Raw genomic sequence first — 144,179 nt, 5'->3', positions numbered from 1 at the left:
ATGCTTCTTATTGAGGTTAAAAAGCATAAACCAACTAAGACATCATAACAGGTCATTATAATAAAAGCAAAGATATTTGGAATTGCTAAATAAGATAAGGGAAAGAGATATATTTGTAAATGCTTTTTTTTTTTAATTTATGACGCAGTTAAAAACCTTCTAGTTTCTCAGGGATTTTTGAAAATTAAATAGTGGTTGTTTGTTGTTTTTTGGGTTCTAGTTGTTTGGAATTTTTTCCTTTTTGTTCTTCCTACCCAATGTGCAGTCGTGTAAAGTCAGAGGATACAGAGTGATTATCTAGTGACTCAGCAGGACTGTTTTATTCAGTGTCCTTTATTTCTGTGACAGGCAATACCTGTTAGACTTTTTTCCCCTCAAAAAACTTTTTCCATTTTCCTTAAATTAATAACCTAACATGCAAAATAGTAATCTGGTTTTTTTAATTATTTCCAAGCCTGGGATTTCTCCTTTTGGGAGTCTCAGTGAGACTACTTGTGGACGCAGAGAACTATATGAGAAGCAATGATGTTTTAATACTAGGAAAGAATACACTTTTAAAACCCAAAGAGTGTAATACTATAAAAAGTGTAAAGAAGGGAGATATATCAAACAAAATTTCATCCAGAGGCTTTGAAAAAAAAAAAAGCTTTTCATTTTAAGATGGACTTGATTAGTTTACAAGCTGTGACTGATAACAGAGAATATCATTACAGAAGAAAAAAAAGCTCTGTACTGAAATAGGGAAATCTGTTCATGATAAATGTTCACACTGAAATTTTGCCATCTCGATGAGGAGTGGTGTAGCATATCAGGACACATTCGAAATGCAATGTCTGGGGGAAAAAAATATACTCTATTAAAATGCTGATGCAAACTGCATACCTTTTAAGGTTGTTCTTAAAATAATTCCTCAGATCTATTGAATGGAAACAAAATGAAATATTTTTCATTTATAGTTAATTTCATTTTGCCCATATGTGAACCTAAAGACAAAACCCCAACTTTATGAAGGCTCTGGCTTTCCAGGACTTATTGAAAATTTTTACCAATGTGAATTTCTCTGAAGTAAATATTTTAGGTTTCCTCTCTCCATGAGCTTTAGCATTATTCTCTTCACTTCTGTCTCAGCAAAGTGAAACTGCAGCACTTAGCAGCAAAACGACTTCTGTTTTTCCTGTTTCATCTTTCAGAATAAAAAATAAATACTGCTTTCCTTCTTACAGGAAGCTGTGTTTTGCTTGGTTTTGTTTGTTTTTTTGTTTGTTTGTTTGTTTCCCCTGAAAGTGCACACAAGCACATACATGCATACATATTTGTATCTAACAGTATATTGTTATAGACAACTGTTGCTTGAAGAAAAATGTCACATATAGACAGGATAGGGAACAGTCAAACTTATAAGTCTCTCATATCTAATTTTTCTTACAATAATTTTGACGGTAGCTGGCAACACCAGGTGATTTTTTTTCACTCCTATACTTCTTTAATTTCTTCTGACAATATTTAATTTCCTATCATGTAAGTCAAAAGCACTGAATTTTCCCAGTGTTTCTTTGTCATACATGAAGATGAATTTGTAATTATTTCTTATATTTTTCTTTTTTTTTTTTTTTTTTAAGTTTTTAAATCTTGTTTCACTTTGTTTTGCTTGTACAGTTCTGGAGAATTTCTGTACTTCTGTATTTTAAATTTTAGCTTTATGGCTATTTTTAATAATTCCTCTAATCTCTCTTTTATAATTTATTTTCATTCCCTAGCATCTACAGCAATCAATTTTCTGACGCTATGGTGTTAGCAGTACTCCGTTTTGCTCAATTAATGTGCATATTTTGCAGTATGTAAATTTTTAAGTATAAGAGATTTTAAAGTTACACATTGAAATGATGCAATTTAAAAACTTTCAAAACTATTTTTTTAAAGCACGAAGTATCTTGAAAATACGAAAATCTGTACTCAGACTTTAAATTTTGAGTAGTGCCTTAAAATTTAACTGCACAAGTTTAGGTGAAGTTTTAGTAACTCCATCTTAACAAAACTTTAACTGAAATTTTTGCTTACAAATATCTACACAATGCTTCTCCTCAAGGACTGTTATATAGTTTCCTTGGATTCACCTTAAATGCAAAATTTGAAACCTAAAATAAAAAAAAGGAACAGAGTACTGGAAGGATGCTTGTATCACATATGTTCTGAGAAACGAAGGGAATTTAGAACTAAATATACTGTAATTTCACAGAAAATTTTTCATACAGGTATAACAACGAATCTGTTGAAATTATTGAAGAACAGTTTGTGAAGAAATCAGCCATCTCTAGGAGAAGTGAGTATTATGAAAATCGGAGCTAACTTTACAGAAAGCTATTATTAATTGCTACCGAAATTGAATTTGATATGGCAGAGTCTGAAATATTAGCTCAAGAAACTACAGAGCATGTCCATCTATTAATTCATTAGGAGTGCAATCTTGCAAACATTGGCAGAACAGTGGCAGAAAAATTGTGGTTAACAGCTCACAGTTCACTGAAGCTAGTAAGCACCAGCTATACAGCATCTCTTTTACATTAAAACAAAGCAATGCTTCATGACACACATGATCAGCTCTTCTAGATTCCTCATAAAATATTTTTAGGGACATTGGTTTAAAATAAATGAATAGATGACGCCTTCTTTGTTTCTTTTTACTACTATCAGTCTCAGAGGATGTTCTTAATCTATGTGTAGGTTGACCTCTACAGTTTCAGTAAACCAGTTGCCATAGACTCTCTTTATAATCAGTAGAGAGACACAGGTGTACACAGGACATACACTCCTATCCAAATAAGATCAAATGACTGATGTAAACCTTAACATGCACATTTGTTTCCCCTCAATAGGAAAAACCTAAGGTCATGAGCTCAGGGTTGGATTTCTCAAGCAGAAACACTTATTAAATGACATAATTGCATTTTACTGTTTATTTACATTTGTTTGTATAACTTTCGTCTTGTTTAAGTGACACCCCTGTATTACAATTACAGTTTACTCAGGTAAAACTGGGTAGGAATCCAGGGGCTGCTGGCTTCTCTATTTTCAATGTTTTCATACTTCTCGTGTGTATTGGGACTGGCTTAGATGGTGTTCATTTCCCCTCAGTAGTCCTCACAGTACTGTGCTTTGCATTGGTAGCTAAAAGGGTGCTGATAACACAATGGTGTTTTGGCTACTGCTGAGCACAGCATCAGCACTGTAACATTCCTTCCTCAACTGAAGGCAAGATCCTGGGAGGGGATACAACCAGGCCAGCTGACTCAAACTGACCAAAGGGATATTCCACATCATATGACATCAGCTCAGATATAAAGCTAAGGCAAGGAGCAGGAAGGCAGGCGTTCATTGTCTGCAATGGCTACCAGCTGAGAAACCATTAGGTCGGTCTAAATGTATTTAGATTGAAACATATTGGTCTTCAAAAAAGTCACTGTGTATGGAAACAAAACACAGAGGGAATCATTACCTATTGTTAATGTGTTTCTATGTTCATGGCATTTCTGGTAGGTTGATCCTGGCTGGACACCAGGGGCCCACAAGAACTGCTCTATCACTTCCCTTCTCAGCCAGACAGGGAAGAGAAAATATAATGAAAAGCTTGTAGGTTGAGATAAGGACAAGGAGAGATCACTCACCAATACTGTCACAGACAAAACTTGACTTGGAGCAATGAGTTTAATTTCAATCAAAATCAGAGTAGGTTAATGAAAAAGCCCTTCCCCTCACCCTTCCCTTCTTTTCTGGCTCAGCTTCACTCCCGAACTCTACCTCCTCCTTTGCAGTGTATCAGGGGGATGGGGAATGGCACATGTGATCAGTTCATCGCAGGTGGTCTCTGCTGCTCTTTCACCCTCAGGGCGAGGACTCATACTCTGCCCCTGTTCCAGCGTGGGGTCCCTATCATGGGAGACAGTCCTCCATGAACTTCTCCAACATGAGTCCATCCCACAGGCTGTAGTTCATAGATGGTTCCAGTGTGGGTCCTTCACAGGGTCACAGGTCCTGACAGAAGCCTGCTCCAGGTTGGACTTCTCATGGGGTCACAGGCTCCTTTGGGCACCCACATTCTCCACTGTGGGGTCCTCCATGGGCTGCAGGTGGATCTCTGCTCACACATGGACCTCCATGTGCTATAGGGGGACAGCGTTTTTCACTATGGTCTTCACCATGGGCTGCAGGAGAATCTCTGCTTTGGTGCCTGGAACACCTCCACCCCCTCTTTTTTCACTGATCTGGGTGTCTGCAGGGCTGTTTCTCTCAGAAGTTCTCTGGCAGCTGTTTTTGTGCAGTTTTGTCCACTTCTTAAGTTATCTTCTGTTATCCCAGAGGTGCTACCACCATTGCTGATAGTCTTTGCCTTGGCCAGCTGTGGGTTCATCTTGGAGTCAGCTGGCATTGACTCTGTCAGATGTAAGGGGAAGCTTCTAGCAACTTCTCACAGAAGCCACCCCTGTAGACCCCACTAACAAAACCTTGCCATGGAAAATCCAACACAGCATTTCACCCAAAAACAAGGAGGGAAGGTTTCTGTACTAATGATCTTGTAACACATATTACACTTATGGATTAAATAAGATTTTACCTGTGTGCTGGTTTTGGATAGGATAATTTTCTCCACAGTGGTTAGTAGGGGGCTTCGCTTTGGATTTGTGCTGAAAAAAGTGTTGATGACACAGGGATGTTTTCACTGCTGCTGAGCAGTGCTTGCACAGAGTCAAGGCCTTTTCTGCCTCTCACCCCGCCCTGCCAGTGAGTGGCCTGGGGGTGTGCAAGAGGCTGGGAGGGCACACAGCTGGGACAGATGATCCCAACTGACCAAAGGGATATTCCATACCATATGGCATTATGCTCAGCATATAAAACTGGGTGAAGAAGGAGGGGGACATTTGGAGTAATGTAGTTTGTCTTTCCAAGTCACTATTACATGTTACAGAGCCCGGCTTTCCTGGAAATGGCTGAACACCTGCCTGTGAGTGGGAAGTACTGAATGAATTCCTTGTTTTGTTTCTGCATGCATCTTTGCTTTACCTATTAAATTGTCTTTATCTGAATCCATGAGTTTTCCCACTTTTACTCTTCTGATTCTCTTCTGCTGGTGGGGAAGTGAATGAATGACTGTGGTGCTTAGTTCCAGCTGGAGTTAAAACATAACAACCTGCAACACAAAAATAATTCAAATATTTCACTTGCTGTATAAAAGATTACATGCCTAATGCATTCTGGAAAGCTAAGTTGTGACAAAAATGGACGGTACCTGGGTTGAATAAAGTAAGATAGTGGCATAGTAGTACTGCAACCTGAAATAACAAAGTTCTAGATTTTTTTCCAAATCATTTTATCCCTTTCTCTGAATATAACTCAAAAATTACAGTCTAAAACCAACAGGAGATGCTACATATGAATTATCAAGTAGGAAGTTATGAAACACTATGGGATTGCACATTTATATTAGGGATGGAACTTTAATGTTTCTGGTTCTATTGATAGATTCATGCCAAATTTGTGAAAGTGGGATAATTTCCACAGTGGCAGAAGAAGCATAACAGTTGAATGAATCTGAAATTACCCTTATAGAAAAAGATCTGTAGAATTAAATAGAGAATAATCACCTTTCTCCAGGAAATGTAAGCCTCTCTATAGCAAGGATGTAATTCTCTATTAAATTCTACAGACTGGATTAAACCTTGAACAGGAAGAATCTAATTTCTTGTTAAATTTCTTAACTTTGTAGAGGAATTTTTTTTATAACTGTATTTTATTCTACAGAACCTATAGAAATGGATTTTCCACTCCACTAGGTCTTCTGCAAACTGCATTTCCCAACTTTAAAAGATAGTGAACAGAGATCATCCCTTGTGAAAAGGAACATTTATGCTTACACTGACCAAGCCAGTTTCTCTTCTTAGTGTCAAAGGGTGACAGGAGTAGATGTCAGTATGCTGAGATCTTCTGCAGTGGGAGGAAAGAGCACAGTGGAACCAAAGCCCTTTATACATAATCTCCACAAGTGAAGGCACTTAGTCACAAAGAAGACTAAAGCTGCTGTTCTTAGGACCATGATTGCCACTAATAATATATATAGCCGTGCTTGACTTTAATGCAGATTTTTGCTGAAAGACTTCTGTCTGCAGCTATCTTGTGACACACAAGTTTTATACTTTCCAACAAACTAAATCAGTCATGTTCAGATAGCTTTCCCAATATTTCTTATCTGATCATTGCATGCCTTTTGATTCTTCATGCCAACAATTTTATAGTAGGAATGGAAAGGTATCCTATCTCAAATTTTGTGTGTGCATGCTTGTAAATGGTGTGAGGTACCAGGCCAGTCTTGCAAAACAGTTTCAGAAGGCCCAGAGAAACCATAGCAGTGGGGTGCTCTGTGAGTCCAAAAGTGCTCTGGCCGTGTTTGTTCAAAAAGCCTGAGGAAGATGAACAGTGAAAGCAAGAAAATTTCTGAATAAGATGTTCAACCATCTGGTTTGAGGCTTGGTAATGCATTTTATTTTGGCACCAAGCATTATATAGACTTTATTAAAAATAATGACAGCAAACAGATGGTCACTCTTCATGGAATTATACTGAAGACATTTGTGGATTTTTTTCTTTGAATGAATTGCAACTAAATAATATGCTTAACAGTCATGCAATGTCCTAAAACGTGAAGAAATTTTAATCACATTTCTGGCAGTTTTTTTAGTAGGAATTTTTCACCTAAAAGGATGATGAAATTGAAACACAAACATGCTTTCAAATATTTTGGACACTAGGTGTGACTAATATTTTTTTAAAATATGTGTGAAAAACCAGTGCAAGAACACATGCTGATAGTATTTGAAAGATTAACTTTGAGGAATAAAACCACATTGTTCAGTAAGGAAATATGCAGACATATTTAAAAGCTTTAATCTCATGAAAAGCTTTATCTGGACTGAGTACATTAGTCTTAAGTTGCTTTCAGTTGTTTAGAAACAAACATCTTTTTAATCATGATGAAAGGCAAGCTGGTAACAACGTATTATTGAGAAAGACCAATGAATAATTCTATCACAGGCATCATAACATCCCATGAGCAGGTCTCTTCACTTATTTCCCTACAGTGTGCCAATAAGGCCTCATCATGAATTTCTCTGTCAGATTGAATCCTATTGACTTCAGTTTTATCTGAATGAAGAATGTATGCTTGATCTTTACTAATCTAAACAATAAATAAGTTTTAAAAGAAACTTTCCTGTCTAAATTTCAGTTGAAGGAGACAGGACGACAAATTCACAGTGTCGTACTGTCAGCCAGTCTCTGGCACACCAAACACGCTCTTTCTTCTCTTCAGATACATGTCCTAAACAAAGAATGGCTGTGTGTGCCAGCATCTGTGGTTAGTCCACTAGCTCAAGGGACAGAGCTAGTGCTGAGCTACAGATTTCACCTCTCCTGGTGGCTGCCCTGAGTGGTCTGTGCAGTTCCCTGTAGGGAAAATAGACCTTATTTTCAATTTGATTCTGCTAAAAAATGGAGATTATGGACTTGAAATTCTGATCACACAGGGCTGTTTTTACATTTTTTATGTTATTAAAGTACCAGAGTATTAACACTGAAAACTCAAGCACTTAAATTATCAAATGTATTATTTAAGATCCCTAAGCAACCTTAAACCTGCCTGTCTTTCAGTGTACTCTTTTGATATGAGATCACATTATATTTTTCAGGTGCTCTCTTTACTTCATTTGTTACAAAGTCAGATATTGTAGAGAGTACTTGAAAGAATCATAGAATCATAGAATCACAGAGTCGTAGAATCAAAGAATGGCTTGGGTTTAAAGGGATGAAAGGATCATCTAGTTCCAATCCCCCTGCCATGAGCAGGGATGCCATTAGCTAGACCAGGTTGCTAAGTCCCAGTCTGACCTGGCCTTGAACACTTCCAGGGATGGGGCATCCACAACTTCTCTGGGCAGTTTCTCAGATTGGTAAAATTCATGAGGTTTTGTCTCTAAGACCCCATACCTTGTTTGGGTGCTTATGAATTTGTCAGTGAACTGAGGAGCTAAGAGGTTTTTTCTTGCGTTAATGTAGTCAAATGTCACCCTGGACATACGTCTGCCACAAGTGCCCTTAACTGAAAAATGATGCAAAAAATGCAATAAATATTTATCATTCACTGCCTATTCCATTAAAAGAATTGAATACTTCTAATTTACTTTGAATGACTGAACTCATCTTCCTTTACTGACAAAGAAAAGGAATTGATGTTACTAGATTTTCATCACCCTGACCTCTGTGTTCTCCATCTTGAAATAGCTAGAGATTTCAAGTGAAATTGAAAGAAACTGCCTTTTGATCATAGAAAATCAGGTTATAGTTGTTTCATATCTAGCACAAATATTAACAGAGAGTTGTGTTGTGTGGTGTGGATGTATCAGCTTAGTTTTGGAAACCAAGGAGACAAAAAGGAGTAGTCTTTCCGATTTCAAGACTCCATACACTCTTCAATAAACATGACCGCTCATCGGCTTAGACTGGCATCAACTCAAGAGTCTCTGCACCAGCTGATATTCCCAGTAGTTCAGTGAAGGATATGTCTCAGCAAAGCATAAATCTTCTTTACATTTAGTAGTAAGTTGGGCAATAGTAGAATCTACAGTTTGGAGAAACATTATTTCAAGTTTCTGAGTCACAAGAACAATGTCCAAAAGAAAATTAGAAAGACTCGTGCATGATAAATTTGGTTTAGGGATACACGTGTAGAGACTCAAATAAAATATGGTATTCAATAGTTATGAGTTTACAGATAAATTCCATGTCCAATAGAAGTCCCATTGTGGATATTCTGAGTATTTAGTCAGCTTGGCAAGTACTTGTGTCCTTCTGGTCATTGAAGGATACAGGAGTTTAATAATAATAATAAAAAATCTGTATGTAAAAGCACATAAGTAACTAATGTGAATTAATCTATGTATATCAGGGGCTAACATATCTTGATGGTTTTGATAGCTTGAATATCTGGGGTGAGAAAAAAAGAGAGAAAGATCCTAAACTATTGTGTATAGCTTGGCTGTAATGATTACAACTATTTTTATTAGCTGAGGATTTAGTTGTTCATATTACTCCATTATCATATTCCATAAATCCTAAAGACCAAACTATACGATTATACACGTTACTTTGTTCTGTATTTGAAAAAAAAAAAAAGGAAGAAAGTTTTAGAAATATTTTAGCTCTTTTTTTTTATTATTACTATTTCTCATGCCCTTCTATTTTGAGTCAGGTTGGCTTCTTTACCATGCCCTCCAGATCATGGGATGAAGAAGGAGAGGAAAATGATAGCTAATAAATTTTTGAAACCTCTAAGAATTACCTTCTGTAAAATAGTTTTTCTATATATTATAATGACACTATTTTATGGCCTCATGTTGCCTGACCTTCGACTATGAGAAGTTGAGGCCCCTTTTCAATGGTGTAAAGCTCACATTTATAGCCTTATGTGGCTTTAAGTATTAGCCTTTAAACCTGTTACTTATGGGTTAGAGAGAATTGCCTGTTCTGGGGCTCACTATTATTTGAACACACAGAAGGGGAAAGAAGGGAAACATGACTTTGTTGCTGTGTGTGTGACAATATGTACTTCAGAAATAGATTTAAAACTAAATATAAAATTCTGTTGCTAAAAGCCCCAACATATCATTGACTGCCAAGATTTTACTCCACCATGTGGTTTCACTACCATGGTTCTGTGTGGACCTGCTAGAGTAGAAGTCATCTGTGAACAACTTTGAAGAATTTATTCCAACATCCATTGAGTTAATAAAGCTTTTAATGAGATAGAGTAAGAGCTGTAGCAGACCTTAACTGGGTAGTTTTGCAAAGTGATGCATACTTAAGGTTACTAAAAAATTAGGTTTATTTTAGGAAAAAAAAATCCCTAATTTTCCAAAATCCTGGAAGCTATAGCATCAATGTTCATCAGGAAAGTGTCCAGTTCACCATGTTTGTATTGCAAGCCTAAAATTATTTATTTTAGATATTTGAAAGATGTATTTCTTCAAAATATTTCAGTGACAGGACTGGAAATGTTCAAGTTTGAATGGCTGTTTTTTTTTAATTAATGGATTTGCCACCCTTGGTTATTAATCTTCAGTGTTAACGAATTCAGGATTGCAGACACCTCCTACTGCTTCTAGTTTAGTCCCTTACCAGGCTCATGTTGGAAGAGGAATTTCATCTTTCAGTGCAAAAATTATGACGCATTTTTTTTGGTGAGAAAAAAAAAAGGAGGAATCCCATAATTTCTTTGGAGTTCTACTTGAAGCTTGTAAACCTGATGTTTGTGTTCACAGTTCAGAGAAGATGAAGAATAAATATGAAGCAGGTAGGATTGAAAGAAGGGCTAGATACTTTAGCAATTTCTTTTACTTGGTACTTTATTTGCAATATTTAAATTTGTACTGGACTCTTGAACCATATTAAGATGCAAAAAGTTCATGTTTGCCACATATGTGTGGGAAAGAGCTGGTATTATATTTGAACACTCTCCGCATATCGGATTTTTAGAACACAGGTTTCCAAACTCAGTGACATTAGATTGAAGTTTTTCTACTAGGAAATCAAAATGAAGTACTCCTATTTCTGTCTCTTCTTCATATCTCTCACATGTACATTGTATTAGGCTCTTCTTTTGGAAAAAGTTTGGAAATATTGCAGAGGAATGAACATGTTATGAAGGAATTCCTAAGTGTTGCAGTGCAGTTAATTTAAGGAAAGATTAATAGAAATTTCAGATGAACACAAAGGCATCCCAGAAACCTTGAGAGAGTTGCTTAAAAATTGATTTTTCATGATTGATGAAAACCACATTCCTATCCTGCATTTTTTGAAAAAATATAGTATGTTGGTCCAGTATCCTCTTGTCCAGTCTGAGTATTTTAATACTGTCTAGATCTTCCAATTTAGATCTTGGCTTGTTATTTGGATTGAGATTTTGATAAATATAAAAAAAGTAACCTTAATAAACAACAATAATGGATTAGAGGGATAGATTATAAATACAGGAGGTGGGGATACTGCAGGAACGATAGTAGTTCTCAGATTACAGCCTGCCTAAAGAACAATCTTCATGTACAGTAGAGGAGACTGATGCACTAGAAGGCTAAAGCTATGTCAGACACTAAAAAAGAAATTATAAGATGGTATTGATAAAAATTAAGAAACTTACTTTAAACATTCTCCTACCTCAAAAGCACTCAAAAATTTTGGGAAGGAAAAGACTTTTATATACTGCTTTATTTTGTTTCTTTTCTTTTTTTCTTCCTCTTCTGTCACAAGGGCAAGAATGGCTGACTCTCAGGGTCATGGTAAATTGATTTTGTGTTGTACACTTAAAAGGAGTTTCTAAAGTTTTGTTTTACTATTACTTGTTCTGAAATATTTCCATTTTCATTATTGATTTTATTTTTTTTCTTTGCTGAGAGATGCTTTAGAAACAAATGACATAATTTCCATGGAGCAAAAGTATACTCCTGGATGTAATACCTGTGAGCATTTTGGTGTTGTACACCAAATTTAAAAAAAACCAGACCAAAACCTCCAATGCTTTAGAAAAGAACTGCAATGACTATTGTTTGGGGTATTTTTGTTGAGCGTAACAAATCTGCTGCTTTAAAGGGCATGACTCTCAATATAGGAGGTGGGGACTAACGGTCAGAGAGCTAATCATGAGATTAATGTAGATTTTATTTGTAATCCCTACTGTGTTTATATGCTTTTATCCACTGCTAGTGCGGAAACAAGACAAATCCCCTTTTAATTCTTGTTATTAATGAAGATTTGTCCAAAAGCTTTATCGAGTCTTCAGTGAAAGCCTTGTGCTTGGGAAATGCATGAGCTTACCATTGCAGCTGGAGGACTTAGAGATATTATTCTTCTTGAAGTACCATCTCAAATTCAAGATAGGCATTATGGGAGCACATCTGTTGATAGTCACATCATGTTGTGTTCTGTTCTGATACAGATAGGACCATCTCTGTATACATGGATGTGGAGACCAGCGCTTGCCACCAGCTCCATGCTGCCATCCATCCTGGCTCCTGACCATATTTACAGAGCTAAGCTGAGTGGCACCAGATTACTCTGAAGAATGTGCAAATCCTGAGCAGGCCTATGCAGGCTCAGTACTATTTGAACAGGGCCCCGAACATTAGTCCCAGCATCTTTTGGCTCATTTAAAGTTTTTGTTCATAATTAACATGGTAATACCTGAACTCAGAAGAGAGGATGACGAGTGTTGTGAATGGCAAGAAGAAAGGGATGGATAGTGTGTACAATAATTTCACCAAAGTTAACCATTCCAACTTTGTATCTTCTTGGCCAGAGCCAATTTGCTGAAGCATCATTTTTCATATACTAAACAAAAAAAGTCCCCCAAGCTCAGCTGAATGTTGCACAAAGTCCTTTGCCATACTTTCTGATTGGAATTGCTTGGTTCAAGGACTTACACACCATCTTTACCTTTGGAACTCCTTGAAAGTACTTTTGAGTGGTTTTTTTTGGTTATCAGACTGAACGTTTGGAACATGCCTTTTTCTCTTTGCTGAGTACACAGGTGCTAAGGTCTCTAGCTTGAAGGTCTGGTATGAGGTGCCCAAATTTTAGTGCTTTTTAAGAAAGACAGCTAATATAAACTGAATGGCTTTTGGTTTTTGTTCTTTATCAACAACCTCAGTATAGGATTGTTTGTCAGAAATTTCTGTGTCTGAATCCTAACTAGTCCATCTTGAAGGCTGTGTTATAATCAAAAGTTTTATTATCTTTCTTTCTGTTGATCTTCTATCAGATAATAGGCTGTTGGGATCTTGTGCCTGACCAAAGTACAACATTAATAAATAGACTATCTGCCCTTCTCTGTCGTTTGAGTCAGCATTGTGGAGTGTGCAAGCTGAGCTACAAAAGGAATGTTGAAGAGAAAAAAACACCCAAATGCTCACAAGATTGTAACAACAATGGCTCAAATTATGAGAGAGAGAAATCTTATGAAGGTTTTCTTGATGAAATTGCTTTCTTCACTGCATGAAAATTAGGGAATCCCCAGATCCAAGCCCCTTTAATACCCCAAACAAGGCTCTTGCCACCACAGGAAGTCAATTATCTCCATGGTAAGCAAAACAAACAATGATTATTGCCTTAGCAGTCACAAAGAATAAAAATTGCATCTAAAATTAATTTATATCTTGGGATCGGTCTCTTGAGACGAGAAAACTGGTCCATAAAGTACCCCAGAGGAGCTAGTAATAGGAAAACAAAGTCAGTCCCTCTAAGTTATCAAGGGAGCTGTGCTTGGAGTGCATAAATTTGCTTTCCCGCTTTTTAAAAGAATCCATATTTACATGGAAACTCCCTTAACTTTTCTATATTAATGTTATTCTTGGCAAAGGTTTGGTAATAATTGTCTGAAAAGACAATTACATCTTAATCTCCCTCACTGTGCAGAAGGATCTGTTCTTTATTGAGTTAATCAATTTAGGATGAATTAATTTCTTCTTATTTCCTTCCCTATCTAAAAAAAATGCATAGAATGGGTTTCATAAATATTTCAGTGGAATAAAGAAAAAAAAGAATCCAACCTTAGAACTATATAAAAATTCCTTAACATTTATGAAAGTGAAGACAAGCTCATGATATGGTAACTAGTGAGGTGAATCAAAATAGGGAAAAGAGCACCAAAATCACATGGTTTCTGTGTAACAGTGCAGCTGATGTAGATATTTCTGCATTTGCAACCAACATCAACACCATATTTCTCCTCAGAATCCTCCTTTTCTTAACAGCTTCTTGCTGCTGCAGGACAAACCATTCCTGTTTCAAAAAACATTGTACTGTATATGTCTGAGATACAGTCTGTATAAGTGGGCTTTGGTTTATGTCACAGGGCCTATGGAATAACATCCTTATCAGGAATGCCCTAAATCATTGACATTTTGGAAGACCTAGCTGAGATCGTTCGTCATATGTACCTTCTTTCTTTCATTGGTCACTAAGCAACTCTGTTAAAGACACAGTTAGAGAGAGCACTAGTCTGTTACGGAATGTCTCATGTTCTTACAGTATGCATAAATAATGCCCAGAGTTTCAAGTCTTGCATCTTCTACTACAACACCTCAAAAAGTGAACTTTCAAAAAGCTTTTTCTTGGGTAGATCTGCTCTGTATTGAATGCCTTGAAAGTCTGTCCCTTTGCCTGAAATTTTGTATAATTTTTCTTATTTGTGTGTTATGAGAAGTGAAATTTAGTTTTATCTTAAAAATATATTCCCCCCCAAACACACACCCGTTGAAAATGTGGTATTGTGATACTTGCACTGGTAAAAAACCCACACAGAGTCTTCAAGCCATTGGTAAGACATAACAAAAAGAGTCTGAAAAAGTACACAGATGGGAGAATTGCTGCTATGAAAGTTAAATAATACTTGCCATGTCTTTCAGCTCTCGCTATGAATTATCATCTTTCCTTAGTATATTGCAAAGAAAAAAGCTAGTATAGAATTTTGATCCATATGCTTTCCACAGCTGGTGACATTTTCTCCAATATAACAAAATTAGAAAGTTAAGGGGAATTTCTTGCCATTTGAATATTATTGCCAGTTGTTAAATGATGAAAGGACATTACAGGCAGATCTAAAATATCCCCAAAGAGAAGCGCCTGTGCTCGGTACATTTTTTCCTTTTTTAAAAAAATTTATTAAAAACAGAAAAGGAAACTACCATATTAAAAATATTTTTAAATGATTGTCTGTGGACTAAAGTCGACAGCAGAATGCAGTCACCAAAAATAAATCAGAACACCTTTTTCTGTTAGCTGTAGAGATTCATCTTTGACCTGGCTGGCTCAGTTAATAACTGAAGCATGATGTGAGGAATCTGAGCCTTGGTTCCTGTTTTCATTCATTAAATTTCATTAAAGAAAATGCAAATGTTTAAAATTATGTCCTCCTGTCACTTTAGCTATTGCTTTCATGGGAAGGAGATTCTCTGTGAATGCGGATAGGATTTTTCTCAAGTAATTTGAAGTTTAGACATCTAGGCTGTATTTGTCAGAACATTCATCTGAATTGAGGAAGCAGGGCAGGATGGTAACCACCGTTTTGGAACCAAAACCGTACGGCCGCATGTAACATACCTGCTGTGAATAGTCCTGAGTACATTCTGGTTCCCGAACTATGCTCAGGAGCTCTTTGTAGAAATGGGAATTGGCATTGCCTAAAATCATGCCAGGCAAAGTCTGAATAGACTGATACCACCCACCAATGGTCCTGCTCCACTGCTCGAAAGGGATTCTGTACAATACTTACCTTATAAGCACATACCAATGCCCAACTTAGGCATGTGCCCCTGCGTGGAAATTCCTGTCTTTTTCCACTAATTAAAGAAGGAGTATAAATGACCGGTTAGGATTACTTGCCTGTATTTTAGAGGGCTGAGTCCAGAGGATCTGAATATAGTTCATACAGATACTTATTGTGTTTAAAACATTTTCTTCAGATGTTATTTTACACTTTATTATCACAAAATATCCACAAAGGATCTCAGAAAGGAGAAGAAGAATCTTTTAGATAAACTGATGTGAAAACCTGTTCCTATATACTCTATCTTGGACCAACCAGGAAACCTAGAAAAGAATCAAATAATATGTACTAAGGGAAAACAAATGAAGAAAACCTCTTATATGACAATTTTATCTATTGAATATGCATGACATTTCAAAAAACAATCTGGAATATTATGGCTTATGTTAGTAACTGTACTGTAAATATTATTTCAGTGCTTTAAAGAGTATGTGCACTTAAATAATCAGAGCTGGAATAATGTTCTGTTCTAGATTCTTAAGTATTTTAAAAGTTATTGGTAAGAAATCTGCTCCTCTGTGAATAGTGTAACTAGCCCTTTTTGTAGAACTACAGCACTATTGTTCAGTGTGATCTAACAGACATTGGAAAATACTTCATTATATAAAATGCAAAACAGTGAAAGGGAAATACGAAATTGTGAGTAGGGAAAAGAATTTAGAATATGGACACATGTTTTTATGCTAAGAAGGGGTTAAAATCTAGAAGATATAACAAGACATGGTAAACAAACCAGGAAAATTAGGGAACTTGGACAGAATTAATGTATTTCATAAAAAGATAAATGAGCAAGTAGAATAAATTACCAGTAAAGGCAATTGAAACAAAGATTATAAATAAAATATGAAATATAAAGTATAAATGAGGTTGGAAGACTTAGATTTATTTCCTGAGAAAGAGGAAAGTGAATGATCACACAGGGAAAAGTGAGAAGGTGAGACTCATATATTAGAAATGGAAGGTTGCAATTGCATTCAATAAGTTACTTTTCATACTTCATTGAAGTAATTATTCAAGGTAATTTATAATATATAATTAAGAAACAGTAGTCAAGATGAACTTCTTTTTTTTCTTGCAATTTTGAAAGACCCCTTGACAAAATGGAAAATGGTCAAGGAGGGCAGCAACACAAATAATGAGTGTTATGTATAAGCTAAGCATGTGGTACTTTACCCGGAGAAGTTACAATGTAAATATTTAAAGAGAACAGATGAATGTGAGGACTCCCAGTATAAAATAAAAGAGGAATAATAAATACCCTGCAAGTTTGAAAGGTCAAAAGTCTCTCAGACAGATTAAATTTTCATGGTGTTTTTGCTAGAAATATGACTGTGTTCTCCTAACAGACCCATGACCTCAATTAATTTGTGTTCTAAATAGAGGAAAAGCAATACAGACAGGCTTTTTATTGTTTCAAAATAAAAATATGTGTATTAAAAATCTTCCATATGCAACAGATAATTTATAAAACTTTATGAATATAAAGTTTTTCCTCAATTCCTTCTTCACATTTAATAGCAGAATCTTCGAATAAAAAGATTTGTTGTGAAGCATCTGCAAATGTCCATTAGAAAACCACGCTCATTTTATAAAAAAATTATTTTGTAGTTGAAGAGAGCAATAGCACTATGTAAGGATATGCAGCATCATTTAAAAAAAGGAGAAAACAGGGACCTAACCCTAAAAGGGAAACCCTGACTTTGGTGGTATGGTGCCTGTGTATAAAGACACTTTTCTTCTAAATCGTGGTAGCATTAGTGCCTTGGGCAATATGTTGCAGAACACAAAGAATTTCGCTATTGCAGTCAGTGCCACAATACTAAGACATCAAGAAAAATAACCTCAGTCAAATCTTTTAAAGTTGATGTTCTTTATCTCAGTATTTGGACAACAGCTTTCTCAGGGGCATATCCCTTTTAATGTTAATTTATTTGCAGTCTTTTATCTCCATAGGAAGAATCAATGTCATTTAATACTCAAATCTCCTGAAGGGGAAACAGCAGAAACTGGGTTAGGTAAAGTCCAGAGTGAACTTTCCATCAGCATAGAATAAAAATGTACAAGGACCCTGAATTAATTTCTGCCTTCTCAAAATTGGTAGCCTACAGCCTGATGATTATTTTTCTCTGGCCACATTTTCCTCAAAAGAAACATGTAAAAGTCCAGTGTCTTCCCTGTTCCTGGATAGCCCAACCATGTCACTCTGACAGAGAGGAGCAATAAGGTAGCTGGAAGGTACCTCTTGTAAATGTGAGTGACCCAGTAGAGATCACTGGTAAGTCACCAAAGTGGGCCCACTATTGAGATTCCTCTGCCTTATCTGTAGCATATTTTTAGCTCTGTGGTTTAAGTGGAAGCCTATCATATACAATAGGGACCACAAGAGCGAGAGGTGAAATTAGTGCTTATAGGAGACAGTCCAGAACTGGAAGCAGTTTGGTCTAATGGCATTGAGTTGATTGTGTTTTGGCATAGGTGTTCATTGTAACTTATATGTAATGCTTCAAATCATCTAAGGCAAGGTAAATTGAAATATTTCCAAAGGTTATATTTAACTTAGTGAGACTATTTTACCAAGGCTCTCTTTAGAGACAGTGGAGGGGAGCAGTTTTGATAGGGCTGATTACAAGTATCTAAAATTAGATTTTTATTCTGAATCAACTACAGAAGAAATCACTCTTTTACATGACTGCAGACAAAGTCTAGACAAGCTGCTCTTGATAATACAAAAGATAGACTTTGTGAGTACTTTGCACAGTGTCCTCTTTAAGACTCATAATTTGGATATCTTGGCTGTAGGTCTGGGTTTTATTTACTCTGTCATAGTGCATTACCTATTGCAGAAAAGTGCTCATTGTGCTGTTGAATTCTTTGGAAATAACTTTCAATTTTAAACCTTGATCTATAAAGGCTTTTCAGGCCAGATGTTTCATAAATTTGAAATAAAAATAAACAGAAAGAATTTGGATCAAGAAGGATTGTAGAATTAGCAAGAGTAGAAAGATACCTACCACTGGGTATTGTAACTCCTCTATGGAGTAGAGAAAAAGCCCATTTAAGTGAAAATCACTTAAATTGTATTAAAATGAGACTATTCTGAGAAGTATTATATTAATAGCATTTTATTTGGCATGTGTAAAGACAAAAAAAAGGAAGGAGAAAAACTCCTGACCAGCAGTTGCCAAGAAGAAATCACCTATAGATTTCACAGAACACTTCACATAGCCAGCAACCACCTGCTGAACTTAGGAGCCATGTGAAACTGTAAGAAAACTGTTCACACTTTTGAAATTATTGTGTGCTTTTAGAAGTGATTTGTTTTTTCTATAGATTTCCATCACAGACTTCACTGAACTTTAGTAATAACGAGGAAGCGTTGTTGCAAACTGCATACCAGAACCTATTCCTTGGGTGTACTGGAAGAATGTACTGTGTTTGCATGGCCATGTTTTAGTAGTAGAGGTTCTACAGGGGTGGTTTCTGTAAGAATATGTCAGAAGCTTCCCACTGCATCTGATGAAGCTTGTACCAGTTGGCTCCAAGACAGACCCACCACTGGCCAGGGCCGAACCCATCAGCAATGGTGGTAGCACCTCTGGGATAACATACTTAAGAAGGGGGGAAAAAAACTGCACAAAGACAGCCAGGGAATATGTGAGAGGAACAGCCCTGCAAGAACTCAGGCTAGTGAAGAAGGAGGGAGAGGAGACACTCCAGGGGTCAGAGCTGAGATTCCCCTGTAGTCTGTGGTGAAGGTCATGGTGAGGCAGCTGCCCCTGCAGCACATGGAGGTCTGGTGAAGCAGATATTCACCTGTAGCCCCTGGATGACCCCATGTCAAAGCAGATGAATGCCAGAAGGAGGCTGTGACTTCGTGGGAAGCCTGTACTGGAGCAGGTTCCTGGCAGGACCCACGACCCCATGAAGAGAGAAACCCATGCTGGAGTAGGTTTGCTGACACGTCTTGTGACCCAGAAGGGGATCCACTCCAAAGAATCCTTTCCTGAAGGACTGGACCCCGTGGAATGGATCCATGCTGGAGTAGTCAGGGAAGAACTGCAGCCCATGGGAAGGACTCACACTGGAGAAGTTCATGGAGGGCTGTCTCATGTGGGAGTGACCCCACACTGGAGCAGGGGGAGAGTGTGAAGAGTCATCCCCCTGAGGAGAAAGAAGCGGCAAAGACAATGCATGATGAACTGCCCTAGAATGAACTGCTGAAAACACTCCAGTGACAGTGTTCAAGGGTTCTGCATTGTCTGTAATAAAAGCTTTGGTAACTATCTCTATAGTTTTCTTCTATTACAAAAAAAAGTAAAGAGAAAAATACCATTATAGTATGAGAAAATTCTTCTGATTATTTTAGAGGTCTGCCTTAGGATAAGATGTAACACACCACTAAGATTCTGTTTCCATATAATAATATGGAAATAAAAGGAAATCTAGCAGATTAGCTCAGATGTAAATATTTATATCTTACCACTTGAAGCAAACCCAAAAGTCCACCTGAGTTTGCTGTAAGGAAGGCCTGTCTGCAGATCCCTGTCTCTTTCTCGTCTTACAGGCTTATCCAGAGTTTATGACATTAGTCTTACCGCTCTTGAGACAAGACCTTTTTTTCATTCCTGGCTGGGAAACCTACCAAGATGTAAATATTTCTGATGAATATATTTACGTTTATTGAAGGGTATGTTGCAAGAGAATCTGTGTTCTCTATGCTAATAGCACTCTTGTCATGCTCACTGATCCTTTGTTTCGGTGCTCCAGAAGTCTTTCCTATGCAAATCAATTCACAGGGGTACTTTAACATGTAAATCGCAATCTGCCTCACGTGTGAGGAATCGATGGATTTTAAATTCCTTGTCCGTAGGGAAGGAATGAATGGTACTTATTTAACATACACTACTACACTAGGTGCATCTCCAGGATTTAGTAGCACTCTGTACCAAGTCTAATATAGTGTTTATAGTTTTGGGAGTACAAAAGAGAAGAACCAAAAATCGATGATAAATATGTATCTTTTTCTCTTTTTTGAACCTAAAGTAGTAATCCTGATAAAACATTTAGTGGTCTAGGATTTTTGCTGAGAATATGATACTGTTCTTCATTGCAGAGTGAATAGTTACTCATATGGAAAAATGTTACTGAATATTTGTAGCTGAATCCAAGACATTGTACACTAAAAAATGAAATCTAGAAAATTTTTCAAGTCAAAAGGGAAATGATTTAACACATGACAGTATGATATGCACAAAACCAGATAAATAAAAAGTTAGACAAGATAAATTTGTGAAATTCGAACACAAAAAAGTTATCAATTCTGAATAATACGCAACTTGGTGTATAAAAGGAATGAGAAAAAAAAAATCACCCAAAATTTTTGTTAAAATTCAAGTACACTGCAGGAGAAGGTGGGGGTTTGTGAGGGAAAAAACAGCTGATATTCAAACTGGTATCAAAAGATAATAAAATCCTGAAGACCGTACTCCTCAGAGAAAGGCCACAGATAATTAATCCTATGCATGTGGCCATATCAATATGGCTCTATTATGCTGAAAAGTACAGACTGTCTTCTTTACCATAAAAATAGAGGGTTTGTTTTGATTTGCTTTAAGTCAAAACTTGAAATTTAAGCTGAAGAAACACATGGTAAAGAGTCTGCACTTTGATCTAGCTAAATTCTCTGCCTGCAGAGTGGTCTATTCTCTTTTTAATAATAGAGTTAATCACATTCACTTCTACCTAAATTTGTACTTTATTCTGCATTCAGTATCTGTTTATGCTAAAGAATGACGTGACAAAAAGGATGGTTTTTAGAAATATGAGAGGTCTAGATGATTTTGGTTGGTTGTAAAGAAAACAGGCCTACAAGTTCAGTCATTACAGTACAATATAAATATCAAGGTACAATTTACATTGCAAAATTGTAAGTTAATTTCTTTCAGCACTTAAAATGGAAGGATTTCCTTTTAAAAAATACATACCAAAATATACAATGTGCCTTTTCTGAAGCTTTCCTTTTATCTAAAGACAAAAATGTGGTGCAGTGCTGTTGTGGAGGACCAGGAATCAGAATGGGAACGATTTCAGGAATGGAAAAAGATATACAACGATTGAAAGGACTTTATGATACAGACTTTATAGTTCTTATGTGTTTATAAATATATACATTGTATGTTTCCCCAGGATTTGTATTTCCCGGGCATGCCCAGGCATGCCTGCTTCCCTGCTTCCCTCTCCGATAGGCTGAAGAAGCTGCAGAGAGGAGGCGGTTACCATTTGCCCTTTCCTTCCCCAGTTCCTCCCACGTTCCTCCCCCTTTGCCTGTGTCCCTACCCCGATTTGTTCCCCTGGTTGTCTGTCTCATGCTCCACCCCATGTTCTAGCCCTTTCCCCGCCTGAACTCATAAAACCCCTGCACACCTCAATAGAGCATTCCATTTGCACCTCTATCTTGACTCCGGACTCGTTCCTGCTGTGTCATGGCCCCATTCCCCCTCGGACCGTGGCAGCTGTTTAGGAGATCAGAAAATAACTTGCAAGTGGAAAGAATCGGACATACCATGCTTGGCAGACCAGAAGAATTAAAAATATATAGCAGTTTCTGAGAATCTGTATGCAGAAGGAAACTAAGCCCATGTAAAACTGAAATCCAAATAATCTTTGGAATTATATATGTATACACATACACCATTTTCCCCCGTGACTCATTCCCCCACCCAAAATATGGAAATATTCCCTCTTATCTGTTAGTGATATGCAACCAAACCCACAACACTGAATTTTCAGATCTTTTCTGATTCTCTGGGTTAAGAAAACAATATGGAGTTTTGCAGACACGTGTTTAGGAATGAGAACCAGTTCACTGGATGTAAGTATAGAATGTGAGGGACTACAACCAAGTTAGTCATCTCCATTTTTGAAGAGAAACAGCCATTTGTAGGGTATGAATCATCTCTTTCTAAAACAGGTCAAAAGATTTGTGCCTTCAAATGCCCATTTTTCTTCTTTGACTGAAAATGGAATCTCAGTTGAATGATTCAGCTGTGGTTGCCTATACCATAGGTGTCTAAAATGAGGTGAAAAGTATATAGCCCAAAATTATTTTAATGAAATTACCAATTTGAAAAATACTTTTATAAAACTGAAGTTGCATTATCATTCCTCACTTGTCATACAAGTATGTCCAAGTATACCGAACGTTTTTCTGTTAGGCTAAAGCCATAACATATTTTAAAATTACTATTTGAAATAATAAAATTTCAAATTATTAGCATGGGTAAATTATTATGTTAATGATTCTATAAAGGCTTCTCTGGCACAAAGAGTTTTTCCACATTTGGCTAAAGACCAGATGTAGAACTCACATGTTCACTATATACCATAGTACTCTTTCTGAAACTGTTTGGATTTGCACACACATTTAAAGGCATATCCCTATTTTTTTGCTTTTAGAAGAAACATGCTTGAGATTTTTAGCTCCTCCCTCTTTTCTACATGTAACAGCTTTACATGTGGTGGCAGTCAGAACTCTCAAAGACCACCTTTTCTTCTGTGGTCTAGTGACCATAGACATCAGATTTATCTCAGTCAACTTTAGGTCACCATTGCAATTTTCTGTAGCTCAGCTACTTGCTGTAGCCCTCTTTTGTAATCAGTGGTGAGAAATAGATGCTTTAATGCATGATTAACATTTAATATTAGATTCCTGCAGATGAATCAGTGTTAAGAAGTACCTACTGTTAATAATTGGAAAAAAACTTACTATGCCTGTCTCAGTAATAAGGCAATTGTACATTGCTCACCAAAAGTGACCCAAGAAGCAAATTTTGAGCAACAATTAGTGCTATCTCTATTCTTGGCTCTGTTTTGGACTCTTCCAGAAAACTCCCTCTAGCCAGAGAAGATAGGAGCTGGGCAATGTGGATTAGTCTTGGGAACCAGGCCATGTTTTCTTAGCTTGGCATAGCCATAAATGTTTACATAGTAGATGTCTGCATTTAGTCAAATGAATCTCACCTAAGATCTTTCCTTAGTATCTTGGGCACCAAGGCAATATCAAAATTGCATAGTTTCCCGGAGCAGAAAAAAAAAAATCAATTCACTCTGTTCAGTCTGTAGGGAATTTTTTTTTGTGACATCCTTGATTCGTACAGCACAATTGGCACTACTACTACTCTAGATAGGGCCTATCTGAAAATATGGTATCTATTAAGAAACAGGCTGTTCTTCACCTCAGTAATTGCAGGCATGGGGAAAATCAGAAAGAAATGCAAGACTGCAGTAAAGCAGAAGATATTTAGTGACATGGAATGGTTGTTATATGTGCAATATGTGATTAGGAAATAACTTGGAGAAAAAGAATGGTAAGGTACAAATAAATTCACAGTTACCAAGTTCTGGCTGCTCCTGGCATGACATTTTTCTTTCTGTTTGACATGACAGTTCATATACACCTGTGATTAAACAATAAAATGCATAGCATTTTCAAATAAACAGCTTGAAGACAAGTGTGGCATCCAGTGGAAATTTAAGCTTTGGTGGTGATGCAGTAGTTCAAGATGTTTGAGAATCAATACCTGCAGATAGTTACCTTAAATTTGTTGTTCTATTTAATGTGCCATCCAACTCTTATGATGAATGTCAGTTTCTTCATTTAACGTTTTTACAGTACTACTCCAGTGCTGACCAATTCTGTTTGGTTAGATCCTGCTTAAAAGCACAATAAAATGATATTTTATGCCCTTTCCTCTGATATTTATGGCAAACTTGTAATGTTAGCAAGCCACTCTTTTTGCGTGGTTGTTTAGTTGTTTCTCTTCTACTGTAAGAAAAAGTTGCAAAAGATTTGATAATCCTACCGAGAATTCTACTTTTTACCCTTCATTAGAGTTCTTCAGAATTTGACTTCATTAGGGCACCTGTTTCATGTTAAATTCATTATGCTTTTTAAAAGTTATTTGTAAAAGTGCCTACGTACATTTTCAATTTTCTTGCAAAAATGTCCACACCCTTATGTATCCAAAATGAGAGTGAAAAATACAGTGGTGAATTATCATTCCTTCCACTTCTAGGCAAATCCTAACTGCTTGCAAAGTAACCTGAAAGAAATGCTATGGCTTTTGAAACCACTTAAAGGATCTTTGGTAGGTCAATTGTAGTGTATGGAAAGGTGGTGACAGTACAGAGAAGTGACCTTTATTCATGATCTTTAAATGCTCTTAATATTTTCAAAATAAGTTTCACAGTTTCAGTGATCGGATGGAAGAATTTTGTTTTGTTTTGCTTTGTTTGCTAGTGTTTGAAGGTTTAGACAATATAAGGTCAATAAGTGACTTGTTCTCACTCTGTACCCCTTCATTTCTGCTAATGCAAGCATTATTGAGACTTCTACCTCTTACAGTAAATGAAGTTGGGATTTTAAGATCACAATATAGCATGCACACAGTTTCTGAGCCTGTGTTTTTCATGTTTACATCTTTAAAAAAGAATATGTTGTATTGTCTCCAAAACATACAGAGGGCAAAGAAAAATGCCATCCAAATAAATACATGCCAAAGTATATTTACAATATCTTTCAAAGAGATGCTCTAATTTTTCTTATCTCGTCTTTAGATTAGTTCTATTTGTGTTTGCTTGTATACACCCGGGAGTTGTTAAGGGACAGCAGTGTGTAAGAAGAGGAGTTTGTTTCTTTTGTCATAGTTTTAATGCCTATCATCAGTCCATAAAGCTTTGCCTGGTTTTGGTTTTATTTTTTGATCTTCTAGAAATCATTGTACAATGAGAATATATGTGTTTGTGCATATTTATTTATTTGTGTATGTTTTAGTAAGGGGATTATTTTGCCTGGGCAGGGCTGAGGACACCTGCTTGCTGACATGAAAATATCTCTGCACTTTTTGCTGCCAGCATGGGACTGGAGCATATTTCTGTGAAAATAAGCTCCTTACTATTTATATTTTCCAGATTTCATGATTCAATAATAGTATCACCTTATGTAGCTTGGAACAACAATACCTTTTTGGGTGAACAAAGTGCTATTGAATCAATAAAAACAGCAAAAGTGCTGTTCATTATAATTTAACAAATGAGGAATTTAAAATCCATCAGATTGTCATGTGTGAGACAATAACGTGATTTACATGTTAAAATGCCCCTGTGGGTGGATTACCATAGAAAAGATCATTACATAGTAGGGCTGTTTTTCCCCTTCATCAAAATTTCTTTTAAAATGTCTCTTAGAGAAACAAGTGAAGTGAAAACTGTCTTGATTATATATCTCATTTAATTTCTCTTGTCTTTAAAAATCAGAGCACAGTAAAAAAGGAAAAAAAAAAAGCTTAAGAAATAGGAGTAAAAGTCCTTGACAAACTGAAAACAGTTATGGAAAGAGGAGGGAAAGGGTGGAGCAGCAAAAGTGAGGAATGTATTCTGAGTTTATCAATACGTTACTTGAACTTGTAAAAGCAGAATAGGCCTAAAATAATTTATGTCAAAATGAAAACTGGAGTGATTGTTCCAAGATCAGATGCTGTCATGTGTACAAGGTCAACAAAAAAAGAATCAATGTATTCTACAAACTAGTTAATTCTACGAATGCATTTTTCTTTTTCACTTATATATTGACAGTACAAGAACAATAAGCTTGCACAGTTAGACAAAAGAGGACTAAAGTATATAAACTGTGGTTTTGGATTTCAGTAAAGCTTTCAATACTGTCTCTCACAGGATCCTTCTGGACAAAATGTCCAGCACACAGCTGGATAAACAAATCATGTGGTAGGTGAGCAATTGGCTCAGAGGGTAGTAGTGAATGGGGTAACATCAGACTGGTGACCTGTCACTAGTGGGGCTCCATCTTGGGCCCTGTGCTCTTCATCATCTTCATAAATGACTTGGACACAGGACTGGAAGGGATATTAAGCAAGTTTGCAGTCGACATAAAACTGAGAGGAGCTGTTGACTCCCTTGAAGGCAGGAAGGCCCTGCAGAGAGACCTTGACAAATGAGAGGACTGGGCAATCACCAACCATATGAAGTTTAACAAGGGAAAGTGTTGGATTCTGTACCCGGGTTGTGACAACCCCAGATGTACATACAGACTGAGGAATGAGATGCTGGAAAGCAGTGCCACAAAAAGGGACCTAGGGGTCCTGGTTGATGGCAAGTTGAATCTGAGTCAGCAGTGCCCTGGCAGCCAGGAGAGCCAACTGTGTCCTGGGGCCATCAGGCAAAGCATCGCCAGCCAATTGAGGGAGGAGATTGTCCTACTCTGCTCTGCACTGGTGAGGCCTCATCTTGAATATTGTGTGCAGTTTTGGGTGCCACAGTATAGGAATGATGTTAAGCTGCTAGAGAGTGTCCAAAGTAGGGACACAAAGATGGTGAAGGGCCTTGAGGGGAAGCCGTATGAGGAGCAGCTGAGGTCACTTGGTCTGTTCAACCTGGAGAAGAGGAGACTGAGGGGAGACCTCATTGCAGTTACAACTTCCTTGTGAGGGGAAGAGGAGGGGCAGGCACTGATCTCTTCTCTGTGGTGACCAGTGACAGGACCCAAGGGAATGACCTGAAGTGGTGTCACGGGAGGTTTAGATTGAATGTTAGAAAAAGGTTCTTCACCTAGAAGGTGGTTGGGTGACAGAACAGGTTCCCCAGGGAAGCGGTCACAATACCAAGCCTGAAGCATTTGACAGTGCTCTCAGGCACATGGTGTGACTCTTGGGAATGGTCCTGTGCAGGGGTAAGGACTCGATGATCCTTGTGGGTACCTTCCAACTCAGCATATTTTGTGATGTGTGATCCTTAGTCCTGATATAAAGTATATATAAGACTATGACTGAAAGAAGGTTTCAGTGTAGCAATCCCGCAGCCACCTTAAATTTTGTACTCTCATAATTCCAGAATGACTGCTTTTGCATGACAGATAAATGCTAACACTGGCACTTCCTGGAGTTAGAGTTTCAGTGTGTTAAACATATCCACATATATATAGGAACATGCATGCAAATTTAATCCTTGGACCTCCACAGAACTTATCCTGTAAAAGCATCCAGGCAAGTGTCTATACATGTCTTTTAGATACAGAGAACAATTTGAACTTTAGGCTATGAAGATCTAAATTTCCTCACAGCCTCATTCTTAGTATTTTGTGGCAAAAAGGCACACATTGGTGCTTTTTGATCCTCAGCATGGTCCAACGTTTTATTCATTGTATTTTGTTTTTTTTGCAAAACAGATTGCAGTGCTTTTTCTATGATTTACATCAGCTTCCTCTAGTGAAGCAATGCAATGATGCTTCGTAGCATGGGATCGGCTTGAACGGTCTCCTAAACTGTAGCTTGTGGACTGCAAAAAAGCCTTGCTTTATCTATATAGATTGCTGCTGATGACATAATCCAGCCTCTTATTTTTCTTTTCTCCTTATAAGTCCTATTAAAAATAAAAAAAGTAAAAATATCAGATGTGAGATGATTTCTTTACATTAAGTTTTGATGAAAATGATGGCTACTGTGTGTAATCATTGGTTAGTTTTTAGTGGTCAATGTGAGCTGAACGTGGTCCATGGGACAGATTCTATGTTTAAACACATCCTACAAAGATGTTTCTGGAAACCTTATCTTTTCAAAATTAAATTGAAGCTGACAAAATGTCTCTGTGTTGGCTGCCACAAATTCCTAAAGCCTCTAGCTGCTGATACAGAGATTTTTTTGAGATTGTATATTCTTGAGACAAGTTTAATAAAAACATTCTGGTTTTATATAATCAATCTTTTTGTCTGTGTGTTTGCTCTGATCCAAAACCTATTAAAGTCAATTAGAGTGACTGTGTAAATGAAATGATGCAATGATAATGCAAGAGTCATTGTGCTGTGACTTGCATTAAGCTCTAAGCCAACTTCTTGTAACTCAGCTATTTCCCTAAACCTCAGCAGATTTGGACTGACTGAGTGATCATTCAGTTAATGAAAATGTCATACTCTATCTGTTGATAAACCTCTCTGTGAAATAGTTTCTAATATTACAGAGGTTTTTCCATGTCTTTGCCTCTAATGTTCCTTTTGTTTGTCAGTTGTTAGTGGTCTATATTGAGCAGTACTGATATTCTTTGGCTTGTTATTAAGCAAAAATTATACTGAACACATAAAATTATTATTATATAAATAATATATATATAAAATTATTCTTATATTGAAGACATAAGAAATGAATAAATCTTCATCATACTGCTTTGTTTCAGTACATATAAATTTTGTCTAGTACATGCTTAGGGAAAAGTGGGGTGGTTTTTTTGACTCCCATTTTGGAGAAAATATTGGAGTTAATTTAAATTGGTTATTCCTATGCTTTTTTGTTTTGAAATCTGACATTTCCTCTTAGAAGAAAATGTGATATATACATGGATGGAGAAAATAAAAATAGCAGAAGATAAGAAGAAATTGGATTATGAAGATGGATGCCAATTAATTTGCTAAAAGACTTCAGGGATGTGTGACAAGACCACTGCTACCATGACAGGGTCTCTAGGCTTTTAAAAATGCTTGGGGTTTGTTTATTTGTTTTTATTTTTGCCAATGTGTTACAGGAAAATCTTTCTCTGTTGGTTCAGCATTGATTTTAACATGAAATCAAAGTGCAAAGAAGGTAGAAGAGTAAATGGCAAAACTGGAACACAGAAGATTGATAGAGCAATAGAAAAAAGACAGGGAGTACTAGAAAGAAGGTTGGATTTCTTTTCACAGAATATACTGAAAAACTTCTGTTCTTTGCTTTCTCCTCTTAGCTTATTCTAGAGCATCTTTAGTGCAAAAACCCAGAAGCAGACAATGGCATTGTTATCCTGGGGTGGTAATGATAACTAAAGTTGCCTAAAAAGTAAGAATGAGAAATAAGCTGCCAAATGAATTAAATGCTTTATTAAAATAGATACCCAGCTTTTCTCTCAGAACTACTCATCAGATCAGTAATACAATACTGTTCATTTCATTCATTCATGGCTAGGCTTCGTGAAAGAAGATTTGGGAAAGGCTCTACCCACATTTGCTACAAGCGCACTTGTGGCTAAAGGGGCCAACGCGAGATAGACACGTTCGGTTGCAAAAGGCACAGCAGAAAGACTCCTTGGATGGTATCTGCAAGACACAATTCTTTCTGCGTTGTCTTTTCTCCTCAGGAGTGATCCTGCATGAGTTCTCAAAAGAAACAGCAGCGTTATAGATGATATGTCTCCAGACCTCCCGATTAGAGGCCAGAGTAGACCAGTGATGAAGATCAATATGACCAAAGCTGACATGTTGTTTCAGGGAGTCCTTGTATCTCCTCTTTGGGGCTCCTCTCTTGCGGCAGCCGGTGGCAAGTTCACCATAAAGCAAGATCTTAGGGAGGCGGTGGTCCTTCATCCTGGAGATGTGCCCTGCCCAACGCAGCTGCGTTCTCAGTAACATGGCCTCAATACTTGTAACTGCTGGTTGTTCTAGAACAGATGTATTGGTCACATAATCTGACCAGTGGATATTTAGGATTGTACGGAGGCAGCGTTGATGGAAGCGTTCTAGGAGAGGCAGGTGGTGGCAGTAGGTGACCCATGATTCGGATCCATATAAGAGAGTAGACAGCACAATGGCTCTGTAAACACTGATCTTTGTGCTTTTCTTCAGGTGTTTATTACGCCATACTCTTTTATGGAGTTTTCCAAAAGCTCTATATGCCTTTGCTAACCTGTTGTCTATCTCTCCGTCAATCTTACCGTCTGAGGAGATGAGGCTACCTAGGTAATTAAACTGCTGGACTGATTTGAGCTCTGATTGGCCAATGGTGATATGGGGATGATGGAAGGCTTCCTGAGGTGCAGGTTGTTAGAGGACTTCTGTCTTCTTTAAGCTGACTTCCAGCCCAAAAAGCTCAGCAGCCTCAGCAAAGCAGGATGTTAAACGCTGCAGAGGGGTACACAATAGTGTAACAGTAGTGTAAATGCACATACTTGTCCCATTGTAAGAGCACATTGCTCTGGTTGCTCTAGCAGTCCTGTCAGCTTGCCTGGGCACATATGCATGTAGCCAACAGACCTAGTTCAGTCATTATCCATTATTTGTTTGATCCAATATTTTTGTATTTCCTTTCAGCAACACTTTTAGTCCTGTCATGTAATTTTCTAAAATGTTGTTGACACAATTATGCTTGCTTTTTCTTTTTTTTTTTAGTGCAAAAGGGCTTTTGTTGACTCCCGTGAAAGTAAAGTTAGCCCCAACCTTCATATACTTGAAAATTGAAAATCATTGTATCTTCAGATCATTCTGTGATCTTTAGTCTCACTACAGTTCACTTCAACATGCTTAGGACTTCTAACCCCATGTTCTTTAAACACCAAGGCAAAAATCAAAAGTCTTTCAAGCAGCTGCTACTCATCTCACATGCTTCAGACAGTGAAAGGTTAAATATTTGGTCTGAGCTAAATGCTACCTTGTGGAACCAACACACTTTATCTCCAGAGTGCCTTCTCCCATTCCAACAGGTTTGGACTAGTTGTTCTGAATTTCACTTTTAATGGTGTTTCACTTTAATGATGTTTATTTCTATTCTTTAACTCTGAAATAAAACTTCAATTGGATGTGTGATTAATAGACAGTTACACCTAAGTGAGAAATCCAAATCCCATTGCTTAGGAAGAATTTAACTCCTCTTCCGGCATGTATCCACCACAAAGTATTAATATTGTTGATGCTAAATTCCTCATATTTTCCCAGTCAGGAGCTTTTCTCTCAGTGTTACAATTGTCACAGGAAAAAAAATCCTCAGATTTATCAACCAGAGGCAGCATGCTAAGGAGCACCTTGCAGCACCTTAGAGTCCTATTTCTTTTCAACAGAAAGTGTAAGCTTCGGTCTCTTTAGAATCTTTTGATAAATTACGTTCAAGAGATTCTAGGGTACCATTGAAAGTACAGTAAAAAAATATTAGAACAAGACAGTAGGCTGCATATTACTTTCAGTAATAATCTTGATATCAAACCGGGTAAGATAGAATGTTGCTAAAAGAATTTTTGGCTTCATAATGACAGACCATCTTCTGCTTGTCTAGTACTGCTGGTGTGTTAATACTAAGGGGTCACTCATTCATTCCTTTAATAAGCATCATGTCTAAGCATGAGACACTACAGCCACAATACACATGATATTATTTAAATTTGTCTTTATAATATTACTTACATTTGCCTATTATCAAGAAAATAACATGAAAATGAAGACACGAGTGAAATACACCAAAGCTTCAAAATACAATTCAGAACATTTTTTGGCAATGTAACAAATTTGGGCTAATTATTGGACAGTGCCAAAGGCATTCTCATCAAGAGCATTATGAAATTCTTGCCTCCCACTTTCCCATTAATTTACCTCTCCGTAGTTTCTGTTAATGTCATTGCAACTCTGTTTTAACGGAATCTGAAAAAAAACCAAAACCTGACCCATACCACCTCAGGAGAAATGTTTGAATGTTTTCTGCAAAACTCTTCAAAATTTTCAGTGTATGCATAGAATATGTGGTTGCAACTGCAGCATCTTTGAAAGTGATTATTGCCTTTACTCAGATTCATTTTTGTGGTGGGAGTTAGCCATATCTCTATCTTCTTCATATCTCTTCCTTTAGGAGCACTGAGGGTCCTGAAAGAGCAAAGAAGGGACAGTCCATACATCTAACAATGCTGATTGTTTTTTATTTATGTGGGATAATTGTACAACCATAACATACCAGGCTGGGGACCTCAAGGATCATCTGGTGCAAGCTTTTTCAGTAAAAACATGGTTTAGACAAGATGGCCCAGCACCCTGTTCACCTGAATCTTTAAAGTGTCCAGTGCTGGGTAATCCACCACTTCCATGGGGACTTAATTCCAATAGCCGATTGTTCTCATTGTGAAAAATGTTCCTCTTTTGTTCAATCAGAATCTCCTCAGGAGTAACTTGTACCCATTACACCTTGCCTTATCCCAGTGACTCCTTGTAAAAAGAGACTCACCACACCATCTGAAGATGCTTGATCTCCTGGTTCTCATGTTGGGAAGCAACTAAGGAACATTTGCTACTGCTTTGTTTGTCCTGGCTTGTTCCTCATCCGGTTGCAATGGAGTTGCCAGTTTGGGCCCCTCCCCCTGACTCAGTTTAAAACCTGCCTCACCGAGCTGGCCAGACTGCTACCACAGATTCCCTTCCAATCCATCATAAGATAGGTAAAAATATAACACTACATTTTCTAAATATAACACTATCTTTGCTGCTTTTTGGAATGGAGACCAAGCTTAATTTACCCCTATACAATATTTGCCATGTACAGAAAACATATAACAATTAAGTTAACATGCTCCGATACAGAAGAGAGAAGGGGAAAAAAAAGACATATTTTATGTACCTAAAATGTATCTCCCCTGAGTTAATATATCTTAAAACATCACACTTAGTAATAAAATAAGGATTTTCATTTTACTTATCTCCTAATCAGCTGTCAGAAGAAACTCCCAGAAGCTTTTGTGTTGACATTCAAAGGCTTTGTAGGCTGCTAAAGCTGTACATACTTCTATAGAAGACAGAAATTTTATGCCTTACAAGCCAAGATTTTGCTGGTGCCAACTGGGGCGAGCTGTACAGTTGCTGTGTGAGACATCTGTAATAAAATTTTACTCACCTAGGGGGATGGTTGAACCACAGGTTTCCATCCTTCTTCTGTTCCTGTTGCTCTGTGTGTGATCTCTAGTGTGTCTTTTTTTTTTTTTTCTGTAGACATAAGCATAGCTTACCAAAGAAGTATCTTCAGTAAGTATTTTAGAGCAGGTTAATACAGTTTCTATCTCAGTGTTTCTTTAGAATTGAATTCTAGGCTTCTGAGTGACACCAAAGAAAACAAAACCATTTTGTTTCAGTGAATCAAATCAATGAAATACACTAATTCATATGAAACTCAAATAGCAGCAACTGAAGTTTCCTCACGTCTCAAACTCCCCTTAATTTCCTTTTGAGGGAAGACTTCACAGCAGCACTTTTGGATGCACAGATGAAATGCAAGAATAATTTCATTTGCCTGTTGAAATAAACCAGCACTGACGTGTATTTGGGTGGAAAAGCATAGAGGCAGATTGTAACCATACAGCCTATCTTACTTAACATTCAGACTGACTCTGCAAACAAACAAACAAACAAGCAAAAGCACTGTTTGTGATTTTCTGCACTGCAGTTACAATCAAAGTCCTTCTTAGATTTTATGGATGGAACCATTTATACCACTGGGAGCCAGTTTTAATTTAACAAAATTGCCCTCGAATTGTGTTGAGATGGATCATATATCACAAACTATTTTTATTTTTAGGCATTCTAAAGATAGATGGAATGATAATGACTTATATGTATAAACACTTTTCATACAGAAAGATTAAAAATGTATTTAATAAAATGAACATATAAAATAGCTTGATAAAGGGCAGACACAGAGTCACATCTCTATTACAAATTCAGTAAATGATTAAAAACGCAGAGCACCACCACAAAAATGCATAATGGTGAGCAGAGAAGATTATTGTATCTAATTGAAAAACTGCAGCAGGGGATCTGGTTTGTATTTAATTACTTATATTGGAATTTTCTGCTCTATTCTACCCAGGTTCTTATACAGCCCTCACCTGGGCAATAGGTGAGTATATCCCAGAAGATCGTTAATTGATGTGACTATCATTTGTCACATCTTATTCTAACTCTCAAGTGGAAAATTCTCTGAAGTTTTTTGATCTAGGAAGATGCACATACTTATAGAATTCATGCCTGAGATACCATGGATGTTTGTAACTGAAAGTAAGATTGAGGTAGCTCTTACTGGATTTGAAATAGCAGCTGCTGAAATTCATGTATCTGTATTCCAGATCATAGTATCTGGAAATTTCTTGTGTGCTTTAGAGGGAACCACAGACTGCTTTACACAAACATATTGTGTTCCAGAGTAGAGCTGCTGTTTTGTTTACTGGTTGATTTGGTTTTGTGTTTGTTTTGTGTGTATGTGTGTTGTTTTTATGTACTATTTCCTTTGCAGTAGCATAGGAGTTTCGCTGTGCAATAATGCAATAAGATTCGTTGGTATTTACTTCATAGGAATATACAAACTGTGGATAATCATGGCGGTTAGCAGAATTCAGCAATGCTATCAATTTTGATTATAACAGAATAAAAATAAAAAAGAGAATAGAATGACTATATATTACTACTTTTCTTATTTTTAGGTTCATGTTACAATGTCCTTATGGATCTAAGAGTTTTTGAAGAGACTTTCATATTCAACCATATTGACTTACACTGTTTCTATGAGTAACTAAAAAAACCCTTAATTTACTGGAATAGAATGGTTAATTATAAAAATTTCCTTAGTGCCAGCAGAATTTTTTTATTTTTTTATTTCATCTTTAGTTTGTAGTTAGATGTTTGTGACTATGAGGTATCTATCAAGAAATGTGAAACTAATTATTACCTTTTCTCTCAGAACATGATAATTTGAGAATCTGCTGAGGGAGAACTGAAAAAAAAAGAGAAATTGAAGAGGGGTGCTGGAGGATACAAAGAGACATCAAACAGATCTGGAAAGAAAGACTTGAGAAATAGATTTTATGAGATAAACGGAGTAACATGAGAAGAAAAATATCTCATTAATCTCTCATGTTTTCTCCCTTTACAGACTGAGCACTAAAACAGAAATAATGCAGCTGTTTTGAGATCAGCAGTTTTGTTTCAAATAGAACTCTGAGAAAACAGTTCAGTGAGCACCAGAGTGTTATAAGGATAAGGATGTAGATTCTCCCTTAGCTCAGCCTTTCAAATTATTCCAGCCTTCTGTGATTGTTCCTGAAAGGATAAGAGAGTCAGGACTCCCAGACCCATAAATCATTTAGGAAAGTCAGTTACATTACATTTAAAAAGGAGGGGAGAAAAAACCCAACGCTCCCTCTGTTGCAGTAATTCTGCTCCACTGCTGATTTACTATATTGTGGCTTTAGGATGAGTCCTGCACACTATTTTGAATATGACCGTTTAATGGGATGTACAGTAGAAAGGACTTTTTTTTCCTTTACATGTAAAAAATATATAAAAAGTTTTTCATAATTTTAAAACTAATAAATTTGTAGTGGTAAACACAGCAGATAAAATTTATTTACGATCACATTTAAAATTTCCAAATTTATTTAGAAGTTTCTGTCTTTAACAGCAATTCAAAGGTCAAGCAGAAACTAAGGATGGATATATACATTCTGATTATTTTGCCTAAATTGTACATATTTATTCTATTTTTATTTTGTAAAGTGGATTGTTATGTCCTTCAGAACTGGTCCCCCCTCTTTTCCATCCTTCTCTGCAGTTACCCTGGGAGTCATCCAGATTTCAAGACTCTTTGCAAGATCAAAGCTAATCACAACCACCTTATCTCTCTGCACTGCTTCAGTATCTACACTTTGTTCTTTGCCTCAAAGACATATAAAGCTTCTGCAATAGAAATTCTGCTCTGAGCTCAAGTACCATGACACTGTTGACAGCGTGTTGGTTGCACGTTTGGAGGATGGCTGGTTATTGTGGCACAGTCTGAACTGGCTCTAGCAGGCCAGAGAGATGTGATGTGGTCCTTGAGCTAGCTCTTCTTTCTCTGTATTGCTACTGTTGGAACATCTGTAGCTACAGTAGACCTGGTATGTGGATTTTGAACAGCAAGGTTTCAATAGTCCTTCCTGTTTGCCTTTTAATGGACTACATCCATGGTTCTCGAATGAGACTGAATTTTGTGGTGGAACTGCAGGCAATTTCAAGAATCTTGGTCCTTATATTGCACAAGTAAGCTCACACTTTGTGCTAGTGAGAGGCATAAGTCAGCGTATTTTCTCTTTAATGCTCCTCAAAGTTGTGTTACAATGACTTCTAAGAGAGGAGGCTCATATAAAGATTGTGAACTGGGTTTGGCTTGATTTGTGAAATACAGTGGGGACTTAGCTAAGACAAAGAGTAAGATCGCTTTTGAATGGGAACTGCAAAGAGATGGTGTTGTCTCATGAAGGAGAGCAAGAAACAGGATAATGATGTGTAGAAAATGTGTGAAGAAAAAAGTCTAAAAGACAAAGAATTAATGAAATTTTGTGAGATGCAAGCAAAACAAATTAATTCTAAGAAGTCTCAGAATTATCTATAGACTTCTAGCAAGAAATGTATGATTTTTCTAACAATCAAAACATGCAAATTTTTAAAACAAAGTTAGTTCACTAAAAAATGATCCTAATTTGTTGCTTCCTAGAGAAATATTAAAAAAAAACCCCAATCCTGTAATAACCAAAAAACCCACTGAATTGAATCAGGCTTTGAGACTGAGCAGAGAACTGCATTCAGCTTCTGGTAGACCGACTGTATCAAATTTAATTCAGAGCATTTAATATATATATTTTTTCCTTGTCCCCTAGTTTCATGTATCTTCTCTATAGACATTTGAATGAATAGAAAATATGTTATTCATTTCAATCAGAGAGATACAAGAGACAGTTGCTCCAGTGCTGCTCTCTTTTCCTCTTAAAAAGAACAACTGTCTGATGCAGATTCTCATCTGGCAAGTGTATCCTCATTCTTAAACGGTGTTATCACACTCATCTTCTCCTCTCCCCTTCACACTGATCTTTAGAATAGACAGAATGTCTTAACCTTTCGAATTTATCACAATGGCTTTTCTTGCCTTTATCAATTCTAGTGGGTTGAGCTCTCTGCATCGGCATTAAGATCTTTCCTATCTTCTTGCTTTTCTCACATTTCAAGAAGTCTGTCTAGTTTCAAAATACTTGTTAGAAGACATATATAAATGTTTGTGGGTTTCTAGTATGAAAGAGAAGTGGCTACACTCTCTGGAAATTAAAATTATGTCTCAAAAGGGAATAGCTTTTCTTCAGAAAACCAAGATGTCTAAAGAAAGATTATCTCTGATCTGATCCCATCCCTCCCATGCCATTTACTGTTTTTCTTCTCTCTTCAGATTTTATCACATTTCTGACAGAACATTTAGTTTTATTTAAATGACACAAACATTACTAATTTGGTTTCCCTTCATTCATTTGTGTACTTGCTGTCAACAATGGTTTTATCAGCCATCAAAATCTAATTGAAATGGCAATGCTGCATGTAGTCGTCCAATAATCATGAAATAAACAGACGGAAATTTCAAACTCATTGGAAAAAAAAGCACCTACAGTAATATAAACAGAATAAGGTAATTAAAGAGCTCAGTCTATGATTTTTTAATTCTTTTTAAAGGCATGGTTTATCTGAATACATCCCTTTTAAGCTCTAGAGGTAAGTTATTATGCCTTGTTCCTGCATTACAAAAAGAAGACTGACTGGATGGAGTTAATATGGAAAATTGTTCTAATAAATAGTACAAAAAAGCACTTCATCATCTCATTGCCAAAACATGCTTTGCTTTCTCTTCAGAGAACTCCTGCAGTAATACACACATGACAGTTAATAATAGATTATAAAAAGCAGTGCCCTTTATCATCTGAACACCAAATCTTTAGAGGCTTGCAAATAGAACAGTCTGTTCAGTGATTGTAGAAATGTGACGTCAAAGGGCTGTTCTGATTCTTATTTGAAATGTCTTCATGTTATTCTAGATACCCCACACCCTATCTTAGAAAAAATCAGGGTTGTGAATTGTAATCCACAGACTACAGAGTTTTGTTTTAATGAAAACCGTGTAGCAGTAGCATGTTTAAACTTTTGGAAGAAAGGGTAACAGAGCTCTCAAAATAAGCCCTGGTCATGAATGTATATATATAGTACTGTGATGGGTTGGCATAGCAACTATTTCTTAGAACTCTTGCTGCCTAAGTAAACAGCTAAAGCACTGAGAATGTCTCAGCTAAGCTGTGTCCATCTGTAGTACAAGCCTGTGTTGTATGTGAACATTTTCTTCCAATGATAAGGATATTTTAGCAGTGCTCATTTATACTGCCATTGTTGTCAGTGTTTTTGTCATAAACCTCAATTTTCTTACTGCTTTCATGATGTAATTGAACTAAAGCTTCTAATTTAACTTTTTTTTCAATCTAGAACAAAGCTTGACATAAATAGTCTCAACCTAGACACCTTTTTATGCCCTTGGTTTGTGTAATTTTAATAGCGTATTTTTCAGAATGCCAACAAAAGCTAAATGTGAACATAAATTAGTCATGGCAATCACTTAAATGAGCAGCATACCAGATTGCACATATCATGAAAGGGTACTCCATAATTCAATCTTTTTATATGTATTTGTGGCAATTTTTATTTAATGTGTGACCCAAATATATATTTTAAATGCTTATTGTTTAACCTGGTAGACTTTCTTCACTGCAAAACAGACATTTAGATGTGTATCATCTGATCTTGAAAAAACAGTTGAAACTGATGATCTTTTAAATAAAAATTAATTTATGAATAGTTTGTAATAAGTTTACAAAATTATTCTTTAAAATGGTTAATCATTTATAATGAAGTCTAACTGAGTCATACGTGTCTTATAATCAGTTCAAACACCTATCAACATGGTTCTAATTATCTGCAGCAGATGGTACTAATGTCCATAATACAGTGGTAAACTATTAATAAATACTGTATAGATGGCAATAATCTGTTCATTAGAAGTTATTATAGATAGATACAAACTGTCTGCTATTCCATTAGAATCTTTAAAAAATGACTAACCATTTTATTTAATAAACCTTTGCAAACCATTTATCCATTTCTAATGAATGAAAGAATGTTTCAATAAGTGAATTCTAAGTGTCTGATTCCCAGAATGGAATGTTAGATTCTCTTTGATGTGGTTTCCCTGAACATTTTGCTCTGCATCTCTCTCACTAGTGAGCTTGACAATCCATGCCATCAGGGCTCAGTAAAACTCTCCTTTCCTTCTTGTGCTTTCATTAGTTTCTTTTCTAGGAACCATTTAAGGGTACTCTTCCTTCTGCTGCTTAGAAAGATGTAATGCATAGGGGAAAGCCCTCAGGTCTGACCAGGAGAGCATGTGGGCACAAGGGATAGCAGGAAACCCAAATTGTTCTGCTCCTGCTCTAATGTATTTAGATATGATATAAGACACTATGCCTGTTAAAATGTGTCACTACAGCTTTGGCTGTAGTGGCTATGGTATTGTCTTGGGGTGGGATTTGTCTCACTCCACATTAGTCCTTCCTAGTCTCCTTCAGTAGACTGCCTCTGTAGTCAGTAGGGAGAAATAGTACATCTCTTAATAGGCATATGATATCTTAAGAGATGTACCTTAGTAGGTTTGAAGCCTCCGGAATGGCTTAGCTCTCTAGCTTCTGGTGACTACAGAAAGAAAGAAGTCACCAGAAAGAAACTGTATGCTGAATTCTAGAAAATTGAAGTTAGGTGATGTGAATATGCCATTAGTGTGCAATTCAGATCAAGGTTAAAATATTTAAATTATATGTAATGTATCTATGCACCTATATGTGCACCAGGTGTCTAAACTTCCAAAATAGTTGGTAGTGGCCTGTCAACCATCGGTCTGGAGACTGAAGAATAATTATCCTCTGTAAAATAGACAGAAATATTTCTTCAGATGAACAGTCCTAAGGACTTCCTTGTCTGTGTCAGTTATATTACCAGTAACAGGATTTTGTGCATCTACTTCACATATAGGTGCCTACATTTTCAGACAACAGAATTTAGAGAATTTACCTCTCATATAGTAGGCTTCAATGCGGAAATAATATGTGTTGACTTGTGAACAAAATAGCAGTTATAGGTGTGACTGAGGTCTGTTCAAAAGCCTGTTGGGATGTTATGTGATTTCATTGCCCTTTATCAAATAATGTCATTAAATAAGAACCTTTAGCCAGCATGGTGTCCTGTAGCCTAGCTTCTTTTTCATCATAAACATTACAAAGCTACTCCTGAAATTTCAAATATCTAGGCTTAGTGCAGCACTGCCGCAGAGCATGCAATGTCATTGCATTATGGAGGAACAGGATGTTATTCCTGTAGGGCTTCAAGGTATACCTGAGGGAATTTATTTTTACTGACCTTGGGTTTATGATTCAATTGACTTTATATATGATGCTATCTTGGATACTCAGCTCATCTGGGCAGTTCTTGTATTCTTGGGAAGCAGACAAGGCTTCTCCCACAGCATCTGGCTGTCCTGACAGAGTGTGACAGAATGATAGATGCAAGAACCTGTAAATCTGTGTCTTGTATCATTTGTTCTTAGATATGTTGTAGCCTCTACCTTGAAACTGCACATAGCAGACTTGGCTGATGCTTCTGTCTCTCTGCATTTTCTGCATTAATATCAGGCTAGGGATTTCATGTTCCTGCTAAGTTGCTGTAGTTATGCACTGCAAGGCTGCTCTGGATAAGAAATCAGCAATGTATTTGTCAGTCTCTCTCATGCTTATACTTTGCAGTTTCAGTAGCATACACTAAAGGCTTTCTGTGACTGACAGTGTTTTTTAAAAAACACTCCCAAGTGATTTATGGGTACTTCCTACTGGAATAGGTTTTCTTTCTTTGACTATATTGTTCAAACCTTTAGCATGCAAAAACAGTTACAAGAAATTGCTTTTATATTTTGACTTATTTGGATTTGGGTGATGTTAGTAATCCCAGACTTAACAACTTCAGATGGTCTCTTCTGTAAGAGTACTGCCCTGTGTCCCATCTCACTGGCATCCAGTGACAGCAGTTTCTTTGTTCACATCCCTGTATTGACACACTAAATGGTTATGTTTTATTGAACTATTTGTCATATGACATCTTTCAGCCGTAGCTTCAAAGATTTGCACACACAGGTTGTTTTCCCCTCCCAATAAATGCATTTTGTAATTACTAGTAGCGTTTGAGTAATTAGTATCTCAAGTAAAGGCATTTCTCACTTTGTATTTACTTTCTTAGATTGCAGGGTGTCGGGAAAAAAAGGACGGTTTTATGTGACCTGTGCTGCACTGAGCATTGTTCATCATGAAGTCCTCTTGTACTTATGCAGTTTGTGACTGATTTCTTTGATTCTTGTGTCACAAAAAGGAACTTACGACTGGGGTCTGCTATACGCTCTACAATAGTGTGTCTGTCTAATATCAGCTATGATATATTCGGATTAATTTTCATTCTGGGGAACATCAGCAGACAATTTGGATACACTTCTGCTGTGCAGAATGTGGTGAGGTAGCCACTTCTGCTATTCAGGAATACTTGCCAATATCTATCTTTTGCATTTTAGAGTTTGGCACTAGGTCTTTTTCCTGTAATTTTTAATTTTTGCTTTTGCCAAGACAGGCAATATATCATGACTCTAGACTTTTGGCAGTGAGCACATTTCGTGTTTTATTCAAATAGTTTGAGTCTACACAAACATGCATTTTGCCTGACATTTCAATATCTACCACATTTCTTTGCCAATACTTTCTCTGACTTTCACAAAGATGTCTTTATCTATCACATTCTTATTTGCTCCTCTTCTTTGTATATTTTTTTTTTCTTCTAATGCACTGGACATTTTGAAAGGCAGATGCTGTTTCAACACTGTTTCAGCTATCTTTATATGTAACATAGAAGAAGCCATTTCAGCTTTTCTGAAACATCATGCTAACCTTTAGCGAACAAGTACCACAGTGGGTTTGCCTGCTCCATGTGTTTGGGGTTTCTTTGTTTTTAAATTTTGATTAGACTGTGAATCACTGCTCTCTGTCTGAACTCTAGCAAATTTTTTAATTAACTCTTTTTATCTGAAAACATTGTTCCTCTGTTAAACAAGATGCTTGAAATTCCAACATTAATAGTTTTCTTTGGTTTTGTGCTTCCAGTTGTTATTGAAAATATCACCATAAAATTTAAAATAGGTTAGCTTGACTGCAGGCTCTTTTGCTTATGTAATGCTAAGGAAATCTTCATGTAGAGAACTTGCTATCTGCCCTTAAATTGCCTCTGTTTTCTATGATCTTGTTTTTGCAGTTGATGATAGTCGACATTATGTAAACCATTTATTTTTCCTAATTTCCATTGCATTACTGTGATAAATATGCAAAAAAAAAAAAATCCTTTGTATCAATACTTACTTTTTTGACTTAGGAGACTGATTTCTCTTTATGACAACAGTTGTATATGTCATCATATGCAAAGCATTTCCACCACTGAGCTTTCAAGTCTTCCTTATAGTCTTAATACTTCTATGAGTTATATTTGTTTGATTATTTGGGAAGGTTTTGGTGTTTCTTCCTTATTTCTATGATTTCTCCATGCATATCAGTAAATTACTCATCTGTCTGCTCCACTAAAGCTCTGCATGCAGTTGTACTTAGTCTTTGGATTACATGTACCTGTTGCTTTCTGTAGAGCCTCTTTGGGATTCCTGAGCATTTACATTTCAGCTGCTCTCTTTCATCTCTATTACTGGTTTATCATAGGTTAAGTAATCTTCTTGTGTTGAGTTGACCCCACCTGGCACCAGCCAGGCATTCACTCACTCTCAATCTCAATGGGATAGGGGTGAGAAACAGAGAGCAAAAAACCATGTGGGTCAAGGTAAACACAATTTAATAAATGAGGGGAAAAAACCCAAGGAAAACATGAGGTGATGCAAAGGCAATTACTCACTACCTCCCACCAGGAATTTGATACCCAGTTAGTCTCTGAGCAATGGCTACACTGGAAAAACTCCCTTCCTCCACAGTTTTATTGCTGAACACGACATTGTATGGTTTAAGTTCTTGGTCAGTTTTGACCAGCTGTGTGCTGCTCCAGCTTCTTGCCCACACACCACCTCACTTGCTGTGGAGGTGTCAGAGTGAGAAACAGAGGAGATCTTGACATTGTGCAAGCACTTTTCAACAACAGATAAAACACTGGTGTTCTATTGACACTCTTTTTGTCACAAATCTAAAACACGGAACTCTATGGGCTGTTATGAGGATAATTAACTCCATCCCAACCAGACCCAGGCCATTCCTAAAATCTCTGAATCACATACCAGCCATCTTGTGAAATTTAGCGACATATTTTTTTATCAGTCTTCATTTTAAATTACTGAGAAAATTCTCGTGTCATTTCTGAGACCACATAAACTTTCTCAGAGAATTTGTTTGATTGTTTAGGATTTTCACTGAGATACGTAAGTCCCATTAGGTCTTGGACGATGCATTGCAATTTATGGAACATCATCTTGGGCTTTTCTACACGGAGCAGTATACCAATGCTTCACAAATTCAGGCCCTGATGAATCTGTCTGTTGCACTGTCATTCCAATTTGGGAATGACATTTCCTCCCCTGCTTCTCCATGCTCTTACTTTCGTTTGAAAAAAATCTGAATTTGCAGGAGGGCCATGGTTTGCTTCAGTTTTGTCTTTCAGCTTGAGCAATCAAGGGAAAGGACAAAGTGGCATAGTCTTGGCTTCCAATCTTGAGACAGTTTTAGTTTGCATTCCTTTTAAATCGATTACCTTGCAGATTTTCCATTGTGAGCTAAAGATTGCTTACTTAGTCATGCAATGCTCTTCTCATGCTCATCTCCTTATGCAGCTGAATTGTGACCTTTTATTTCTTGTAGGGTTTTTTGTTTGTTTGTTTTTGTTTTTCTTTCTTTCTTTTTTTCTGATTCTTTTTGTTTCAAATTTTACATTTCTATCGAAATTAATTTCTTGTACGAAGTGATCAAGGGGTAGACAGAGAGGAGGCAGGGAGTGGTAGTGGAGGGTACAGAGGAGCAGAGCAGAAAGACAATGATGCCCCCAGATCTTATTTCTTTACTTCAGTTGTTGTTTGTTATCAATAACCTCCTGGAATAATAACTCTGTAAGGTCCTACTGATCACAGTATAGGGCTACCCTGTCAGAACGTTGTCTCAGCAAAAAGAAATATGAATCCAAGATCTGAATTCAAGGGTAACAATAATTTAATAATCTGGACCAATATGGATCTGAATTCAACAAAAATTGGGTAATCTGGATAATGAATTTATCTGGATCTGGATTCAATAATAATAATAATAATAATGATAACAACAGTAACAACAATAATTCAATATCTACTATGGCTTGCTGGTCTTGCAGCTTGCAGCCCCTGTCTATGCATTAACAGTAGTTAATGTTACTGTATTACAGAAGTGTTGAAAGTTTTCATTAGTGCTTGTAAATAGCATTAATATGCTTGTCTGAAATGTGTACAGAAGTTGTAAAGAAGCAAACAATTTTTTTCCATGCATTTTTAAAGCTCAGATATCTGTGTTAAGACAAAATGTTCTTTGTACTAAACCATACGATGAAAGTTTGAATATTTTTATTGGAAAAGTAAATGCACTGGATACTGAGACCTATCAAGAAGCAGCCTTGTATACGATGTGACTGCATTACAAAAAACTTTAATATTCAGGTTTCTTACCTGTGTATGGTGTAGGATACTGATTGTAGATTATTTTGTGATGATAGACTGCAACTGCTCTGAAGGAAGTAGTTTGATGTATGATATTGATACACTGCATATTAAAACTCCTGTAGTTTCTCCTCAATAATAACAGATTAGAATTATTATGATCTATTGCTCTCAAAAATCTGAAGATTCCTTTGTTTGTTTCCATTTAACAACATACAAACCACAGAAGCATAGGTAAAAGAAAATCTGTAACCTGGGAAAATATATAAACTAAGAAATTCACATTTTAGGCTTCAAAACTATTGCTTCAGAAAGTATGTATTGTTTTCACCGTCCTGGGAAACAACAGTGAGGCAGAGCTTTTGTAATGACATACATATGATTCTTTTAGTGCAAGGAACAGCAAGTGCAGAAGTGAAAGGTAAAATTCTGTCCCATTCCTGATGACGTTTTAGAGAGAGGAAAAAGCACCTATGAGATTTTAATTTTTTGTGACCTTCCTGCTACTTATGTGCTATCTTTTATCTTTCAAAAATACAAGAAGTAAGTCAAAAGGGCATTGCAGAGTGCAGTGCAAGTGTCCTGTTGAATTCTTGGTGACTGAGGTCAGACAGTACTCTGTATAGGGTTATGTGATGGGGTTGCAGAACAGGAATGCTGTAGGCAGGAAATAAAAGCTGTGGAGGGGAAATGCTGTAAGGGTCTTGCGTGAGGTGCTGCAATGGCTTATGTTAGGTGTCAATGCAGACTGAACATGCCTGAGGCTAGAAAACTCAATCCAAAAAAAAAAAAAAAAGGAGGCATAATGTTAAGCTTTACAATGCCTAACTTTTATGCCCCAGACCCTGGATTGCAGTCCAGGATTCTCTAAGGCATCTGCACTCTGTGCAGTGTGCAGGAAGAGACAAATACCTGAAGAATGTATTCACAGTAAATAGCATAGTGTGCAGGTACTGTTTAGAGGCAATCCATAAGGAAACGTGGAAGAAAGGGATGGTTCTGAATGCCTCCCTATTTCTAAAGTGCAGGCATGTAGATACTGTGTTTTTCCCAGTTAAAGCTATAAAGCAAGCAAGAAAAAAATTTAAGCATAGATTTTTACCTTTTTTCTATATGCATTGTACTTTTCAGAGAAATCATCAATTGTGTTCTGTATAGAAAGGCTACCAGTTGAAGATATAATCTGTCAACTGCTTTACACTCCAAGAAAAGTGGGTTAGGGTTCATGTGTGTGGTAGTCTCAAGTCAAAAAATACAAGGAAACTATTATATGGTGCAGCATATGACAGTGACTGGAGAGCACACTCAAGATTGCTCACAGGGTCAAGTATAAAAACAACCAACATTTCTACATGTGGGTCTGGCTGAGCTGGAATTTATTTCCCCATAGTAGCTGTCACAGTGCCGTGCTCTGCATTGGTAGCCAGAGGAGTGTTGATAACACACCTATATTTTGGCTACTGCTGAGCACAGCACTGTAACATTCCTTCTTCAGTTGAGGGTGAGATCCTGGGAGAGGACACAAGTAGACCAGCTGACCCACCCTGATCAAGGGGATGTTCTATATTATATGACATCAACCCAGATGTAAAAGCTGAGGCAAGGAGCAGGACCAGAGGCATTCACTGTCTCTGATGGCTGCCTGCTGACAACCGTCATACCTGCTGGAGCCCTGCTTCTCAGAGAAGTGGCCGACCATCACTGCTGATGGGAAGTAGAGATTAACTGCTGGCTTCTACTTTGTGTGCACGCACGCTGCTTTTGATTTCTTTTTCGTATCAATATAAACTTCCTTATCACAACCCACGATTTGTGTTGTTTTCTTTTCCTACCTTACTCTCTCCCCTGTCTGGCTGGGAAGGGGAGGGATAGTGGCTGGGTGGGCACCTGGCATTCAGCCAAGGTGAACTCACCACACTGGCTTTGGAGATACCCTTCACTAGAGCTCATCTAATTGGTGTGCCATCCTGAAGAGCAGAGATGTGCCAAGGAATGAGCTCAGATACCCAAAGCAGTGCTGCAAATGACAGCTGTGACCAAGCTAGCAATCCCAACTTCTCAGCAGAGCTAGCTGGTTTTAAAATATGTTCTGTTGGTCTATACCCCTTCTTACTCAGGAGATAACAGTGATAGGTTATTCCAGGGTTTACATATCACACTCCATTGCTTGTTGTAGACATGCCTGAAATGTCTTGATTTGCTATTGATTACTTCATTAGACTAGTCTTTATTTTCTTACTGACATTATTGAAAGTTGTTCAGTGTCTCAGAGGAAAATGCCACCTATGCTTTTTTTTGTTGTTTGTTGGGCTAGCTGGTATCTTGAAAGTGACATAAACATACATAAAGATTGTATCTATTTAGACAGATGTGTGCACTTCTGTCATAAATACATGAACATGTGTAATCTGTGTGAGTTTTAAGTTTGCAGTCATGAAAGTATACACGTGCTCATTTCAATAATATTACCTTCCCCCATACTCGTTAAATACATCATTTCAGGTTTGACACAGTTGGAAATTAAACTTTGTTGGGTAAATCAAAACAGACTTTCATTAAGGCTTCAGCTGTACCCATTGTTTGGTGATGGACTAGGTAAGGTCTTGCAATGTTAACCCTACAGAATCCATTATAAAAACATTATCCACAATCTTTAATCACAGCTGAAATAGCAACAACAAGATAATGTGTTGGGATTTATTTTTGTAGAGAGGAACTTTTTCAATTTTCTGATGATTATGTTATTGACTTGCCTTTATTTTTGTTTAAAATCTGATGGAGCCTTGGGAAGCAGTGTCTGTAGTACTGATGGAGAGCTATGAATAGTGTTTCTTTGTATGGGGGCCTTCACTTTCCTGGTATTTTTGAAAGATAGGCTCTTGATCACACTAGCAGGGATCTGCTGATTTATACCTTTAGGCTCAGCTCCAGATAGAGTCAGTCTACATTCTATAGGCTGTATAAAAACATGCCATTACATTTTCATGTGCTGAGAAATTCTGTGAAGAAGAATACCTATTATTAAAAGGACTGAAGTAATATTACTTCTAAAATCTCAGTCCGTAGGCTAGGCATGTTTTTTGTGATGCATATAGTCCCATCAATGATCCTGCAGTTAGTACCCACATTTTTACTTAATTATGCACTGCATATTGTTGTTCACACCCCCAAATACTGTGTCAGTCTATCAGTCTCTCTGTGTTTGTAAAGTTATGAAACTCAGGGTGAAAGGTTTCATACAAAAGCAGCCTCTCTATTTTAGAGTACCGAAAGGGGATTTAGAAAGAGTCTTTCATTAGCTGACTCATACTCACACTGTTGACCAATGGCCTCTAAGTTTTCCTTCCATAATGAAACAGCTAATATTCTGCTAATATTTCTGCTAGTATTTTTGCTGAAATACTGGAATATCAGGAAGCATTATCTGCTGAGTGCTAATGCTGAGGTATTCATGAAGTACATACTGGTCATCTTAAAACGGGGTGGTCAGCAGAGAGTTGCTTCACTTGTGTTGTAGTTAAAATTATGTCTATAGTACTTCAGCTTGAGTAATGTAACTCTCATTACATGATGTGAGCATCTGAAAAGTATAATGGCTACATATTCCCTCCCCACTTAAATAAAAGAAGGATCATCATGAAAAGCTCAGACTGTTTATTTTCTTTTAGTTTTGTGGTTAAATAACAACACTGGAAAAATTGCATTTGGTTTCATTCTAAGGAAAATGTTTTGGTCTGAGAAAAATTTCTTTTAATGAAAAAAAATAATTTATATCGTGAAAATTAACCTCTTTGTCTTTTCCAGAGTTTTTATAAAATCAACTTTTTTAATGCAATTTCCATTTAAAAATACATTCAAGTGTCTTAATTTTTCTAAATCCAACATATTCATTTGAGCAATACTTATGTGTAGTTTAAATTTCCTTATAACTTCATTTTTCATCTTAATTTTTTTGCCTTACAGGATTTGCTCAATCATAATTTGTACTTGCAAGTTTCTCTGGAGATATGAAAGTGCTGTTGGCAAAAACCAGTTATCCTGTTCATATAGATAGTGTGATCTCTTATTTGACTTATTCTGATGAAATTGTTCCCTTGCTGAAAGCATGTAAGACAAGATGGCAGACAGCATTCCTTATTTCCCTCTTCTCAGAAAAGTTGAAAAAGTTTCACCCATTCTATCATCCTGTCTGATGAACAACAATTAATTGGAAAACTATTTAGGTGCAAGAGATGTTATGTGCTGGATTCATTTAACTTTTACATTAATTGTTGGCAACTTGCCATTCTTATCACTTCTTTATTTGAATTTGCCCTTACATCCTTATGCAATTTTTTTTTTTAATATAAGTTTCTTACATGAAAGACAGTTTTGTTTTCAGTTTTTTATAATTAATTCTCATAAAAAAATAAATTGTCAAGATGTAATGATCTCATGCTTCACTGATGTTATCTTTCAACTTAATTATGCTGTAAGATGATCAGGGGCTGATTTCACAAGCTTTCTGAGATTGAGCTATATATTCAGACAACAATTCCAACAACTGGTGAAAAAAGCCTTGTCTAAACTTTTAAAAGGAAAGACAGTTAAAAGTGGGATGTAACACCTCTAGATCTAGAGGTTGCAAATTGCTTGCCCTCGTGTATGGCTATGTCAAACTCCTCTGCAAGTTTTTTTGTTGTCTGTAACCAAAATCCTAACATCCATATTTAGATGCTGCTGTGTTAAACATAGTATATTTGGCAGGAATGGGTACAATATATATAACCATGTAGTCAGCTGTAATATCCATTTGCAAAGCTGGCTGAGGGAAATAAAACCATAAGCATAGGAGCAATGAATTTCTTCAGTTAACATAAAGAAAATCTGTGCCTGATTTGTGCTCTACATGCAGTTCCTCTTGTCACAAACGTGAGTTCTTTATCTAGCTTGGCTTTTGTTCTTGCTGTATGAGGTAAACACTGATATTTACCTTACAGATATTGTTTCCAAACATTGTCTTCTGTTTTGGTAGTCCTAAATGGTCTTACTGTACATTTTTCAACATTTTTTCATATATTACTCCCGAGTTCACCATGTGTGGTATCTTTAAAGAATTTCACATAAACCTGAGAGCTCTGGCTTCAGATAAGACTAGCGACAGGTGATGATCATTCCTATCTCAAGAGCTGGGACTACTTTGTGCCACAATTATTCTGAGAATCATGATTTCCATACTTTTCTAGGCTACTTGTTAAAAATTCAGTTTGATGTACCAATATCTCTCACTTTAATCTGTTCTACCTCACTCCTGTTAAATGCTCCAGCAAGAGAGTTTGCAGCTCTCGAATCTTTCCTAGACTTGTGTTTGATTTGCAGATCTGATAACTGTAATAAAAAAAATACATTTTTTATTTTTAGGGAATGAGATCCACTTGTTCCAGCTTAATCATTTAACCAGCAACTACATTTTATCAGCTAATGAACTGGTTTTCTAAAAATGAATGCTTCACTTCCCTGAAGTCACTAAAAAACAGTGAAGAGAAAACAGTAGCTGTGAACGCCTCCAGAGGGAGATCCTGTCTGCTGGAGTTTCACATGCCTAAGTTTTAACAGTATATGTTAAAACAAACAACTTATTTTCAAATAGTGCTGGTTTCTTGCAGTTAAAGACATGAGCCATGCCATATCCTATTACTAAGAGTACACAGTCTCCTTCTCTGTCTCACTGTACTGACACGCAGGTTTCATTAACAGTTATGACTCATTGTCCGATGGGGACCAGACTGCCCTTACTGGACTGGGTGTGAATCTGGAGACAATTTCCTTTTCATTGCCAAGGCCTCTTTCGACTAGGTACTCTTTACTTAAAGTCTTTGAAAGTGTTTATGAAGATTTGCAAACATCTCTATTCAGCTTTCTTTTCACAGAGACACTCCTGTTCTCATTATAAATGTTCTTTCACGCTTTAGCATTTTGAGGACTCCTTGTATTTCTTCTCTGTCCTTTTGGGCTGGCATGATGATCAGCCTTAACCACATCAAAAGTACACTCATAACCTTTTCTGTCTTGCCATGTTTTCCAGTTTCATTAGTCTCAAGAATCTGCTTGCTTGATTGTTTTATTTGAAACAGTTGCTCTGTTTTTCTCCAAAGCTTTCCAGAGATATGGGTGATACTCTGTTGGCCTCTTTCTTTCTTTCTCCCCTTCTCCCTTGTGTTAACCCTGTCTTGGCTTTCTTTTTTCTTTTTGCAATTGCAAATTTCTATTCCAGACAAGAAGGAAGATTGTTAACACTTCACTCTCTTCTGCATGGTAGCTTGCTGGTTGCTCTACCTCTTTACTGATGGTGTTCTGGTAGCAAGTGGGTAGTAACCCCTTATTCTCTCTCTCAGTCTCATTTTTTGGTGGTCTTGTTTTGGGGTTTTTCTTGGTGCTACTTTTTGTTTTTAAGACAGGCACGAAGTTATCAGATGTCTTCTGATATCATGGAAATGGTTCAATGAAATTTTGACTTTGCTAAAAGTTAAATAATGTAAAATTGATGTAAAATTCTTGTGCCTTTTTTTCCTCCAGATCAAAACATAAACTTTCTCACTCTTAGAAATTTCTGTGCCATCAGAATCAAAAGACAAAGTAAATGGACTAAGGTAGGCTTTTTACTTAAAAAAATCTGCCAGAAATCTTTTTATATATATAGTACAAAATAATATTTGGATTGTCTAAATGCTTCAGTATTTCTCTTAAGGTTTTCTTTTTACTTTTCTAAAAGGCTCACTTAATTCTTTTTACCTATGTTTCAGTAAAAAACTTGTGGGTTCTTTTTCACTTCAATGACTACTGAGTGTACTCACTTGGTGGTCATTCTAGTAACTCTATGATCTTAGGGCAATGAGTTGGATTCATTCTTGACTGGTCTTTATTAATTTTGAGATTTTCTTTGTTCTTTGGAAGAGAATATAAACTTCTAAAATTGTTTTGGTCTCTCATACCTCTAATAAATGCAGTAATGTTGGGGTTCTGCATGAATTTTTTTAAAATATACTTTTAAATCTACATCTTTTATTCACTGGACAAAATTGACTTTCAGATCATTTAAGACAATTATAATCGATAGTTACGATACTTTATGTCACCAGATAGTTGAAACAACAGCACCCTCCACCCCAAATTCAGCCACCTGTCACTATCCAAAGCACTGAGAGCATGTTCATGTGCCCATATGGATGCAACAGTTTTGTTAGTTACTGTTTTTGAAGATGTGTGTATTTGTGTGAGAGAGATGCAATTCCACAGAAGCAGATAGCCAAGGCTGCAAGTAAGGATGGTGCTGAGAGTATGTTGTTTCCTTCTTGCTTTCTTTGAGGTAGTACAGCAAGTCTGTGTTTGGGATGCTGAAAGCTAACCTAGTGCTTTGCAAATTAACAACTGGGCCCTGTGCTAATAAGGGTTTTCTGTGATTTATTCCACAAATATAAACATTTTACTCCTAAATTGGAGATTTGCAGGTCTGTGTTCAGCCTAGAGACTCTTAATAATGTATTGCTTAAGTCTAGTTAGATGTGTAAAAAAGAGAACATGGAATGATGAGATATTGAAGTTGAAATATGACTTACCATAGCCTATACTAAAGTCTGTGTGGTACAGCATGCTGCCAGCACCCTCTTCTTCTCTCTTCTACTTACTGAGTAAAGGTGGTGCTATCCTCCCATGGTTGCTGATGTTATTGGCTTAAAAATACTTTTTACTGACTTCCCACTGGGAATTTCTCCTTTTTTTTTTTCATTAATGGGGTGCTTCCTTATAATTTTATTTTATTTGAGAGCTGTTCTGTAGAACTGTAGAAAACTGAAATTTATAAGACTCCAGTTTTCATAGATCTGTGCTTTCAGGCTTCAAAACTAATATTCAGCATTTTAAGAGGTAAGAAGCACCGACTGCCATACACATGGATGCCATTGCTTCTGATGGGAGAATATCATCACCAGTTGTATGAGGTTGATTTGCAAAGGCTGTCGTTAGTAACAGCATCTTATTTTTCTGTCCAGAATTTGCTGACAAACATCCTGCTTATGGAATTTAAGACATGAATAGTGCTGGCTTCTGAGGGAAGGAGCTGGCATTTGCTATACACACATAGACACTTTCCTACTTGTCTCTGCCAGTACACCATAATCTTGATTAGTGATACAGCCTGATATTCCAATCCTTCATGTCTCCTGAGTCCAGATTTCCAGCCATGCAAAACTGTGCCATATTTGGAGGTTCAGTGGTGTGTGACAAACAACTCATTTGAGACTAAAAGCTGTATTTGAATTTGGATCTTCCAAGGTAAAAGGCTAGTTCCCTTAGAATTTATGTTATGTAGCTCATTCATGACAAAGATTTTCTGCACCAGAAACACCTTGACAGGTGTTAGTACAAGACACCATAGTCACAATTAACAGAACAGCTTTATTAAATTTGACATTGACATCTATATTAATAATCCTTGGACTGGCATAAGAAAATCAGTCAGCTATATTTAATGGCTTACTTATATACATGCATATTTGTGTTTGGTGTCTCGCACCTACAGTCAATTTTCCTTGTCTAATGCCTTCTGTCACATCGGTATTGTAAAGCAGATGTTTATTATAAATTATACTTCTTTAATATATGAGTAGATAAAGATGCAAAGTGAGTTTATGACTTTCCAAGATTGCGTCTAACAAATTAAACTACATATTAGCATCAATGCTACAGATTCATTTACACATAAGATTACCTGAAGTGCAATATTGCATAACTGAATACTAAAACTCTTAAAGAAAAAAAAGTATTTAGAAACAGTTGAAGTATTGAAATATACCAAGTCTAAAGGAGACAACTTCCCTGTTATATTCAGTTCTTCTTCCCACTAATACTCTTGCTATCAACCTCTGCTGCTGTTACAAAACTTTACAAACTTAAAAAATAGTGCTCAAAAACTGTGATCTTTTAAGCAGTGATCTTTTACAAAATACTACATACTTCTTGTTATTTGCAAAATGAGAAAAAGTGTAATATGAATAAATCTGAAAAAAACAAGTTTTCATATGTGCCTTTTTCCGTAATTGCATGAAAAAAGTAGTCTTCTCTACTGACAGAGTGAAAATTTTCTGCATTGTTTCTTTTCTTAATATTCTTTCATTATTTATTCTTTATTTGGCATTATTTTGCACTCTCCATTGTTTGACTTCCTTTCTATTCTGGAAAAAAAGGAAATGTTTCAAATTGTTCAGTTTGTATGATATAGTAATTTGAAAATTAAAAAATCCCCTGTAGTAACTGTAATTCATTGTCATGATATGATTTAATATATAAATCTGTTAATTGCACTTTAACCCCCTTGCTGAGTTGGTGGCTTTGAGTCTAGCTATAGCAATATTGTAATTAAGTTTAACCCCTTTTCTTTCCTCCAGAGTTAATGCTTGCAAGTAGCTTAATACGTGTGAAAACAAATAGAATTATTTGGAAGGTGTTAGAAAGAAATGGAACTAAAACAGGAAAAAGAATATTCACAGTAATTTCAGAAATAAAGAGTAATATGAAGATGTTTTTAGAAAATGGTTTCACTTTTTTTCATTAGGAAAAGAGTAACATTCCTTGAGTTCATATATTTTGAAACCTATGAGGACACTAACAGATGTACCACAGATGGGGTGTTGAGCTGGGTGACCTTTCAGTCTCAAATTAAGGGGAAAAGACTACATGCTTCTTCTGACCCATTTAATGAAGATGAACTTAAATATTTGAGTTCTTTTTGAGTTGCTGTTTGACTTTTTAACTTTTTTAACTTTAAATTTGTTATTTCTTGGCTTTTAAATTCTAGGTTACATTACATATTGGGGACTCTGGTATTACTGCATCTCCTTAGTCTTTCTAGCTCTTTTTCTCCCTTGGTCTTGTTTTCTTTTTGGCTGGGATTTATATAACAAAATACAGATATCTACAGTGAAGGTGTACAATGTAGATGTCCATGTCTGAACTCCTATGACGCACCCTAGAGAAAGTAAGACACGACTGGAGCACAGTTGATCTCATCCTAATATAAACATTTAAAATAGGTCAGAAGAAACACCTCAAAAATGCCTATTCCTCTCTATTGACTGTAAAAAGTGAAAAGGATGAATAATAAAAAGGTATGTGTCTAATAGTAGAAGTCTAAAAGTAGTATAGGCATCTAAAAGGAAGTGACATGAAACCCATTTTGTTATCTACTGTCTTATGTAGTATTAGTTCCACGAATGGTGCTGATGCAAGCTCAATCTCTGCCATAGGGAAGGCTGCTCTTGCCAAGTATCACTTGGCTTTCTAGGGGTTGGATTTTTTAAAGGAGCTGCTGCATTTCCTTTTTGTGTAGGTGCAGGGAGGGATATCAGTATTGTCTAGTGATGAAGGAAGAGAACGAATACAGCTCAGTACATAATTTTTACTCAGGTTTTGAGAGAACAAATGCATTTGAACTGAACAAATTTTGGTGAGAATTTTTTCCTTTTTGCTTCGGCTCTCCACTTGGAAAGAAATAACCATTTTTGTACTAAAACTCAAGTGAGATGGGAACAATTAGGGACAGTAAAGTTGAGCTAGGATTTCTTTTTATTTTTAAGTCAGTTGTCCTTGTTCTCCTTGCACTCCTTTCTTTTTTTATCAGAGTAAAAGGGTTATAAGTCAACATTTTAAACAGATTTTCTTACCTTCTTAAGCCAATGCTACAGCTAGAAGGTTGAAGGTCTAAGCAATGTTATTTCTGACAGTACCTTTCCATGTCTTCATATGCCAGGTTTCTTTTCCAGTCCTAGCAAAAGTGATCTATTATTTAAGATGCTGTTTCTAAACAGCCCTCTTCTTGTAGCTTAGCTTGGGGCTAATTCATCAGGATTCTTAATGCACAGCAATTGTTCATGATATGTTCAATGTTGGTTATGCCTTCTACTTCCATTAGGGAATATAAACAACATTGTTTCATTTGGGCATAAAGGTGGGAACCTGTGAAATGCCCCAGTGGAACCAGACAACTGAAACAATAGCAGTCACCAGCAGGACATTTGAAATACTTACCACTGTGGAAGGATTTTCTTGGGTTTTGTGTTCCTAGGGATCTGAAACCTTGTGACAGAGAAGCAAAAGCTCAGAGAAAAGAGGAAAAAAACATGCCAACAAGGAAGGAACACACATGTTTTCAGTACCTGGTAACACAAAATAGAGAAAAAGTTGAAACAGTTATTTTTGAAGCTAAATGTTACCTACCAAGTTGAAGCAGTTAGCAAGGAAACTGCCTTGTCTAATTCATGTTGAGCTCAAGGAAGCTGTGCTGTATTCATTTCATTGTTGTCATAGGTTTACTTGTTCGAAAAATCCAAGTAGAAATTTTCCTTTCCCCTGTCCCGCTGTAAGAGAAGGATGTTGAACGAGGAGGGGAAAGGGATGATTGACTATACAAAAGAACTAGCTGGTAGACCTGCATTCCAGGCTAATAGCCCTTCCAAAACTGCAGGGAGGGGGGAGGAGTTTTTTCTCCTCCTTTCCTTGTAAATGGGGGCCACTTCACTTTTTGCCTTAACGGGGGCAAGGTGTGTGTTGAAAAAAGCTCTGAGGCAATTTTTGCTCTCAGCCTGATCATCTGTCTGTTTTCCGGCCACGGCTTGCCTGCGGTCTGCTCTGTCAACAGCTGGACCTGCTCGGTTTTCATCGGAGAGTTTTTGCTCGTTGAGGAAAGGGGGAGCCCTGCCTGTAGCCAGCCACAGATAGCGTGAGTTTCGTGGGAAAGAAACCGCCTTTCTTTCCCATTTTCCCCTTCCCCTCCTCGGTGGGGGGGAGATCTCCATTTTGGCTTCTCCCACGGTCTGGGGGCCCACATGCCAGAGCCCAACAGCGCTCCCTGCTGACCAACACTGAGCACTGCAGTGCTCCTCCAGTGATCCAACAGCGCTCCTGCCAACAGTGATTAGAATAACGCCAGAGGACAGAGAAGTATCAAACTGTTTTCTTTTTTGAAGGGGACTTTTGGGTACAGGACTATTGTTTAGTTGGTTTTGTGTTCTTTCGCTGCTTTCCCCCCCCCCCCCCAATATACATATATCCTTTAATAAGGGGTTGTTATTTTCTTTTTTTCCATACTTCCTTGATTGGAGCCTCTTAATTTCAGATTTACAATTGCTGAGAGAGAGGAATTTGGTCTATCTCATAACTCACCCTCCTTAGCAAAACATTTTCAGTCTCGTTAAACTGAGACAGTTGTAGATAGAGAAGATTGCATCAAACATATCTGAACAATCAATATGTTCCTATAACTGATCTTCCTTTCCCCAAAAGCAGTGTAAAATTATATTAATTGATCAAGTCAAATAATCTAATAGTACACAGGGGAGTAGAATAGTTGGCATTGCCCTAAGTGAACAGATTAAAACAGTAGTTAACAGCAAATACTGAGTTTTTGCCTCTTTATTCTCTCATTTTACCTCTTGAGAGGCCTGTGGGCTCTGCTGTCATTCCAATGTCTAACCACTCCCTAGCTGCGCTGGTGGCAATACATTATTTGTAGGTCAAAGGGACCCTCCACATGTGTTTTGGTGCACTAAACACGAGGGATTATATTTCATCATATTTTTTTTCCCTAGCTCTTGTTGACTTTGTTGGATTACCCCTGTATTCTTATCAGCACAAAACTTTGGGATTCTTCTTCATGGTATACCCTGCTGAGGGCAATAGATGCAAACATTTTGAATGTCAAACTCTTCATTATTGAAACACTTGAAAAGCCTCACTAGTAGGAAAGAAAACAGAAACACCTACATCCATTTTACTTATCTGTGTCATCAGCGACAGAGAAGAAAGACAAATATGTTTCCCCTCTATTACTGGCATCATTCAAGTCATAAAGCTTGAAGGAAAGCAAATACAAATAAATACATGAAACTTATTGAAATATTTAACTGTGGCTTTAGCCTAAGATACCAGCTGAATATGAGCCAGCAGTACTCCCAGGAGGCCAAGAATGCCAAAGGTATCCTGGCTTGTATCAGAAATAGTGTGGCCAGCAGGACAGCAATTGTCTCCCTGTACTCGGCACTGGTGAGGCCACATCTTGAATACTGATGCCTAAAAGACCGAGAAAAAAAAACTCCAGGCCCAATTAGGTAGGAGATAAGATAAGAAAGCAGAAAGCTTTAATGAGCCACCAGGCTCCAGGAATATAATTGTTGCATGTGTGCTTTCGACTCAGGTGTTACAATTTTATAATGATGCTCATCCAATCTCCATTTGTCCACCCCCTGGTTCTGCCCTGTTCCGCCCCTCGGCACACCCCTTTGGGAATTGAGTCTGGGGCAGTTTGGGACCCCTCTTTCATCATCTTCCTCTTCATCAGCATGTGCAGCCCTTGGAAGCCTTCCAAAGTTCTGGACCTGAAGGTCTTTGTGCCCATGTTTACATTCTTTGGGGTAGGTGTTAAGGTGCTTTCTGCAAATCTACATTGAAAAGAAGACTAAACAACTAACGGAGTTAACGGAATTTTGAGGGAGTGATAGGGAATGGGGAACAGTGTTGAGTAAATGTGTAAACTACTGTGCTAAAGGGTGAGGGATATAATACAGCTACTTTAAAATCTATAAAAATTAAAAAATCAAAAAATCTAAGGCAAAAATACTGTGTCCAGTTTTGAGCCCTTTATTACAAGAAAGACATTGAGGTGCTGGAGTGAGTCCAGAGAAGGGCAATGGATCTGGTGAAGGATCCAGAGAGTAAGTCCTATGATGAACAGCTGAGGGAGTTGGGGCTGTTTAGCCTGGAGAAAAGGAGACTGAGGGGAGACTATCACTCTCTACAACTACCTGAAAGGAGGTGGTAGCCAGACTCTTCTCCCAGGTAATAAGCAATAGGAAAAGAGGAAATGGCCTCAAGTTAATCCAGGGGAGATTTAGATTGGACATTAGGAAACATTTCTTCACTGAAAGGGATATCAACTGGAACAGGCTGCCCAGGGAATTGCTGCATCATGATCCCTGGAGGTATTTAAAAGATGTGTAGATGTGTCACTTAGGGACATGGTTCAGTGGTGGACTTGGCAGCATTAAGTTTATGGTTGAACTTGATGATCTTCCAACCTAAACAATTATATGATTCTATGTATTGCAATATGATTCAATATTAAACAATGCCAGGAAATACTTTGAAACATCCTATTTTTTATGACATACAGTGTTCCTTGAAGTCTGAAGTAGAATATCTGTATTATTCCATAGGAGCTAAGATAAATAACCTTTAAAGAATAATAATCTTTAAAAAATATTTCAAAAGTAAAAGTAAGGATTTAATTACTTCCTTTTTGATCTAAATCCAGAATATAATTTGACTAAAACTGAGTCACTGAGGAGTACATGTGTGAAAACCCTCATAGATCATCTTCTGTGTAGTGTGTGCACAAAAGCTGCTTCTATGTTATTAAACTCTTTAATTACTTTGGTTTTTTAGTTTTGGGGTTTTTTTAATTTTTTTTTTTATTTATTAGCAGAGCACTGTCTACAAACTATTGGGCAAACTGTTGTCTGCAACATGAAAAAATACAGCTGGTTAATATATCAACTGCACAAATATATGTATTATGAGACGAAAGAAAGTACTATGAGTGCAGAACTGTTACCACACTTCCCACAGTCTCATTCTCACTTGTTTCTCTGGTATACTTGTGTGGTTGGCTGGCAAGTCGCTTGATTACGTTGTGGGAAGTGTCTAAGTTCAAAGTTAGACTTGCATATCTGTTTTGCCTTTAGAGATTTTTGTCTTCCTTACCAGTCTTTTTCTTGTCTCTACTTTTTATTTTTTTGAAAAAAAAGTTATAGCTCTTTATTTCAAACAAATTTTTCATTTTGCATTCTGCTTTACATTTCCACCCAGAGGATTAGAAGATGGCTGAAATAGCTTGAAAATAAAGCCAAATATTAAGCTGAATTTTTGCTGTAGGTTTCTCAACTAAATAAAAAACCCCACCATCCACAGTTCACACAATTCTACTTGAAAGGCTTTTGTCATGAGTGTAGAGATGCATATGAATAAGCATATAGCACATAACTCATGCAGTAAACATTTAACTTCCTAGATGAAATGCCTATAGCATTTGGGTTAATGTAGCTTGTCAAGGTCTTCTGAGATCTTGTGTCATGCTTTTCATTTGCTCCAACTGGGCTCATGACTTACTTTCCAGTTATTCTGTTGTTTACATCACTTTTTTTCTGCATAGCTGCTAGTCAGTGAAACCACTTGTCCCATGGGGATACACATTTATTCTTTTCTTGAAATGTGTCCCATTTTATGTTTCAGCTCTTGAAATCAGCTCTTGAAATTCAGTTTATTTTTACATAAATGTTTTAGGTTGCAATTTTTTTACTTATTTTGTTGCCTCTTGAGTTCTACACAGTAATAGCAAATCAGTTTCTTTTATTTACGTGTTTATTTGGGGTTTTCTATTGCAATGGAGGAGTTAGAGGATGCTTAATTTTTTTTACACTGCATAGTTTAAGTACAAACTCTTCAAAGAGAATGTTTCTACTACAGTAGCAAAGCCTGGATTTGTGAGACATGTTTGGAAAGTAATTCTTGTACCTACATGTATTATGGGTAACCCCAGCCTGATGTCTCAGCTGAACTAATGGGAGCAGGGATAGTTGGGCTATAGCTGAAGAAGGCACAGGACAAAACAGCTTGGAAAATACAGCATTTTGTTATTGTGAGTCTCACTGTACTGACAGCCAGGGAGATGTGTATTCTGTCTGTCTATAAAGCCAAACAAGTAAGATGAAAATGCATAATTGTTGTACAGGAATATCACAACAACAACAACAACAAAACAACAACAACAACATCAACAACAACAATGCAATTAAACTCTTTGCTGGGTAAAATGCAGTAAATAAATCACAAATTTAAACTAACTACATTTATTTATGGTATTTTAGCTTTCACAATCTCATCTACTTTTAGTATCACAAAACCTCAATTCTTTTCATAAGATGTTTTAATAGAATTTATTATTGATAATTACTTTTAGATAGGAAATGCAACTCCCTTCTAGCCATCAAAACTACCCTCATGAGATCAAGCAACAAATAGGAATAAACCTTTGACTAAAAGTATAACCAAAAAAAAAATCTGTTTCTTTAATATCTTTATTTTTACTTTTAATATTCTCCGCCTTTCTAACTTGATTTTAATCTGCTTTCCAGGAGTGATCTCAGCAACATCACTGTGGTAGAACTCATGCAGATGGCTCGGACAGAACCCTGATAACTGGTCCCTCTTCATGCTTAATGACTGGTACTCAGTCTTGATCCTTCTTCCACTGTGACAGCAGAGTCCACTGATTTCAGGAGGTAGTTAGGCTGAGCTGCTAGTGAGCTGTCATATCAACCACTGATTTATTGTTAATGCTGTACTTTTTCTTTTCTCAGGTACAGCTTAGATTGGATCATCCTAATACATCCTAGTCTGGATGTGCTAGCTAAAGCCCATTGCAGCATTCACAGAAGCCTTCTGGATGGGAAAGGACCTACAGGTATGTTTGCACTGTGGCTGGTTTGAATGTTTAATTTTCATAGTTGCTTAGATGGCTCATAGTGTGTCTGAGAATCCTTAACTATTTATCCTTACAACATCTCTGAGAGCTAGGGAATTGCTTTTCCCCCTGTTTTACAGCTAGGGAGCTGAAATGCAAGCTCACTGGCTTGCCCAAGGTCACATAAGAAATCTGCAGTGCAGAAGGAAGCTGGCTAGAGCCCTAACCACCATGTGATCCTCCCTCTACCAGATATGAAGCAAGAGTAAGCTAAAACCTCAACGTCAGAGGGAGTTTTTCAGGATGCTTTGACATCATGTTGTATTTCTAACTGTTCTATTAGTTGAAGTTTTTCCTTTACATTTAACCTAGATGTTCTCTACTGCAATATAAGCCCATTAGCTCTTGTTCTGTCCTCACTGACTAATGAGAATAATTTGTCCCTATCCTCTTTATAGCAACTCGATGTATTTGTAGACATGTCATGCCTCACTTCAGTGTTCTTTTCTCTAGTCTGAACATGCCCAGTTCACTTAACCTTTTCCCATAGATCTTATTTTCCAAACCTTTCATCATTTATGTTGTTCTCCTCTGAACTCTTTCCAATTTGTCTGCCTTTTTGAAAAAGTTGTGCCCAAAACTGAATTCAGTAACCTGACCTAAATTAGAGGCCTAATCACTGTCAAGAAAACTGCAATCCCCAGCAATCCCAGGAACAATAAATCAGGTAAGGAAGGCATGGCTTGACTGCAAGTCAAGAAGGCATGAAGGCAAAGAAGCAAATGCACAGGCAGTGAAAACAAGGATAGGTAACCCGGAAAGAGTATAGAGATGAAGTTTAGTTGTGTAGGAATAGGGTGAGGAAGGCCCAGGTGAAGCTGCAAGTGAACCTGGCAAGGGACACAAAGAGTAGCAAGAAGGGCTTTTACAGGTGTATCAGCCAGAAAAGGAAGGTCAAAGAATGGGTACTCCCCTGATAAACATTGCTGGTAAACTGGTAATAATAGATGAGAAGACTGAGGTACTCAAAAACTTTTTTTGCCTCAGTCTTCAATGGCAATGTCTCTTCCCACACCTTTCCAGCAGATGGACAGCAGGATGGGGACTGGGAGAGCAAAGTCCTTCCCACTTCAAGTAAAGATCAGGTTCACGATCACCCGAAGAACCTGAATGTACATAAGTCTACATGACCTAGTGAAATGCATCCAAGAGTCCTGAGGGAATTTGCTGGCATAGTTACCAAGTCACTCTCTATGACATTTGAAAAGTTATGGCAGTCAGGTGAAGTCTCAGGTTGTGGGGGGCGTGTTTTAAGGATGCTAGACGAGGCACCCTGGGAAATGAAGTCTCGAATGTACTCCCACACACATAAGCACTGGGTTACCACATGGTGATTGGTTAAGAGAATCACGTGCTGTTTTAAAATGCATATAAAACGTGTTGTTTGCTTCCAATAAACGGATTTGGTGGTTGAACCCTCAACTAGCCGGGTCTACGTGGGTTTATTTTTTTATTATATTAATGAAGCCATACCAGGTGAATGGAAAAAGAGAAACGTTGTCCCATGTTTAAAAAAAATAGAAATAAGGACCCCAGGAACTAGTAACCTGTCAGCCTCACCTCTGTGCCTATGAAGATCATGGAACAGATCCTCCTAGAAGATATGCTAAAGCACATCACACAGGGAGGTGATTCGAGACCTTCACCAAGGGCAGGTCCTGTGGCCTTCCACAATGGAGTGAGTACATCAGTGGACAAGGGAAGGGCTACTGACTTCATTTATTCTGGACTTCTGTAAAGCCTTTGATGTGGTCCCTCAGAACATACTTCTCTAAACTGCAGAGATAGATGCACTCGATGGGTGTATCGTATGATGGATAAGAAAGTAGTTATCCAGAGTGGTTAACCAGAGTCTCATCATAGACTAGGTCACATCCAGAGGATAGCAGTCAATGATTCAGAGTCCCAATGGACATCAGTAAGAAGTGGTATCTCTCCGGGATCCATACAGGGAACAGGGCTATGTAATGTCTTCATGAATGACATAGACAAAGAACCTGAGTGCAAATTTGCAGATGACATCAAGCTGAGTGATGGGGTTGACACAGCTGAAGGATGGGATGCTATCCAGAGGGGCCTGAACAAGCTCCAGAAGTGGTCCTTTGGGAATCTCATGAGGTTCAAAAAGTCCAAATGCAGGGTGCTGCACCTGGGTTGGAGTAACCCCCAACACCAACACAGGCTGGGGGATGAACAGATTGAGAGCAGCTCTGATGAGAAGGACTTGAGGGTGCTAGTAGATGAGAGGCTAGACATAACCCATCAATGTGCACTTGCAGCCCAGAAAAACCAATCATCTCCTGAGCTGCATCTAAAAGGGTGTGACCAGCAGGTTGAGAGAGGTGATTCTGCCCCTCTACCCCACTCTCATGAGACTCCATCTGGAGTACTGCATCAGCACAGGACAGACCTTGACCTGTTGGAGTGAGTCCCGAGCAGGGCCACCAAGGGCCACCAAGCTGGGATTGTTCAGTGTGGAAAAGAGAAGGCTTTGTGGTGACCTAATTGTAGCCTTCCAGCACCTGAAGGGAGCCTACAAGAGAGATGGAGAGGGACTTCTTACAAGAATGTGTAGTGACAGGACAAGGGGGAATGTCTTCAAACTGAGAGTAGGTTTTGATTACATATTAGGAATAAATTCTTTATTGTGAGGGTGGTGAGACACTGGAACAGGTTGTCCAGAGAAATTGTGGATGCCCCATCCCTAGAAGTGTTCAAGGCTAGGTTGGATGGGGCCGGGAGCAATGTGGTCTAGTGGAGGGTGTCCCTGCACTTGGCTGGGGAACTGGAACTAGATGATCTTTGAGGTCCCTTCCAAACCAAGCCATTCTATATTTCTATAATTCTATGAAAAATAATTACCTTGCTTGTTTTATATGTATGTTTATTATCACAATTCAATATAATATTTGTCTTTATGACAGTGTGCTGTTGTGAAATTGCATTTAGTTCTTCATTTACGACAAAGTCAATATTTTTCATATGATATTATTCTTGCTAACATGCTATTATTTTCTGTACTGATTGACACTGTAAGTATATTTCCCTTATTCTTCCTATTACTGTTAGTGTTTGCTGTCTCTTGACTAATCTGAATTGGAGTAAGTCTTGTCAGCTACTGGTGGGTAGGATTCATTGAGATTCGGATGGACTAGAGAGCAAATGTGAGAGGATGGAAGAGAGAAGTTTGGTAGAATTTGTCAAACTACTACTGTTTCAGTAGCATATTACTCAGTTGAGATCTCTGCTTTCAAACCCATTGTTATGTTCTCATTTCAAATGTCCCTGCTATAGAGATAACAGTTCCTTGGCTTTTTTTTTTTTTTAACAAAACCAATTACTCTGAGAAGCTTTGACAAAAATGTTTCTGGGGAATGTTCCCTTTTTTTTTTTTTTTCTGCATGACCAGTAGCAGAACCTTCTGCCAAGACAGGTAGGAATAATGCCAAAGAAACATCAAAATATTGTTGTTTCAGACTGGGGGATTTTTGGTGGAAATCTGTAATGGGTCACTGATGGATTCATTTGTTTATGCCATCCTACAGTGGACTTGTCTTTATTGAATCACATTTTATTTCCTTTCAACAAAAGTAATCTTTTAAATACGTCAGGGTCATATACTGTAAAGGTTTTTTCATATAAAATCTATAAAATATTTCAGAAGATACTCTTTGCCTGTTTTTAATTGCTATGTTAGCTCAAGTTGTGTTACATGTCTCTGTGCTTTTAACCTTTGATTAGTCATTACACAGCTGCCAGTTCTCTGTTTTCTAAACATTTGTTTACTTCTATGGTGTGCCAGTCCTTATCACTCCAACCTTGAAAGTTGCTACATGAATTAATAGTTCCCCCTGGTGACAGTTCATATACAGTGATTTACATTTTTAAGCTTGTAGTCAGATTTTCATTTATTTATTCAAAATATGGAAGATTAGTGTTTCAGTTATTAACCTAAATATGAAAGGACAACCTGCCCAATGCTGAATGTAAAAATCTTGAGTCCTGTATCAGCTATTATGAAAAAAATTACTTGCTAGATATTAGAAAACTAAGCTCCAAGAGAGCTGCTGAGTCAATGTAAACCAAACCTCTTTGAGTGACTTTTTTGCTTCCATTGCTCACAAAAGCCCATAGTCTTAGACAGTTTCTAATCACGCTGCACTTCAGCACAAGGCACAGTAAGTCAGAGTAGAGGGAGAAAGCAACTGGTTAAGAACTATGAACCAAAACAATCCATATTGCATTTCAGTTGAATTAGCATTCTTTTGTTTGAGGCTGCTGGCTGATGTGCATCTAGGTCAGCACTCATCAAAAGAGAGTAGGTAACTTTATTAATTATATTCTGGTTACTGCATACTGACCTTTAACACTGTAGAAAAAATAGAGAAGCAATGTTTCCTTTGTCTTCAGTTAAAGTTTGCATTGCTATCTCACTCTCTCCAGTAATTACCTTGTGTTTTAGTATTTTGCAAACTGAGCAGTCAGTGTGGTTTATTTGTAAAGTTGCATCTGGTGTTAAGGAATAACAGCTAGAGCATTTGCAGAGATCAAGATGATAAGGACACACAAGGCTGATTTAGACAGCATTTTAAGTAATTTATGATGTAAGAAAAGGAAGACCCATAATAGGGCATTGGCTCAGGGCCCCTCACTGGCATTTCACCAGCTTTGCTCTTAGTCCAGTTTATTCCTTTTTATCTTTGTCATTGGCTTCAGGAAAAGTGTGGTAACTTTCAGTTATCTGGACTGACCAAGGCTGTGGAAAGTAATGTATCACTGTTTAAAGCGTAGCCGAACAACAGTGTATAGTGTCAGTCTCTGGACGCTGCAACACAGCCAGTCCAGGGTTTTAACAGGAGGAAACTCAAGGGGAGACGATGTGCCTGTTTCTTCTGTGTGTAATTTACTGTGCAACTTAAACTCTGGACCTGTTTAATGGTCCTAACAGCAGAGTTTCTAGGCCAACAACTAAATCAGCTGCGGTGCTCTGCATTTGCAGACGGCCTTATGATTTACAAAATTTAATAAGCTGCCCCCTTACAATATTTTTTTCAAAGACATAGCTTTTATAACAGTTGCCAAGAAGGCCGTCAAAGGTACAAATACCCATTGGTATAATGAAACCTTTATTTTTATTTTTTTTTTTTGTGAAAAACCATATAAACATTTCAGAGTATTACTAATTCATTAACAATGAAAAAATTCTAGAGAGCTCTGCTGGCTGGCCATGGTAATACATTAGTGATTTTTCCAGTGCTGCTCTGTGGCAGTGATATTTCTTGGGTAGCAGTGCGGTAAGCTGCTGGCAGCTGGAGGGCAAGCACAGGGAGGAAGGATTTACACTGTCTCATTTGTAGCCCACTTCTTTTTAAAAGAGTACTGCATGAAGCAAAGTTCCTGTTTCACCCAGATGTGCCTTTCAATGCTAAGTTCCCATTACATTTTTAAGCAAATTACCTTTTTATCCTAGTATTGTGATTTCTATTCAAAGCAGCATAACAAATTTTATGTCCTTTAATTAAAAAGATGGATATAGATCAAACACCCAAGGTGACTTTTAAAGTTGACAGATTTTGTTTATATAGGCTAGTTACCTATCCTTATCTATTGAATATTGCTGTTACAAGGAAGGAAAATAAATGTAAACTTTAATTTCTCACTGGATTTTTGACTTTGGAAAGATAGTCACAGAAAATTCCTTAATAACTGCAACATTTTATGCCATCAGATGTAAACTTTACCTGTCATATTTACAGACTCAGTGTCCAATTTCAGAGATCTTTGCCTACTCATTCCTCTTCCATTTATGCTTCTTCCTCTCATTTCTTACCTAATATTTAGGGCATAATTTCCCAAAATTTTCTAGTCAGTACTTACATTCAGGCACAGACAGTCTGTTAACAGTATAGCTTCTCAGTGTGATACTTACTGAACTCCATATCAAATATTTGCTGCAAGATACATGGAGTAAAAATACTTTGATGCAATTATTCTACCCTGTTTGGTTGTAATGGAATTAGATTATTTAAGGAACCTTTGGACAGAATTACTTTCCAGACTGTTTAAATTCAAGAAGTAATTTTCTTCAAATAAGGATGTGAATATTGGCAATGTAATGAAGCAATTTGTTCTTTGAAATTTACATTTAAAAAAAAAAAAAGGAAAAAGGAAAATATTTTCCACTGGAAATTATTTCTATTTTGACAAACTCCACATATTCTGTAGTCCTACTTTTCCTGAGCTTACTACTGGGTTTTTTTTGTTTGTGTTACTCAGTGTAGTTATTGTCCAAGTCTGTGTTGCCTGTGTATTACGTATGAGAGAAATGTGAAAAAACTGACGTCTCTGTGATTTTCTCCTAAAATGTAGAAAAATCTGATTGTCCACTTAAACTTGAGAAATTACACAAAAATACTGTTTTCTTCTCCAACAACTCGAAGACATGAAACTCCCTATGGATGTAACCCAGAGGCACTTGTCTTTTATTGCAGGGTGCTCTTCCTGTTGAGGCTACTTGTATTTTTGTGTCTGCCATTGTTTAAAACTTAATCACTCTTCCTCTTTAAGAAAGTTTTCCTAGTGCAAAAATAATCAGTCATTACATGCCTTTAGATCAGTTTGTTTCCTGTGTTATGTTTCACGTGTTCATTGTTCCATCCCTTCTCTTCCCCACACCCGCCTCCTTCAGCTTTCCCCATTACATGAATCACTTCCATGTAAATTATTACTACTGTTTTTCACTCAGCCTAACCCTGAGAGAATATTACCCCTATTAGAAATGTACACATTTTACACTGCTATTTGGGAAGAATGGATTAAATGTGGTGATAAATATGAGAAAATAGATATGTTTTTACCACAACCTGCCTGCAGAATCCTCTTTCCATTGCAGATGTATGGCAAAACAAGTTGGAATCAATGGCTTTTTTTCCCACTCTAGTTATGCATTTCAAGAGATAAGTGGTATTATTATTGTAATTTTTATTGTTATTGTTATTAATATTATTAGGACAAACAACTTTTAATATTTTTTTATGTAATCTGAGCAACAAAGCAAAAGTGTTTTGTTTCTATCACAAAAGAACTCCCTTTTTTGTTGCACTGTTTTACTGTTTAGCATTATAAATCTACAATATACAGCTTTTAAGGTCAAGTAGAAAGGAAGATTTTCTTTTCCAAACATCTGTCAGCAACCACATGGAAGAGAAAACAGTACTAGCATAATTTATCATGCTTTCACTTGGTGAAAAATGTTCCTTGGATGCTAAGTCATGACATGTACTTTAAGTAACGCTTTTCTCGAGTGCTTTATCTTACACTTTGCTTCTCTTACACTAATATTTTTCAGTTTCCTTATTGTTTGAGGCTATGAATATGTCAGACAAGGATCATAAGCATTATTTATTCTTCTGGCATCCAGGCCTCATTGTGATAAGAGTGAGCAGTTGCTACCACAATGCAGATGGCAAGAGAACCGTTTCCAGGTTTTGGTGTACCTGGATGTCATTGCTTACTGTGCTGGAACACGACTAACCAGCTATGAAGCAGGAGGTTTGGCAGGTAGAGTGTGGGGTTGACATGTGTCCTTTTCCAGCAGGGGCTGCTGTAGAGCAGTGATAATCACACATCCCCAAGGGATTGGAAAATTGTTTTCAATTTCCTCCTCCTGTCCCCCCCATTTGCATTTAAAGTAAACATATGATGAAGCTGTTGGTTCTTTTGAGTCAGAAAAAGAAAAAAAGTCACTGAAGAATATTAAATCTGGGCTGATCCAGTATAAATGCTCTTGGATCCTTCAGTAAAATATACCTAAGTTGTATTGGAATTATCTCCTTGAGCAGGAAAGACATGCAAATATAAGATATAAAATCATAAAATACTCTTCATTGCAAAACAACCTATCTGAAAAGAAGCAAAAGTGCTGCAAAGAAAGAAGGCTTTAAGCTTCATATGAAGACTCTGACACTAACCATAACCTGCATAGTGTACAGGGTTCAAAGCCCTAACCGTGACACTTGGCCAACACAGAGAGGAACCCAGAGGTCCAGTGGAAATCGAAAGTGTTATGAAGCTGAATAACATGAAAGTCTGTAAAAGCACAACGTCTATAAAGAGAGATCTCTTTTTAGGCCAGTTTATGGAGCAAAAAAACATGTAGGTCCACTTCCAGGCACAAAGTCCATTTACAGGGTTAGACATCTACTTTTTCTAACTTTACTGGAAGATCTATGTGACTTCTACCAACTAGCATTGACTAAGAACCCTTTCTTCTCTGATAAGGATTTCATGGTTAGGTTACAATATCTGCATTACCCTCTGTAAATTGCATTTGTAAAAGTAAACAACTCCAAAGGGGAATTTACCTTATCCTAAAGGAGGCATTTAGGGCAGGTGGGAGGAATTACTTCTGGAGGCCTTTTTTCGCCTTTAAAGAAGGAAGTCTAGAGACTTAAATGTTTACATTCTGTGTGTTATAATGACATGAATCCCTATCCTCCTGTCTCTTACATGCTGAAACCACCACATCTGCAACATTGTTGCTTATAATGTTATTGTAAATAAGGCATCTGAAAGTATTTTATGGGATCTACAAAAGCCACTTCTGCTGTCCGCTTACACAGCAGGTTTCACATATAGTAGTTTGGTTACATTGCCAATATTTTGTTTATTGGAAAAAAAAAGATTATATTGCTTCATATTACTACTTGTCTTCTGAAAGAAAATAGTGGATTGTGGTGCCAAAGGGACCTGCCTACTGATATAGAAAGTTGTGAGATATCACCACCATACAAATGGTAGTACAAACGGTACAAGCACAAACTCAAATTAATAAATAAAAAATGGCTTGTGAGGTAAGGAAGGCTTGTATTTTTCTGCTGAGACATGTTGGTATACTATCTCTGTAAGAAATAGGACTTTCCTTGAACTGATCGTAAAAAATACATTTATCCTTGAATAAAAAAAAAAAAAGTGGCAAGAAAACTACATTTTCAGAGCTGAATGAGAACTCTGTACAGACAAACTTGTAATAGAAATATATAGTATGCACAGCAGTTGAGGCACAAGGCATTGTCTTAGATATAATGACAAATATACAACAAATAATAATGACAAATTTTTGTATTTGTCTTTACATAATTACTTTTCAGTGCGATATTACTTGGGCTTAGGACATACAGACTTAACTGTCAGCTAATTTTACTAACTCTAATTCTTTCATCAACTTGTTAAAAAATTATTGGCAGTCATCTTTAATGAGTGTAATAGATCTTCCAGTTCAGTCTGGGCCAAATACAGTGTTCATACTACTACTGATATTTCCCAACCATATTTCTTACATTGTTCTCACCAGTTATTTTTTGATGAATCATGATTTTATGTATCTAAAGAGAGGTTCTTTCTTCAATTATTGCGTCAGGTGGGGTTTTTTATATTTCAGGATGAAAAAGTTCCATGTGTACTACTATGGCAACATAATGTACTTGGTTCTAATACTTAACTGCCTTCAGTCCTCCTAGAGACTGTCGGCTTTACTCCCTTTTTCCAGTCATGGGGCTTCTGGCTATAGCTTGTAAAGCAAGATCTGATTGTGTAGAGTAACTGCATATTTAACGAGAAAAAGAAATTTCAGAATTTTTTTTAATAATGTGTCTTCAATCTAAAGTGATTCAAGAAAAACCTTGTGTGAAAGTATGTAATTTTAAATTACTTGTACTTTTTAAATTTAGATGTTGTGGGTGGATGAAATTTATGCCATGGGAGAGAATTTCTGGAATGGTCTGTAGTTCAGTGTCTGTGGATTTCACTTGAACTGTGGAAGAGTCAGCTACAGCCTAAGTCGGTTGCCAAACAATCCTGTAAAGATTGTTTGTGTGAATAATGAAGTGTTCAGGGAATGAGACTGGTCTCCATTTCATTCGTTCTTGATTTTAGGCACTTAACCAATATATCTACGCTGCCAATTTCTGATTTAATTGTCCCTTTTTTTCATAATTTTTCCTTTGTGATGTAAAACCCCCCAACAGAATATTCAGTTCTCCTGAAGTCCAAATTTCTTTCTGGAAATCATCTGCTCATTTTTGAGTAGATAGATAGGTAGGATGGATTTGTGCTTACATAGATAAAAGCTGAATGTGTTTGCAGATATACAACCTGACATCAGAAGACTTAATATTACAGAATCACAGTATTAATTAGGTTGGAAAAGACCTCTGAGATCACTGAGTCCAATCTAGGACCAAACACCACCTTGTCAACTAGACCACGGCACTAAGTGTCACGTCCAGTCTTTCCTTAAACACCTCCAGGAAGAGTGAATCCACCACCTCCCTGGGCAGCCTATCCTACTATCTAATCACCTTTTCTATGAAGAAATTATTTCTAATATCCAAGATAAACCACTCCTGGCACAGCTTAAGATTACACCCTCTTGTCCTGTTGCAAGTTGCCTGGGAGAAGAGACCGACATCCTCCTGCCTACGACCTCCTTTCAGATAGTTTTAGAGAGTGACAAGGTCTGAGCCTCCACTTCTCCAGGCTAAACAAGCCTGGCTCCCTCAGCCAGTCCTTATAGGACTTACCCTCTAGACCCTTTACCAGCTTTGTTGCCCTTCTCTGGACATGCTCCAGCACCTCAATGTCCTTCCTCAACTGAAGTGCCCAAAACTGAACACAGTACTTAAGGTGCAGGCTCACCAGTGCTGAATACAATGGAACACTTCCATAGTTCTGCTTGCCATACTATTTGTCCAGGATGCCATTGGCCTTCTTGGCCATCTGGGCACACTGCTGGCTCATGTTCAGCCAGCTGTTGATCAGCACCCCCAGGTCCATTTCTTCTTTCCAACCATTCTGTATATTCTGTGACTTTTTTTTTCAAGTCCCAGTTCCTTTCTAAAGCACAGCAAAAAGTAAGTAGTTGAACATCAGCATTTTTCATAATAACATATTTTAGACTTCGCAATTGTTTATGTTGAGTTCTGTACTGTTATTTAGTTTCCTAGTCATCTACACAAGATTGGAAGCAATGAAAAGCACAAGTTGTATTACTTTTTTTTTGTTATGGTATGCAAGAAGAGCTTTTTAAAGAGGGTTCATCTTTTATTTATTTCACCCAAAAAATAGCCAGATTTCTGAAGTATTCAGCAGTGAATATGCTGAGCTTTGGGGAAAAAATATGTACATCATGCAGCTCTGGACAAGAAGTTACAATCAGAGTCACCCACTTTTCAAAATACGGCTTGTAATATCTTACAGTAGACTGAACAAAGTCTGAACTGGTCAGAATAAGTCAGAATAAGTCTGAACGAAGTCTGAACTGGTTAGATCAATGTTTGTTTTGATATGTTAGTTTTGCCACTGAATTCACCAGGTTGAGGATTGTACTTTGATAGGTACTATTTTGTTATTCTTGAAAGAAAAACTTTTACCTTTAATACTTGATGACACAGAAATATTCAACCGATTGAATATAGAGATCTTTCTTTCAGTACACTGCTTACAGATCTTTAGTAGAGGTGGTGGCTAAACGTCCCACAGTCTTTCATGCATTAGGCACACATGTTCTTAACTTGTTCTGATGTCATCTTCCTTAGAGGAGGTTCCTGAAAAAACATTGATGCAAAAGATATATTAAAAAAATCAATGACAAAATGTCACTGAGAATCGAACTCATGTAAAGACCCTTAGAGTGGCAGAATATAAAGTGAAAGAGATCCTGTCACTGTGCTTTTATCTCTTTGATCCCATGTTCCAGACTAGTATAGGCCTGCAGCAGTGCTTGAACTATAACACTGTTACAAGAGAGCTATTGACTTCAGCACTATAGAGAACCTAATACCATTTATTGAAGTTAGGTTTTGCTGATTTTGAACATTGACAAGATTTCTGCAAAGGTAGATCTAGGAAAGGTTTAATTTGTATTTCTCAGGAACTTCCCCTAATTCTCAAAATGGCAACAACAACAAAAATCCAAACAAACACCTCCACCTCAAATTAAAATAAAAACCTCACCCACAATTGTGTGAAGAGTACAAACAGGAGTTCATAACAGACACGACAGAAAAAGGAAAACATATTCACATTGTCTAATTTATTTTTATAACATGACTGGAAATAGCAGAGAAGAATAATGCTAATTCACCTTCTGATGTATGGAGATATTATTAATATCACACTACCTGAAAAGGTGTATCTTTAAAGAAAATATCATTTTTTAAAAATTTATGGATTTCATTTTTTGCAAAGCTCATTAAAAAGAAAAGAGATTGATTACTAAATGTATAGACTGGTCATTCCAAAGAGCTACTTTGGTCTCTGTTCCATGGTTATAAATAATGTCTACGGTCTGGCTTCTAGGTCAGCTTCAAGTCAGTGGTAATACTTGAGTGTTAACATGATTCCATATCTTAAATTCAGGAGAAACAAGCTGTCAACTTTTCAGTTGCAGGTTTTATCCCTTAAGTGAAATTAACTCAAAGCAAACATCCTTGTGAAGTGGTCTTGCCAAGGCATAATGAAGCATCAGAATAACACGTGCTGAAGCCAAGTTTTGCCTCATACAGGACTGGATTTCCAAGCCATGTGGGGAACACAGACAAATTTCAGACTTCTTTTCCTAACCTTGCCGTAGTTTGAATCAAAATTTCCAACTATGCATTTGTGAGCTGAAAGAAGAAAAGAAACATGAGGCATTTCCTGCCACATTTTTCTGTGAATTATCTGTAATCAGCTTCCAATTTTATGCACCTCAACTAACACTGCATAAGCAGCAGCAAGAAAAAGTCTTTTCCCATTCAGAGGTATAGCTTTCCAAATTGTAGTTATACTTCTGCTTGGAGTACAATGGAGGGGGAAGCTGGTGACCTGTTTTTTTATGTGTAAGAATTACCACATACAAACTGGATGACAAATAGTGCGGTAGCTATGAGACATGAATGATCCACTAAAAAAATATGTCTGACTAATTTTCTGTACCATTCCTATTTATTTTCAATTCTTCATATACGCAGATTATAAAATGCAGTCGATAAGGATAAAGGCTAGAATAGCAGCAGCTTTACTGAAGCAATGAAAACTTTGGAATTTTTGTCTTATATCTCAAGTATTTCCTTTTTTGATTAAATTTAGCATGGAAAAACACATATATTCCAAGGATAGTGCACTTTTAAAAGTATATATTTCTCTATATAGCAGAAAAAGTAAAAGTAGTATGAGCTGTAGTCTACATAGACACATAGGCACAGAGATGTGTGTATATTCCACTCTGTAGTTTATATGAGTGTACTGTAGGAAGCACAACTGAAAATCACCAGTCACTTAAAATGTCATAGTCTGGAGTATGCCTGAGTTGTGCTGTCAGTATGGGAAATGAATTCAAATAATAGGTGCCATTACTGTAGCATGAAACTATTAGTTAAAGTTCACAGTGCTTGACTAGATCACTTAAACCTTTATTAGAAAAAAAATGAAATTTTGAATGTTCTTCTTTTCTTCCTTAATCTGAGCAGTGGCTCAAAGTTTAACCAAAAGCATCTGGAAATAAGTTCCAGTGCTGTGCTCCTGGTTCAAGTTCGAAAGAACAGAAGGCAAAACTCCCTGTGCATGGTGCTAACTAGTATCATGGGAGTGTCAAACTTGATTTGAGGTAGATTGACATGTCATTATTCCTCCCATTCTTGCTTCCCTTTTAATGATCTGCACCTGAGCTCTGGTGTGTATTTTGTGACACTTATTAGCAATCTACAGGTCTGAGAGAACTGTTGTTTAGCCATCTCTCACCTGTTAAAATGTTAACAAGATGAGACGCACCACAGTGTCTGGTGCCAACTGAAGGTCATGGATGGAGTGAAGAAGCCCCAGACATCTGTCTCTCACACTGAGCTTTGTACCATGCTTCACTGAAAACAGCAGGCTGAACGATTTCTCACCATTAATATCAATGGGACCTGAACGCATGCTACCTGCATGAATTCCTCGGCTCCAGGAGTGGGAGTGTGGAGCTATTAACACACCTCATTCACATCTGAATTAAGAATGTTGAAGCAGTTCTACATGGCAGATATACCAAAGAAGTCGTTAGGTTTATTCTTGTCCATATACACTCCAGTACCTGCTGGCAACTGCCCCTGCTATATAAATAAAGACTGAGAGACTCAAGGCTACTGATTTCCTGAGTATCGATCAACCTGGATTCATCTTTTCTTTTTTTATTTTTCTTCTGTGAGGGGCTGCTTCACAACAATTAAGTCTCACTGGCTAAAACAATGATTTTGATCTCCACCCTGCAATATTTTCAAAAGTCTAATATTAATGGCATTTGCATTTTGAAAAATTGTCATACCTTTTCAATTAGAAGTTTTTTAGGGTGGAATGGATGCCTCACATGCAATACTATTTTAAATCATAGAATCATAGAAAGACTTGGGTTGGAAAGAGCTGTAAAGATCACCTAGTTCCAAACCCTCTGCCATGGGCAGCAGTGCTGTTCATTAGACCAGGTTGCTCAGGGTCCCATCCTGTTCTACTGCATCACCACCCTCTGAGTAAAGAATTTCTTCCTAACATCAGTTCTAAACCTGCTCTCTTTCAGTTAAAAACCATTTACCCTTGTCCTGTCAGTATCTGTCTATATAAAAAGTCCTTCTCTCTACTTTTTATAAGCCCCCATAAGGTGGCTGGAAAGCTGTGGTAAGGTCTCTGAAGCCTGCTCTTTCCTGAGCTGCACAACTCCAGCTGACTTAACCTGTTTTCATAGGAGAGGTGCCCCATCCCTCAGATCATCTTTGTGGCCCTGTAATAACCTTTCCTCTCTCTCTTTGAGTCCATAAGTGAATGGCTGTGAGTGAAAATATACAGTTATTTGTGAATATTCCTGTGCGTGTGAATTACCTGTGGAAAGATAAACCAAAACAGCTATTCAAATATCATATATGTATACATTAGTGAATAGAAATTGGTTTCTTACTGACATACACATAAAAGAGATTTGCAGAGGTATGTACAAAAGTGATATCTCCTTTCCTTTTCTGTCTCTCTCTTACCCTGTCTCTTCTCTTTCATCATCTCCTTCCTCTTCTCCTCCTCTGCATTCTCTTGTCTCTTCCCCTGTTCACCCCCCTTCTTTAACACCTTCCCTCTCCCCTCCTCCACTGCCCCTCTAAATTTCAGTCTCCCTTCCCTCTTCCTGTGGACCTCTCTACTCTCCTTCTCTCTACTTTTCTTCCCTATTTTTCCCCCTTCTTTTTTTTTATTTCCTGCTAGTAGCATTTTCTTTCTTTTGCAAATCATTCAGACACTTTAGCCAGTGCTTGGCTGTCACAGACCTTAATAACTTGTCGAAACCCCCTTCCATTTCTTGTGCAGCACATGAAATGATGCTGTTCAGCAGACAGACAGCAGAAACAAGGTGTTCAGTCCTTTCAATTTTTATTTATGGCAATGGGGAGGATATTGCTGGAGGTACTAAGAACAGGCTTACTTTCTGAAGGAGTCAAATTTGTCTCAATTGCCTTGGGATGGAAAATGATCTATCCCAATAGCCAGTGGAAACAGCTTTCCTGATCTCCTGCTACTTTTTATTCTGAATTATAAGTATCTTTTGTGAATGGTTAAACAACTTCACTCTTAATCTTATTAGTATAAGGCTCTCACACCAGACCCACTGAAAATGGCAGAAAGACATTCCCAAATTTGAGCAGAGTTCAGTTCTGACTCTAACAAATATCCCACTGGCTTAACCTTTCAAAAGGCAGACAAATGAAAAATAACATTAAGCAGTTCTATCAGAAATAAATGCCAGTTGTTTTTGGAGGTCTTTTTCTCAGTCGTTCCCACTGATGTAGGCTATAGCAGGCTTTGGAATATGGCATACTTTAATCGGCTTGTTTCTTTTGAAGAAAGCTCCAAATCATTGTTTTGTTTTGTTTTTGGGGCTCAAGGGTATTTAAAATGAACTCCCAATGAATTGCAAGTTACAGTTGTACTCCTAAGTACAATAGTGGGCAATAAATAAGAAAGATTAAGTATTCTGTAGTCAGGTTAGAGTGGAACAACAACAAGAGACTGATGCATTCTTTCTAAACAAACAAAAAAGCATAATTGGAAAAATTCATTTTTATATTCTCTTACATTAGATGGGGCCACTGAGTGAAACATTCACTGATGAATTTCTTCTCTAATCTGTGGAGGAAAAACAGCTACTGGTGAATTAAAGAGTCCTGGAACAGAGCCATGAGAACTAAATGGCTAAAAATGAAAACAGGCAAACATTTGAAGAGTATTCTACAGAACACAGATCTTTCAACACCTCCCCCTTTTCCATGGCTAATTCATTGTCATGGAAACTGAATTTATCAAAATGTTCTTGTTCACTCCTAGTGACCCAGTGAGTCGACTTACGGAGCTGGTGAAAGGTAACTCAGGCTGAAGCAATTTTTACAAATGATATGCAGCAGTTCATAAATTGGTAAATTTTGAATGGCACCATTGTGCTTCTCAAGTAGTTTTCCCTAGTCTCAAAAGACTATTTCTGTCTGCAACCTAGAGGTGTCTGAAACGCTCACTAATAAGTTAGCATGAGAGGCATGTATGAGTATGGCTCTTTTCTTCCCTCTCAGCTCTCCTTTAATTTGTTTTTCTTCTTACCCTGTGAATTTATGCTAAAATCTTGTTATTTGTGTCATTCTTTACTTCATGCATTCTCCACAGCATTTTCCTTTGCTGAACTGTAGCCCAAGGATGCAAAAATCCTTCATCACCTCATCACAAACATCTCTTCTTATCTGTTACTGAAGGTAGGTGTTGACTATCCAGTGTTATGCACAATGACTGCTGTATGCAGCCAGCTTTGCCAAATCCAAAATAACCCTGGAACTCTGAGTGCTTCCACCATGTCTCAGGAGGTGAGGTTGCTTGTGTTTCTTCATCATACATGAAAATTGTCGTATAATTGTTTTGAAGGTTTTTCAGCTTCTATGTCACTGCCAAATTCTGTCAAGGTTGATTTTTACTTTATTTTCTGTTAGCAATTAGTGACTTGTTGTCATGGAAACTGCACTTCACATGATTCTTGAACTTAAATGGCTGAATGTGATCATACAGCAGCCCTTCATTCTTTAGCCTCAGTAGTTAAAGACTTGTTTTTGTGTGTGATCTTGATTACAGAATCACATAAAATATCTCTAAACACAAAAAATAATAGCAGAAGGCTACATCAATTAAAATGAAGTAGTCAATAATTCATTCTTTAATTAAAGCTCTTCCTTTTCCTATTGCTGTAACCTTTCAAGTGTCAAAGCAGATACGAGCTAATCATTTGTATGAAATATTTTTTCTAACTAGCAGTTTGTGAAACAAAAATGAAGGAAAAGAAAAAATGGGGATTTAAAAATGAAAGTACTTTAGAGAAAATATTTTCTATAGTATGAGTCTGTTTGAGTTTGTGGACAGCATTTAGGTACACAGAGAGGGGTGCATTCACTTCTGCTTTTTTTTGGTAGATGAAATGACTGGAAAAGGTAAATGATATGTCCCAATATAATTTCAATAACAGACACATTTGAATTTGTTCATCTGCTAAATATTTTGTATTTTCAAATCAAAGTCTTAAAACTTCAATTCAGAGGCTATATTTTTCAACAGTAATCACACTGAAGGAATAATACATTGCATTTTTTTTCTTCTGACATCTCCACCATTTAGAAATATTCCAGAAATATTCCTGCATCATAAAGATCTCTTTTCACTGAAGGTTTTTTAGATATATTGCTCTGATAGCAGCGTCCGAGTAAGCTGAATCAGAGCAATAGAAAGGCTTATATCAAGTCTGTTATTCCGAGGATGATCCAAATCCAGTTCTAAACTACCTGGAGATTTCTATTTGTATGTGCCTGTATGCATGTGTATATACACACTTTATTCAGAAAAATTCTAAATGAAGAAGTTTTCCAGATATGACTACAATATTTCAAATTCACAGTTTGCATTGCTTTAATGTCATTGTCTAGACAAACAGTTCATCTGATTGTATGTTCATGTCTCTGTTTGATTCTTGAAAAATGCTGAATGGTTTGTAATCAATAAGAGTTCAAGGTACTTGAACGTTATAGGAAATTATAAGAATCAGGCCTGGGCATATGAAATTGTAAATGTCACTCTAATGAATGCTAACCAGTAGACATTGTGATTTTTGAAGATTTTTCTGGTGCTTGATATGCTAGAAGACTTGGTCTTGAAAGGACACTGCACTCTTATTAAACTTTTCAAATGTCTTTTTGTAAAACTAGAACTAAACTAAAGTATTGGGTAATGTAGCTATCAGAGACAAATGTAGTTTAAAGGCACTATAAGACAGTTTCTTCCCTGTGGTAACCCAGCAGAATTCAGTGTTATTTTCTGCTGTCTCTCCACCCATGTATTAGAGACTGATTACTTGGATTCATTAACTTTACTATAAAGATAGCTGTTTGCTTTCAGTGATACAAAAGCAAATACAGTATGATTTTAGCATGTACTTGCTGTGTTCAGACATTTCTTATAAAGAAGCAATTTTGAAGTATTTTAGTAGAAAAGTATTCACTTATTTATACAGTGTGCTAGATTCCTATCAAGCATTTAACTGGATAATATTTTTTTTGTAAAAAAGGGGAAAGAAAAAAGTGGTAAAACTTCAATTTCTTATACTTGTGATAATATATATGTCTACCAAAAGGTAACATAGATATGAAATTTAACATATTCACTGAATGGTTTTATTAACCTTCAAGAGAACAGGTATGTACTTCACCATGTGCTGTGTGTTTCTTTGCTCACTGAAGTCCTAGGAAATCAAAGCAATTATTCTGAAAACCATGCTGAAAACAGTGTGAGGCCAGAATTTGTCTCATATTTAGAATTTCATGTTATCACACTAAGTATGGTGTTTCCTAGTGAATTGTAAATTTGGGCTTTAAGCTTTTTTTTAGCTGTTCCCCCTTGTTAATGTGTCAGGTTACTTTTGGTTCCTATTTCTTTAGAATTACTTCTCCTAAAATTTCTTAAAAGTACAGTCTATACTTTAAACTTCTAAAATCACAAAACTAGTATCAATAATTGTATTAGCCCTGTGGTAGCTACAACACATATAGATTCTTTCTTGAACACTTCCAGTACACGTTGGTGTTCTTTCTATGGTTCTAAAGATTTGTGTTTAATTAACACTTATTACTAATTGTACCATGTAGTTATTTTCACAAAAATGTGAAATTTTATCTTTTGTTTCATTAAAAATGCAGGGAATAAAACCCATCAAATTACTTATTCAAGTTTATAATGGAGTGAAATATTTGACATTGCCCTTGTACAAGGTCAAATAGTTCTCCAGAACTATTTCTACTATCATAGAAATTTTAAAGAAAGTGTTATGAAAATAAAAATCCAGAAGAGTGTTCTTCAATATGCACAATCAGGAAAAAATTACTCCTTCGAATCAGATGTAAGTATAATTTCAAAATAAGAAGCTATAAACCAGCTGATTTTCTTAATTGTCTGGGATTCCTTTGGGGTATTATTTCAGTCTCGTAGTCTGTTTAACTTTTTTGTACTTGGAAAGACAATAGAATATGACAGGTTCTTTGACAGTTTGCTAACACATATTAACCTCATTTATGGGAAAACTGACTGTATGTGAACACCTATTTTTGCAGTGCTTTGTAAGACAATCTCTAAATTGCTGACATGTTCGGAGGTCTGCTTCCTAAATTTTAGGCATTCTGCTGAATAATAACATGGATAATCTACCAAGAGTCTTATGATAGGCTTGTATATTGATGACCCTATAATATTTGTAGGGGAAAAGAAAGAAAAAAAGGCGTACTTGCTATGTTCTTTCAAACTAATGAAAATTCTCTTCATTGCACCTGTAAAGCACTGCTGCTATGCACAGGATTTTACTGTGGTAACAGAGGTATATTTGATCACTGTATATTCTTTAAAGAACCATGCAAACCAAGTGAAGAGCAAATATTTTGTGGTGAGAATTTATCACATAGAAATAATATTAGCCTAAGGGAAATGCATAGGATTATATTTGTTTCTATCTGGTCTGACAAATGAATAAATGATTGCCCCATAGGAATAAGGAGACGAATACAAGAGAATCTGATGTCCATGTAATCCCCTTACGAAAGGTTGGAATCAAACTAACTATTAGACTTTTCTTATTTGGCTAAATTTCAATGTTTGTGGCTTGGAATTATTTTATAACTGGGTGAGAGGTATTAAATAAGTTAGGTGAGGATGATGAAGACTATCTATCAAATAAAATCAAACACTAGTGGCCTTTAAAAATAAATTTATACATGAAAGTGTTCAAAAGTCTTGCCTATCCACCTTCTAAAAGCATGTATATTTCTCCACACAGTTTAAGATATACTGTTGAATAAATACATAGCTAAACAGCAGAAGAAACAATAAAAAAATTATGTGAACCTCCATGTTTCCTCATCAATCTTTTTTTTGCGTGTGTGTGTTTCTGTAACCCCTGGTGCTGAAGGAAGGACCAAGAAAGATTGATGGAGGGTGGTGGCAAATGCCATTTCATAGTCTCTTCTTTGCTATGAAAAAAAGCTGCAACTTTAAAGACACTTATTGGCTCTGTGGACTTAACTAACTAACTGCATAAATAAAAAGACTGACTTTTTTAGAACTCTCAGCCTGGACCAAAATTTTTCACTTTAGGCTACCTTTTCACAAAGTCTTTGCTGTCGGTTGTGTTTGTTCTGAATGACCTATATTTATGGTGGGAAAACCTTTAATGTATAATCATATCATATTTTCTATACATGCCACATAGGTGCATTTCAAAGCATTAAAGTATGTTTATGGATTATCTCTTGTAGTGTTAATATAAAGTTAGATTCCCTGTTTACTGTAGGTCCAATTGTATGAAAGTTTCAGAGGGAGCCTTTGAAATCTCTAAATATAGCTTAAAAGAGTTTCTCTATATCTAAAATGTCATGACATTAACATTCAGTATCTTGGGATACTCCACAGTTAGAAACTGGGAAACTGATTCTTTCCAGTAGCATAGAGCTCTAATTTCTAGCCTTACAAGTATTCAAAGAAATGGACTTACCTTCTGACATTTTAGATATAAAAAAGGTTTTCTGAGGCCAGCTTATTCTGTATATTAGGAAGCCATATTTTCTGAAGAAATATTCCTGGTTTAAAAAGAGTAAGAATTAATGACTCCCTGTTGCAATTTAAAATAGTGACAAGAAGTCCCTATTGGTTCTTTACAGGTATTCTATAGTTATGATTTTCATAAGAGGTGGCCTAGGTCATAAAAACTATACTAGTTACTCACAAAGATATATAAATTATTAACAGAGTTGATTGCTAACGACTCCTTGCTCGCAGCTTCTCAGAGAAAGTTTTGGTGGCGCGACCCCCATTCACTAGGAGAAAAGAGCCACGAAGTTCCTTCCCTTGATTCCAGTGGCTAAAAGTGGTTTATTTGAAACTCCCACGGGCTTTTAAGGTCTCCGGGGGAGGGCTTAGAAAGAGGAACGCGATTGGGCAAAAGTCTGGGGGAAAGGGAGTGGCTTGAGGGCTCTGCTTACCAATGGAGGACACAGGAGGACCAAAGTCCAGTAACAAACCAGGGACCGGGGACAAGAGGATGAGACAACCAATAATGCTTGTGCAGGGGCGGGGACTGGTTCAGGGAGGGGAGACAACAAGGCACTGCGCTGGGGGACCGCATGGGTAGGGGGAATTACATAATTCAGGGGAAAACCATAAAATAAAAATGCAAGTAGCCGGTGTTTTTCCACTCCGCTCGATCCTGGAGAGCTGCTGCTGCGATGGACCTGCTTCTAGAGTCGTTCTTTCAAGGATTCATAGTCTTTGCAATCCCCCACAAATTATCTTATAATCAACTTCATATTTATAAAAAGTAGACCTACTTATGTAGTTCTGAGTCTAACTAGAGTTTGAAGACGCAGACATATATGCTTTTTATGAGCGAAGAAAGGAGATTTTATTTGTTGCTATTAAGAAGGAAGTTCAATTAAAGAGAATAATACAAATGTAGTGTGTGCTCAGCTTTTCTTTGACCCAGTGCTCATCAGTAGTGATTGTCTATTATGGTTTTTTTAGTAGTGAGACTGAATCTGTAATTAATTGCGGATATGAATATGAAAAGAAAGTTACTTCCTCAGTTCTCTCCAGTAAAGCATTTCATTGAGCTGGATGACGAATCAGTGTCTGAAGTTGTGTGTCACAGCCAGACTACTTTTCCATTTAGGGCCTGTTTCACACTGACTGAAAAACGGTAGAGTGGTTCAGCTCCATTTGCTGAATAACCTGGAGGTCCTTAGGGGAAAGGAGGAAAAATCTACTGTGTTTAAGAGAGTGTTGGTTTCAACCTGAATTCTTGGCATGCAAGTAGCCTATTTCTCTTTCTTGCAATACCTTGTGTTAAACCTGGCTTTGACTAGTGTGATGGGAATATCAGACATCTCTCCAGAGTAACATTTTGCAGTACAGCAGAAAAAAAAATGCAGTTATCTGTAAGTTTGCACAGAAAATTATATATACATTTCTGAGCTGGATCAATAATGCACCTTGATATTGTACATGCCAGATTATAGAAGAGAACTCAAATTCAAGAATTTCAGAGTTGCCAAATGTATCACTATTTTTCTGCCTGGGTACCTTTGAAAGGCCTTGGTTTTAAAATGTGAATTTTCACAGCATTATGAAAATGATATCTGGGATGGTACAGAGAAAAATGGAGAGAACAAAATTCTTTAGTTTATGTTAGTGCAGTTCGAGATAACTTCAGGAACTTATCTACCAAACTGCACTTTAGTTTACACCAATTTTAATATTTCCTATGTAATGTCTACAAGAAATACATAGTATCTGTAGTGTATAGGTATGTTAACAAATTGCACAGAAAAGTTGTAGAAATAGACACATATATTGATTCCTTTAATGTACAACAGTTTTAAGAATTTCTATGTCATAGGTATAATTGATTATGTAGGAAAATAGGCCTAAATATGTGGTTTACATGATAACTGACTTACTGATGGTCTAGTCAAATGATCAGCACTAGCAGTGATGACTCAGGAAAGGCCAACATAATCACTGCAGAAAAACTGGAATATTTAGAGCCTGAAAACTCAAGTAACATTTGACTTTAAGTAAGTAGCAAGTGCAAGATAGTGAAGGCACGCCTGGTTTAATATAACTCAGATTTCAGTTGAACTGTTATTTGCCTTTTACATTTTCTCTTCCTTCCTCTATTTTCTTATTTCATATTGTCTACTTTAAAAATATGAGGTTTTAAACCAGTTATTCTTAGTCATCTAGCTGTCCAAGAAAACTCTTAGAGAGATAAGTAAGGATAAAATTGAACAGTTTTTTTCCTCCAGCTTTTTCTTCTCGCTGACAGATGCTGACCATGATCTGAAGTGAATTTTATCCCTAAAGTAGCTTTATAGGGAAATTCTGAAATAACCTTCATATATGAAGTTCACTGTTAACAATTATAAACTACTTTCACATTATCTGTCATGGCTTATACACAAAGAATCCTTGTTATTCTCTCTAGTCGGTTCAGAAACTGCTACAGTGCTGTAGCAGTGGTGATGTGTGTTTGCATGTAACTGGGGCATGGAAGCATCCTTCACTAATATTTTCTGTTCCTAGAAGGCCTTGCATAGAGAGAGTATTAATCAAATGGTCTCCTACAGGGGTGCCATTGCTGCAGGCTGGTCATTTAGGGTGGCCAACCAAAAACAAAACTGAGGCAAATGAAATCAAAAAGAACAAAGAAGTAGCTAGAGGCAGAAAAAAAATCTGTCAGTCCATTCTTTTGATATAGCTGTGCTTCAAGCATCAGTGTCTGCAAGAAGCTCCGAAGTAGCCCTAGGATGAAGCTCTGTAATTGGAGGCAAGCAAGGCACAGATGCTAGCTTTTATTAAATATCAATAGAATTTAACAGTGCCAACAGCCCAGTGATTAAGGAGAAGGAAGGATGGGAAGGAAATTCCTTCTTTGGGCTAATTTCATGCTTACTGTCCTTCAAACCTACTCATCAGATCTGTCATCATGCTCTGTGTCTTTGACAAAGTCAGGCTATCTATAAATACCTCGATAGCTCTGTGCACTTGAGTCACGTACGAATATCCTCTTGTTCGTGAGATGATGTAGGCTATGCTGCCTGGCTCCAAGCTGTTGTTACTGAAGGGTACAAGTCCCTTTTAAGTCCTGTGTAGTATCTGTCAGCCTTACATATACATATTTACTTCCCTGGGGTATCTCAAAAATCATTAGTCACTAATATTTAGGCAACTGTATCCTTCCCAAACTGGATTCCTTAAGTGGAAAGAGACATATATCAGGGATGCTTATAACTGTGGAGCAAAGTGTTCCTTTCTCATGCCTCCTCACATTGAAATGAAGACAGCTTATAGAAAGACACAAAAACATGGAGTCAGACTTCTCTCCTCACTAACGCCTTGTAGGTTTGCTTTTTATGAAAAGCAAGCAGTTATTTTAATTTAAAGAGGGACATTATTGAGTTCTGGTGGTTTGCTTTGACATGGCTTCCTCCAGCTGCAGAATGGACTTGTTAAGGTTCTTATCCATTGGGCAGATTTACTGATGCTCTTGGACTTCTCTATATTCTACTCAATGGGTACAAGTGAGGTTTAAAAATATCTTTAATCTGAGATCCAAACCCCCTGCTCCTTCACTGCATTCACTGGAACAAACCAAAGTAATTTAGAAATATCAGTTAGGTTATCTCTCTCTTCAGATTATTTGAATAGCACTGTATGACCTTTGTCTGAGGTCATACAGAAAGGAATTTTATATAAAGTTGTTTTACTTTGTCTAATACAGAGAATTGCAATATTGAATTGTAAAGCCTTGATGGTTTTGACTTGTGAATGCACCCACACAGTTTTTTTTTCTTCAGACTGACCGCGCACAAATTGCCTTTATGCTGAAGGATCCACCTCCCCAAAATGGCTACTCAAGAGTCATTACTGAAGGTAATCGTGAAGCTGAAAGGTGTTCAGTGCTAACAGTACACTCCCTCCCTCCTTTGCCTGCTCTCCAATCTCCCAAGCTGCCTACAGGAAATGCTAGCAATAGAGAGTGTCCCAGGAGAGTTGCTTTGCTTTGCAATGTTCATGCCAAAAGACAGCACTATTTTTGCCTGAAGTTCTCTTTTATGACATGTACAGATCAGCATAAAGTACTCTGCAAAATTAATTGAATTCTCCAATAATTGTTCTAAAGCCAAATACCATATAGAGCCCTAAGATATATATGCATTTTGAAATGTCTTTGTAGCCTGATTTGGGCCATTTACCTCATGAAATTTCAGCTAAAGGCTGAGTGCATTAATGAAACTGTGAGTCAATGTACATTTTTTTCTTTTCTACTTTTCTTTTTTTGATGTGGATGCTTTTGTTTTCTGCTACACTGAACATGTTTCTTAGGCTTACTTGATTTACCCACCTGTTGGTGACAATATGAGCAAGGATGGGCAAATAACATTGAATAGATAGGAAGAGAAAGAGAATTGTGTCAAAGAAGATTAGGGAGAAGTATACAGACACAGCAAATTCAGCCTGATGGTTGTAGGAGAATTAATAGAGCAAGGAAATAAAAGTTTAGATTTCTAAAGCTGTCTAAACTGGGGACAATATTCCTCTGCAGTGTACTACACTGGATCCTGCTGCCCAGGTTCTCTTATTCCCACATAGAAGGGCTCTGCTGTCAAGGATGTTGTGTCAAAATTAAGGAATTAATTCACCGCACTACCAGGTAGTATAAAAAATGGATATATCTCCTAGAACACACTGAAGGGTGCGACTGATCAAAACCAACTTGGATCAGTGAAGATACATTGAGGTAAACATTATTGACATATAACATTGGCATTCAGAGGATTGTAAGGTGTTTAGTACCTGTTGCTACAAAAAATCAAGAGACGCATTCTTTCAGAGATAAATTCTAGAGTGGATCTGAGATGTTAAACAAGTGATTTGGGGGAGCTAGGGGGGAGGATAATTTGTGGATAGAAAGAATTTTAGTGTGGAGCAGTCCTTGTTATAGTTATATAAAGCTCATTAAGGGCAGGAATTTGAATGTAAAGTACCAGGAGTTAGGGACTAAATTTACATTAATAAGTAATGGAATCCAATGGGGAAGGATCAACAGATCAAAGCAGATCATGTTGGCATTTGTGTCTGCCATACATGAAGTCTGGTGTTTTAGCTTTGCACTGGGTTTAGCATGATTTCCTTGACTGAACATCTTTGCTCTGTGTGTGGCTGAAAGCAGTGAAAAGAACAAGTCAGTGTTTCATATCCTTTTGTCTGTCATGACATGAAGACACATTTGATGCATACATGAAGTCACACTTTGTGTTTAGGTACCTGTTAAAGATATCAGCTTTGAGATGACTGAAACTACCCTGAGCTGAATCACATATTTTGCTTTCGAACAAAGCACTAGATAAAATCATTGTTTAATATTTAATAAATTCATAAAAATTAATAAATCTGTTGTTGATAGTGATAGAGTAGATTCTTCATATATCACAAGGTGTGTGTAATATTATAACTCCAACTTCAATGAATTTATTCCTAATTATACTTGAACAAATGAAAAGGCAGTCAAGTTCCATTTGAAGAGATGGTTCACCAGGGCTAAGACTTACACTATATATTCAAATTTCCCTTATGTGCCCATTCTACCCAAAACAAAGCAAGTATTGCATAAATGCAAACATTTATAGAATCATAGAATGGTTTGGATTAGAAGGGACCTTAAAGATCATCTAGTTCCAACTCCACTGCTGTAGGCAGGATGCCACAGTGACACAAAAGTATTTTATAAATGTAAACTTTAATTTGGGTTATGTTAATTTTTTTTTAATTTACCTATTTTAATCTAGTTGTATATATGCATTTACACTTTCAACACATTCTTTTAAATTAGTAATTAATTAAATTATTCGTTTGAAACAAGGACTGTGCTATGTGCTGTTGTTAGTACTAGTCATAGATGTAACTGAAGAGTAAGTGGTAAGATTATACGTTCATGCTTTTTATTTATTAATTTAGGAATTTTATTTTTCAATGCAGTATGTTTCTCACATATTTTGCATTCCAGATCTTCTTTTATTATGTCATTTCCCCCTTCTTTTCAAAGCACCGCTAATTCACCCCAGTGCAGCAATAATCAGTAACTTGGAAGGAGTTTAGAAGGAGAGGGAAAAAGAGAGCTGTTGAAGTAAATGAAGCATTACCCATGACTGCTGCATATACCAGTGTCTGTTCCTCCACTAGCATCATGTCCCCTCTTCTGATGATGATAACTCATTTCCCAGAGCATTCCATGCTCAAGGGCAATAGCTATCTTCACCACATAGAGAATTAGCACTGGCTGGCATAATTTTGGAAATACATAGCAATTACTTGTAGCAGAAACTCAGATCTCAGAATCCCTTAATGAAGAATGACAGCTGAGCTCAGAGACGGTGGCCCAGAGCTGCTAGGTTGCTGTTCTACACTGTTAGTTCACAGAATCCCCATGCAGATCATCTTCCCCTTTCTTTTTCTGTCTTTCTTCCTCCTTTCCACCTGTCTTTGTGATCTCATCAACTTAGCATCTCAGTTGTATTACCCTTCTTATTCTTTGCATTGCTTTTCCTTACGATTGCATTTGTCTCATTTTTTGCCCTAATTGTATCTAAAAAAAAGAAAATGTTTGAATGAACTACATTTTACAGTTGCCTTGCATAAGCATGCACTCTGCTTTTCTTTGGAGTTACTAGGGAGTTGCCTTTGGTTTATTTCATAGAATCGTAACCACAGAATGGCCTGGGTTGGAAGGCACCTTAAAGATCATGTAGTTCCAACCTCCTTACTGTGGATAGGATCACCTTTCACTAGACCAGCTCACTCAGAGGTCCGTATTTGACCCTCAATATTTGAAAATTAAAATTTATTTTACTTTGAAGGTCTTAAGAATGTATGAAAGCTATGTGTAGGTGTAAACTCCTATAACTAACCATGTATTTATGCTGCTGGGGGTAGCATAATACATAGACCTCCTTTGGGATTATACCATTTGTGATAAACCAAATAAAAAAGATAAGGTTAAAACTCACTTCTATATATATGAACTCTCTAATGGCATTTATTTTCAGACTGAATCACAGAAAATCTTAAGACTAAGCCTGATGCCTGTCTCTTTGTGTAAGTTTCATTTTTACATGCTATTATGAAGATACCTTTAACTGAAAAAAAATGCTTGAAGAAATGTCTGAGAAATACCATACATAAATAGCTACACTGTTTTCAATGGATGTTTGCTTGGCACTAGTGCTTTTCTTTCTAAAGGAATCTTGGAGACACTTGTGTTTGAAACACTTGTGATTAGAAATTATTTTATCATAAACATACCAGTGTCTCAGGCATAGAAATTTCATTCAGCTAGCGACACACTGCAGAATGGCTTGCACCTGGACTTCATGGCACTGGTCAGATCCCTCTGAATCTAGTGGTTCAGCTACTTTTCAGTCTACACTACTTTCCACTGATCAATACTTCCTCAGTTTGTCTATGAAGATATTATGGGAGACAGTCTTGAGAGCCTTACCAAAGTAGATATAAGCAACAGCCACTTCTCTCACTCCCGCCCAGCTGAACCAGTCTTTTTGTTGTGAAGGTTATAAGGTTGATCATCATTTGTAAATCCATGCTGACCAGTCCAGTCACTTTCTTTCCTTTAACATGTTTCGAAAAGGTTTCCAGGGCTATTTGCTCCACTGCATTCTCCAAGGCTTAGATGCAGCTGACTGAATTGTAGTTCTCTGGACCCTACTTGCCTTTCTTGAAGGTAGGGGTGACCTTTGCCTTCTTCAAACACCTAAGGAACCTCCACTGATCATCATGACCTTTCGAAAGTAATTGAGATTGTCATCATGATGACATCAGACAGTTTCCTCAGAATTTGTAGTAGGTGCATTCTACAAAGGCAAAGACCTCAGTGACTGGAGAAAAGGAAATATCACACCTATTTTTAAAAAGGGTTAAAAGGACACTGGGAATTACTGACCTCTCAACTTCACCTCAATATCTACTAAGATAATGGAAGACAATTTCCTGGAAGTTATAATTTCCAAAACATGGAAGTTATGTCAAAATAAGGAAGACAAGGAGGTCATTAGAAACAGCCAGTTTGGCTTCACCAAGGGCAAATTGTGCCTGACAAATATAATGGCCTTCTACGATGGAGTAACTGCATCTGTAGACAATGGATGTCATCTATAGATGTCATTTATCTAGACTTTTGTAAGGTCTTTGATATGGTCTCCCACAATATTCTTGCCACTAAACTGAAGATAAGGATTTAATGGATCAACTGTCATATGCATAAGGAATTACATGGACACTCATATGCAAAGAATTAAAATCATGGGCTCAATGTCCAGGTGGAAACCAGAAATTAATGGAGTCCCTCAAGGGTTTGTACTGGGACAAATGAAGTATAATATCTTCATCAATACAATCACACATTGCAGTCGAGTGCACCCTCAGCAAGTTTACAGATGACACTCAGCTGAGTGGTGCAGTTCATACATAAGGAACGTCATCCAGAGGTACCTTGACATTATTGAGGACTGGGTCCATGTGAACCTTGTGAAGCTCAACAAGGCCAAGTGAAGGGTCCTGCATCTGGGTCAGGGCAACCCCTAGTACCAGCACGAACTGAGGATGAATGGATTGAGAGAAGTCCTGAGGATAAGAATAGGTGAAAAAAAAATTGGTTTGAGCTGACAATGTTTGTTCACATCCCAGAAAGCTAACCTTATCCTGGGCTGCATCAAAAGAAATGTGGCCAGTAGGTTGAGGGAGGTGATTTTCCTCCTCTGTTCTGTTCTTGTGAGATCCCACCTGGAGTACTGCATCCAGCTCTGGAGTCCTCAGCAGAGGAAAAACACTCTTAGAGTAGGTCTAGAGGGAGGAGGGTAGATTTATATTAGCCAGAGGGAAGAAAATTTTATGAAGATCATGTCCCCAGTTCTGCAGAGCTGCATCCATCCTCAGGCATTCTAACCAGGTTGAGGTCTCAACTGAGCTGGAATAGTTACTCCACATTTGCTTGCTCCCATCTGTGCAAAATGCTGTCCCTTTGAGATCTACTCTAGATTCAGTACTTATGTTGAATGGTGTGTGAACTTCCCTAGTTGGGAGTCAGCTGGAGCAAGAGCTTGATACCCTTTGATCAAGTTGCTGAAAAGGTTCCAAGTTGCCTTCTAAGGATGGGTGTGAAATTACTAAAACTGAGTTGAATAAGTAAAGTGGCATGCTTTTTACTTCAACAGTGGTTCAAACACAGCTTAGTATAAGACCACTCGTTGTCTACCTACAACAGACTAATTGAAAAATGAAGAAGAGGAAAAGACAGGGTTGATCCATAGGAATTGTAGCTGCTTTAGAAGGGGTGATAGCATTACTTTAGCATTGCTAATCAAAAGTAGTTACATCATGATGCAAAAGCACTACTATCTACAATTTTCGTTAGTTTGGTTTGAATTTTGAAAACTTCTCGTCCTTTTATTTTGTGTTATCAGTTGTCTTACATGATAAGTACCTTCAATAAATCATTTAGAACAATTAGGCTGATTTTGAATGCTGTTAAATAATGCTTATTTGGTGTTCTCTCTTTACACTTGTGCTCTACCAGCATTTTAATGTTTATGGAGCAAATGAAGAATTTCAAAACAGTGCCAGAGGGGCACTGTGCTAATTCTTTGAGAGAGAAAATGCTTACAATTTTAGTATGCCTTAAGCACCACTGGTTTATGATGAGGTCTTTGCAGAAGTGTAATAAAGATGATGGCTTAGTTAAAATACTATCAATATACTTGGTTAGAAAATGAAAACCCCAGTCTTTCATGCATTGTGTTTAAACGAGTGAATCTTCTTATTCTTCCTTTAAATAATTACAATGTATACATGGGTACTCTGTTATGATGATTTTATTTTTGGTGTAATTGTATTTAAATATAAAAAATATGTTTGGCATTAAGAGCCATCTCTCTCTGAAAGAGTTCTGTTCTTAAAAGAGAGTGAATATACTTTGGAATGAACAAATACCATTGCAGATATCTTTTTTTAATTCAAGTGTAATTACAAATGCCTATGAACTAAAATGTATAAAAGTACGTCCTACTAAATAGCTTCATTCTTTTACAATGGAGTTAATAATACTCTAAGATGAATATACTATTGGAAAAATAGTCGGATAAGTAATTTATAAGTAATTGTTGCAGGTTTTGTGTTCCATCGCATGTTCTTTGCCTATGTTTCAGAAAAGGGTGCTAATGGCATGTGGCACTAATATGGAGAAGGGACTATATAATTTACTTTCCAGTGAGCACTTTTAGCTGCAATAGACCATTTGAAATGTATGCAAGTAGTAACTGAAAAGGGGATACAAGGACTTATTTGACTGTCCAGGAAAGAGGAGTTTGATTATCTTCTTGAGGATCTCTCATCATGTGTGTAAAATATGGATGTAAAGTAATTTGATCAAAGCTGAGCAACGACATGCCAGCAGCACTGTGACAGGGGCTTTAGATATAGCAGTATGTTATGTATCATCACTTTTTCTTTCCGTTAAAACCTAATGGGATGGTATAGCTTTGGATCCCTGCTGATAAGCCCCTGTACGCATCCTGTGTGACAATGTGTATTTTGAGTATGCTATCCTCCTGTACTATATAAATAAATATTTTCTAGGCAGACATGAGTGTCCTAATTTTTAAAGTTTCACTTTCCAACAAGAACATTTTTTCAGGACGTAGAATCCACAGTTTCCAATAGAGATGATATGGTGAATGGTGACATTTTTCTCAACTCTGGTAAATTCAATACAGTAAAATGCAGCTATATTGATTTGAATGCTTTAAAAAAACCCCCACTCTTGATATAACTAAAATATTCCTGTAGATAGTTATAGATTCTGTCATGGCTCCCTACAATATTTTTAAAGTCACTTATGTAGCCAGTTACGAGTTGTCTGTATCCTGATGTTTTCCACAGATGATGTTGGCTCACAGTAATCCATTTATAAGTGTACTGAGCCTTCAGTTCAGTGTTATGTTGCTAACAGTTCCACTGGTTCCTCCTAATGTTATCATCTTCCTGACTTTTCTGGTGCCATACGTTTGACCTCCTATTGATTGGGAATGATTCTGCTCTCATGAGGCAACAGCTACTGTTGTTCTCTGGATATTTTCAGGTCGAGTGTTTTTCCACATGACAGTGGACAATATTTTCCTGTAGCAAGATAATTTTTTTTCTCCTCTTATTCAAGGGCTTTGTAAGCCGGAATGACAAAATTAACATCTGAAGAGCTGGGGTTCTTTTTTCAGTGTCTCATTAATCTTGTGAGATAAATGATTGGCGGATTCTGAAGACAGAGTATGTTAAAACAGAGACAGTTATAATATGACATTAATACAAAATGTAATAAGAATTTATTTTTTTTAAACATATATGCAAGTGCCATACTGAAGAAGGTAAGTACCGTTAGGTTCATTTTACATGCAGAGAAACAGATCAGACAAGTAGTGGGACTGCCCAATTTTGTACATGAGATGGTAAGGAGTCAAATTCACTTTCCTAATTTTTCATGAGAAAGATAACTTGATGCTTAGCCAGCTCTGCCACAGAATCACAGAATTTCTGAGGTGGGAAGGGACCTCTGGAGTTCAGATAGTCCATCCCTGTGCTCAAACTGGGTCAGCTGCAGCAGTTTGCCCAGGAAGTTTAAACTCACTAGCCATTCTTTGAGACTAGTGTGATCTTCCTGCCTGGAATTCAGTACTTCGAAAGATTAGACTCCACTGTTAGCAATAATTTATACTATGCCACCTCTTCCTATTGCAAATAGATATGGCTAGTTTTAATATTTCTTCAGTGTTTGTCATCTAGGAAAACTCAATGAGCACAGAGTAACAATCAATTAGAAGTAAATAGGTATCTCTGACAGTTTAAAGGAGTCCCAAAGAGGATGACAAGAGATTGGTACAAGACAATAAATAATTTATAGCTGGAGAAAATTAATCAAGAACCCCCAATTCCCTCTGTCCCCACACGCAGGTGCTCAATTACAGTACCTCTAAGAAGAGGCAGGAGACCAATAATCAAGCATCTGTGACATAAATGAATTTAACTATTAGGGAAGAAAGACTTGAAGCATATAAACACAGTGCAGTAACCAAACCAAATTATAACAGGATGTACATTTGCTTTGTATAATGCCTTTCATTATACTATTTCCCAGAACTATTCTCATATTTAAATAATATAAATGTTATAGAGTATAAGTGAAATACAGTAGCAATAGAGAGATTTTCTAATGGAGGCAGAGAATGCAATCATAAGCTATTTCAAAAAGTGAAAAAAATTAGAAATTCAGAGAAAGATGACCATGAGACTCAGTTTGAGAAACCTGGTCTACTGGGGACTGATGGGCTCCATTTGTCAGAGAAGAGGATCTTCAGGCATAAACTTGGCAAGTGGGTGAAGAGGGCTTTAAATGAAAGTTGCCATGGGATAGGAACATCAAACTCTTCCACTTATACCAGTCTGGTGACAGGCCAGCAAAAGATACCCAGAGCCTGGAGAGGGATCACAGGTCAGCAGAGCACATGAAGAGCAGCAAAAAGGAATTCCAGCCATTCCAGCTAGCAAGTCAAGCTTCATCAGAACCCAATTTAAAAGCCTCTAAGCAAACACATGCAGCACAGGGAATAAACAAGAGAAGTCAGGGAACATGTACACACCTTCAGGGCATGGTGGGATGGCTCCTATAACCTGAATTTTGGAATGGAAAGATACAGGCTCTTTAGGAAGACCAGGCAGGGGAGACAAGGTGGGGGTGTTGCTTTCTATGTCAATAGAAAATAGGCAGGGACAGGTGACATCACAGTGGGGGTCTGCTACAGACTGCCCTAGAAGGAAGACTGAGTGGATGAGGGCCTTTACAGACAGGCATGAGCAGCCACATGTTCACAAGTCCTGGTCCTCATGGAGGTCTTCAACCATGTCTGTTGAAGGGACAACACAAGAGGGCATATGTAATCCAGGAGGTTCCTGGAATGCATTGATGATAGCTGCTACTCCAAAAATGATAACTTCCTTCTCCAAGTGACAGAGGATCCATTAAGGAGAGGTGCTATGCTGGACCTTATTCTAACCAACAAGGAGGTGCTGGTGGGGAATGTGAAGCTCAAGGGCAGCCTGGGCTGCCGTGACCATGAAGTGGTGGAGTTTGAGATCCTTTGGGCAGCGAGGAGGGTACACAGCAAGCTCACTACCTTGGACTTCAGAAGAGCAGACTTTGGCCTCCCCAGGTATCTGCTTGATCTACCATGGGATAAAGCCCTGGAGGAATCAGAGGCCTGAGAAAACTGGTTAATATTCAGGGGTCACCTCTTCCAAGCTCAGGAGAGATGCATTCCAACAATAAGAAAGCTGGGCAAAACTACCAGGAGGCCTGCATGGATGAACATGGACCTGTTAGAGCGGGTCCAGAGGATGGCCACTAAGCTGATCACAGAGCTTGAGCACCTCTCCTACGAAGACAGTTTGAAAAAGTTGCTTGTTCAGCCTGGAGAAGAGGTAGATCCTGGGAGACTTTATAGGAGCCTTCCAAGTACTTAAAGGGATCCTACAAGAAATCCAGAGAGGAACTTTTTACAAAGGTAGTAGAAGCATGGATGGAGAAGAGTAAAAACAAAAACAATGACAGTGATTGTTCAGTAGAGGGAACAGGAAGAGGAGTAAATAGATATGTGAGATCCCCAAAGAATTTTGGAAATAGTTACCTGTCTCAATACAGGTTTTCTTCATTTTGATGCCTGCATAATGCAGATGAAATAAATGAATTGAATTAACAGACCTATCCCAGTTTAAAGCACAGAAGGGACTCAACAGTACAGTTCAAAATGGTTCCTAAAATGACTGTTGATCCTTATACAGGTAGGAATAGTCCTTTCTATTCCATTTTTACCTCTTCTGTTTTATAAAGCAGTAGTGCGTGAATCCACCTGGAACATTGCTTGTGAGTTTTGAGACTCCCAGGGCTAATTCAGTGGTTGCTCATCTGATTGCTTCAATATTAAACACACAGTTTGGCTGCTGCTACTGCTATAGAAGATCATTTCTGTTTGACTCCTGACAAATGAGGTAGGTAATAGAGTATGTAACATAGTTGTATTTACTCAACTATTTTGATTTTTTTCTTTACAATTGATTAAGGAATAAGTTAGTCATAACTATTTTTTTTAATGTATCTTACCTTTATATAGACATATATATATGTAATGAAATTCAAAGCTTATTTTCTAATTTTTTTAAATGATGCTGCTTATGATTCTTTTCAATATTATTTAAAAATATTTCAATATTCTTTAAAAACATTCCATCAGATTTAGTGATCTGTCATTTTACTTTGCATTGGTATTTCTCTGTCCAAAATAGTTTTTCCTACTCTTCCCTTTTTTAACTTAGTAATCACATGGAGGTGGACAATTCCCTTGTCTGGTAAGATTTAATTCTTTTTCATTTCTTTCTAAGGATACTAGAATGAATCATCCTTCTCTCTTCTCATTATACTTATAAAACTATTATTTTCTTTTTACACAAAATGGGGCCTTAGTTGTCATCAAAACCTTACTATTGTACTGATGTATTTAAGAAATTTGTTTCTACACTATTCAGTTCCTGAGTCTAACTAACAGATTAATTTGAATGAAAAAGGGTTATGATCTGTAGCTGATGAAGTTACAAGACCCAATACTTTATTGTTTGACACAAATGATAGTCAAATAAAAACTATACAGAAAAGGGATAAACTAATATCAGAACTGATTTTTTTGGGGAATGCAAGTGAGCACTCGGGATGAGATTCAGCAGTCATAGGTCTCCTACGTTAGTAGATTTCATGTCTGCAGGTAGATTCTAGATGGCTAACAGTATTTTATTAAATGCACTTTCACTGAGCTTGTGATTATTTTGTAAAGGTATTTTTAAATATATTTTATGTGTAATAGGAACTTCAGAATGTTACTTAACAGCCTCCACACCTCCTTTACCCTTTTACTTTTCCAGGATAATTATTTTTTACCTGGTTTTGTAATGTCAATAATGTTTCTTTTTCTGAATGATACATAACTGTCATAATTCATAATGTGAATCTACTTTATTGCATTTGTTTCATTTAAATTATATTTTTAAATTTTTTAATCCTTTCTGTTTCTCTGTGTAAATTTGCTATACATTGAAAAATATGTAATTTCACAGTGAAACCGTTTTTATCCAGTTAACTGTAGATCAATTTTGCTGATTTCAGTTAAATAAAAATAATAATTTTATCTAGCTTTTTCAAGCAATATTTCAATGCCACTCGAATATGAAATTAAGAACTGAGTGTTGCTTATATGTAGATTCTAAATGGCTGTTTAGCTACAGATTTTTTTGCCCATGAGAACCTTTCAAAATGGGTCCTCAAAGGTCAGTTTCAAGGATTCTAGGGACCCAAAACAAGACTCAGGAAGTCTCAAAAAATATGTGTATGGTTTTACGTGTGGGTCCAGGCCCTTCACCAAATACACATGGTTCCATTTTTTGAGTGATTCTGAAAAGCAGTAGAAGTGTTCTTGACATTTCATTCCTCTTCTTGCAGCAGTCATGGGCCTGGGGATGATGCGGCCCTGAATTTGTCAATTTCAAGTCTGTTTTATATGTATATTCCAAAAGGTTCTTGGGGTGATGCCTTATGGTGAATATGGGGCAGATAAGTCTGTTTGGGCTATTTTGTACAGCTGAATACCATATGCTGCAGGTGGCTTTGATGCATATGGAACTGATCAATAGGGACTTTAGGACTCATTTTAAGTCATATAGAGTGTAATGGATTTAAACTGTATGGGCTGCTTGCCAAGGAACATGCATTATCCTTCCTGTGAACCTGCTCTCTGCTGAGCAGTGCAAATGTACACTACTGCCAGGATTACTATGTAAAGAAATCTTTGCTTAGTATCTGACTATATGTAAAAATATTTAAAATTCAGTGTTCATGTCCAGCCTGAAATGTCCTTATTATTACAATTTCTTCTTTTTGTGCATACCCAGAACTGCTCAGGCTAAGATCATCCACCTACACCTTATTGGGATCTAGAATGTAGGAACTCAATGAAGTTGAATTAAACATATAATAAAATGCTGCTGAATCTGCTTTCTTTTTAAAATCTGACTGGAATAATTTTTTCCTTCCCGCCTCACTTTTCCCTCTAGTAGGTAGGGCAATCACTGAAAAAATAGAGGATCACAGTCTTTCTGATTTTTCTAAAATAAAGGAGATGAAACCCAGTATTGCCACTTGCTGGGAGTGTCACTTAAAAACTCAGTTTACAGAGTGTGCAGCAAAGGGTGAATCAGGTGGAGTTGTATGGAGATATAGACCCATGATCCTGTTGATGCAGTCCTGTTGACTGCAGAACTGCAGGAGATGTGCAGGATCAGGAAAAGCACTCTAAGGAAGAATAGCTCCACAGTACAGTTGTTGAACTAGTCCCCTACCAGGGGATCATAACTGATTATTTTCTACCAGCTTTTGTTTATGTGTGGATGTTGTGGTTTAAGCCCAGCTGGCAACTAAGCCCTACAGTGCCACTCACTCACTCCCCTGCCAGTAGGATCAAGGAGAGAATTGGAAGGGTAAAATCTAGAATACTTGTGGGTTGATATAAAGACAGTTTAATTGGGAAAGCAAAAGCCATGCATGCAAGCAAAGCAAAACAAGGAATTAATTTACTTCTTTCCATGGGCAGGCAGGTGTTCAGCCATCTCCAGGACAGTAGGGCCCATCATGCACAATGCTGACTTGGGAAGACAAGTGCCATCAATCTAAACATCCCATCCATCTTCCTTCTTCCCTCAGCTTTAAATACTGAACATGATATCATATGGTGTAGAATATCCCTTTGGTCATCTGAGGTTATCTGTCTCTTCCCAGCTTCCCATGCACCTCCAACTTCCTTGCCAGCATGGTAGTACAAAAAGTGGAAAAGGCCTTGGCTCTGTGTAAGCGTTGCTTAGAGATAACAAAAACATCTCTATTATCCTTACCGTGTTCAGCACAAATCCAAAACAGAGCCCCATACTAACCACTGTAAAAAAAATTACCTCAGCCAAAACCAGCATAATCGAATAGTCATCAGGCAAACCCACAAACAATTCTGAATGAAGAAAAGAGAATTCGTTGGGGTAGGAGGGTTTAACCATATGTTTTTCTCATGAAAAGCACAATTCATTCTTCCAAAATGTAAATGTACCTTAAACGCTATCCAGGATATCTCATTCTTTGAAAAAGCAATTATTGCAGTCTAGATCCAGGAATGAATTTCAGACATGAATCCAAAATGAAGAATGATGCCTAGGTTTTTGGGACTCAAGTTCCAGACACAGCATTGAATTCCAGGCAAGTTTAATGATCAACACTTCCTCAGGTCTTATTTTTGGCTTCTTTTTCATCATATAGGTTTATTTTTATTACCCTTCTGAGATGATCTTCATGCCTTGTACATAGGTTGTATGTGCTTAGCTCTGAGATTTTTATTTCATTCTGGGAACCATGTATACAATTAAATGTTACAGTGTATCTACATTAGATAGGGACTTAAGTCTGTTATTGCATCAGGTCGTCAATAACATGGGTTGTGACACAAAAGAAGAGTTATAGAAGAAACTGTCCACACTATTATGTGGAGGTAGACAATGTCCCTTTTTTTTGTGAGGGTGATTCATAATATCTAGGTTGGTGTTTTAAAGCTATTGAATTACAGTTTGACTCATTTGCTTGATAGAATATACGTTTCTCATCTGATTAGGACACAGATTCTATTCTGAGAGCTATTCTGTCACCTCTTCAACATTTCTTATCAGCTAATACATTTTATTTATTGATTATATTGTGTGATTCAACAATACATATCCATAATTTTCCGATAGAAATTCTAGAATTAGTAACAGGTGTAGTTTTTTCCATTTACTTGGTATCTTTGAGTTGTCCCATGTTATCAATTTTTGTTTTATACCACCACGAAATAGTAAAAATTTTCTTTCTCTGGTGGATAATTTCTATATTTTTCTTTTTTCTTAGCCTACAATCAGATCGTGGATATTATGCCAGAGTTTCTTTTGCGCTTGATTTAGTATCTGGAAAAAGAGCTTACAAAAGTGATAGGACCCCAGGCAGCCAAGGCCACAGAGTAGAACTGGTCCATTCTGTCTATAGAGCAAACTAAAACAAAGCATAGTCAATCTTTTTACCTTTCAGCCTTTAAAGTTGTGTTTTGTAAGAATTATAAGAAACAAAAAATGCCAAAATGAAATCACACTAGAAAACGAGGTCTTGCTTTTCAGCCAGCAACACTTGAGCAATTTCTATACAGTATGGATACTACTTGTTCGCCTCCACTTTAAGTTTGTTCCTTATTTTTCTTTTAAGTCTCTTGGCTGTATTCATATTTAAAATCCTAAATTTTCTGTGCCTTTCTCTGCCTGAGTCACTGTTGTATTGGGTTTGCATGGCCAGGTTTTGGTAGCTGGGGGGCTACAAGGTTGGCTTCTGTGAGAAGTTACCAGAAGGTTCCCCCACGGCTGGTAGAGCCAATGCCAGCCAGCTCCAGGATGGACCCACTGCTGACCAAGGCCAAGCCAGTCAGGAATGATGGTAACATTTCTGTGATAACATATTTAAGAAGGGAAAACCCCCATTATTGCGCAAAAGTAATCGCAACCAGAAAAGAGCAGAGTGAGAATGTGCAAAAGGAACAACTATGTATATACCAAGGTCAGTGGAGAAGGAAGGCTAGGAGATGCTTCACGTGCTGGAGCTGAGGTTCCCCTGCAGCCTCTGGAGCAGACCATGGTGAGCCAACTGTGGCCCTGCAGTTCATGAAGGTCAACAGGAGTGCAGAGATCCACCTGCAGCCATGGAGGAGACCCACGCTGGAGCTGGTGGATGCCCAGAAGGAGGCTATGAACATATGGGAAGCCTGTGCTGGAGCAGGCTCCTGGCAGGGACCTGCTGAGCCATGGAGAGAGAAGCCCATGCTGGAACAGGTTTCTGTAAGACCCAAAGCCCAACTGCTTAACTGGGAGTATTTCTTTTAAAATGTATTCAAGACTCCAAAACTTCATCCACTGAAACTGCAGAGCTTTTGGTTCTTTAATACCTAGAGATAGCATAAAGAGAGAACACTGCACACATTTCCTCAGGAGATACTTTTACGGTTAACTTTAGGGAGAAAATAAGAGATCTTGGCAGAAGTTTAAAAGGGGTACAATCAAGGTAGAGCATTCCATGAAGCACTGACACAGGACTCGCCAACGCACACAACTTAGTGAAATCCAACCCACTGGTTTTAAGTTAGCCAAAATATTAAGTAAGAAAAGAGATTAAAAGAATAAATAAAGAAAAGAGATTAAGAGAAGAAAAAGGAGTAAAGAAAGAGAAGAAGAGAGATGGATAAGACAGGAGAATAAGAGAAAAATAGACTATTAAATAGCTACCACCAAGTAGTTCAGCTTCACATGGTGGAGGCTGGTCCCAGGAGAGTAAAAACAAATAGAGCCCCTGTGTTCCTGTATTTATGTGCTTTGGCTACCTGTGGTCACTCTTCCCAGGTGGGATTTCTGGCTCACTGACCATGCAGTGCCTCCGGGCCAGAGGGAGGGATGGTGTAGCCAAGCAGAGGCTGAGTTGGGTGTTCCAGGGAGCATGGTCTGGGAGGGGTCCCTTGACAGACAGCTGCTACTGCAGAGCCTGCCAAGTGGGCTCGGGGCTGCCATATGGGATACAGCCTGGCCCTTCCACATTCACGCACACTTGAGCTGGTTCTGATGCAATAATTAAATACTGTTCCAGTATCTCACAGTTTCCTGGTAGGACTTGTGGACTGGTAGGACTAGCTGCTCCATGCTGGAGCAGCCTGTGCCTGAAGGACTGCACGCTGTGGAAAAGCAACCCACCTTGGAGCAGTTCATGGAGAACTGTTGCCCATGGGATGGACTCATATTGTAGAAGTTCATGGAGGACTGTTTCTTGTGGGAAGGACCCCATGCTGGAGCAGGGGAAGGACTTTTCTTCCAGAGCAGTACCAGGAACAATCTGTAATGAACTGATGGTAACTCCCATTCTCCATCTCCCTGCACTACTGTGGGTAGGGGATGTTGACTTGGGAAGAAGGGAAAGGTGGGGGGAAGATATTTTTGAGATTTATTTTACTTCTCAATATCCTGCTCTGATTTTTTTAATAATAAATTCAATTCCCAGTTTGAATCTCTTTTGCCTGTGATGATATTTGGTGAGTGATCTCTCTCTGCCCTTAACTCATGAACCTTTGTTATATTTTTTCTCCCCAGTCCAGCTGAGAAGGGGAGTGATAGAGCAGCTTTGGTGGGTGTCTGGCATCCAACCAGGATCAACCCACTACAACTGTGTATTTCATATTTTTCTTCCAGTGGAGCTTGCTCAGTTGTTCGTGAGAAAAGGCCAAGTCTTCTGGGGCAGGAGTCAATCTAGTCCAGAGTAAACCAGGCATTATAAGGCACAAAGGAAAACTTCTTCCCTTATCCCCAGTACTTTAAGTTTTAAAAAGTGTCATAATGCCTATACAGCAATTTACAGCAAATTACTAACATAAATATTCTTTTTGTAACAACTCACCAACTCACACACATCTACAAATCTAATAGATGATCATTTGCTTGAATTCTGATAATTAGTGGAAAATAACTTATACTAAATTCGTCCTATGGCATGCACAATTTTCGTTTTCCTTTTTTTTTTTTTTTTTTTTTAGCCAGAAAATACTGAAAAAGGAATTTCTATAGGTAGAAAGAATTCCACTCTCAAAAATATTTGGTTTTCATTTGTTTTGCCTTTTTTTTTTTTTTAATCTGGATAAGCTGCATTATGTAGGAACATTCCTTTTTGTTTGACAAAACTTTGTAATTGTATACTCATGTCTATTGTCACAATAGCAAGTGTATGTTGTAGCTATTCTATATATAGTATCAGTATTCAGTAGTGTGGTCCAGTATTTTCAAAATGAGTAGCTATTTGGATATCACAGACCTTCTGCTTTCCTACTTAAGAAAATGAAAACTGAATTTTTAAAATGACTTGACTCCAGTGCTCTCAAAAATGATATTTCCTTAAATTATGTCATCTAAAGAGCAATGTCCCTTAGCAGAAATAGAAACTTTTGAAAGTCTTAGACATGTTGACCAAACCATGGAGTAAGGGACAAATTTAAAAATTTAATTTTTTTTGCCTCAACTGGTTACAGAAGCAATTTTCTGCCCCTTTTTCTTTTTTTTTTCTGTGTCCTTTTGTTTATGAATGTATCTTGTACTAGCGCAAGTGTAACACCAAGAGGGTATTCTGGCTACAATCTGGCCACAGAGACCTAGCCATGGCACAGCGTTGATACAAAGCTAATAGGCATGATCACCTATATTGAAGAAAAATGGCTAGACATAGATTTGTAGTGGAAAAGACTGAATAATGTGCTCTGCTCTGTGATCTTTCTCGGGAAAGCAGGATACCTGTTAATCAGAGCACTGTAACCCAGTTTCTGTTGTATACTTACTTATAGACTCCTCCAGCATCAGCAAGAATAGCTGAATAGCATTTATGGGTTTCTCACCCTGTTACTTCTCCTAGCACTCATTTCTTCTTATCACCAGGTTCTATGTGTCCTGACCTGTCTATAATGCAGATAAATAAATTATCCTTACCTATGGTATACTGTAGCTGTTCAAGGAGATACATTTTCTGCCATCAAGACAGCATCCTCCTTGGATGTAACATACACACAGTAATCTTGCAGCATAAAGCTACAGATGTTTTACAGAAACTATGGAGCTGCATTAATTTTTCCTCCTTCTAAATCGGATAACACCTCACCAGGGAAGTCATTATCATTGAGGGACTGCTCTAAAACCAAGTTTTATTACCTCACCTTGCTGATTCACTCCATCTCTGCCATCAATATGGTGGATCAGTGATGTTTTGTCCAGTTTTTTGATTCCTGATGGTATGATTGAAACTCAAAATTTGTTTTGAGAAGGAGAAAAGCAAACAAAATTTTACTGAGTTTTGGGAAAGGCTAGATTCCAAAATGTTGGAGTTTTATGAAAGTTTTTTTTTCTTGAAGTATGGATAGGCAAGATGTCAAAATATGCTCCAGAGCATCCTACATTTGTGCAAATAAAAATATGAGGATCTTGACATGAATTACAAAGTAGGGATTTTAGAATTTGAACACACATCCAGCTTTACAGATGGACTCCAAAGTATGATGGGACTAGCTCAAATCCCCAGGATATATTGTATGAACTTTGCAAGGAGAACTACTCCCAGATCTGGATTTGAGTTTAGCAGGTGGAGAGCATCTGTATTTTGAAATCCCATTACCATGAGTGTACAGGGTGCGTGTGAGACTGGAATGCTTGATGAGTGTTGCTATCACCCTGAAACAAAATATATTTTATAAACCTGTGTGCTCAAAGGAAAACTTGGCAGGTGGCACCCTAATGGGAGTTTGAACTCGTACAAATTTGCCACCTCTAACTTCCACACTGTTTGCAAAAACAAATTGACAGACATGACTGGCTTTTCTTGACATAGTTTTAAAGCAGGGCATTGTTTCAGAGTGCATTAGCATACACATACAATGGCAAGACAAGCTTGATTTAAAGTTTTTTTTGTTTCTAGGTTTTCGGGTTTTGTTTGTGTGATATTTTTTCTGCGTTTCTTTTTGTCACTGATGGAGCAGAACCTGCTCCTGCTCATCATTCTTTTTTAATCTAGCCCAGGGATGAAACACACAACTGGGGCAAGCTTGGCAGTTGAAGGATCCAGATGCTAAACTCCAGGATTAATTTCTCTAGCAGAGGCAACTGGGAGTCAGATCTTTTCCTTTTCCTAGCAGCTTGGTTTAACCCCCAGCAATCCAAAAGGCTCATTTTTGTGTTAACAAGGAGTTTAGTTCTCCTGGAAGGTATAGGACTGCCAGATTAACTTTGTCAAATGAGGGAATTTGTATCAGTGCCTTGATTTTTCCAGCGATGGGAGCTCAGCCATTGAAGATTTCTGTATGTGCTAATGATGCTTTTGTTTGGTACCTTCCTCGGAACGTGACAAAAGAAGGAAGCTGACATTAGCAAGTGAGGACAATGAAGGTGAAGGGTAAAAATCAGTAGTGATATAGTGGCAGTAAAACAGGGAATGCAATTGTGATACATGAAGAGAGAAAAATCAAAGTAGCTTAATTCATGTAGAAATGTAAAATCAGTTAAAATTACATCAGATTAGCATCACTTAACCTGATACTTTTACCTATTTGTTTGTGTGGTTGGATGGCTGCTTGGATTTTGGTTTCTGTGTTTTTGGGGTTTTTTGTTTGTTTTGTTTCCTTGTTTTGTTTAAAAGTGACTTTCTTTTATACTTGATGTCAGGGAAACAGAACAGCAGAACAAAGAAATCTTGTATTCTTCCAGTAAACCTTTTCCCTTGTAGCAGAAGTACTTGATGAAAAATATGTCCTGAATATGAAGGTACACTACACACTAAGTGACAAGCAGGTCATTCCACAAAAATATTATTAGGGAAAAAATTCAGATGAAAGAGAATTAAAGTGTAAGTAGCACAGAAAAATACAATACAGTGAATGCTCAACCTCATATTTGAAAACAGGTTTTTTTATATGACTGTATGTGAACTAATAGCATGCATTTTTATATCACATCAACTACTGGTTAAAAAAAAAAAGCCCCAAATACAGTGTACATCTCAAGACCAGGTAAGTTTATGTTTAAATATTTTTTCCTCTTCCTGCTAATGGGTCTGTCAAATCCATTTTGCAATAGATACTGATGACTTTAAAAGAAGAAATTCGTCAAGCTCTGTGAAACACTGGGAAAAACTGGAAGTGAAAAATGAAAATTAAACTCCACAATCAACATTTTCAGCACGCAGACAGAAGGTGATATTAAAGGTTACATTTATTTTAAAGATTTATTCTGTTGCTTCTAATAGCATTCTTGACCAAATGAACATCAGAAGTGTTCTGTGGGAGAGGAGTTAGAATGCAGCTCTGGCAGAGTTGCTACCTTTTGGGATTTCTCCTTTGCTTTCCTAGATGAGCACATTCTATCCAGAGCATAGAAATAAATCCATTATCCTGAAGGCAATAAATGAGCTTATGCTCATTGTTTCCACATCTGTGCTGTATGCACATAGCCAAGGTCAGATGGATTTTATTTAACACATGATAATTAAGTGTATGCAGTGTAAGTAGTGTCTCTGCTTATGTCTTGATCTGAAAAGTGATCTTAGAGTTTTTTGACTGCAGTCAAGCTCTAATATGACCTATGGTTCATTGGTGGGAGCACAGGTCTTAGAGTTGTTCATGAGCAAATCAATTACATGCTCCTGATTAGAGAATTTTGGAGTATGGCTTTGGTCAAGGCCTTGTCAAGTGACATAGACCCAAGAAAAGATGGATCAGCAGAGAGATTAAACTCTAGTATAAAGAAATACATAGATGTCTCTGGGGATATTCAAACCTGTATTCCAATAAAGTCAGCAGTATTATATACGTGAAAAAACCATGAATAGTCTCTATAACCTGTGTTCATGTCACCTTGTAAAATTAGAATTTTCTTACCTGGAAGCAAGTAGGCTGTAAAGTGCTATTAAGTCACCTGACAGCATTTCTTATACCTCCCCCACCAGCACTGTGGGGGAGATTTTTTGTGTGAGATCCTGGTTCCATTGAAAACAAAGATAAAATTCCCACTGAGTCTCTTGGGGCTGTGGTTACAGGGTTTTACCTTACAAACAAATTTGATTTAATTTGGAGTAGATGTGAGTCTTTGCAGATTCGGTTGAATAGGAAAAGCTCCAAGTCTTTTCATTGAAAGGAGTTTAACAGTTAAATACAGAATCGCAGAATGGATAAGTTTAGAAGGGATCACATAAGGTCCAACCTCCCTGCTCAAGGGGGTGGTGTCACTTGGGGTTAATCCAATCAGTGCTCCTGCAAAATATAAACATATCACAACCAGATTGGAAAAGAAGGGAGATGTAGTAGTTCTTGTTGGGGAGTGGCCATGTTCTGAGACCACGAGGAGAGAGAGAGAGAGAGAGAGAGAGGGGCCTAGAGCCCCATTGGGGGCTAGGCCCCCCCCAGCCCCGGCTGGGGGGCTACAGGAACTTGGAACAGTGTTAGACTGGGCCAGGTATTTGTAGCTAAGAGCTGGGGGGATGTTTCTCCACTGTGAGCAGCAGCAGGAATGGTGGCAGAGACATCAGTGAACAGAGAGACTATGGCTGAAAGCCAAGAGATAAGAAAAGCAGCAGAGGTGGCTTGCAACCAAGTAAGAAGACACAGAGGTGTCTAATGAAGAGAGAGACAGAGCAGGACTAAGCTCTACACAGAGTTTTGGGGTAAGAACTGAACCAGACCCACTAAAACCCTTGGAGACCCCTCCTAGAGAGGAGGGGTGGTGGACTCCTACTGGATGGAAGTCCTAAAATACAGCAGTACTGGAGAGAGGAACTAAGAAGCTCAAAGACGTCCTGGAGCTGGAGTGGGATGGTGGGATGGAGTGTGGAGGGGGTGACCTTGGCCACCCCTGCTGCTGCTGCCAGGCTGGCAGTTTTGAGACAGAGCATAGGAGCTCTGGTAGAACTCTTGAGGCAAAGACTTTCAACTGAAAGCTACCCGAGACGTTCTGACTCAGAGGTAAATCCCCTGAGGAAGGGACTTTCACAAAGATGCCCCTGCACTTCATGATATGCCCGTGGTGAAACAAATTTTGTCCATGCTGGCAGTCCATGGGTGAGATCTTTGCTTGGAGTCGAAGGACCGAGAGGGGGAGAGGAGACCTCCCTTGTGTGTATTGGACAGAGATTCCAACTACGACAACTCCAGCTAAGACTGCTGCTTTGAAGAGAAGAGATGCTGATGCCCTGAGAGTGGAAACGATCTTTCTTTTTCCCTTCTGGACTTTTATTGGAGGGAGAAGAGATTGATCCATTGTAAATACTGCTTTATCATAGGAGAGATAGTTAAGATTATATATATACTGTATTATAATATTTGTTTGTGTAGTCATTGTAATATAATTCCCTTCCCCCCATATTGAGTCTTGTGTTGTGTCTGGAAAACCCATCTCACACTGGGATGAGATGTGGGAGGAGGGTTTGGACTCGGGAATTGGATTTTGGGGGTCTCAAACTACTACAAAAACTATTGCTACTCACATCAGTTTTCACTTTAATGCATCCTATTAATAGTGTCAGAGAAATTGCAGAGAATATAATATCTCAGAAAGAATATCATTCTTAAGGAGTTGACTTCTACCAAATAAAACAAGAAAAATCCATGTCACTTTTAAAGTACCAGTTTTGGAGTTTGTAACAGGAGGCATGAATTTATTGTGCATGGTTCATCATGTCAGAATAGTGCATTATTCCAGATATTTGAATTACTGAAGTAAGTATTTAGCAGTGTGGTTCATAGAAAAAGGACATAGTTGGAGATATCACAAGAGAATTATTTAATTTAGTCATATAATTTTTAATATAAGAATTTGGAGGTATGTTCATTTATCATGTCATTAAAGCATATAATCTCATTGTTCAATTTAGCATTAGAGATAGCATGTTGTCTCTAAACAATGTTGATATTATGTTTTTATTCATTTATATGGGTACTGCTGACATCCTTGTTTGTCAAATTAATACTGTGAAAGGCTCTGTAGATCAATTTAATTTTCAGTAATACCTTGCTAAAAAAAAAACTCCTAAGATATGATTAATCCATGGGATCCTATAAAAGCTGTAGGAACTCTTCTTGAAAAACATAAATTACTTCTTTAATCCAAATACAAAATCAAATTGTTTTGAATAAAGGAACATACAGAACAGCAGAAAACATACCAGTCATTTTTCATTAAAATACTGTCAAGTTCTATACCAAACTAACAGATGTTTATCTTATCATATTCATGTCTGTTCCTAAAATATTTGAGGATCTCAACATGATTTTGAGTTAGATGGTTGCAGATATGAGGCTATGTCTTGCTGTTTGGAAAACAGTTCATCTGACAAAGCAGTTATCCTAGGTTATGTTGAAGAATTGGAAGGTATGGTGACAAAACAGATTTGGAAGGTATGGCAGCAAAACATGAATAAGTAGGTCTTATTTTTCTCACAGGAAACCTTACACAACATTTATGTGGTTGTTCAGTTGGTTTTTCTAAGATTTTGTAATATTCTGTACAGAACACCAAATAATCTTTCCTTTTAAGAGTTTTACCAAAATATGGAGTTGTTTCTAGCCAATAAAATTATATATTCAAGTGTGGCATCTAGAAACTCGAGGCAGCAGGCTAAGAGATGAAAAAAATTTGGAAGATTTGTCACTTTTTTTTTTTTCAGTTTTATATTCCAGAAATTGAAAGTGCCTTTGGGTATAAGTTTTAACAGAACTCTTCTTACTGACTTGCACCTGAGAGAAATTGTAAGTGAAAAGTGTTAACTTATGAATTATTTCTGAGCAAATAATTACAGTGCAGCTCTCTCTGAAAGAATGGGTTTTATTTGGATTTTGGTAGACGGTGTCTCCCTTTTGGTTAGTCAAGTGCTGTTAAACCCTGTTTTGAATTCTGTATGCTCTAAAAATTAATTTCTTATTCAATTCTCTTGAAATATGGAATCAGATGTGGAATGTGAAAATAAAAGTATGTAAGATATATATGATATGTCTTACTTAGTAAAGAAACATAAGGCCAACAAATGTGACAGCAGTCAAGGTGTTTTCTTTGCCTGTTGAGTCTTGACACCATCTCTCTGCACAACATACTTCAGTAAAATTTTTAATTCAATCTTGAGTTGAAAGTTTTGCAACAGAGTTTGTGTCCTCATAGATGGGGTTTGTTTTTCCAGAAATCTAAAGTGATGAAGCAAATAAAATTATTATTTATAAGGATGTTGCTATGTTTTATTCTCTATATAAATAATAATCTATGGGAAACAATGAATAAGATCTACTCAGAAGAAAAATTGACATCAAACCCAGGCTGATATATGTTCAACCACTGCCAAAATATTATCTCGATTTCTGTGCATATGTTTGTGTTATTATGTTCTTTTTTTGTGTCATTATTAGGGTATTTGTATTCCAGTAGTGCCATTTCTGAGGAGTAAATAAGTGCCTGAAAAATCAGGAATGGTTGGTATTCTTATTTTTAACAAACTCCATATATTATTCCACATAAGGTTGTTTAACAAAATTATATATCATTTTATTAAGTGCCAAGTTAAACTAGTAGATGTTAAGTGTATGTGGCAAAAAAATCCAAAGCTAAACCTTTTCACTGACAGAGGCAGCTTTGTCCTAATGACAACTCTCCTATATGGCTCTGTTAAAAAAACCCAGGTTTTGGTCTGCCTTCCCCTCACTCCTGTATTTCTGATTGCCATGCCTGTTTTGCAGCCACTTCACTTCCATAGCCAATAGTTATCCTACTGTCAAATGAATTACATTCTTTCCCTATTGTCCTTCCAAAATGATAGAATCCTAGTTGATAGTAAAAGTATTGTTATTAATCCCAAATTGCAAGACCTTCTGCTCTATCAATTATTATTTTTTATGGTTTATGGTATCAAATTCTTTATTTAAGTCTCCATTGGTCATTTCTCCCTCATTTAATTTACCTACTATTCACTTAAGAAAAAAAAATCATCTACAAAGAACATCAAGGCAGCCTGTTAGCCTGGCCATCACAATTTTTATGAACTCACAGGGTTTTTTACCTTTTTATCTGTTTACTTTTGTCTTAACTCATTCTTTCCTTCAAATTACTTGTAAATCATTGCATGACATTAAGTGTCCAAATACTATTTTTATTTTCATAACTGCGGTGGTACTATATGGACTAAAACTAGCAATTTGAAATTACCTGAGATATCATATAATTTTTCTGAAAATAGATCGTAGTGTCCTCCAACTTGAGTACACTGAATATCTACTGAGATTTTTTTGCACCTTATTTATGGTAATTTACACTTGTAGACTCTGATTTCTATAAGGCAGCTTGCCTCTTCGTATATGCTTAATGCCATCAAATTTACTAAAAACCGAGGCAAAGTATTAATTCAAGTTTTGGGGCCATATCTATATTATATTTAATCTTTTTCCTTGATCTATTTTTAATTATATGGATAAGAAACTTTTCAGTATTTGTTTTAATATCCTTTGAAAGATCTAATTTATCTTGACTTTTGCAGTTCTCACTCCTTCTGTAAACATAGCAATCTGGAACACATAACTCACTACTGATTAAACCCTTTTTTTCCTTTTTTTGCTGCTTTACTGTTTTTCTCACTTTTCAAGACACTATTTTCATCCACTTACATTTGAAGTCCTTTCCTCCAAGTTTTCTCTACTTTGTAATGAAAATTGAAGAAAATTCCTGTGCTTCTGATTTGAATTCTAGGTCTCTGACAATTCTAGGTCTCTTCAATTCAACTTTTGCAAGTTTTCTCTTTTGAATTTAAAACCTTAATTATAGAGTTGCTTTTATTTCATTCACCTTCATTCAGCTGAGTCACTCACAACCACTTCATCCAACATCATGCCGCTAACAACAACTTGATAAAGAGTTTTTAATAGTAGTGCCCCATAGAAGGCTCTACTATCATAGAATTCCTATTAGAAAAACACAATTAATATAAATTCACATGAATTTATCAGAAATTGATAGCCAGTCCTTTTATATATAATAATAGCCGACCAGTGGCATTTCTACCTATAATGCAAAACTGATCTATTTCCTGTTTGTAGGAATGACCTGGGAAAAAAAACAAATCCCAACCAAGAAAACCCCAAAACTGGAAATAACCACTGGTGAGGTCTGGGGAGGATACAGTAACTGAAGGAAAGCAGACACCTAATAGTGAAGAGAATGGATTTCTACCTTTACACTACCTCAACTGTCCAGACAGACTGGCATAAAAAATAATATGTCTTTTATCTTGGTGCAATGTAATATTTAGAAGAAAATAATATAATCATAAAAACAAAGAAAAAATCCATGAAAGAAGAGACTGAATTACTTATGATCTGGGACCAGATCTTAGCTTGAGTCCTCTATCTCAAAACAGACAGAAATGAGGGATCATTCTGAGTGTTGCTATAATCCAATGTTAATTATTCCATAAAAAATTGTAACAGCTTCAACATAAAAGAGAAACCCAAAATATACATAGGAGATGGATTTACAGGATGTAAGTTTCATATATAATGAAAGCTCAAAAAATTGCCCTCTTATTAAGATTACAGAGATATTTCCTTCTCCACTGGCTGAATTTTCAAAGGTAAGATGGGCTTGGAAATGTAACAGCAGGAGACAGGTATTCAGGCTGCTGAATACCCTGTTTAGATGTGCAATTTGGACTGAGAAAGTTTGCTGCTTTCAAACAGAAGTGAGACGGGCAGTCCAGTGGTAGTCTGGTTTCAGATGTAAAATATAGAACTCATAGCCCACCATCTTTCCATCTTAATGTGCTGGTTTTAAAAAATCAGCAGGGAAAAGTTAAGACTGCTTGAGCTGCTCTCTTATGATAGTGGAGGGGGGAAACAAAGAAAACAAATCTGTGAGAGGTTAAAAATGTTCATCACAATTTTACTGAGGTAAAACTTGCAAATAACAAAACAATACAGAGGAAAAGTGTTTACCCATAAAAACCAAAAAAGGCAAAATGTTACCTGGCCCCCCATCCCTAGGGTAAAACAAAAATGGCTCCTGTTCCTGTGCTGCACGCCACAAGGCCTGGGAGAACAAAGAAAGTACTGTGGCAAACAAGTTTTTTGCAATTTAACACCCTGCCCTCCCTGGCCAGACAAAAACAATGGGGAACAGTGGTAAAGCAAAAAAGACCCTCAAAGACTTTTATCTGAAAGGATTTATGCTGCTGAGATGCTGGTGTGGGTCCCAGCATATTGGTGGTGTGGACGCAGGAGGTTCTTTGTTCCCTGCCGCACAGCTTCCTCCAGCACTGGAACTACCCTGCTCATCTCTACTGGGGTTTTGGGCTCTGTGAGGCTTGGCTGGGACTCTTTGCCGCATGGTGGCAACCCATGGTGGTGGCTTTTGGGGCTGCGGCAGCATTTGTGGTGGCTCCAGCAGTGACGACTGTGGTTGTAGCTGCTCCGGTGGTGGTGGGGTGTAGTGTGACAGGCTCTCTCTCCCAGTGCCAAGTAGCCACATCGTCCTGACCCCTGGTCCCACACACCTTCTCATGTAAATGCAGCAGTAAAAATTGCCAACTTTCAGTTTCTGGTTGCAGGTCTTAAAGAGAAAGTCCACCAAAGATGTTGTAGAGGATGTCAAATACACAGTTTGGTCACACCCACATAGTGTTAAACTCTTCCTCCTATCCTTGTAAGCAGGACACTTAAAAAGGGAGTCAACCTTTTCAAGTCATGCAAAAAATACCATTCTCAGCAATACAATAAGAATCCTTCATGATAGTAGAAGTTCAATTAATAATGAAAGACAAACAATGTATTTCTGACACTGTTTTTCAATTTGAAAAAAGAAGTTCCACAGACTTTTGCTAGGATAACTGGTATTCTAGAGGTCTCGGTTGACTGGAATTTACAAGATCTACAAGAAGGATCAGAAGGAAGACCTGCGGAACTAGAGGCCTGTCAGCCTGACCTTGGTGCCAGGGAAGGTCAGGGAGCAGATCATCTATAAGTGTCATCATACAACATGTAAAGGACAACCAGGGGATTGCACTCAGCCAGAATGGGTTTATGAAAAGCAAGTCTTGCTTGACCACCTTGATCTCCTTCAATGAGAGTGGCCCGACCAGTGAATGAGGGAAAGGCTGTGGTTGTTGTCTATCTGGACTGCAGTAAAGCCTTTCACACTGTTTCCCACAGTATTCTCCTGGAGAAGCTGACAGCCCAATGCTCGGATGGGTAAAAAACTGCCTGGATGGTCAGTCCCAGACTGTGGTGGTGAACAGTTACATCCAGCTGATGGCTGGTGGTAAGTGACGTTCCCCAGGGCTCAGTATTGGGACCAGTTCTGTTTAATATGTTTATCAATGATCTGGATGAGGGGATCAAGTGCACCCTCAGTCAGTTTGCAGACAACATCAGGTTGAGTGAGAGTGTTGATGTGCTAAAAGGTTCTGCTCAGAAGGCTCTGTAGAGGGATCTGGGCAGGCAGAGTCAATGGACCAAGGCTAATGGTATGAGGTACAAAGTCAGGTTGTACTTGGGTCACAACAAAGCTGCTTGAATATAAGCCATCAGTATGCCCAAGTGGCCAAGAAGGCCAATGACATTCTGGTCTATATCAGAAATACTATGGCCAGCAGGACTAGTGCAGTGATTGTCCCCCTGTACTCGGCACTGGTGAGGTTGCACATTGAATAGTGTGTTCAGCTTTGGAACCCTCATTACAGGGAAGATATTGAGATGCTGGAGCATGTCCAGAGAAGGGCAATAAAGCTGGTGAAGGGTCTGGAGCACAAGTGGGATAAAGAGCAGCTGAGGTAGCTGGGATTGTTTAGCCTGAAAAGGAGACTGAGGGGAGACCTTATCACTCTCTACAACAACATGAAAGGAGGTTGCAGTGAGGTGGGGGTTGGTTTCCTCCCAGATAACAAGTGGTAGGGCAAGAGAAAATAGTCTCAAGTTGCAGCAGGGAAGGTTTAGATTAGATATTAGGAAAATTTTCTACACTGAAAGGGTAGTTAAGCATTCTAGTAGGCTGCCCAGGAAAATGGTTGAGTTATTACCCCTGGAGGAATTTAAAAGATGTGTAGATGTGACACATAAGGACGTGGTTTAGTGGTGAATGTGGCAGTGGTAGATTTATGGTTGGACTTGATGATCTTAGAAGGCTTTTCCAACCTAAACAATTCTATGATTCTACTTAATGAAATATGTAAATAGGAAGTCAAGCAAAAAAAATCTCTTACTGGGCTCCTATTATGTGATAGCAGATGCATGTGAGACTCTAGTCCCCATCTGCCTGTTTCATCTTAGATAAGAAAACATTATATTAATTGTGACTATCATATTAATTACATCTGATTGTTTAGGACATGAGTTACTGAATGCATCTCTCTCAGTGCAGGTGCCACAGTTTTCAATGTGATGAACTATAGCAATCATGGAAAACTAGATAATTTATTTATAATTTACACTGAAAGAGTGAAATTTAATTTTTAGGGAAAATATGTAGATCTTTCAGTCATTAAGGAAATTATAGTCACTCTTGTTGTAGTAATTTCTCTTGTATAAAAATGTTGCTTAAGGAAGAAAAACTACTTGACTCTAATTGATTTCTACTATATTTTGTTCTTTTACACCTGTCATCTTATCTGCATGTCTCTCAGATTTAAGACTACAGAAATGACTGTAGCTGAAGGTGATATTTGTGATAAGCTAGGGATTATATTGAAACTTTTGAACTCATTTAAGCTATGACATTCTATGGCAGATTAATTAAAATAATTCACAACTACTTCAGCCTGGGACAGAGAAAGGGAAACAAGCCTCAGATGTGAAATGCACTCATCAGGTTCACTATCTGCTTGATTACTCTTGCATCCATCACATTTGTTCTGCAGTGAGTCATCAATATTTTGGCCATGAAAAAAATGGCAGATGAACACTCCTGTGGTGAAAAGGCAAGTCTTTTCCCACTGGTGACACCAATAAGCTTTATGTGTGCCTCCAGAAGTGAAGTGAACAATGGAAAATACTTCCCTTTTTCAAATACTTTATCAAAAGCTCTGTGTGATTCACCTCCATGATCTTTCTGAGCCTCTGCTCAGCGAGGAAGCCAAAAGCTTGAGTTTGACTCTCTGTCTTCATCCCACACTCTCATGGCACACTGCTTCAGCCCATCTACAAGGTTGACCATAAACTACTTGAGGTGATGACAGGCTTTTATTTCTCTAGATGTTTAAAATTCACCACAGAAGGTAAGAAGTCATTTGGCTATCATTCTTTGCTTTATTTTTTCCTTCATAAATGCCCATATTAAAGAGTTTTCCTCACCAACAATTAGCAATCTTTTTAGCTTAGCCTGCCAACAGTTCCAGGGGTGTTGTTTGCTTTTTTGTTTTTTTTAGGGAGGGGTATTCTTCTGTGAACAATGAAAAATTAAAAACTCATCTGATAAAGCTGATTTCAACTGTCTTGATGTTAGGAAATAAATGTTTTCTCTGGTGTCATATGGCTCTGCTGGGATTTCAATTGATCTTTGTGTTCGTTTTCTCATTTTCCAGCTGAAATTCATCTAGGGCTTAGGCATGGTGTTACTGTGTTTACCTTCAATGCCTCCCGTTGTTCTTCCAGGGATCTCTGATGACATGTCTTCATCTTTTCATTCCTAGTTTACTTTGTCATACTGCCAGAGTTAAAATGTGTGTTATGTGCATTTCAGATCCTTGAATGTGATAACAACCTTCAGGTCTAAGAAGGGTACTGAGATGTCAAAACTGAGATCTGATGCCTTACATCTGCAGTCTTTGCTTCACGGGAATATACGGGAAAGTTTCTCAAAAGGGAAAAAAAAGGATTGTTTTACAAACACAAATAAGTTGTCTGAGGATGCCAGGCTTGTCAACCTAGGATATGTTTAATTGAATTCAGCAGAGAGAGATCCATAGTGTGAGATCTGTATTTGCCCTGTGTGGTAACTTGTGCAATTTCCATGAAGTAGTAAGCTCAAGAGCTGAATTCAGTTCTGAGGCTACAGTGAACTTCATAGCTCCTTGAAACAGTATTTTCTCTACTTTACATTCTGATTCTATTTCTTTTAGTAAGTCTAATTCATGTTTTACATATCCATAGTACTGTTAAAATGTGAATCATTCTAAGGAACTCTTTATGACAGTCTGGCTATGGAGTCTGAAAAAGGTGTGGGAGGGAAGAGACTGTAGTAAAAAAGACCATAGAAGAACACTGCTAAAAATTGCAGTACAATTCAACTGTTCCCAGATGCTTGCTAAAGATGTTAGCCCACATTTATGTCTTGAGAAAAGGAAACTGATAGGGTTTCTGTATTCTAACTCGGAGTACTCCAAAGTCCTTAAAAAGCCTTATGGCCTTTTCTGATTTTTTTTCACTGGTATTTTAATTCGCCATTTTAAAATTAAGGTGAAATAGGGGAAAAATTGGTTTTTTTACTGTGACAGCACCTATAGTCTGTAGTCAAAATCCTGTTTCTATTGGCTAAATGCAGAACAAATACATAACCACAAATCCTCTGTATCACTAAAAGGTGGTGATTTCATTTAATATGCCAGACTCTAAGTAAGTGTAGCAGATGTAGGAACACATATTGGTCATACTAATCAGGTGTTCATGCCTCTTGGCACTAATATGTTATTGCATGATTCCAACATGTTGTGGAAAAAACCATGTTTGGGTTGATATGGTTCTTCCATTACGAGGAGAAGTTCCTGCTAGGTATTTAATTTTTGCCTTGCTTATTTACAGAAAAAGTCTTTTTTCAATAAGCATAGTCAGGCAACAACAACAGGCAATTTATTTGCAGAATCACTTCCAAATCTTTGCGTGCTCCGTGCTCTCCTTCCATGCCATGCTTACCTTAGAATTGCTGAGACACTTGGTTCCTTCTCCAGGTATGTGTAAAAGAAACATGGCATGATGAGGACTTCTGCCTTTGGTCTCTGTCAGCTGCGGTGTTTTGTAAGAACTATTGTTCAGCCATTTAAATCCAGAATGGACTTACCCACTCCTTACCTCTATCCCCAATGACACAAAGCTATTTCTTCAAGCTATGTAATTAGCTAAGCTGTGTTACTAGGTGAACATACTAGTGAAGGAATAAATTGCTTACCCTAGGTGTGGAAATATTTTAAAGTTTCAACTCTTAAATATTTTTAAGCTTCAAAATGACCTTTTTCTTCTTAATCACATTATGGATATTTCACACACTGTGATATTTTTCTCCCAGAGTGTGACTGGATTGCTCTTTTAGCCCTGATTCAGCAAAGCACTGAGGTATTTCCTGCTTTAAAAATCAGCAAAACACTAATATATTTCCTGCTTTAAAAAAAGATTAAAGGTCTTAGAATAATCCTTGGAAATTCTGCCCCAGTTTATTGAGAATTTTATTTAAAAATTCAAAGACAGATTTATTCTTCAGACTGTATCATATCCTAAACACTTCTAATGAAAGAATATAAAATTTTTCTTCTTGTTTATTTTCTTTTGTTTTCTATGGGAAGGCTCATAAGGCTGTGGTGGCTTATTTATTTGAATTATATTGTTTATTTGTGAAAGACAGTAAGACTCTTAACATCACAAGACATTCTCCCATAAGTTTAATACACAAAACCACATGAGTGATATTGAAGAAATGCTTGTCCCTGTTAATTATTTTATTTCTCTGAATGACAAAATGAAGATGCTGGAAATCCAAATCTCAAAAAGGAAGTTAGTTGTCTCATGATTTTGCGGACACTGCTTTTGAGTTTTTGAGAAACATGTTTTTCTATTATGTTAGTCACTGGAGAAGTTATGTTCTGTAAAACAGGTTCCTTATAGAATTGATGCCACCCTTGATCACAGTGCTCCCTGTTGAAAAGTGCATCACAGTATTTCATAAAGAAAATTATTGTATCATAAGTTTTAACATTGGCACTTTGATTGGCAAACACTGATTGGTTTCTAGATCAGCTATATGATTCCCTGTAGAAAAGATTCCACTTTAGGGTAACATTTAATTGATGAGCATCTGGCAAATAAGTACAAGAAATGCACGTGTACAGAAGTAAGCTTGAAGGGATTGTCATTTGCTGTTCCCAGACTGCCCTTTCTATCAGAGGACTACTGTACGTCATTTGAATAGGAAAACTCCATTTAGGAGCTTGTCCTTGCAACCTTGATAGAAAAGCATCATGATCAGGCACTGGAACGGCATCACAAATGTTACAGCAGCATGACGGGGATCAAGAGCTATATAATAAGGAGGTTTCACACAGTTTAAGAAGCACAGGTGATAGAGAAATACAACTAGATGAAGTGTTCTTCATTCAGCCAAAACTCCTACACTTCAGTAGAATTAGTTCATATTTGACTCTGTTATAAATGAGAATTCCCCAGTTCTGTTTAACAAATGATTGTATAAAATGATTCTATAATTCTTTTATTTTGGATTACATGCTCCTGGCATAACAGCAAAGTGAGCAGACTTGAAACTTCTGAAGACAAAATAAGCACTGAAACAATATTGTCATGATCCTTTCCTTTGCAAAGCCACAAATGAGACATTTGGGAACGGAAAACTGTTTTGAGGGAACATTAAATTGGCCAAGAACAAATTGCTACAGAAAATGACATCCTCTTCTGAACATCCATTAGTTTCTGATAATCAGGAATGCTCGGATGCTTGAACATTCCATTAGTACGAAGCAGCGAGTTAATTGTAATAATTATCAGCAGTTTTAATTGTTTTGTTATAATGTATTTTGCAGTTTGTTTGACAGCATGAAATCAATATGCACCTCTAGGAAAAATATCTAGTATAATAAAATTATGCTCCATTATGCCTCCCAACCTCAGAATTAAACTCTGTACATAAATGTGTATTTCTGTTTGTGTGTGCAGAAGAATTATATTGAATGAGTAGAGATGTGTAAATAAATTGGAATCCGTTGTTAAAGTGGAAGATGGAGTCTCCTCTTAAAAATTGTTTCTGTCTTTCAAACCTTTAATTTTCAGGTAAGAAATCAGAAAACCATTGCTACCTCTCTTCGACTTTATGTATTATTCTTTTATATTAAAAAGTACTTTACAGAGATTTTAGTAGTGATTTCTAGAATGCCTGTATTGATGTCATGTTAACAAAAATGTGGTGATGTATGTGAAGTTTAATTGTAATGATGATTTCCAGATGGGGATCCCAAAGCACAAAAATTGGAGTGGAGCAGAAAAAAAGCCACAAAAATGATTTAAGGACTGTGGAGAGGTATACTTCAATGAGATATTCTGACGATTTTATCTGGCAAAAGGAAGATATACAGACAGTTTGATTACAGTGCTTAAATATTGTTTTGTGAGAACACCCTGCATACTCAAGGGCTTTTTACTCTCATGGAAAAAAAAAATAAATAAAAGAACTGTAGTCATCACAAGAACCAACAGCAAGTTAGAAAAAAAACCAGCCTGGAAATAAAATTTTAGGTTTAGCAGTGATTTTAATGGATGATCAACTGGTGGATTAAAATACCAAAAGAAGTGAGAGATTCTACATTTCCGTGTTTCTCCAGATACCTTTAGAAAAATATTTGTTTTAGTCAAATATAAGTTATTGAGTTTTATAAGGCATAAATAGGATGAAGTGTAATAGTCTAAGTTATAATGTTTTGTGATATATGAGGTGTCAGACAAAATAACACAATGGTTCCTCCTGGTCTTATGCTGTGATCCAATTAAAAGAGGTTATTAGTTACTCATTTTGTGTGCAGCCTTCGCATTGAAGTCTCTTGACAAGAGATGTAAGTACCTGTAACTGCCTTGGGAGTGTTAAAAACTTCATTATTATTTGTTCCTTTTTTATTTACCGGTGGAAAAAGCCAGAAGATGCTGTGAGTCCTGGAGAGACTTGAGAGGATCAGAAGCTGAGCTGGATCCCAGACAAAGGCAGGCAGTCATCATTCATCCCTCTATGAAGACAAAAGTTGGGAAAGAGAAGAAATTAGTGAGGAAAAAGATGACAGATGGGATGGGGGTGGGGAGCAGCGAGACCAACCTGAAAAGATTTGTGATTACTACACTAGAAAACACATAAAATTTTGGAGCTAATTTCCTAGAGTCTCATTTACATATGAAACCTGAGGTAAGGGTTAGTGCACACTCTAGCAAGGAACAATATGAAATGTTTTCTGATTACCTGTACCAACTCTCTATAAAAACCACCTTCAGAATACATTTGTTATATAGTTACCTTATTATGATCAAAGACATGTTTTCTGCTGAGGTTCAGGTGAGGGGTTTTTTGGTTGGTTGGTTGGTTTTTGTGTGTGTTGTTTTTGTTTGTTTGTTTTTTTGTTTTGTTTGTTTCATTTTTGCCTCCTGTAGGTAAGTCTGTTCCTGCTTTTGTAGAGATTCAGGATTGCTTCTGAGCTGGAGGGAACTATACCTCTCTCTCCCCTCCATGGAGCAGAGCAGCTGAGAATGTGTTCAGCACACCTTCGCAGAGTCACCACAACAGCTGAGTAATAAGAACATCCTTGGCTAAATGTCTGTTTCGCAGTTCAGCTTTTAGGGGCACAGTTTCAAGAAATGAATGTGAATAGTGAGTACTGCCTCTTACTGCTGCTCTGTTTTTGTGATCTATAAATAAAAAGAACTTTAACCTTATGTAAGCTCAATGATAAGTTATTTGTTGGAGCAGCAATGTGTCAGACCCTAGCTGATTCAAAAATGACGACTAAGAAGCAAGCAGACTACGCTTCATGTAAAATCCAATTGTAGTGCCATCATTATAAGGGAGACTTGAGAGCTCTGCTGTCTTTTCAGTAGCTGTCACCGTCTCTGTCAAGGGCTTCATCTGAATTCAGCACATATCCCTTTATTTCCTTATAATGACTAATGATGATTCACAGTTTTTGCTTACTGCTGTCTTAGATTCCAACAACACATGTTTTTATACCTGCTGTCTTAAATCCCTCTATTCACCATTCAGGGAAACTTCTAAAGCAAGTGCACTCAGCCTTCCAAAGGGTATTCAATAGCTCCTGAGGATTCTTCCTTTTTTAATACTGCTCCATGCTGTTTCAGCTATTCTGCCATCTTCAAGATTATAATTACTATTGTCATTTCTGGAGCTAGACATCTACTTGGGGAGTGCTCCAGAGAGAAGTGAGCTGCACCTCCTCCCTCCCCTGAGTCCAGAAGGGCAGATCCTTCTCATCTCTGCTGGTCCCGAAGGCAGGAGGCTTCTGGCTATTCTTTAACCCTGACCTCTTGCATTGCAGTAGATAAAGCTGAAGCCAAATCACTGAGCTGACAGTTTATAAAATGTCTTACCTTCTATTACAAAATTTTAAAAGCCTGAAACAACTTTTGAATTTTAGCACAGATGTTAGTTTTTGTTGTAACTTGGTGCTTTTTTTTTTTTTAAACTGTAGCTACTGAGGGTTATTTCAAGTGACTTAACACATTTATTTTTATAAAAGCAACTAGTACTATCTGCTTTCTCTGTCTGTCTCTTCCAGAGAAATGAGTTAGTGCTTCCTATTAACTGTACTGGCTTTTGCTGAAATTATTTAAGACTCTCTCTCCTTTTAATTTTTTTTCTTTTTAAACTAGTGGGAGGACACATCTAATGTGTCCTCTCTTTACATTTCTGAAAATAATTTTTTTATTCTAAGGCTGTGGCTTTGATTTTATTTCAAGGTGTTGCTGCTTTCCTCTAATAGGGAAAAACCACACTGAGATGCCACATTGTTTGGAGAAAATGGCAAAAATGCTTTCAGAAGGATGCTTGGGAGGAGGAAAGCTATATAAATGACACATCAGCAGTTGTATTTGGAGACTGGCTAAGCCTCACACATGCAAGATGCACACTAATGGATATGAAAGGAAAAAAGGAAGGTATGCTTTGGTGTTTTTCACTGAATGATTTTTGTTCCACTGATCTGTAGGGATGAATTGATTATATATTCCTTCACAACCTAGGTCTTTGTAGGAATATCCTGTGCTGGTGCCATGTGATGGCAGAACTGCTGCAGACTAGAAAGGATCTTCAATGTGTTTTATTTCATGGTTAACAAGAACAGACAAGTTTTCTTCCTGTTCCTAAGAAATAGACTACTACTTCAAAACCTTTCTCTACAACTACACGAGAGCAGGGCGCAACTTCTTCAATGTAGACCCAATGAACCAGCGTAGCTCACTGAGGAGCAAGAACGAGCACCACAGGAGTATAACAGTCTCACCAGGTTGCAGTATATCCATTTATTTTTAGACTTCTGTGGCACAGCTGGAGCTGACAACTCCAGGAATAGTAGTTCTGTCCAAGAAACCTAGTGAGAGTTGTGTTCAAACCCATGCCCTGAAAGACATTAATAATAAAAAATAGAGCAATGTATGAAAGATATTATTTAAAGGATACTTTCACGATGGCCTGTGTTCTGTCAGACTGGATGTAGAGGAAAATGTCTGAGACAAATTTCACTAACAAGGTATAGGGTATTCAGAATGTCATGCAGATAATATCCAAGCCACTGTTTCCAAGGGCGGCTTAAGTGAGAGAAAAACAAAATGCAGATGTGTCTTTCCAATTTCTTTTTGCTGTATTAAGTGTCCCTGTGGTATTTCTAAGTGCATTTTCTGCATATTTTTGCATTAAAAATATTAGGTTATCACATCCTTGTGTATGCTTAAAGATGAACAATTTAGGAGGCTTCACAGGAGATTGAAGTCTTTGTGTAAACTCTTAATAAATCGTCTGGGAGGGAAAAAGAAACCTTTCCAAGTGAAAGAAAAAGATCTTTATTCTTTCATAAAAGGGAGAGGTAGTTCTCAGTCTTCTTACCTAGGAGATCTTAAATAAAACTGAAGTTGCTATATCTCAAAGGTAAAAAGATCACTCCAATCACTTCATCTAATTTAGAAAGCTACAGCTTTTTGCTGAACCTTCACAACCGGGCACAAATTTCCTTTCCCCAATTTTACCTCTCTTGCAATTTTCCTTTTTTAACTTTTTCCCTTACACCACTAATAAGAATTCTACCAATATACTATAGAACAGAATTTGAAAGCTGCAATAAACCTTACTTACTTGTGAATAAACAATAACAGAGATGTTCTAATTCAAAACACAGACTAATTCTCCTTAGCATGACATTAATCCTGCTCTGTAAAATCTGCTTCAGGAATGTTGTTAGAAAATAAAAAGGCTTTTCTACAGGTTATGCCTGTGGGATGCAGTTCTCTCATATACAGTAGTTAAGAGGTGGCCACTGTGATAATGCACTAAAAAAATTGTCAGAACTGTAGCTTTCAAAGGACTTATTGGTGGAATAAAAGAAATGTGTGAAATTAGAAGATTGAGGCTACTGATTTTATAATTTCTGACCAGTTTAATTTCCTGAGGCATCCAAAACCACTGAAATATTATTCACTGCACATGTGAAATTGATATTTTCTCTTTCTATTCCCTGGTAAGAAGCTGAAGATATAAGATGAAATATAAGATGAAAACTTTAAGTTTTATTTGTTTATTTATTTATTTATCAAGGAATACACATACTAAAGACAGTTTAGAAATTAACTTAACTTACTTTAGAGATTATATTTTTCAAAATAATTTTGACTCAAACACCTGAAATTCTCTTTCCTTTCAAACCATGTAGACATCTTTAAACACTTCAAACTTCATAAACTACTAAGTTTTATCATGATATAATTATATTGAAAAACAGTGTATTTCTAAAGGAACATTAAGTGCCTAAAAGCTGCCTAATTTGTGTTTTGGTGCTTCTTCTCTTCTTGTTTCGACACCAAGAAAGGAGGATTATGGGTGAATAAATGAGAAGTGGAAATATATGAGAGAAGATTTCATTATGGCGAATTAATCTCAAGAATTATATTTTTCAGATACACTAATTATATATGAAGTTCTTACTAAAAGGTTAAGAATAAGCTATTATTTCATGTTTGTAATGAGCTGCAACTATTTTCTGACTGCAGCCTGTGCATTCTGTACTCACATAAAACGAAAATAAGAGAAATATAATGCATTTTAATGTACTTTACTTGTCTCTAATTGTTTTTCTTTTATAGAGATTTTTCTAGTTCATTGCTGTTACTGTGATGTTTTATCATCTCTCAAGATTAAAAAAAAGTCTACTGCAGCATTTGCTATCAGTATAGTTTCTTCTCCCAGCTCGCCAGGAAAGAATATGATAAATATTATTCATTATGTGTCTGTTTGCCAGAACAGAAATGCTGAATTTCTGTTCTTAAAATCAAAATAAAAAAATAAAAGTGGAGTTTGCCTCTGAACTTCACGTCTGTAGAATCTCTGACTATTCTTGTCTTTTCTAGAAATTAATTCCAAAGGCAATATTATCTTGCTGAGTAAGCACAGCAGTCACCCTTGAGGTAGATTGGCTTCTACATCCACAGGAAGCAAGCAAGGAAAAATAAGATTCTCAAGAAAACCAGTCAGACAATCAAAAAAAAACTACTTATATGGTGAGCTTAAACAAGGCCTAACAAATCAAGTTTCAACATCAGTATAAAGTAATAAAACCAACACACTGATAGCACAGTAGTATTTTAATCAAGGTGTGCATGGAAGCACGTATTTCAGCCCAAGAAAAAGCCCCAAGGTTCTTTTGATCCATAGGATAGAAAAAGCAAATTAGGAGAAAAAGAGGGAGGAGGAAAGGGGAGAGAGAGAATGAGATCCCTGCTCTTAGAAGGTTGCTGTTTGCTTCCAGATCAGCCACGTGATGTGTGATGCTTGATACTGGTCTAAACATGCAAATATTATTGTTGTTGTAAAATGAATGAATTCTCAGAACTGAATTTTTCGCTGTTCGGTGGAAACTCTGGGGAATTGTAGCTACCTTGGACAAACCATGGTATTTGCAACCATTTTGAAGCTGAGAGAGAACAGACCTAGCCTAAATTTGTTTCAATAGAGGCAAATTGGAGGACCTTGAGTAATAGGACAATTGAAGGACCAAGAGCAATAAGTAAGTGGAGTCAGGAAGAGGTTTTTTAATTTTCTTTAGACTTGTGTCTACTGAGTACTACCTAAAGTGTAGACTGACCTGTATGGTTTTACTACTGCAGGTGTGATGATCTGGGAGAAAAAGGATGCTTGAACTATATGAGTATCCACAGAAAGTCACCATTGGCTGGGGTTGAAGAGAGATGGGACAAAAGAAGAGACAGTGTATCCAGGACCTTATCTCTCACTTTGGTGAAGTAGAATGGAGAGAGAGATATGTTGAGGAAGTGTGAGAGAAAATCTGAAGAAAAAAAAAGACAAGAAAAAAGAGAGCCTAAAAGGTTTTGAATTCATACAACAGAATCCAAAGGTGACAGTAGCCTGGTGAAAATTCAGCCTGGGGCTATTAATTGGTGTGTGTAATGGAATGCATGTATTAATAATTAGTGGTGGGAGATTCAAATGAAATTATCTAATAAGGTATTAGTAATATGAAATATCCTTATGAAATGAAAGTTCTTAACTAAATGAACATAAGAAATAATTCCTTCCTGCAAGATTCAGGAATAATTTTTTATCCAACTCTAGGCATTGCTATTTAAAGAGGGCTTGGGTGGAAAACTGATTCTAAATTTACAAAAAATATAGAACTAAGTCTGTGAAAAGAGGGCTTTTTTTCTGTTTTGCAGTATGATCTCCTAATCTTTGTTACAGCTAGTGGTAATAGAGAAAGTTGGTGCTGATTTTTGGAGCAGATAAAGAAAAAAGTGCACCACCTCTTTCCAATAATTTCATTACCATTTTAAGGTTGCTATTTAGCATATGGTAGAACTTTCAGAATAGGCATAAGTGTGATTTGTTGAAGCCAGTGACACCTAATTTTCTGAATAGGATACTCAACTGGAACATTTGTCTCAGAAAAGATTACACTACTTCCCCCCCCGCCAATCAGTCAGATCAATTTCTCTCTATTTCCATTTGGTAGATAAAGTAGCTGTTGTCCAGAATTAGTAAAAATTATGATTTCAGAGATTAAGTCTATTAATGTATGTAGAAGCAAATAACCCAGACTGGATTGAACTGAGAGATGTATAAAAAATTCCTGTGATCTCTTCAGCTTTTGAGATTGTACCAATACTGCAGATGTTTCAATAGCAAACACATTGCTGAGATTTCTTTTGTTTTGTTCTTCTGACCTCAGCATATTGTCAGTCAGAGCTTCCATGTCAGTCACCTTGGGAAGGAAGCAGCAGCAGCAGATCCATTAAAAAACATTTCTTCCCTGTTAAGAAAACTTCAGTTCTAATAGTACTGCCAGTCAAGTTTTCTCTCTCTCTCTGAGACTAGAGAGAATGCTTGAGACCAACAGCAACTTTCAAAATGTAACTGCTGGAGAAAAGCATCAACTACTGGCTCTTCAGAGTCAGCAAAGTTAGAAGAAAAAGAGTACACAGTTGTGTTGCTGGCAACACTTCAGAAAGCATAGCCAGTAATGTTGAAATAAATAAATAAACATTAAAAAAACAAAGTGGAAGAGAGACACAAGTAGAGTTTTAAAACTGTAATTAGAAGGCACCAAATATATCTAACAAAATAAGAGTTCCTGTTAGCAACTACTGTTGGAGATAGGATAATAGGGATAGATGGATCACCCAGCATAACACTTCCTCTGTTCCTCTTTTTAAATGCTATTTTTAAAACTAAGATAAACCATGTTTAAATACAGGAAGTAGACCACTGAGAAACAGTCTATTCTAAGAGATTAACAAATTTCCTCAAGCTTTTTGATGAATCTGCCATTTCCTGCTTGAGGAGAGTCCTTTTTGGTAACGGGAATGCATTTAACCCCTTCTAATTTGAATCTCGACTACACTCTAGTAAGCTCGAAAACCTGTAATTTGTCATATTGTGGTGATGTCATCAGGACATTTTGCATAGCGAAGAAGTATTTTTTTCAAATTAAATAAGAGATATGTTTTCCCTCAAGGTGTAGGATTTTGCCTATACATCTGCTTACCTTAAATAGAGTCTGTCTGTAGGTTGTGTTTCCTGTTTCAATCTAAAGGTACTTTCAGCACGACCAGGAATGCACAGGTCTGTGAACAGGCCTAGCAATCAAATTTCTTTTGGCTCCTCTGCAGGTAATGTCAGAGGAAAAACTACAGGCACTGGGGGTGCTACAATTTGTTTGCATTTTGACTGTGTTGAGACACCGATAATTGAATCATGGGTGACATTGGCTATTATGCATCAGGATTTAGGATTAGGGTATTGGTCAGATTACTATTCTTTGAAAGGGGAGCTTTGTAATGAACTTAATTAAAATCCAACTTCTTTTGTAAGTCAGTGGGAATTAGGTACCCAAATGTCTTCTGTGCCTTTGAAAATCTCTGCATAAGTTTATAAATTTGATCACAACAGTCCCTTCTGGCCCTCTAATCTATGAATCTCTTAAATTTCCTACCATGGGAATTAAACTAATTTTCGGCTCACAGATTGGTTACACTGAGATCCACTTCATTTACTTACTGATGGGATTTATTTTTCCCTGTTTTATGGTGAAGAAAATATAAACCCCTCTTTAATTCATGATAGCAGTTGTTGATTTTGTTTGTTTGCTGGGAATTTATTTTGGGAAGTGGATGACCATTTCTGTAGAGGTTTTTTAAGGCAAACAACAGGGTTTAAATCAAATAGTTTAAGTTTTTATTATGTATTTTTAATATTATTTCAACAGTAAAGAGAGTATGTAATCAGCAAAAAGAGAAAGCAAGCACACTGCAGGGCTGGAAGAGAAAGCTTACTTTGACTTTTCCTTCCTCAGTGATGCATGGATGAGAGGACATTATAGATTCATACATGATTGCTGTATCCCAGAAGGACTGCAAAGTGACTTTCTTCTTTCTCTGTAAGGCTTTGTCATGAAACAACAATATGAGACAAAGAGCAGATAATTCAAAATTTTTGTGTACATCTCTTCTTTGTCCTTTAAAAGTACCCTGAAAAATATTAGGATTTTCCCTAGGAGCTTAGGGTCCCCATGAAGAATAAGTGTTACTTATTGTAACACAGAAAACTGTTTTCCAACACTGTAGATTGGACTAAGAAGACTAATCCCTCAAAACCCTGCACTGCACGTGTGTTGTAATACACACCACTGTTGTAATACTGGAAAAGATTTGGATGTATCTGAAATATAAGTATAAATATAAGTATAAGCAGTTGCTTATTTGTTTTTAATTACTCACTCTACTTCTTTCTAACTCCTTTTAATTTGAACTTTTCTGCATTATGAAAATAATACATTCTGATATGCTTTTGGGTTCACTCATTTAGTAAGATTACCATGCTCTTATTGATAAGCGCCACTTGCTCCAAGTGAATCTTTGTAAATGTAAGAATCTTTACAATTCACAGGAATATATTTTTTCTGATGAAAGAAAAACTCTATTGTGTTTTGCAAATCTGCTTCTCTGTAAATATAAACCTCACTAAATCCACTAGAAGGCATTTCATTATTTTTAGAATTTCACTGTAAACTCCTGTGAATATTGATTGTCAATTTTATACTTTTATAAGATATTGGAAGAGAACTGAGTTGACATAAGATAGATAGTTTTCTTTACGATCTATAGTAATAATCATGGAACTAAAATCTAGTCTAGCCTGTATTCTTCTCCACCTATAAAGATCTGGCAATATTCTTAGTCCGATAGGCTCAATTTAGTTGCCCAAACCCAGCCATCTAGGGCAAGATGAGACACCTTATAGTGTGCCCTAGATGACCTTCAGCAGGTGCAGACTTTGAGCATTATGTTGGCTGCCTTTGCATGAATGTCTCAGATATTCTGTTTGTTCCAGTGGTACCAAATACCTACGTGTTGGCAGCTGAAACAAGGATTCTGCTCCAGGCTGTGGTTAAGAGTGTTCTGCCTGCCTGTTAGCTGGGGGTTTATCTCCTATTATGGAAATTGGTCAGTACAATTGGTGGAGACCAAGTCTTCTCACGCTAAAGTAGCCACCTACATTTGGTCAATTTACTAGTTCTCCAGACTCCACTTACTGTGCTAAAGTCTAAAAGAAGGCAGAAAAACAGAGTACGATAATTTACTGACAAGTAGAAACAAATTTAAATATTTTTTGAGCAATTAAAGTTAGGAAAAATATTATACATTAATTTGCATAGAAAATAAAATTCGGACCTGATAGCATCTCCTTCTTCATATATTCTATTTCCTCTTTTTTTACCTGAGGGGTTGTTGCTTAAAAGAAGGCTTGGTTGAATGACAAGTTCATAGAACCATAGAATACTTAAGTCATCTAAAAAAAGAAAAAAGTTTATAAAAATTGAATTGTTTTTCATCTTCCCCACCACTTATATATCATTCCCAAGTTAAGAAATGCTTGGGGTAAACTTCAGTGGCCTAAACACAGGCATTTAGTGCTATTTCAGGTTTTCTGTATCTCATACATTCATGTGGGGCTGACAGATCTGAGACAGTGGGGTTCATTGCCCTTCTTATGGAGTGACAGATGATCTGGTACAATATGAAAGCATGCCAAAAGTGATATTGTTTAACTCTAGTTGGGCAACTGAATCACACCTTTTTAAAATGGAGATAACGTGTGAAGTCAGGAGCAAAAATTTCACTGATTTATACCCCATGGTTATGATAGCTGAAAAATGTTAATCACAACATCTTGTCAGATGTCTGCAAGAGTCTCACTGATAGGGAACTCTTCCTTCCCCAAACATTAGCAATACAAGATATTTTGTTGACTTTTACAGGAGTTGAATAAGGACATACGTGTCAGTCTTAAGAATATATGCTACCTGTGAAAGACATAACTATTAAAATCCTTGTGTATTCCCAAGAGATGTGCTGTAAATCCTGTTTACATGACTAAAGCAATCAAGTTTACCTGCAGAAAAATATAGTGATGTCTGCATTTGTTCAAGTTTGATTAGTTGTCTTAGGAAGTTTTCTATTTCAGTAATTTTCATGCTGGTAAAACAATTGCCAATAAAATCATATCATTACTTAAGCAGAACTATCTTTTTGATCATTTAAACACTCATTAAGGTCACTACTTGAATTATTTATAAAACTTTCTTAATAAATTACATACTTGACAACTACTGCCTGTGAACATAATTGTTTTTGTGAATTGTGCAACTTTTTCAGCCCGATAACTTGGCAAAAGAACATCATTCCACCATGTGACAATTCATTTTGCTCTGCTGTGATAGGAATTTTAGCATGATCTTTGCTGATACGAAGAGACATCTGATTCAGTCTGTCCTAGCACAGTCCAGTAGCACCCTAGTTGAAAGGTAATATATAACACATCTTCAAAGTGGATCACTAGATCCTAGAAAATATTTTGTAGTACTAGAACTTATCCTGATAAAAAAGGTAGGAAATGTGGCACAATATGAACAATATTGAAATAGATTATTTGCTTCCTTAAAATGTAAAGACAGAGGCATGGCATAGTTGGCTGCCAACCACCTACAGATTTCTTTTAAGGTGTAACTCTGCTAATAAAATGGCAATCTGTGCTGAAAATTAATTTTAACATAGGCATTAGGAAGTCCTTAAAACCTTCTAAAGTTCCTTAGAAAACATCACTGAGACAAGTACCAAAGAAGTATACTGCAGTGGTTAGGATTGCATCAAATAAAAGAGAAGGGTGAAGAGAGGAAACACATGAACTTTCAGCACAGAATTATGATGCTGAGAACAAAATTAATCAAGACACCAAAGGATGAAGACAGATGAAATTCTTTAATCTTTAATTGCCTATACACCAATGATAGGAGCTTGGGTAATAAACAAGCATAATTGGAATTGCTTATTTATGAGCATAAACATAGCCTCGTTGGTATACCACAAACCTGAGGAGACGATTCACATGACTGGAATGTTAAAATCAACATTTATGCATCTTAGGAAATTTCATTTAGGCAAAATAATAAGGGTAGGAGCACTTTTCCTTAAAAAACACAAAAGAAAAGTTCTATCTTTTCTTGTGTCAGACAACTTTGGGAAAAATGTATGATAACCAGTGTTTATGTTAATAAACTTGAGAAAGAATAATATCTCCAAATATATGCTGCTCAGCAGTAACGCAGAGAGAGCAAATTTACAAATACCAGATCATCAAATCACACTGTAAATTGGATGGCTGACTCCTTAACTACTTATAAAATTCAGGAACAATTAAAAATCTGAGGTGGTCTTCTGTAATCTAGGATACTTCATTCTTCATGGTATAAAGCAAAAGCCTTGGACTACCATTGGTAAAATATCTCTGTAATTTCATATTATTATATCAGTCAATTCTCAAATATCCTCTCAAAAAAGCCATGAAGATAAATGAGAGGGGATTCAGAGAAGTACCACAGGAATAATTAAACACAGCTGAAGGCCACTGCAAAGTGAAAAACTCCTGATATTAAGGTTATTTATCTTACCAAATGGAAGACTAAAACTGACTCTATGATGGTTTATTAAAAACAAGAAAAAACAACAACAAAAAAGGCATTAAAAGATAGTTAATCAACATAATTATAGTTTATGTTCCAGCATTCAACATTTCCTTTAGGTGCCTAAAATATATTTTATCCATAGTGTGCATAAGTAGTTCCTGGAAGACCATAGCATGGATCCCTCTGCTACTAGATAAGTAATTGTGAATCTAGATTTTTTTCAATGGAAGAAAAATTGTGATCTCAGAAGTGAAGCACCTTGGAAACTACTGGGTTACCTTTTCATGCAGTTTTAGCTTACTTTGCCATCTTGCCATGACAGCACAGGTCATCGCTCTCTCTTTGATTTGTAAATTTTGTCCATCTTTGTTAGAAATGTTTCTCTTAGCAAAGCAAATCACACAAAATGCTGTTGAGTAGTGGCTGTAAAATGAATATAATCTCTGGATAATTTCAGCTATGGTACAAAGCTATGGGTATACTGTATAAGGAAGATAGAAAAATCCTCATCCAATTGTTTGAATATCACTTTATTACAACACTTTCTATTAACATCATTATGTACATTATATAGATTTCATGCTTTCTGTATATGAGGCAACTTCTTTGTCACCTGCTGTAAATTTCATTGTGATGGAAAGGTAATGAGACAAAGTGCCAAATTATTTGAAAATGAAATTGCTGTACCTTGTGTAAAGAGCCTGTAAACTGTTACTACTCAATGATTTACATTAATTTAAACCAATTGTGTCCTTCAGATGTAGTATTTAAATGCCAGAGGCTCTACTGAGGGTGAGTAAGCACATCTGGACTGTACATCCATTAGCACAAAAAATTTTCTTCTAAGGTTGTGAAAAAAGTTTCTGCAGTCTTCTCTTTAAGAAGACAATTGTTGAGATATTTCTCATGATTTAAATTTTTTTTCTTCTCCTGTGGTTATAAAAGGCCACTAGGTATATAAAATGGTAATGGTAGTGTAATAAAAGTGATTATAACTCCTGAGAGCTGCTCATATATATTAGAAATAATATGTACTGTAATAAAGAATAATTAGCAACTAGACAAGAAGTTTCTGTCTGGTTGATCTGACAATCTAGTTACAGTCACAAGGAAATGTGACTCAGTATCTGAATACATAAGGGAGGCAGGAAACTTTCTAAACTTAATAAAGGTGAATTCTAAATTATTTTTAAATTTCAGTACAGAGCATAAAAATATAAAATCTTGACCATATATCTTATTTAGCAAAACATGCATTCTAGATCCTGAAGTACTCATGTGACTCTCTTAAAATTCACCAGTATAAAATTCCTTACTACCCAAATTCTTTCATTGTGTCTAACTGACGTTCCTTTACAGGTGTGATATCAGACTACTGGGTAGCTGGTATATCAGGCAATCAGTACAATATTTTGGATTCCAAGAGACCTGTGCTGCATAGATGCAAAGAAAGTTAAATCATGTAAGTGAGGATTGCTCCCGTTACCCTTGTAACTGGGAAGTTAAACATGTAAAAACCATTTTAGTCGCTTAAAATAAACTGCCTCTCACCTTTAACTCACATCTTTGTTTAATTTGTAAGAAAATGGAGTTTTCCTAATTTTTACATGTAAAGCACTAAAAGGCACAGAATGATGCCTACAAAGTTTGATCACTTGTCCTGGAACAAATGAAAACACACTGTAGCCTTTGTCACATAAAATGAGTGTAGGTTGACTAATTATAGCTGTATATCAAAAGGACAAAAAAATATGGTGAATTGTTCTCTTTGGAATAGTGTCTCTAAGTATTTGTTGTGTGCTCTACATCTGTTACATGACAGGTTCTTAATGCTATATGTTCATTAAAGGTAAAGTGCCTCCTGTGTGTTGTAGTCCTTAAATCTGTCTCTAAAATCCTTACTTGAGCACCCGTGATACATTTTACCAGATTAAGTCCTCTGGGAGATCCAACGAATGACTAGTAATTGTACTGTTCTTAATCAATTTTTCTATCAATGGTACCATGGTTCACTTATTTTAAGTCACATAAAAATATTCATTGTAGAGTTATTTAAGCAAAAGACAATGGAAAAAACAGTCCTTTGTTATTAAACATTATCACATACAGCCTCGTGGATTTCTCTCATCTGCTTTGCTTTAATAGGCCTTAGGTATATTCATAATGTAAAAGTGTATTCTTTATTTTATTTCACATTATGTTACTCTATATGTCTACAGATGGAATTGCATTATCCTGGGAAATTACTTGCGTGCAAAACATGAATAATCTAGCCTTCTCCTTCAACCTTTTTCTTCGTCTTTTCCAGATGAATTTCATCTTCATCCATTTCATTGACTGAAGTGACTGATGGCCTACTCTTTAGCTCAAACAAGGAAGTTTTCAAAAATTTTATTCCTCTTTCTTTGGGTCTTGATGATTTTTATCATCTATGCTTTCACACTTTTCTGTTCTCTCAAGCTGTTTCCTCGAATGGTTCTCATTTTGCTCTCTAAGGTGTCCAGTCCTACTGTTATGAAACTACTGCCTTACTCTGAAGTCACTGTTTCTTTATTTGAAACTTCTGCTAAAAAAGTGGAATGTCACAATCAAAAAGCTAACTGAAGTCTAGAGTAAAGACATCTTTGAAATACAAAGGATGTACTTGCTAGAAAAGAAAGTATTTTACACAAAATCACACAAAACATACACAGCTGTGATGTAATAGGATTTTAATAAAGCATCAGAATCAAAATTTCATGAAATCTTACTTAACAAACTCAGATTGATAGAAATGATTTGCTGTAAGCTGAGGAACAAGCAAGATATACTAAGGATGAACAGATGAAGGATTTCCATTCTTTCAGTCTCAGTTACAAGTGCAGAAACAATGAGGGCATTGGAAAAAGAGAAGAGACATTTATAAGAAAGGAAGTTTCTAAGTCCTCCCTTTGTATGGGAACTTGAAAAGACCTGAACAAGTTTGTTTTGACTAAGGAAATCCAAATGCTACAGATAAAAATGGTACCAAAGTTTTCGGCATGGGTGTTAGTGGGATTAAGACCTGATACCAAGGAGAAGAAATTTTTTTATAGTCTTGTAAGGCATGTGGTTGTACTAAGAGCAGGTGCCCAGGCACTGGGAGTGGAGGCTGAGGGGTGGTCTTTGTGGGGGGTGGCCAAGGCTGCATTGTACTAGAGCCAGCCAATTCCAGATGTCTCCAACTGACCCACCACAGGGTGTGGCTGGGCCCCGCAGCCAGAGTAGTAGTATCTCAGGGAAAGCATGTTTAAGAAGGGTAAAATGCTGCAAAGTGAGAAGTGAGAAATGCTGTGTAGATCATTTCCAAGGCAAAGGAAGGTGGCAGGGGTGGTGTTGCAGGTGCTGGAGCACGGATTCCCCTGCAGCCCATGGTGAAGACCATGGTAGAGGCAGGGTATCCCCCTGCAGACCATAGAGGTCCATGGGGGAGCAGATATACACCTGCAGTGCATGGAGGACTCCACAGCAAAGCAAGTGGATGTACCCTGATGGAACTGCAGCCCATGAATGACCCATGGAAGAGGGAAAACTGTGAGGAGGAAAGGACAGAGAGGACTATCCCCATTCCCCATGTCCCTCTGCTGCTCAGGATGAGAGATGCTAGAGGAGTGGGAGGTGAAGGAGTAAAGTAGAGTCTGGAAGAAAGAGGGTGGAGGGAAGGTCTTTTAAAATTCGTCTTTGTTTTTCTCCACCTCACTCCTATTTTTATTACCAACAAGCAACTCAGCACCGTTCACTCTCTGCACCCCTGAGTCCCCAGCAGCATGGGATAGAGTATCAGATGACTAAAAGTGAGAAAACTCATGTGTTGAGATAAAGACAATTCAATGGGACAGCAGAAAATGAAGAAAATAATGATTATAATAATTATTAAAAAATTAGAATATACAAAAAAAGTGATGCACAATAGAATTGCTCACCACTTTCTGACTGATGCCCAGAAAGTTCCCAAGCAGCAACCTACAGCCATCTGTCCCCTCAGTTTATATGCTGAGCCTTGTCACCATATGGTATGGAATATCACTTTGGCCAGTTTGGGTCAGCTGTCCTGGCTGTGTCCCCTCCCAACTTCTTTTGTCCCTCTTGGTAGGGCATGAGAAGCTGAAAAGTCCTTGATACACTCCTTAGGAACAACTAAACAACTGTGTTATCAACATGATTGTCATCCTAAATCCGACATTGAACACTATACCAGCTACTAGGCAGAAAATTGACTGTAAGCCAGCCAAAACCAGGACACTATGTCTTTACCTAGACCCATGGGCTTTTCCATCTTACTTTCTCCTCTGTCTTGTTGAGACAGAGAGAGCAGCTGGGTAGGTATCAATCAGCTGGCCAAAGTCAATCCATCACAGCAGTTGAATTAAAAGAAAATGTGGGTTAAATATAAATGAATGTTTCATATCTAGCTGTGGATAACCTCAAGGAGCAATTGTGGTTGCCCCATTGTTTGAGACATTAGCTCTTAAAAATGTACTCTATGGAACAAGTCTGGATCAACTCTATGGAACATATTTGTATTTCACAAGAAAAGCCAAATATTTTATTAATTTTTGAGAATTAAATGTTAAAAATGGATTTTCAAATATTTTACAATAGAAATCTCCCTTGAAACTAAGCTAATCACGCTCAACTCTTAATAAGAAAAAACAATTTAGGCTGCTCAGCTGTAGTTGTCTAAATATATAAAAGATCCCTGTTGGATCTCTAAAATTTGATGACGGTTTCTACACTGCTAAATATGCGATGACCAGGGACTTAAATTTAGCTCTGGGGTTAGATATGAATAGACACAATCCATGCTAATTTGGGTAACTCTGTTAGAGTATAGAGGTATCCACCTTACACAGCACCTGGCTATCGATCTCTTTTCTGTGTATATGATTACCCTCTACAATTTTATTCAATGAAATGATATTTAGAGGATGTGTAGTGTGCCAAATTTCCACTGTGTCCACAATTGGCAAGTTTTCTGAGAGAAAACTTATATGGGAAAAGGTTATGGAATAATGTTTATAAAAACCTGGAGACATGCATGACAGGGGACAGGTGAAATTGTGGTTGGTATAAGGAACCTAAGCTGTGTGAAGCTTTGGTGTGCCATGGCCTCAGCCCTACTTCTGCAGCATTCATGAAATTGTAAAGCTGAGTTTTATTATGACACAAACTAGTGTACCTAGTAACTAATAGCAAAAGTCAGATCTGTTAGAGATGAGAAATTAAAATATAAATTGCAAACAAATCTCCTCCCTGACCCTGGTGCTCGCAGGGTACATTCTTTCCTTAAGAATTATTATCAGTCCAGTTTCTGGTTTACAGTAAAGTGTGCAGAATGCCTGATATTACTTTGTTTCTGTCACCCCTAAGTTTGGCTGCATTTCCACTCCCAGGTCATTCTGTTCCTTAATCCTACTGGTGGCCTGCAAGATCTCCTGCTGATCCTCCATCTCCTCTCCTCCTGTTCCCTTCTCAGAGTGGTCCTGTCCATGCAGAATATGGAAGTCAAGAAAAGATAAACTGGCAGCTTCACCTCAACTGCTTTCAAAGAACAGGAATCACAGCAAATGTTGAGTAGGCAAAATAAGTATTTATACAAACTGTCACCCAGGGATATGTAAAATTTTGTGTGCGCAAAAGCTTTGAAATCTTGTTCGAATGTTACCTCATGGGATGGAAAATTGTGTTATATCTCACAGAAAGCAGTAAGTTCAGACAGGCTGTGATGAGTTGGAGTAGTCAGGGTCATCACCAGAACTAGGGAGACAGCATGTCACCTCACTAAAGGATGTTTGCATGAGTGAGGCAATTAGCAGGTGTGTTAATAACTTAAGATTATAAATCTTGATGAAAGGAATGGAGAAGAGTGGTAAGGACTCACATCTGAAAGGAATACTAGGAGGATGCCAAAGGATAGACTGAGTATAAAAACTTTTCCCAAACTTGTGTTTTCTTCCATGAATTCAATCTCTAGACACGATGATTACACAAGCTTTTGTTCACAAAATTATATACATTTCCGAATGTTTTTCAGGGGCTATTAAAACTGCCACAAAACTGTAGAGACTGGAACTTCTGAGTTCTGATTGATGCGGTCTGCTAAGAAAAATGGACTACTTTCATAATCTGATGAACAGGACTATCTAGGAAATCTCCCTGACATTTAGCAAAATACAGTGAAGAGTAATTGAATCCATAGCACATGTTTAAGTACTATTTTTCATACTTAAAATAGGCATTATAAAATATATTTGTTTTAAAAGAGCTAAGATCCTGGAAGAACACTGCTTATAAAAATACAATAATTTTGTTTAATTGTTGTTCATGAATAACTTGTAGAGGAAATTTGAAAAAGCATTTTCAGTTACTTTAGTCCTGGACAACATGTCATTGGGAACTAACATATGCCAATTGTTTCATTATAGCATTATCAGACATAGTGGGCTCTGCTTTTCCTGTAGTCCTGAAGTTAATGGTAATTTTGTAGACCTGTGTTCTGTGAGTCTAGCTATAGGCAATAGGAAAAAAGAGTTAATTTCAAATTACTTACATCCGCTTCTAGAAAAGTAATTCTGAAACACCCCTTTCAACACAAAACCTGAATCACTCTTTAGAAAGAACAGAAAAAGAAAAAAAAATCTGTGAGAAAAAGTATGATCTTTTTCTTTGCTGAAATCAAATAATACTAGCTTATGAATAACTATTATTTCATACAGGTTTTTTGTCAGATTGTTAAAAAAAGAGAAGTGGTATTATTACAAGCAAACCCCGTGATAAATAATTGAATCTTACTGAGATATTCATTTTAATAACGTTTGTTCTGACTGCCCATGAAAAGCATAATGACTTACAATCAGCTAAGTCCTTTAAAACTTTCTTCAAGACCTGGAGTATAATTCAAACAGAATAAGTCTAGAATACTCTTTGATACTTAAAATTGATAATTTTATTAGAAGTCTGCTTGAAGTCAAAATTAAATTAGCTCTAAGATGGTTTAGAGAACAGAAGTGGATAATGCCTGTGCTTTTTTCAAAATTGGTTATTAAACCCAAACATTCCCTGCATATTTTAAAAATAATATGAGATTGGGAGCAGACAACATACATCTGGTCATATTAGGAAATAGTGTAGTTGGTATTAAAAATACGTGCTAAAATCTCAACTCAACTAGTACATGATAATGTTAAAAGGGAACACTGTTTCCCTTTTATGTAAGGAAAATTATAATTTCAAATTTTTTGAAAAAAAGGGAGACATTCACACAATCAGTACAGTATGAATACAGAATTGTTCACTTTCCTAGTTATTATTCATTATAAATGAACCAAATAATATGAAATTATTTAAAAAACATGGCAACTAGTATTATAGTATCACCAGGAATTATCACCTATTGCATTCATTTTATTAAGACATGCTTAAAAAAAGAGTAGCAATTTAGAAACAGGTTTTTAATCTTGCCAGAAAGCCTAAAAAAATAATGCTAGGATCCAAATATATAGAACTATGCAAACATAAATTGTTTCATTTGTCTCTGCTATGAACAAGAGATATAATGCCAGACCACTTACCAAACAGTGCCTACATAATTAACTAACTAATATGAATATTCATCACTGAAAGGAGTGTATCTGAGGGAAGTCACTGGTTAGTGTTACATTGGTTTATACTTATGTGTTGGACTAACTGTAGATAGTCACTCTTGATGAGTCTTGAAGAAAGGGTATTACAAGAAGAAATACTTGAACATTTGATATACTGAAGAAACAATACTGATAAAACAAGTTTGATGTTTCAATAGCTACTTTGATGAATGTGTTTCTACTTCAGTAAACAAATCACATATCAGCCTTATTTTCCCTGCTGTAGCATTCTAGTTTAATTAATTTTTTCTGTTGGTTCTCTTCAAGAAGGTTATTACATTTCTCTGTCAACTGTTATTTTTTGAAAATACAATTAGACCTAAACCTTTCTGAGATCATTTTATCAAATTTGATAGCTTAAATGAGAGACATTGTCCTTTGCAAATTCATATGTTTTCATTAGATTAAAAGGCCTCCCATTAGAACTTTTCATTTAAATTTATATGAGATTTCTGATGTGTAATTCCATGCTCCACAATATTTGATTTCTGCTGCAATATTATCTGAACACTGTTGCTTTTTTATTGCATTTAGTGTTACGTTTTCCTCCTTTGGTGCTCTTATGCTGAAGGAGGTGATAATCAAACTTTAGTTGTTTTTTTTTTTTCACGGAAAAAGATATTTTTATGGGCAGCAGAAAAATAATCACTAATAGCTTCTCTAAACCTTTAAATGTAGTTCTAATGAGATAAAGTTGTGTACTGAATTAGATGCTTGTTAGCAGGATGAAATATTTTTATTTTATTTAACCTATCCTAGTCAGGGTACAGAACAATACTATTAAACCTAATGAAACTAACAGTAGCAACTGGGGTTTTTTTCGTGTTTTAGTTTTTCAGATTTTTTTTATTTTGATCAAAGACAAGAAAACATTCAGATTTGAATTTGAATTTGAATTTATTAAGAGAAGAAGTGCTGCTTGGTAATCATAGTGCTGTTCTCTGTTGAGGACAGTTGTGAGAGAGAAGCATGCTAAGGGCTCATTATCCAGAGAAATCCACCCTTGGGCCAGACAATGTAAATCTTGAAACATTGTGCTTGTCTCTGTTACGTGGAGATTTAAACACCTGCATTGTACACCTAACTGGATATGCTTTTAAGCTTATCCTTGTGTTAGAAATGTCACAGCATTTCTACCTGTTTCTTCTTTACACTTAGAGTGAGGGAGTTGGCCAAGGTCTCCCTGCTGTGCTCTTAGGAGAGACTGGTATCTCTTCTGCAACAGATCACTGAGTTCTGCCAAGTGCTAACATACAAGTCACTGATACTCTGAAATATGGCTTTGTGCTTTGAGGGCAAAACTGTTAGTCAGAAGTAAGGAAATGGAAGCTATTTAGAATCTTTGAATTTATTTCTGAAAATAAATGTTTGTAATAGTGTCGTGGGTTGACTCTGGCCAGATACCAGGTACCCTCTAAAGCCACTCTCTCGCTCATCTCTACAACTGGACAGAGGAGAGAAAAAAATTATAGCTAAGGATTCATGAGTTGAGATAACAGCTGGGAGAGGTCACTTACTGATTACTTTCATGGGCAAAACAGACTCAAAGTGGGCATATTACTTAAATTTGTTACTAACAGGACCAGAGCAAAAGAGTGAGAAATAAAACGGCCTTAAAAACACCTCCCCTCCACCCCTCCTTCTTTCCGTGTTCTCCCTCCTTTCCCCCAGCAGTTCAGGGGGATAGGTAACGGGGGTTACGGTCAGTTGTTTTTTGTGCCACTGCTCAAGGAGAGGAGTCCTCCCCTGCTCCTCTGGGGTCCCTCCCACAGGACACAGTCCTTGATGGACCTCTCCAGCATGTGTCCCTCCCACAGACAATAGTTCTTCACGGAACTGCTGTCCCGTGGTTCACTCCTCCATGGGGTGCAGTCCTTCAAGGATGAGCTGTACCAGCATGGGTCCCTCCCAGGGGCCACAAGTCCTACCCAGGAAAAACCTGCTCCAGCGTGGACTTCCCTCTCCATGGGCTGCAAGTCCTTGGCAGGACCCTTCTCCATCTTGGGTCTCCCACAGGATCACAGCCTCCTTCGGATATCTACCTGCTCCAGCATGGGCTCCTCCATGGGCTGCAGGTGGGTCTCTGCACCCCGATGGTCCTCCATGGGCTGCAGGAGCACAGCTGCAACACCATTCTTCACCAAAGGCTGCAGGGGCCACAGCTCCAGTGCCTGGAGCACCTCCTGTCCCTCCTTCTGCGCTGGCCTGGGTGTCTACATTTTTATTCTCATGTTCTCACTCTGCTCTTCCCTGGCCGGAATTTTTCCTGCGCAACAATCTTCTGTTCTTAAATGCGTTATCACAGAGGTGTTACTATTGCTCCTGATTGGCTTGGCCTTGGCCAGTGGCAGGAAGCCCATCCTGGATCTGCCGGGCATTGGCTCCACCAAACAGGGGAAGCTTCTAGCAGCTTCTAGCAGAAGCCACCCCTGTAGCTCCCCCCTGCTACCAAAACATAGCCACAGAAACCCACTACATTCCACCCCTTGCCTCTGTGAATCAGAATCTTAAATTCCACATTAAAATAAACTTTAAATATTTAAGAATCTTAAATTCCACATTCATCACACAACCTTCACTTACATAAACAAAGACAACAACCAAAGAAAACAGAATATAAAAAAAATTCCCCCACAAAAATCAAAATAACATTATCATAACACCAAATGAAAGTGGACAATTTACACAAAAGCCACGCCTTTTACCTTCACCACAATTACAACAAAAATTTCCCACAATCATTTCATTCTCTAACATTGTTTGGTACTTGTTTTGCCCGTTACGTCTCCCAGTTACTGTCCTTATCTCAAAATCCTCACGACTGCCTGCATTCTCCACCAAAAGTAGTGGTGGGTTGACCTTGACTGGACACCAGGTGCCCACCCAGCCACTCTATCACTCCCCTTCCCAGCCAGAAAGGGGAGAAAGTAAGATGGAAAACAACTCGTGGGTTGGGATAATGCAGTTTATTTAAAGCAAAAGCAAAGCAAAAGCTTCAGTGTGCAAAAGTAAAGTGAAAGATAACAATGTTTATTCTCTACTTCCCATCAGCAGTGGTGGTCGGCCACTTCTGAGAAGCAGGGCTTCAGCACCCATAATGGTTCCTCAGCAGGCAGCCGTTGCAGACAATGAATGCCTGCCTTCCTGCTCCTTACAGGATCCATCTCCCTTCAGGATTCACTGAAGGTACCTAATATGCTCAGTGACACTGAGATGATTGTAGTTGGCTGATATCTTGTCCATATAGACAGTGACAGTGAAAAAAGATACATGTCTTGTCAGGAACTCGGTTTCTAGAGAAGTAAATGATGGTATAAGTTGCAAGGTTTTATAGAGACGTAGGATGCGTTTAAAAACCAAAGTTAGCATTAAAGTGGCAGGATGTAGTGAAGAGTAGCAGGTGCTCAGTGGGACAATCTGAGGACCTGAAATGATGAAATAGCTCTAACAGTGGCTAACACGGTCATTTCAGTTCTATGCAGTAAAATCACTGTTAGTACAGGCTGTTCAGCTGCAGGTAAAGTTGAAATCTTCTGTGTTTGTCATCTCCTCTCTGGTTGAAGAGAAATGTTGATAATAATACTGTTTTCTCTTCAGCAGAAGGAAAATCTTGTCTCAAAGGTCTTTCATTTATCTCACTTGTATTACTTCA

At 37.2% G+C, this 144,179-nt stretch overlaps 2 long non-coding RNA genes across 8 annotated transcripts; one reads left to right on the top strand and one right to left on the bottom strand.

Annotated features, from left to right (window-relative positions):
* Positions 1 to 53,327: 53,327 nt before the first annotated feature.
* Positions 53,328 to 99,448, bottom strand: LOC116783266. 7 transcript variants are annotated; one of them, XR_004355587.1, is made up of 7 exons: positions 82,791 to 82,964; positions 82,560 to 82,644; positions 77,576 to 77,626; positions 72,877 to 73,050; positions 57,634 to 57,721; positions 55,900 to 56,027; positions 53,328 to 54,047 (listed from the first exon to the last, which is right to left on the bottom strand). It is a non-coding gene; the product is annotated as an uncharacterized LOC116783266 (long non-coding RNA). The 7 variants fall into 7 exon arrangements; XR_004355589.1 differs by lacking the exon at positions 53,328 to 54,047 and adding an exon at positions 55,598 to 55,608; XR_004355588.1 differs by lacking the exon at positions 57,634 to 57,721 and having other exon boundaries at positions 82,791 to 82,960.
* On the top strand, positions 86,423 to 97,129 carry LOC116783267. Its single transcript, XR_004355592.1, has 3 exons — positions 86,423 to 86,494; positions 96,669 to 96,724; positions 97,049 to 97,129. It is a non-coding gene; the product is annotated as an uncharacterized LOC116783267 (long non-coding RNA).
* Positions 99,449 to 144,179: the final 44,731 nt, after the last annotated feature.

This window comes from Chiroxiphia lanceolata, chromosome 2 (genome assembly GCF_009829145.1).
Source record: "Chiroxiphia lanceolata isolate bChiLan1 chromosome 2, bChiLan1.pri, whole genome shotgun sequence".
Taxonomy (NCBI): domain Eukaryota; kingdom Metazoa; phylum Chordata; class Aves; order Passeriformes; family Pipridae; genus Chiroxiphia; species Chiroxiphia lanceolata.
This window is presented reverse-complemented; position numbering and strand designations above follow the sequence as displayed.